Here is a 108794-nt window from a genome sequence, read left to right on the forward strand (position 1 = left end):
CACTCATGTTGCACCACTGAGTGCATGAGAAATAAGCGTCTGTCGTTTAAGCTTTTGGGAAGCTTGATTGTTACAGCAGCCAGCACTACCCAACCCAACTAAAACACCCAGAGTGTTTGCAGAAAGAGGCCTTTCTAAAGCAGGGCATCTAAAGACGGAGGCAGGACCAGAGAGAGGGTCACACAATCGCTTGGAAAAGACCAGGAGGTGGAGAGAAAAGCAAGCAGGAGAATGATGGCAGCCCAGGGACCGGGACATGGGAGTGACAGGTGCCCAGAAGGCAGCTTCAGAAAGACCACAGCCTGCAACGAGCTGGACCTGCAAGAACGGGCAGAGGGAACAACAGCCTTTCCTAGGTTCTGAGCGCAAGAGGATGAAAAAGGCGGCCCCATCCTTGGGTGCCACTGTTGTCAAGGTTACAGACAACGGAGAAAGTTAAATCTTTCCAATTCTATTACTTTTTATCTTTCCTGCAGAGAAAGGGCCACAAGGGAGGGAGACCCGAGGTGAATTAAAGCTTTTGAGAATGAGACACATGGTCGGAAAGATCTTGCAAACATCAGTGCCGCTTGCTTTGTTTTAAACATGGGGTGGGGGGGGGGGGAGAAGAGACAGAGAACGGATGGCACCCTTAAGTATAAAGATTCTGCTCCCAGTTTTCAAAGATCATCCCTGGAAACCACACATCAGACACCTGCTACTAATTCCAAGTCAACCACTTTCACTCTTGACTCCGAATCTTCTCACAAAAGCCTCTGATCCTCGAAAAGGTGCTAAACATCACTAATCGTTAGGGAAATGCATGTCAAAGCCACCGTGAGATGTCACTGCATACCGACTGGGTCAGCAGTTATTAAAACAACAGCTAGAAAATGGCAAGTATTGGTGAGGATGTGGAGAAATTGGAATCCCTGTGCATTGCTGATGGGGTTGTAAAATGGTGCAGCCTCTGTAGAAAACAGTATGGTATTTCCTCAGGAAATTAAATAGAGAGTTATCATATGATCGCGAAACCCCATTTCTGGGTACATACCCAAAGGAACGGAAAACAGGAACTCAAACAGAAATCTGCACAACAGTGTTCTGAGCCACATTATTCACAACGGCCAAAGGGTGGAAACAACCCAAGTCAAGTGTCCATGATGGATAAACACAATAAGGACATGAAATGGAAGAGGCCCTGTGTGAGGTCCCTGGAGGAGTCAGATCCACAGAGTCAAGAACCCACACACTAGCCCTGGCCAGTGTACTCAGTGGTTAGTGTCAGCTCCCACACCAAAAGGTCGTGGGTTCTATTTCCAGTCAAGGGCACGTACTTGGGTTGTCAGTTTGCTCCCCAGCCCCTGTTTGGGTGCACGTGGGAGGCAACCAATTGATATGTCTCTCTCACTTTGATGCTCCTCTCTCTTTTTTTCTCTTTCTCCCCCTCTCTTTCACTATCTTTAAAAATCAATGGAAAAAATATCCTCAGGTGAGGGTTAAGCAAAAAATAACAGTCAACCAAAGGACTTGCATATATGCATATAAGCATAACCCATGGACACAGACAATTGGGGGTGAGGGCATGTGCTGGGTGGTGGGAATGGCTAGGGAGAGGTCAATGGGGGGAAAGGAGACATATGTAATACTTTCAACAATAAAGAACTTAAAAAAAAAAAAGATCAATGGGAAAATATCCTTGGGTGAGGATTAAAATAAATAAATAAATAAATCCAATAATAATCTATACTAATAAAAGGGTAATATGCTAATTAGACCGGACGTCCTTCCAGACAAAGCCACCATGGTAGGGGCTGAGCCAGAGGTGGTTAGGGGCAATCAGGCAGGCAGGCAGGTAAGTGGTTAGGAGCCAGCGGTCCCTGATTGCGAGAGGAATGTCCTGCAGAATCGGGCCTAAACTGGCAGTCGGACATCCCCCGAGGGGCCCCAGATTAGAGAGGGTGCAGGCTGGGCTGAGGGGACCCCCCCCCCGTGCAAAAATTTTGTGCACTGGGCCTCTAGTAATCTATATATATAAAAGCCTAATATTTTAAGTGTCCGACTATTCGACTGTTCTACCAGTCACTATGACATGCACTGACCACCACGGGGCAGACACGCCGATAAGTAGGTTAGCTTGCTGTTGGGGTCCAGTTAATTAGGATTGGGCAAGATGGGCTGGACATGCCCTAGAGCCCTCCTTTCCATGTGCATGAACCCATGCACTGGGCCTCTAGTAATAATAATAAAAGAACCCACACACTACTGGCTGGTTCTAGACAGACCTGCCAAGGGCCAGGTCCCCATTCTGGTAACACCTCCAATAGCTTCCAATGGCAGCCACTGTTGAACTACACAAAGTCTGTGAGAACTAGAAAAAGGTGCCCCCGGCAGCACGCAGCCCCAATCCCAAAGTGTATGGCTTAGCTCAGGATGAGTTGCAGTCCCCACTTGTGCCCTCAGCCAGGCACCTTTGCACAGAACACAACTATGTACAGAAACACTGGATTCCCCTTAGGGCTAGAAAATGATAGTTTTCGCCATGGCCCATCCCTGCCCATCTCACTTTATACCTCTCTCCTTGCTCTCTCCGCTTCGGCCACTCTGACCTTATTACTATTTTTGTTGTTGTTGCTAAACCTTACCTTAGGATATTTTTTCCGTTGCTTTTTAGAGAGAGTGGGAGGGAGGGAGGAAGGGGGGGGGATGGGAAACATCAATGTGAGAGAGATACATCAACTGGTGGCCTTCCAAACACACCCCAATGTGGGATGGGGAGCAAACCCACAACCCAGGTGCCCTTGACTGGGAATTGAACCAGAGACCCTTCAGTGCACAGGCCGACGCTCTAACCACTGGGAAACACCAGCCAGGGCTTATTACCATTTCTTGATCTCACCAAGCTCATTCCTCAGACTTCAATAAAGTGGTTTTAAAAACGACTAAAATGGAAATCTGTCCAATGTCTGACTTCATTGCCAGAGAGTCATTCTTTTGGATAAAGATATTTCTCGTCTACAAACTACAGGCTACTGACGGAACAACTGCTTGCTGACGCCTCGCCTGACGCACACATTTTTCCTCCCCGTGTTTCCTTGACGCATTCCCTTCATCACTCGGCTTAGAGAGGTCTTCCCTGGCCACCCGATCAATAGTGACCACCTACTGCCATCGAGACACCCTCTGGCCTTCTACTCTGCATTGTTTTTCTCCATGGAGCTAACGGGAAGTAAACTCAAGCTGAGGCCTCATCTTTACTCAGCTTTTTCTCCTGCCCCTTACTGCTTGGGGGAAAGGGAGGGTGGAGTAGGGCCAGGACAGGAAGGGGGATGCAAATTAATGAGGCCCTCGGGCCATCCTAAGGATTCAGCTGGGGCCCTGGCTATCTGCTCTTAGCCTTGCTTTTCCCAAGTGAAGCAGAGGCTGGAGATAAGCGGTGATGATGCCAATAACTTGAAATCAGCCATGGCGGGTTTATTTACACCAGGAAAGTTGGAGAATGCTATGCCAACGCCCACCGATTCCACGGCTCCCCATCTTCTTCGCCTTAAACCTCAAAAAGCTTGACTTCAAGCCTCCCCTCACATTCTGGTCTTTTCAGGAACAGAATGCTGCAGGTGCTGATGCCAAATCAGTGGTGGCCACGAGAGGGCAGCATACAGCTTCAGATTGATGCCTTGGAGACACAACGGGGAAAGATCTCCGGGAACCCCAAGCCCCAGTCTCAAACATCAGGGAAACAGAGAGTGCTGTGTCTGGAAGGACGGGCTTGCCTCTGAGTCTCTAGTCCCCATAACACGTGATGCGGCCCTCCATGAAAATCCACCACAGGAGGAAAGTGTGGGAGGTGATGACTATGTCTATGGCCTTGGTGGTGATGGTTTCACAAGTAAATACTTATCTCCAAACTCATCACGATGTGTACATTCAATATGTATAGTGTTTTATATGTCAGTCACACCTCAGTAAACTGGTGTTAAAAAGAAAAAAAATCTGTCCCATTTTACTTCATGGAAATTCCACCATTTAGCTATCTGGCTGTGCGGCTCCGTGGGTTGGGGGTCGTCCCGTGCACCAGGAGGTTGCTGGTTTGACTTCTGGTCAAGGGCACTTGTCAGGGTTTCGGGCTTGATCCCCAGTAGAGGGCATTGTGCAGGAGGCAACCAATTGCTGTTGCACTCTCATCCTGGTTTCTCTTTCCCTCTCCCTCCCTAAAAATCCATAAACTATTTGGAAGGAAGGAAGGAAGGAAGGAAGGAAGGAAGGAAGGAAGGAAGGAAGGAAGGAAGGAGGGAAAGGGGGAGGGGGGAGGGAGGAGGGAGGGACGGAGGGAGGGAGGGAGGGAGGGAGGGAGGGATGGGAAGGGGGGAGGGAGGAGGGAGGGAGGGAGGAAGGAAGGAATTTCCACCATTAGAGAGTCATTCCTTGGGATCAAATATTTCTCTCCCAGAAGATACAGGGTACTGACTCAACACTCCAGGTGGAGGCCCCTGAAAGAGATTAAAGACATTGGAAGAGCCTTCAGACCACAGCAAAGGGCTCTGGGGAGAGCCCCCTCCACCCACAGTATGTCTCTGTGCCTTCTCAACAGTATAAATATGAACTTACCCCTCCAAGCACAAATATGTGCTTGAGTCTCTGTTTTTAATTCTTTGGGGTATAAATCTAGTAGTGGAATTACAGGATCATATAGGAATTCTGTTTCCTGTCCCATCCCCCGTTTGTCAAGTGACAGTAGTATTGTTTGTGGAGCCCTGGCTATATGCCCGCACTGTGCTGGGACCTTTCTCTGCATCAGCTCATCAGAGCCTCTGGCAACTTCCCGCTGTATATGCATTTATCACCTCCATTTTTCTAGGAGGGGAAAGTGAGGCCTAGGTAGGTCCTGCAACTTTCCCCAAATCACACACCTGTTAAGTGGTGGAGCAGGGATTTGAACTCCAGAGGCTCTGCTACTGTACCTTCCTCCCAAATCATGGTGCGGTGGTTGGAGGGGGGAATGGAAGGGCGGTGGGTAAAGCCCTCCTTCCAAGAGAGCTGTTCACCCAATAATTATCAAGAGTTAGTGAAATTCCTTGCTTGGTAGTTCCAGAACCTTAACTCAATTAGAGGTTTCATACTGTTTTGATATAAACATCACCATTTGACTATTTCCTATGGGAGAGGAGGAGGCTGGTAGTACCTCACGGTAAGTGCCACGTACATCACCAAAAATCAAAATGAAAAGAAAGCAAACAAACAAAACGGAGGAAACCCCTAAATCTTTGTTTACATACTTTGATTATTTTATGGAAATCAATTCCTAAAATGGCATTGGCTGGTCCAAATGAAACACCTTGCAGACTTCTGATAGTCTCTTCGCCGGGCGAATTTGCTTGTCAGGATCAGACACCTGCCTGAACCAGTGCAAATCGAAGGTGGTTTATGCAGAGGGCACAGGCCTCGGGCAGGTGCGAGCGGAGCAACCTCAGGGCTCTCCACCGCCGAACTATGAACTACGTGTCTTTCAGCCTAGGGCTCCCCCGGACACGACTCCACCAATTCCATCAGAATGTTTCACACCCAGTTCTTGGGGAACAGAATCTGCTCGGTGTAGCCAAGCCTAGGAGGGGGCTCCCCGGGGTCGGGGAGCTACAAGCCAGGCAGGAGCAGGGCATCCGGAATTGGTGCCTTCCTAGCACATGGAGCACATCTGAACAGCGTGAGAACTGAAATGTCGGTAGAGAGAACATAGCCCCCTTTTCCTGTGTAAATGGACCGTCATGCTCAGAGCACAGACTAATCAGGGTTCTTGTGGTTGTGAGTGACAGAAGCCCAGGTCGCACAGGCCTCAGCAGGAGTGTTTGGAAGGATCGTTAGCACCAAGGGGTTCATAGTAACAGCGTCATGTGACTGGAAAGGTCAGGGCCTGGGTCCAAGAAGTCCACAGTGTCACCAGGACCCTCTGTTACCCTCTCCCTGCTCTGCTTTCTCCTTCGATGCAGACAGTCGAAGGCTGACTCCCTCCTGGGTAACGTACGATGGCCGTCAGCAGCTCCTGTCCTTGGCAACCAGGAGGTAGACGCCCCTTCCCACCAATTCCAGCCAAAGTTGAAGCGTTGACTCCTGTTGGGCACAACATGACTGAAGTGCTCACGACAGTCAACGGGAAGGAAAGTTCTGGTGGTAGGCCTGGCCCTGGGGCTGGATGGGGGTCAGACCCACCTGACCCACGGCAGTAAGTGAGGAGTGAGTAGGACAGGGGGAACTCCCAGAAGGAAGATCACTGTGCTTTTGCCAAAAGAAGGGGATGGGTGCTGAGCAGGAAACACGAAAAGTGTCACTATAGAAACACACTAGGATTTTGGTGTGTTTTTTTCCAGTAGAGGCGATAGATCATATTGAGTCATCTTAACTTCGTTTTCCTATTTCTCCAAAATGAGAAATCAGAGGTTTTGTGAGTTTGTTGAGAGAAGGTCCCATAGAACTTTCTGTAGGATGGAGAATTCGCTCTCCGTGTGGCCCAGTTCAGGAGCCGCCAGCCACAGCGTTGCTACTGACACTTGAAATGTGTCCAATGGGACCGAGAGACCAGATGTTAAATTTTAATTACTTTTAATTTAAGCAGCCCCATGAGGCTAACGGCCAGTGTAATTGGACAACACAGAACCAAAGCCTGCTAATGTCTCCGGTTGTATAGGAACGTGAAGTCTTTGAGCATCCTGACCTCCGGAAGAGAAACTCCTGCCCTTGTCTGCTGGTGGGACAAGGGAGTTTTTCTGCGAGAGCGAGGGGAGGTCTGCACCGTGTCTGCGGGGCTGGCGGGGGATGTGGCGCCTTGTAAATAACTGTAACATCACTGTGACTGTGGAGTCCAGGGCCTTCCTTCTCTCCTTGTTTTACCTGAAAAACCGTTTCTAATGAATGTCAGTCCCTCTTGAGTTTGATAAAATCAGAGGAGAAAGGGATTGGATGAACCCAAGATCTTTTCAACTTGGCCAGTTCTGCATGAATGAAGTGCGTTTTCTGCAACAGAGCCATGCCCAGCCCCCTGGGTTTACTGTGATAACAGCCTTCCCCCTGCAGCCATTCTCCCCAGCCTGCCAGGAGAGCTGGCCACAGGAGGGAGAATCCGAGCGCATCCCCAGCAGCTGCAAGGGAACCTGGATTCTCATACAGACAGAGGTCCACCTGATGGCAAAGGTATCCATGGTCCCCGAGTGAGAGAATGTATTCGGGCCTGAGACAGAGAGTGGGAGGTTGGGCTGAGCAGGGTTGAGAGGACGGTGAGGAAGGGTGACTCCAAGTCCAAAGGTCAGGGACTGAGATGGGGCAGGAGGGGAGAGTCAGTTGCAACAATGTCCTGTGTGATGACCTGGCATCCGGGGGCTCTCCCAGCTCTGGCTTGTGCCAAAGGATGGCCTTGGTGCCTGGCGCAGAAGCAGGTTACAGAGCAACGTGTTCTCTGAGTAAGGGTGTTTTTCTCTTTGTCAACACAGGGATGAAAAACTTCTTTCTTTTTTTTTTTTTTTTAAATATATTTTATTGATTTTTTACAGAGAAGAAGGGAGAGGGATAGAGAGTCAGAAACATCGATGAGAGAGAAGCATCAATCAGCTGCCTCCTGCACACCCCCCACCGGGGATGTGCCTGCAACCAAGGTACATGCCCTTGACCGGAATCGAACCTGGGACCCTTCAGTCCCCAGGCCGACGCTCCATCCAGTGAGCCAAACTGGTCAGGGCGAAAAACTTCTTTCTTCTTGCTTAGAGGGACAGGCTAGGTGGCAGATAAGAGCTCTGTAGATGGAAGACGGGGGGTTTAAAACAAGACCACTCTTAGTTCTCCCATTGAGACAGGGGTGGGCGGTGTCTCTGTTTTTCCACTTGAATCTAGATGGGCGGGGACTGCTTCCTCCGATGAAGTCTGGAGGGAGTGACACTCTGTGACTTCTGAGGCTGAAAACATCATCAGCTTCCGTTTATATGCTGAAACACTCAGGCTTGGAGATCTAAACTTCCATGTATGAAGTCTGACCAGCAGGAGGTTACCATGCTGGACAGGCTGCATGCTGGAGCTTCAGTGGGGGGACCTGAGAAGAGCCCAGCCTTCCAGGCATCCACAGCGAGGCCCTGACATGAGTGGGGGTGGGGGGAAGCTCTGGACCAGCACACCTGCTAGTTGAATGCTCCTGAGTGATCCCTGTCAGCACCACGTAGAACAGAAGACTCACCCAGCTGAGCCCTGCTCGCATTGCTGACCCACAGAACCATGCAATTGAATACAAGAGAATCTATACTAAGAAAAGCCTAGGTCAGCGGTTCTCAACCTGTGGGTCGCAACCCCTTTGGGGGTCGAACGACCCTTTCACAGGGGTCGCCTAAGACCATCGGAAAACACATATGTAATTACATGTTGTTTTTGTGATTAATCACTATGCTTTAATTATGTTCAATTTGTAACAGTGAAATTGGGGGTCACCACAACATGAGGAACTGTATTAAAGGGTCGCGGCATTAGGAAGGTTGAGAACCACTGGCCTAGGTGGTCCTCATGCCCTCGCGTGCGAAGTCACCACAAGATGGCCGTGCACACAGCGGAGGCGGGGCCCAGCGGCCGCTCTGCACAGTGAGCCCTGGGGGTCCTGCGGCTCTGCACGGGGAGGAGGAGGCCAGTCCTGACGTCTCCACCGCCTCCTGCAGAGGAGGAAGGTCACAGCAGGGGAAGGCAGTTGTGAGCGATCGGGCCGGCAGGGGAGTGGTTAGGGGGTGATCAGGCTGGCAAGCAGAAGTGTTTAGGGGCAATCAGGCAGGCAGGCAGGCAGGCAAGCAGACATCCCCTGAGGGGTCCCAGATTAGAGAGGGTGCAGGCCGGGCTGAGGGACACCATCCCCCCCCCCCCGCCCTATGCATGAATTTTGTGCACTGGGCCCCTAGTTAGAATATAATGGCTGCTGTATTCAGCCACTGCATTTGGGAATAGTTTCTTACACAGGGAGATACCTAGAACAATGGGAAAATGGTGTACACGGGCTCTTTTATTAGTAGGCTCTGGATGCCAATCACATAGGCTGAACCAGGAAAGCAGGTAGTGCGGCGAGACTGGATATGTCATACTCTTCCTCAAATGACACACTTCCTGCTTGACTTTCAAGGCGTTTGATTCATAATGTCAAGTTGATGGACAGTCACTGTCAGGTGTCTGGGGCTGGGAGATGAATTGGGGCTGCCAAGTTTTACCACTCCAGCACTCACTGTTCATAGGTCCCATGGCCAGGAGGGAAGAGTCAAAACAAAAAGTATAATTCTGAGCAATAAAAATAAGAGGAGAACGGAGCAAAGGGAGTAGAAGTTTCTCAAACTTAGTTCCAGCCGTATTATTGTTTGATATTTTTCTTTAAACCTATTTATTTTACTTTATTTTACTGACTAAGCTGGTTTTGAAGCCACCCTTACTAATTTCGTCAGGGAAGCAAGGTGCCCAGCTAAAAAAGCCTTCTCACACTCCCGTTAGCAGGAGTGGTCAGGGCACTGACTGAGGGGACTGAAGAGGGCAAGGAGTGGTGCTTGAAGTTGAAAAACAAATTCAGCTGGTGAATGACTCCAAGTGTTTGATTACATTGAGAGATTTATGTGAACAGAAGACAGGCAATTGCTAACTGGGAAAAACAAAATGTTGTAGGCTTGCCCGGCCAGCATCGACCTATGAACCAGGAGGTCACGGTTTGATTCCTGGTCAGGGCACCTGCCCAGGTGCAGGCTCGATCCCCAGTAGGGGGTGTGCAGGAGGCAGCCGATCAATGATTCTCTCTTTCAATGGTGTTTCTCTCTCCCTTCCTCTTTGAAATCAATAAAAATATATTTTTAAAAATGTTGTAATCTCAGTACACAAGGTCTACTTTGTGAACAATATAAATAATCATCATAATATAAACATTGAATAATAATTCAATATTTTAATAGACTTCTTTTTAGAAAAGTCTTAGATTTACAGGAAAATTGATCATATAGTTTAGAGAGTTCCCATGTACCAATACCCAGATTCTCCTATCACTAACATCTTACCTTAATATGGCAAATTTGTTACAATGAACAGACCAATCTTGATATATGATCATTAAGTAAAGTCTATAGTTTATTTAGCTTTCCTTAGTTTTACCCAATGTCATCTTCTGTTCTGGGAAATCCCCATTACATTTGATTGTTCGGTTTCCTTAGGATCCTCTTGGGTATGACAATTCCTCAAACTATCCTTGCTTTTGATGACTTCAACAGTCTTGTAGGTCAAGTATTTTGTAGAATGCTCCTCAGTTGGGGTTTGACGTTTCCCTCATTGTTAGATTGGGTTATAGGAGCTTGGGAGGAAGACCACAGAGGTAAAGTGCCATTTTCATCAAATGCATCCAAGGTACATGCTATCAACATGATTTATCACAGTTAATATTGACCTTGATCACCTGATAAAGCTAATTTTGTTGGTTCGGTGTTTCTAAAATATTTTTAAAATATATTTTATTGATTTTTTACAGAGAGGAAGGGAGAGGGATAGAGAGTTAGAAACATCGATGAGAGAGAAACATCGATCAGCTGCGTCCTGCACACCCCCTCCTGGGGATGTGCCCGCAACCAAGATACATGCCCTTGACTAGAATCGAACCTGGGACCTTTGAGTCTGCAGGCTGACGCTCTATCCACTGAGCCAAACCGGTCAGGGCTAAAATATTAAATATAAAGTTAAAATCTATTTCAAAAATTAAGTAGTACCAAAACTATACTTAGAATATGAAATAAGGAAGTTTGTATGTGCGTAGCATGTGGAGCAGGTGAGGGTAGGACTAGAGAAAGATAAATCTTTATCTTCCATAATTGAGAGACAATAGATATATGAATGGGGAGGGGTATAGAAATAACTAAATAATTTATATATTTGTTAATCCTCACCCGAGGATATTCTCCATTGCTTTTTCAGAGAGAGAGGGAAAGACAGAGGGAAACATTGATGTGAGAGAAACACATTGATTGGTTGCCTCCTGCATGAGCCCTGACCAGGGTCCTTGACCTGAATCGAACCTGTGACCCTTTGGTCCACAGGCTGATGCTCTATCCACTGAGCCAAACCGGCCAGGGCCTAAATAAATATTTTATGTAATAAAATAGAGATAATACATAGGGGAAAGAGACCGTTAAGAGAGTTAAAGTGATTGCTCTAGGGAAGTGAGAGTTCCTAATCTGCTGGAGATTTCTGGGAAAGACTTCGTTCCCTTCCTCCTGCCCGGCACACAGATGTGGTTAATAACCTGAGGCGCTGCAACAGCCATTTTGTGGTCATGAGGGAAAAGCCAAGGAAGAACTATCTGACCTAATGCTGCTGAACGTGGAGTTGGGAAGAGTTGCAGCGTTCAGCATTATATAGTAGTTCCGCCATGCAGATACAATAGACTAACCACAGAACATAAATAACAGCAGAATGTATACAATAATTAGGAAGTGATGAGCATTATGCATTTATTACCTGTTTGTCATTTAACCTATTCAAGTATGAGATTGTATAATGTAAAATCATTGCTGTGTTTAACAACCAGCATGCAGCACTCCTGAACATTTTACAGCTTTCATCGCCACTGGGAGCTACCTCCAGCATCCCACTGACTTTGAGGAAGTCTCAAGAAGGAGGAAAGGAGGAAATGCATTAAATAATTACCCCGCTCGCTCCCTCCCTTCCACTCTCTGAAAATCAATGGACAACATATTCTCGGGTGAAGATTAATTAAAAAAAAAAAAAATGGTGGTGCAGCTTCTTCCGTGTGAGCTGGAACACACCCGAAAGCCTTCAGCTTCCTACACACAGCCTGGCCTCCCTGTTGCCAACACGCTGTGAGCAACCCCCAACCAGCCTGTGCAGAGGCTCATGGAGGGGCCTGGACTCCATGATGAGAGAGAGAGAGAGAGAGAGAGAGAGAGAGAGAGAGAGAGAGAGAGAGAGACCTGGTCAGCACCCAGCTGCCCCCCGACCCCTGCCCCGCTCCAGCTCCATGTGACTATAACCGCACACGAGACCAAGCTCCAACCACACATCTGAGACCTTCCCGGGGCCTTGGGGTCACTAAAAGCCAATGGAGCTCCGAGAAGGAGGTCAGTGAGGTCTTCAGAAACACGCTGCTGGGAACTGGAAGGAAGGGGCACCGTGCTACATGCCGGCAGAAAGTCTGTCACCTGCAGTAACCCGGAGAAGAAGAAATGAATGTAACGAGCTCAGTGATACAGCAGAATACTGAGCGTGTCCGCTGGCTTCTTCTCGCTGCCTCTGATAAAATGCAAACGGAGAGGACTTATGAACAAACGATGAAATATCAAGGAGCCAGGACCTGCCGGGCTCACCAACTGAACTGTGTCTCCCCGCCAGCTACTCCAGACGGCAAAAAATTCTCCAACAGAGATCGTAGGCTTTTATTATCTGAGTCCAAGACCTTCTATAAAGCCACAGTCATCGAGACAGATTGGTAATGGTGAAAGAGGAGACACAGATCGATGAAACAGAATAGACAGTCCAGAAATAGACCCACGCATCTATGGCCAATCGATTCTCAACCAAGGTACAAAGGCAATTCTATAGAGAAAGGCATCGTCTTTTTCAACAAATCGCGCTGGAAAATTGGACATCTGTATGTGAAACAAAACCCCCAGTCCTTGTCGGGGCGCTGCTTCTGGAAAAGCCCAACCTAAGACAGTGACCATATAATGTATCACCCAACCAGGATGCTCTGGAGAAGGAAAAGGGTTGCAAATGACCACCCCAGGGCAACCCAGGGGTAGAGTCATTCCACCCAATCTCAAGGAAAGACAGCCTGAGTGGGAGGTGGAAGCCACAGAGGAACCACAGGTGAGGCAGAAGCAACGACACCGCAGCAGGTGGCAGGGTGACAGACGATCAGCACCAGGTCCCAGTGGCCTCCCCAACACCCCCGGGCCACAGCCCCTGGGGTGTCAACGTGATCTTGGGGAGAACTGACTAAGGAGACCCAGGCTCAACTGAAACAAAGTGTTGACCTCCCGGCAGAATCAGAGGGGCTCCAACTAGCAATCAAGTTCCGTTACAGAAAAAGCAAACGCGCGTTACGTTTTGGGATCCAGAGTCTGTGAGGGTCAAATGCCTTTCTGCTACCTGGGGGTCCGTTTCCTACTTCAGGTCTTTTTTTTAAAAATCTATTTTTATTGATTTCAGAGAGAAGGAGAGAGAGATAGAAACATCAATGATGAGAGGGAATCATTGATTGGCTGCCTCCTGCACATTGGACCGAGCCCGAAACCCAGGCATGTGCCCTTGACCATGGTCCGCAGGCCGACACTCTATCCACTGAGCCAAACTGGCTAGGACCCTCAGGTCTTATTTTAAATGGCAGAGAAGGATGGTAAGGCTGGAAGGCAGGGTTCAGTGGGTGGGTCTGTCTGTGCCCCAGCATCCCTTCCCCTTCTTCCCCTTGCAGGGCCCCTGAACAACACCAGTCCCTCCATTCATCATTTTATTCAAAGCGGTTGCCTTGAGCCCCACCTTCCCGAGGAGACCCCAGGGGAAATCAGTGTGTTATAAATTAACCATGGCCGGGCATCGCCCCAGAAGCCCCGTCAACTGGACGCAGGCCCTCGTAGTCCATCTCGGATTCTCCGCCCGCTGGGACCTGTCACAGCCCCTGGCCACACAGCCTGCTCGTCTTGGACTCACAGCCTGCAGCTTCTCGCCCTCCTGCCGGTGTGCCAGAGCTAGCAGTACTCAGAATAATCCTCCTCCACATAGTTAGAGGGGAACCAGCCAATCTGGAAAGAGACGAGGAAGGGGTCAGGGCAGCCCGTACACGATTCCTCCTGCGGTTCTTCGGCTCAGCAGGCAGGTTTCCTCCCACCTCAGGGCTTTTGCACCTGCCATACCTTCCTCCCCAGAAAATACACCCCTCAGATACACACACAGCTGACCATCCCCCCCCCCTCACCCCCCCCCCCCCACACACACACCATTCTCTACTCACACAGTACCTTACCAGTAAGGACTTCCTGTTTAAAACTGCAAACCCCACTCACCCCAACATTCAGCCCTTTTTCCACTGTAGTTTCTCCACAGCACTTATTTCCATCTAGTGATTGTTTGTTATTATTTATGGACTTGTTACCTGTCTCTCCCACAAACACACACACACACACACACACACACACACACACACACACTCTACAATATAAACTCCATAAGGCAGAGATTCTTGTGTCTTATTCACCACTGAGTGCCAAGAGCCTAGAATAGTTCCTGGCACACAGTATACACTTAAAGAATATTTATTGAAAGGATGCATGGTTGGATGAATGGATGGATGGATGCATAGATGGAATGATGGATGGATGCCAGGGTGGATGGATAAATGCTTTACAGCTTAGACCTTCCTAAACACCCCCCAAAGGCTCTCTCAAACCCTAATTGTCTTCTACTGCAGACTAACCTTACCTTCATGGTCTTTAACTACACTCTTCACCTAAGCAATATTCCAGGTCACTTTTTCACATGTTTCCCCTCAGGAGACCATAAGCTCCTAACCCATTCTTTGTCTTTATTCAACTATTATTTCTGAGAAACCATTACAAGTGAAGCAGCACTCTAGAGGTTAGGGATTCATCACCAGATGGAATAAAGACTCTCTGCCTTTGTAACACAAACATAAAAACCAGGCAGAAACAAACATTTTTGAGAAAACTTGAGGTCCCTCCTGACAGTCTGAATTCAGACAGGCGAAAAAGTACAAAGGGAAAAAGTGGTTAATCCCAGCTCTGCCTCTTCATTGCACTCGATATTTTATTGATCACCTACTGTGTGCCAGGCACTGGTGATACTACAGTGAACAAGAGACAAAAACCCCTCAGCGGTCAGCGTGGCCTCCTATAAGCTGTCCTGACCTGCGCCCCTTAGGGCTTTCACGCTGCCCGGCGATCCCCCATCACAGTGTTGGCCGTTCAGCACTGCAACTCCTTGATTACAGGTTTGTCATCTTCACTAGACTATGAGTTTCAGGAGGGCAGGGATTGTACCGTGCTCATTTTTGTCTCCCCGGCACTCAGCAGGTCTGGCACATAATAGGTGCTCAATAAGTAAATGCGAGTTGCATCAGTGAATGAAACCTCTATGTCCCCCGCTCCCCTTAACCAGGTAAGGCCTCCCATGAGCCACTCCCCAGCCGCTCCAGCCCATAATTCCAGTACAGCTTCACTGAGGCCAGGATGCCTGAGATGCCAAGCTCCGCCCTGACTCACCCGGCCATAGATCTCCCCTCGCCACCAGCCCTGTTGCCCCTTCTTGTTAAGGATCTTGACAATGTCACCCTCCTTGAGGTTCAGCTCGGATCGGTCCCTGGCGCAGAAGTCGTATCGGACTTTGGCTGTGCCAAAATACTTGGTGCTTCCTGCTGTGTGGGGGAGAGCAGAGGTGGTAAGAAGCCGTGGGTAGACACCGGCCCACCATCCAGGCGCAGTGGGAGGATAATGCCCCCAAGAGGGTACCACTAGGATGAAGGGTCCTTCAACGCGTCTCTGTACAGTGCTGGGTGCCCCGTGCTCCGAGGGGACACAGTTGTACTCCCAAAATCATCCTTGCAGATCCACCCGCGTCCAAATTTTGAAAGTAATACCATAATAATTTTAAAGATGGTTTGTATATATTTATAGTAAAGGAAGCAGAGAAATGATGTGGAAAAAATCATTTTAAGGTATTAAATATTAATTATTTTAAGAAGGACCAAGAGTCAGAAAAGTGGAAATGGGAGAAAGATAAGCAGGGGGTAAAAGACACAGAGACCTTTTCATAGGACAATGTAAGTGATACTGTAATTAATTTGTCGTATTTCTGCAAATATGATAAGATTGGACATCCATATCTATGCCAGTACAAATTAGTAACATGCAGGCAGACAGAAACATTTATTCGATTTAGTGATGTGAACAGAAATAATTTTTGTCTTGGAGTCCTCATGTTACCTTGTTTTGCTTTTTCAGTCATAAAATAGTTTAATGATAATTACTTTTTAAATATCTTAAAAAAAATTTAGGACATAAGAAAAATTCAGATACTACACAACCCATATGACTTTTCTGAAAACAAAATTTGACTCAGGAAAACAAAATTTGACTCAAAATAAGAAATTTAAAAAAATAAAGAAAAACATCAGAAACAAGAAATATAGGGTCTAAGTAATTCTTGATTCTGTTTTTACAAGTCAAGTTCAATTGTTATGCAAGGATTCATAAATATATGTCATAATTATTTTAAATTATAGGAAACTATATCCAACATTTCAGATAATTTCAACAAATCCAGTGGGTAAGAGGTGCAAAGGAAAAGGGACGTTAGAGTGCACTACAAGAGTCGCCTTTTTGTAGGAGAAGGCTGTAGGTACTAATAAATCCTTGATATTATTACAAAAATATAGGCTTAACAGGTACAGATGAGGACCCTGCTGGTGCCCAGTGTCCTCATCTTCCCCAATATAAAGACATAACCCCTGACCTACCTATGCAAACCACTCCAGAGCAAAGGGGCGGGCAGGAGTAGGAAGGGTCCCTGCTGATTCACAGATAGGACCTCCCCACGCCCACTGGAAGGAATGTCCATGGTATCCCCCAGCCTTCTCTCCACGATGTGAAGGAGCTGGGGCTGCAGGCCCCCAGCCTGGTGCATCCTACCTGTCGGTTTGCTTATGGCTCTCCTCTCGGGTTCCTTGAAAGGGAACTGCAGGGTGGTGTCCAGCGACTTGAAGCAATCCTTCAGGGAGTTCTGCTGGTAAAACTCTACCAGCTCCTGGCAGGGGGGCAGCAGGACAGATGCTATTCCAGCAGGCCCGCCCCTGAGGGGGCAGCCCGGGAAGGAGCCACATCCAACTCCTCCTATGAAGCAGGAGGCCTCCCTGGCAAGTGACTCCTCGAATAATCCCCGTGATGGGCAGCTCATTCCATTTCTGCACAGCCAGGGCCATTTTATGGGGGAGAGACCACATTGCCTACAGCCGGTTCCTCTAATAACCAATTTGCTTCATGACACATTTACACAATAATCAACCTGCCTAACGACCACCTCACCAAAATCAAACCGGACCCCCATGCGGGTGCCAGGAGCCTTATTTTTGTAATTAATTATAATATTAATTAAGCACCTAATATGTGCTGGCCAGAGTGCAACCATACGTCCTCAAAATCTCCTAGTCATCCCGAGGGGAGTATGTTGGTGGTACCAAGTGTTTTATAAATGGTGAAAACGAGACACAGAGAAGCCAAGTGCCTTGGCCAGGGTCCCATGGCCCGAAGAGCGTGGATCCAGAGCTCAGCCTCTGGGGAGGCAGCGGAATAGAGCCGCTAAGTACTGGCTTCTGAAATATGACTGATCTGAATTCAAGCCCCAGATGTATTGCCCTTAGGAGCATTTATTACACAAATGCTCAAGCTGATGCTAATAACAGGTAAACAACTCAGGGCTATTCTGTAAAAGGACATGTTTGCGTTTTAGAGTTCTAGATCCCCAAGCTGCCCATGTGGGCCCTGAGAAAGAAGATCTCTATTAAGAAGGGCTCCTGGCCCGGCTGGAGTGGCTCAGTTGGTCGAGCAGCGGAGTCCCATGAACCGAAAGGTTTCGGGTTCAATTCCTGGTCAGGGCACATGCTCAGTCGGGTGATCATGAAACCGATAAGGCAGAGCTAAATCTTCAAGTCCGACAGAAACCTGTCCCTTCAAGTCCGCAGGGACCCTGCTTGTCTCAGTGTCACCCATCAGTGAAACGGGAACTCAGAGAGTGAGTTCTGAGGGCATTCACTGGTGGCCTGTCTATAACCTGTGTGGCACTCAGTAAGTGCTCTGTCAATGCTCACTGTGTTACTTAGGACTATGATTACCACCCCCATCATCACTATTGGTCATGAGGGGATTGCCTTGAAGGCCAATTGATCCAAAATGCCCTTGGAGGGGCCCCTGCGAATATGGATAAGAGGGAGGCCGTCCCAAGATGGAGCCTCAGGAAGGGTCCTGCTGCATTCTGGAAAACTGGAGTTGGGGGAAGATCGGCCCTTACCGCCAGCCCCCGGAAGGCCTTCTTTTCTGTGATCCGGTACAGTCCTTCCGCTGTCATGATTTTAATGTGCTTGACCTCAACATTGTACCTGGAAGCAGGGAGAGAGTGGGTGAGATGGTCATTGAGCCCTGAGGCTGGGGACCCAGGCCCATACTCAGCCAAGCCTCAGCCCCAGGCTGTACCCCAAACCATGGGAAAAGCAGTCTCGGCTGCTTCAGGGAGGGGGCGACCACTGGAGCCCAAGAATGAAGCTGCCTCTGCTGCTGCACCAACTGGTCCCTTCCCTCAGGCCTTTTCTGCTCTAACTTCCTTTCTTCCTCTAAGGCTCCAGATCTTCCTAAGATAACAGGAGTTGTCTTCCTGGACTCACAGGGTTGTTGAGAAGTCAGGTCTTGCCAAGAAAGGAATGTTCTAGAACAGTGATTTTCAACCCGTGTGACGCAAGAATTTTTAAAACAGGCAATACCTGACTCTTTAGCCAGGGCACTGACCTCTTTTCCATCAGATTGTTAAATTTAAAAATGACAACACAACAGCCGTCCAGTGTGAAGAAATCAAAATTAAACTTTTTTTTTTTTGTAAGATTGGCCAAAAAATGTATTTTTTGGTGTGCCACAGAATTTGGGTAATTAGTTTATGTGCCACACGATGAAGAAGGTTGAAAATCGCTGGTCCACAGTAGACAGGACGAGACCTACGGTGTCTAGCTTAAACCACACGGCAGACCACAGAGCAGCGAGGACAGGGAAGAGATGGTCACTTCGGCCAGTTTGGAGAACTAGAAAACCAAACCTCCTCCCGCACAGAAAACCCCTAGAAATGCCGAGGAGAAAAGTGCTGAGTTCTCAAAAGAAAAGGGAAATGCCCAGATGCCAGAAATGAGGACAAAACTAAACACGAAGCAGTAATCTAAGCAATAAGCATGAACTGCGACCCTAAGGAGTTTGCTCATCTTGGGAACCAGGAAGTTTATGTCTCATGGATCACAGAGACAGGAGAAGAGTTACGGGGTCCCTCCAGGTGGCGAGTTGGCCTGAGACCCGCCCATACCCTGTAAGGCTGGACTGTCAAGAAGCTTCGCCTTCAGGAAAAGGGGGGGAAGAGGGGGCGCTAGAAAACGCCACCCATCAGCGCAGCCAGGATGATAAACATCTTTGTCTGTCTCAGCCCCCAAACAGAAAGCCACCCTTGGGAATTCATAGCCTCAGCCTGCCCTCAACAAGGTCTGCATGTCAACCAAGGAGCGGTTCCGACTGACATAAAGAACAAAAGGCTTTCATTTAAGCAAAAAGTTGCAGCCCTGGAGACACAGGTTTTTCAGGTATCCACCAAAATTGTGTTCCAGAGTAGAACAAACAAAGGCAAGGTCTGTCAAGGCGAAATCCCCAAAGTGTCATTCTTCCTTTCCTGCAAATGAAGAGCCGCTGGCCAAGTTACCAGAGCTTCGTTAGTTTAAATATGCAACCGAGAGGGGTGAGACCTACAAGGAGGAGGTTCGGTCTAAACGCGTCCAGGCCGCAGGTGTTTCGGGATGTTCATGACTCAGCCTTGAGCTCAGGTTAGCAACAGGTTAGCAACTCGGTAGCAGCTCTGAGAACAGCGTCCAAGACCTGCAGAGGCCCCCCTTCCCTAAGAGCCTCCCCCTCTATCTTGCGTCTCAGCCATGACCATTCCATTTTCTTGTGTCCCATCACCAGGAGTTTGAACTTGAACTGCCTGTGGTAGTCTGAAAAAACTAAGGAATCAACCTAAAGGAAAATGAACCTGCTCGGGAGTCCCACACAAACAAATGCAACATCTCTGGCGATCCCGGCAGCAAAGGACTCCCACAGGGCAGGCCCCGTTTAAGATCCAGACACAACTACAAACCCTACGAGGAAGTGAGTCACCCTGAGCGGGCAGCTGTCCTCCGCAACCAGAGAAGCACGAGAGACAGGGTGTGTGTGTGTGTGTGTGTGTGTGTGTGTGTGTGTGAGAGAGAGAGAGATTGAGATTCCGGTTCAGGTGACGTCCTGGCTCTGCTTCTTCCTAGGGGGTGCTCGGTGCCACCCGGGAGCATACGGTGCCTTTCTCTTTCCCGTCTCCTCCCTGCCCCAGGCTCATTACCCTCAGCTTCCTCACTCCAAGCTCCAAGGGCGTTCCTTGACTTCTATGGCTTGTTTCCTAAGCCCATGTCTTCTAAGAAATACTTTTTCTATCTCTGTAATTTGCCATATAAATGTTCTCTTACAGAAAAGAAAGGAAGGAGGGAAGGAAGGAAGGAAGGAAGGAAGGAAGGAAGGAAGGAAGAAAGAAAGAAAGAAAGAAAGAAAGAAAGAAAGAAAGAAAGAAAGAAAGAAAAGATGGCAATCGTGACTGTACACTCCCTTCCTCCCAGCCACTTGCGTCACCCAGGTCACAGGGGGAGGTGGGTTAGGGAGGGGGGCATTACTTAATGCTGATGGCAAACTCCGCTGCGTCCTTCACCCGCTGCCGCACCAAGAAGGTCCCGTCGGAGCGGTTGGTGAGGATGCTTTCTGCTCCGGCGCGCTCCATGGGGCCAGCGTACCTGCCGAGACACAACAAGGAGAGAGGTCTGCACAGCCCCCATATGGCTACATGGGGTCACGTTTTCTCCTAACCCGTGTGACTTTTTTTAAGTTGGTGACAGCCCAAGTCCAACCGCCCTTAGACACCAAAACAAGTCCGGAGGAGGCCGTGGCCAGGGTCCAGAAGTGGGCAATTTAAAGGGTGGGGGGTGGGGTGGGTCAACAAATTCAGCCATCAAGATAAATAATAACAAGTAGTACTTCGCATTGTTGAACAAAATTGAAGAAGCCACAAAGAAATGGGAAGAGGCTCCATGTTCATGGATTGGAAGCATCAACTTAGTTAAAATGGCCGTTTTACTTAAAGCAATATACTGAGTTAATGCCATCCTCATCAAAACCCCAATGGCGTTTTTTTCAGAAATAGAACAAAAAATTATCAAATTTGTATAGAACCGCCAAAGACCCCAAATAGCCAAAGCGATCCTGAGAAAAAAAGAACGAAGCCAGGGGTATCAGCCCCCCTGACTTCAAAGTCTACTATACAGCTACAACAATCAAAACAGTGTACTGGCAGGAAAACAGACACACAGACCGGTGGAACAAAACTGAGAGCCCAGAAATAAACCAACACGTACATGGGCAACTAATTTTTGACAAAGCAGTCAAAAACACGTAACAGAGAAAAGAAAGCCACTCAATAAATGATGCTGGGAAAATTGGGAAGCCGTGGAACTAGACTGCTATTTGACACCATTCACAAAAATTAACTTAAAATGGATTAAAGACTTAAATATAAGACCTAAAACATTGAAACCACAAAGAAGAAAACGCGGGTACTACACTTAATAGACCTTGGTCTCAGAGAGAATTCTATGAACTTGACCTTAGAGGCAAGGGAAGGAAAAGCAAAAATAAATGAACGGGACTATATCAAACGAAAACGTTTCTGCACAGCAGAAGAAACCATCAACGTAACATAAAGGAAGCCCAGCCAGCATGGCTGAGCGTTGACCTATGAACCAGGAGGTCATGGTATGATTTCGGATCAGGGCACATGCCTGGGTTTTGGGCTCGATCTCCAGTGTAGAGGCATGTAGGAGGCAGCCAATCAATGATTCTCTCTCATCACTGATGTTTCTCTCTCTCTCCTTCCCTCTGAAATCAATAAAAGATATATATATATATATATATATATATATATATATATATTTATTTATTTATTTATTTTAAAAATTATACACTTAAAACTTAGATAATGTTATTCACCAAGGCCACTTCAATAAATTTAATTTATTATGTACTAATTTTTAAAAGTAGTATTTTAATGTAAAGTTTTTAAAACTCAAGAAGACTACAAAAGCAGTCATAAAAAGGAGCAAAGTCCTGACCCTAGTTACAACATGGATGAACCTTGAACACATGACGCTCAGTGAGAGAAGCCACACACAAAAGGCCACACAGGGTGTGACTCCATTCATGTGAAAAGTCCAGAACAGGCACATCCAGAGACAGGAAGTGGGTTAGTGGTGGCCAGGGGTTGAGAAGGGAAGAGAGGTAATTGCTAATGGGGGCAGGGTTTTTTTTAGGGGGAATGAAGATGTTTTCCAGCAAGAAAGAAATAATATACATACATCACTGTGAATGCACTAAAGTGCCATCCTTCCTATATAATAAAAGGCCAATATGCAAATTGTCCCCTTGACCGGGAGTTCAACTGGGTCAGCCCCCCCCATCACCCTCCCCCACCACTCTGATTGGGGGCAAGGCTGGCCTGCCAACCTGGCCGACCCCACCCATGCACGAATTCATGCACCGTGCCTCTAGTTGAATATAATTGTCAATATGGGTATATTCATGTTGTAAATGTAAATATATAATAAGTATATTAATTATAGATTATATACAATTATAAATAATATATAAATGTGGATATGGATATATTTATGCTATAAATGTGAATCTGTAACATAAATAATATGGTAATTATAGATAATATAAACTAGATAATAAATAAATGTGAATATGTAACAAATGTTAATTACAGATTATATTTATAGATGATATAAATATATTTATAGATGATATAAATAATTATATTTATAGATGATATATAAATGAGTATTAATGTATACTATAAATATAAACATAACATAAATAGGTATTAATTCTAGATAATATATAATTCTAGATGATATATAATTATAAATATGTAATATAAATTTAAACATGAATATAAATTATACTTAAAATGGTCAAATTTTTTTAATCTTCACCCAAGGATATTTTTCCATTGATTTTTATTTATTTATTTATTTATTTTTAATATATTTTTTTATTGATTTTTTACAGAGAGGAAGGGAGAGAGATAGAGAGTTAGAAACATCGATGAGAGAGAAACATCGATCAGCCGCCTCCTGCACATCTGCCGGGGATATGCCCGCAACCCAGGTACATGCCCTTGACCGGAATCGAACCTGGGACCTTTCAGTCCTCAGGCCGATGCTCTATCCACTGAGCCAAACCGGTTTCGGCTTCCATTGATTTTTAGAGAGAGTGGAAGGGTGGGGGAGAGACAGAGAGAAAGAAACGTCAATGTGAGAAAGACATATTGATGGGTTGCCTCCCACATGTGCCCCAACCAGGATTGGGGATCTGGGGATTAAGACCAAATCGACCTGGGGACCCTTCAGTCTCTGGGTCGATGCTGCATCTACTGAGCCAAACCGGCTAGGGCTTAACATGGTTAATTTTACGTTATGTGAATTTCACCTCAATTTTAAAAATGAATTTGGCCCTGGCCAGGTATCTTATTGGTTAGAGTGTCATCCTGATACACTAAGATTGTGGGTTCAATCCCTGGTCAGGGCAGATACAAGAAGCAACCAATGAATGCATAAATAAGTGGAACAACAAATCGATGTTTCTCTCTCTCTAAAATCAATCAATAAACAAATATTTTAAAAATGACTGCAGCCCTGGCCAGTGTGGCTCAGTTGGTTGAGCATCACCCTGTACACCAGAAGCCTGCCAGTTCGATTCCGGTCAGGGCACATGCCCAGTTTGTGGGTTCTATCCCCAGTTGGGGTGCATGTGGGAGGCAAGTGATCAATGTTTCTCTCTCACATCGATGCTTCTCTCTCTCTCTGTCTCTCTCTCTCTCAAATCAATAAAAACATATATTTTTTAAATGAGTGCAAAAAAATCCCATGATGAGCAAAATGTCAACATTTTAAATAAGCACAGTCTGATTCTGCACTTGCCTGATTCAACACAGTTCACCTCTTCCTACTCCCAGCCCTGTCCTACCCTATCTGTATTTACAACTTTGATGTCTTGCTCATCTGGGATATTTTTTTGCCTTGATGTTAATTTTTTAGAATGTTACATTAAAATGTTGTGGACCTCAATGCCTGAGGTTTTTGGTGCCCCCTTCGATTTTTCACCCACAGTGAGTGCCTCACTCTCCTCACCCCATTTTCCGCTCTGGTGACCACTTCCCGGCAGGGGTGGGCAGAGTGAGCACAGCCTGGAGAGACTGTGGTTGGAATCCTGGCTTTGCCCCCTAGATGCTCTGTGACCTCAGGAACTGGTTTTTCCACTCTGAGCCCCAAATTCCTCTTCTAGAAAGAGGGTGAGAAGCCCACCCGCCACAGAGGAACACTTCTGGCAAATGGCGAGAATGCAGTCGAAGCACCTCATATATGAAATGCACAAGGTTGTTCTATGCCCGTTGTGTCACCGTGACTCTCAAGAGGCAGAAAGTCAGGCCCTGGAGTCAGGCCGACTTGGGTGGAATCCCATCTCTGTCACTTCCTCACTGTGTGACATTGAACAGATCCCATCTCCTCTCTGAGCCTCCGTTTCCTCCTCTGCAAAAAGGGAGTTAAGAATAGCACCTACTCCAAAAGGCTGTGACAAGAATTAAATGTGCTGACACATGGCCATAAAAGCAACACTCTTGTTAGGTCAGGTCTAAGTCGCCAACGACTCTAAAATGCACCGTTCTTTATTGGACCATTACAAAATGAAAACCACTACCTATAAACTAAGGTAAAGACGGAGGCTCCATTGATTGTAAAAGATGTTAAAATGTGTGTGCGTGTGTGTGTGTGTGTGTGCGGGGGTGGGGTGTGTGTGAATGAACACTCAGGATCGATGAAATGTGACAATAACTAATGATGAAAACAACAGATAACCAAGAGCTTATTGTGCGCCAGTTATGGAGCCTCATGACAATCCTATGAAGTAAATATTGATATTCATCTAGTTTCCAGAGAGGGAAGTTGAAGCACAGAGACGGTGACTTACTGGCCCAAGGTCACACAGGTGGGAAATGTTGGAGTCAGGATTTAAACCCAGGCCAGTGGATTCCAAAAGCAACACTGTAAACCATCACCCCTCAAAGTTCTATACGTAGTAGGTGCTCCAAAAAACAATGGGGACCACCACTGCCATGGTCACCATCATTTTCCTGCCAGGGGACTATCATCTCCTGAAGTCTGGGGCCTCTTTTGTCTGTTCTCTCCTCAGCAGCTTCCAGTGCTGGGCTGGACCCAACCGCCAATGCCCAGGGTTCAAAGAGTGGATAACTGATTGGTTTGGAGGCCCCTCCTCAGGCAACCACCCCAGAGAGACCCCAACTTGAAAGTAAGGAAGGCGGCCCAGCCAGCATGGCTCAGTGGTTGAGCGTCAACCTATGAACCCGGAGGTCATGGTTCGATTCCCGGTCAGGGCACATGCCCGGATTGCGGGCCCAGTCCCCAGTGTAGGGTGTGCAGAAGACAGCTGATCAATGATTCTCTCTCATCATTGATGTTTCTATCTCTCTCCCTCTCCCTTCCTCTCTGAAATCAAAAAAATATATATTTTAAAAAAAAAAAAAGGAAGGAAGGAAGGTGGTTCTACTCACCAGAGATGAACTGACAGGTCCTGAGGGGGACCCTAGGGACAAGAGACCGAGGCTTAGGACAAAGAGCCCATCTTGGCAACAGACTTCAAGGCACTTTGTTCATTCACTCATTCATTCATTCACTCACTCTGCTGTCACTTCCTGAATGCCTATCATGTACCAAGCACTGTACTGTCCACTGGGAAGACAGTTCCAGAATCTAGTGGGAGAGGCTGGTCTCCTATCACACAATTCAGGGATTGTCCAGACACCTGTTTTAGCAAGACCTCCAAGCTAAGAAAGGTTTTTAGATTTTTTTTAATGGTTGACAAAATATTTTAAAAGACTATTATTTCCCAGCACATGAAGATAATATGAAATTCATAAGCCAGGGCCCACGGGAACATGGCCATGGGAACATCTTTAGCTGCTCTGGCACCACTGTGGCGGAGGTGAGTAGCCCCAACAGAGAGCGTCTCACCCAGAAGCTGAAAGTGTGCACTGTCTGCTTACAGGGGAGGTGTGCCAATCCCTGATCTAAATAAATGTAAAAGGGCACATTTCTACCACCTCTGGTCTATGAGGAGGGCTGCCCGAGAGAGAGAGAGAGAGAGAGAGAGAGAGAGAGAGAGAGAGAGAGAATAAGAGAGACAGAATGAAAGAGGAGGAGGGACTGAGAGAAAGAGGAAGAAAAAGGAAGGAAGGAAGGAAGGAAGGAAGGAAGGAAGGAAGGAAGGGAGGGAGGGAGGGAGGGAGGGAGGGAGGGAGGGAGGGAGGAAGGAAGGAAGGAAGGAAGGAAGGAAGGAAGGAAGGAAGGAAGGAAGGGAAGGAAGTTAAGTGTTGATGAGGATATGGAACTCTAATTGCATTACTAGCCAGAATGAAAATGGTTCATCCTCTATGCAAAACCAGATAGCAGCAGTTCCTCAAAAAAATAAAATCGCCACATGGCAAAGCAGTTGCTCTTTTGGATATACCCTCAAACAATTGGAAACCGGACTCAGATATTTATACACCCCCCGTTCACAGCTGCATTATCCACACTCGCCAAAAGGTGGCAGCAGCCCACGTGTCTATCCTGGGATGAATGGATAAGCAAGATGTGGCCCCTGAGACAATGGGATATTGCGTAGCCTTAAAAAGGAAGGAGATTCTGGCACACACCACAACATGGGTGAACCTTAAACTCGTACTAAGTGACGTAAGCCAGACACAAAAGGACGGATGCCGTGTGATTCCACTCGCAGGAGGTCCCGAAGGGAGTCAGATCCACAGAGACAGAAAGTAGATGGGAGGTGCCAGGGGCTGGGGGAGGGGAATGGGGAATTAGTGCCGAATGGGTCCAGAGGTCAGCAGAACCTCAAGTTTGAGAATGACCTGCCATAATAGGTGGCCCCTCCCTATCTCAGGGGTCTCCCCAAGCCTGCCTGCCCTCTCAGAGACCCCTCTGGACTCCCCTGCCTTCACTCCGTCCAGTCTTGAGGCACTCACATGCACGTAGGGCTTGACCCTGTTACAGGGAAACCAGCCAACTTCATTGGTAGCTGTATTCCTGCCCTAAAACGCCAGGAGGGAAAAACATGGAGAGAGAGGTCATAGGCATCTGCTCGCATGTGTGTCCATCTTTCTATTTCATGGCCACTCTGCCCGTCCATCGCTGTCTCTGTGACCTGGATGACCCAGAATGTGCCGAGCAGTATCGACTTCCTGGGAAGACAGCCGGCTCAGAAGGGCCCGGCCAACCTTGGAAATCTCTGCCTACACCACCCTCCCCAGGCGCCTCCTCCAGAACAGCCTTCCCTCGCCAGAGTGCAGGGAGGCCATGACCCCACTTCCCAGGGTCACCCACACCCTTGACCCCACACTCGGGCCCTTCTCCCTCACCCCCACAGCCCCAGCCTGTACCTCCCACCAGTTCTGCTCAGCCTCGGCCTTGGTGAGTTCCACGATGTCTCCAGGGTTGAGCCGTAGAAAAGGCCCCAAGGCTCCCGGAGGTGGAGGAATCCCGTAGAACTCCTGGCAAACCTCCATCTTGGGCAGCCCTGGAGGGGAGGAGAGAGACTGCCATCTGAGTCCCACTGTGGGCTGGGTACTCAGGGATGCTCAGACCTGAGTCTCACCGCCCACCGGGGCAGCAAACTTTATAAAAGATTGACAAGACCGAGTGGTGGCCAGGATGGGGGCACCTGGAACTCTCCTCCTACACTGCTGGTGGGAATCCACTTTGGAAAGCTGTTTGCAGCCTCCACTAAAACTAAACAGATGTCTACCCAGCGATCCAGCAATTTCCCAGGAGAAATGGAAACACATGTCCACAAAAGTCATAGGCAAAAATGTTCCCGGCAGCTTGGTCCACAAGAGCCAAAAACTGGCAACAAACCAAATGTCCTCAATAAAATGGATAAACAGCTCAGCTGGTGTGCGCCAGTGGTTGCGTGTCGACCTATGAACCTGGAGGTCACGGTTTGATTCCTGGTCAGGGTATATGTCTGGGTTCTGGGCTTGATCCCCAGTGTGGAGCACTGCAAGAGGCAGCCAATCAATGATTCGCTGTCATCATTGATGTTTCTATCTCTCTCCCTCTCCCTTTCTCTCCCAAATCAGTAAAAATATATTTTTAAAACAAATTGGATAGAGTGTGATATAATCATACAGTGGAATATTATACAGCAACGAAGGAGAACAAGCTACCAGCAACCACATCAATGAATCTCACCAATATTGTGCTGAATGAAAGAAGCCAGACGTAGTACGGGCACATACTGGATATGCGCACACATACACATCTTCATATGTATTTCCTCCTATTGAGCACATTTCGGTTGTTTCTAATGTTTTACTACTGCAAATAAAGCTGAAATATGTATACATGTAGGCATATCAATATAAATAAATAATAGACATGAAATCTGACTCTTTACACTGACTCTGCGTGACTATTAGCAAATGGTTTATTTCTCTCAACCACACAAAATTGTTTTCACTTCTTTCATAATGCTTTGCCTCCCTGCCTCCTAGCCTTTGCACATGCTGTTCCCTCTGCCTGGAATACACAGTGCCCCGTGCTGACTCACCCAGCTCATTCTTCTTTTTGTCCTGAGCCCGGCGATGTAGCCTATCCTGGAGGGAGAGACCAAGAAAACCAGCGTGGCTACCTGAGCCCAGCCTGGGGACTCCTCAGCCCCTATCTGAGCACCCAGAGAAGGGCCATGCCCACTGCTGGGGTCTCCCGAGGCCTCCTGCCATTACCCCCCAGTATTTCCAGGCACACACAAAAGTCTTACCTTCTTCATAGTTCCAGCAAAATCTATGGGAGGGAAAAGAAAGGTTAGGATGGGAAATACCCCACGCAGAACCACGCCCACACCTGCCCTGTCTCCCACTGGTACCTTGCCCATGGCGGCCACAGGGAGGGACCCTCCCCAGACACTCTTTGTGTGCAGGTGCCCGGCACCGATGACAACGGTAGCCCTGATAGAAGGTGCCTCTGGCATGCAGGAGATGAGATAAAGGAGAGTCAGTGCCGTTGATGAACACAGCCCATCATTCACCATTAACATGAAGGGTTGGATACTCTTTAGAGCAGGAGAGAGATGGAGAAGCTTAAGATCAAAGGAGAGCCTCCCACCTCCCCACGCAGGGGAGCGAAGGCTGGAGGAGCCCCTTTAAAGAGGAAGTGCTGACCAAGCCCAGGACCCAGGCCCATCCTCTCAGACTCCCACCTCAGCAGCATCTGGCAAGCCTTGCAGGACGTGGTCTCCTCGAAGGAGAACATCTGGAAGTCGTGCCCGTTGGCTGTGGCATTCTCAGGGTAGATGTTGGAGCTAGAGAGGGGAGACAGTTCCACACGATGGAATAGTATTCAGCCATAAAAAAGAAGAAAGTGCTCATGCATGCTGCCACTTGGATGTGTCAGTACTTCCTTCCTTTTTACAGCTGAATACCATTCCACCGCATGGATATATTGAATTGTGTGTAGCCATTCATTTACTGATGGACATCTGGGTTGTTGCCATCTTTTAGCCACTGTGAATACTTTGGACCAGTGCTGCTATGAACATGGGAGGAGACAGAAAGCAGACTGATGGTTGCCAGGGGCTGGAGGGGAAACTGGGGAGTAGCTGCTTCACGGGTGCAGGGTCTCCTTTCGGGGGTGGGGATGAAAATGTTTTGGAATTAGAGGTCATGGTTGCACAAGAATGTGATGCACTAGCCAAAACCGGTTTGGCTCAGTGGATAGAGCGTCGGCCTGCGGACTGAAAGGTCCCAGGTTCGATTCCGGTCAAGGGCATGTACCTGGGTTGCGGGCACATCCCCAGTGGGAGATGTGCAGGAGGCAGCTGATCGATGTTTCTCTCTCATCGATGTTTCTAACTCTCTATCTCTCTCCCTTCCTCTCTGTAAAAAATCAATAAAATATATTAAAAAAAAAAAGAATGTGATGCACTAAATGCCACTGAATTGTACATTTTAAATTGGTTCAATTTTTGTTATGTGAATTTCACTTCAAGGGGAAGAATTAAAAAAAAAAAGAGGAGGAAGACGAGGAAACAGTTCTAGGTTGGTAACCAAAGCTTGCACAGAACCTTGGCATTCTGGGGATGCAGACAGCCTCCAGCCTGTCCCTCCCATTTCCCAGATGGTGAAACTGAGGTTCAGAGTAGTCCCACAGAATGTCAAAGAAGATGTGAGACAAGAGCATAGAATTGCCTCTCAGCCCCTGCACCTGTGGGAGTCCTCTGAGGGTATAAGGATGGAGGAGGAGGGGTCTCACATGGCCATCTCGAACTGTTCCATCCACTTCTTCTTCAGTTCTCGCGTCTTGAAGAACAGCTCATAGCCCTGAGCACCTTGGTCCTCGATCAGGAGAAACATGTGAGTCCACTGCAGGGAAGCAGGGTTCAGAATGAAGTACCCACCCTTCAGAGGGTGGAGCCACATGCTCACCACCCCTACCCCTGTAAGGAGAAAACGGTGGGTCCAGTACCTGCCTCTCTGCCCCCAGGAAAACATGCATTTACCATGGCAAAGGGTTGCCCATGACACACCCATATATCTAAAATCACACACACACACACACACACACACACACACGTCTGAGACAAATGCTCACAGGTATTGCAAAGGCCAAGAGGCGTGTCTCAAGCACTGGTGCTTCCCACCAATGGGGTCCCCAGTTCTGGCCTCAGAACCCCACCTTCTTGTTGTCACGCTCTCCCGAAGAGTCATCTCGAACCTGGAAGCTGTGCAGGTTCACAAAGTCCTTGAGGTCGTAGGAGTCCCCTCGGCGCTTACAGATGAGCAGGGCTTTGTCGAGCAGGAAGGCGTACCTGGGAGCAGCTGGGTCAGGTGCTTCTGCCTGGCTTCTCCCAACAGTCCCGACCAGCTCTCTGCCTGGTTCCTTCCACCCTCCAGGTCCACCCCGCTGTCCATCTAGGTCCTACAATTCTAGGACTCTTACCCTTCTCTTCGTGGCCAACTTGGCCTTGCCCACCTGCCCATCTTGCCCTCACCCATGTGTTCCCTGCTGGCCCAGCCATCTGCTGGTCTTGGCTCCACACAACAATGCTGTCTTCACCTTGTCCTTCTAGATTTCACCCCCTGGTCCTGGTGGTCCTACCCACATGTCTATTTAGAAACCTGGCTCCGCCCATGCCGAACCTCCACCCAGATGTGTTAACTCCACCCACCGACCTACCTAAGAACCTGGGCCCGCCCCCACCCAGGCCCCGCCCACCTGTCTGTCTTGGAGCGGCGCTCCACGGAAGTGATCTTGAGTTCCCCATCGATCTTGGGCCGGCCATAGTGGGCCAGAGACTGGTCCTAGGCAGCAGGCAAGGAATCCGGCAAGGGGCCACCAAGGAGAAGACCAAACTCCCTCCCTGCGTGGCCACACCCCTGGCCCTCCCAGCCCCATCCCCTCACCAGGTTCTCAATAGACAGCTGGAAGTTGGTGATCTGCCGCAGCGTCTCATTGTCCCGCTTGACCTCATTCACGCACTGCGCCAAGTCCTGGGGGATAGCCAGGTGTGAGTCTGGGCACCCTCACCCAGCCCAGCCCCCTAACTGGCCAGGGATAGGGTCAGCCCCCATCAGGGCCAGCAAGAATCTTAAATCAGTGTCCAGCCTGTCCAGTGTGGCTCAGCATCAACCTATGAACCAGCAGGTCATGGCTGGATTCCTGGTCAGGGCACATGCCCAGGTTTCGGGCTCCATCCCCAGTGAAAGGCATGCAGAAGGCAGCTGATCAATGATTTCTCATCATTGATGTTTCTATCTCTCCCTCTCCTGTCCTCCCTGAAATCAATAAAAATGTATTTTTAAAAAGACAGTGTCCACAGCATCTCAGTGTCCTCAGGAGGGCACTGTCAATAACTGATCACACAGGCATGGGGCCCTGTGGGTGGAGGTGCTGCCTATGGATGTGACTGTGTCTGGGTGGCACTGCACTGTGCTGTCCTGAATGCATGTGACTGACACCCCTGCGTGTGACCACTCACCCTCATTGCATCCAGGGCGAGCCGCAGATTCTCCTTCTCCATTGCGTCCTGCGTGTGTTTCACCAGCTCCTGCATGACCCACAGAGGCAGACATCACCTGGGCCTGTCTTCTCCCCCCAGGCCTTCCATCCTTCTCCCTCCTCCTGCTGTCCCAGGAGGCCAGGCATGGTCCCAGTGACCCTTCCAGAGGGCCCTAGAGTCCAGCCTCCAGAAGCCAGCCCCACCCTCACTCCTATGGCACAGGGAGGTAGAGATGCCAAGCCCATAATCTTTGGACCTAGGAGGTCCCCAACTGTGCACCTGGAGAAGGAGGTGGTACTTGAGCACTCGCTGCATTGGCACCATCAGCAGGTCCCGCAAGGTGAACCGCCCATTGTTTGCTCGCTGAGAACATTCCTGGGGGATCAGAGAACCAGATAAGCAAGACGAGGTGGAGGCAGGTATGGATTTTTCTAGAGCGAGAAGCATCCTATCTCCCCTGAAGAAGAATGCCATGGGATGGAGGCCCAGGCCCCACCAGCTGAGTGGGGCTGGGGAGAGGTGGAGCGACAGGCTGGATGCACGGGGCACACAGTATTCCTCACCACCCCTGCCCTCTCTGTGCTTCCACCACACATGGGGCCAGGTTGGGGGCGAGTCCAAGGTCGGAGCTCAGTGTGAATTTGGAGCTCAGCCCAGACTTAGTACACAGCCAGGACTGGGGCTCAGCCCAGGGCTGGGGTTCAGTTTGGAGTCAGAGTTCAGCTCACGGTCAGGACCTCGGCCTGGCGTCAGGGCTCAGTGCTTCAGTCCATTTCCTCTTGCTCTAGTACCTCCTTCCCCAAACCCCCGATGGGAAGATCCCTGGCTGCACTGAAGCAGAAAGCGATGCCATCTCCTACTCTGTGTCCTCCCTGCTGCCCCAGGACCCGTGAAGGAGTGGGAGAGCACCCCCCGCATTGGGGCCCGGCCCGACCTCCAGCTTCATCTGTACATCCTCCCGGGCGCTGGCTACGCGGTCCAGGTGCTTGCTGGCTGACTCCACCTGGCTGCAGTAGCGGCCATAGATGAGGAACCTGCGGGAAGGGGACAGGTAGCAGTGGCCGGACGGGTAACAGTGGCCGGCACCAAGGTCACGCAGCTCTGGACGTCAGTCCCACCCGGCCCACCCCTTTCCAGCGGGGTGATGTTGAGCCTCCATCTCCCCATCTATAAAATGGGCATAACAATAGCATTTCCTTAACGGAGCTATTATAACATTAAATAAGATCATGCACAAGAAGCTCTTAGCACTGGGCAAATCATCTCTGCTCAATGTTCATTTACTTAATAAACTTATTGAGCACATACCAAGTGCCAGGCCCTGTGCTAAGCACTTTAGGTATTGATTGACCAGTCCTGTACCACACGGACTTTACAGATACGGGAGCAGAAGCACAGAGATGTTAAGTGACTTCCCAGAACCACACACAGCTTGTCAAAGGCAAAGCCAGAGATTGAACCGGAGATGGGTAGCCCCTTGCCCATGAGCAAAGAAAGAAAAACCCTCCCTGTCCAGTGGTCTCTACAGGCAAAGTCCCTCAAACGCCCTGCTGGGCAGGGTAGGGTGACCTTCCGGCATCCCGGCTGGCCTCACCTCTCCTTGTATTTGATGAAGACCTGGTAGAGGGTAGGTGCACTGGTGGTGGCCAGGGCTTCCTTCATCTCCTTCAGGAAGTGAGTGTGCACGCGAAGCAGGTCCTAGTCAGAGGGAGGGGTGAGGGCCGGGCAGAAGCCTGGGGCTCAGGAGAAGGGTCATCCACTCGCCCCGTGTTGCCCAATTTCCAAACACCACACTCCAGGGACAGACGGGGCCAGCAGATGGCTCCTGGCTGACAGCAGCCCTGGAGGGGGGGATCAGAGATCAGGTGAGCCAGATGGGGCAGGGGGGCTGGGGACAGGCCGGCGTACCTCGATGTTGATGAAGATGATCTCGATGTCTTCAGGTTTGAGGAACCGCTGCAGGGGCTTCATGAAGTGCTGCAGGGAGGGGAGAGAGGGATGGGGGAGGTGGGACCCTGTCTCCAGCCCCGTCCCAGAGAGGCAGGGACAGGGAGACAGAGCTGGAGAGAGGGAACAGAGAGACCAAGAAAAAAAGAGACAGCGATATGGAGAGAGAAAAGACAGAGATAAGGACACAAAGGCAGGCAGAGAGAGAGACAGAGGTGGAGAATGCGCACAAGCGAACATGTGCATGACTGTTCACAGCAGTTATTCACAAGAGCTGCAAGTGGGAACAACCCGAGTGTCCATCAGTGGGTAACAAGACGCAGTCCATCCACACACTGGAATGTCACTCAGCCATGAAAAGGAGTGAAGGACTGACGCTCACTGCAACGGGGATGGGCCTTGAACACATGATGCTCAGTGAGAGAAGCCAGACACAAGAGGCCACAAATTGTGTGATCCCATTTATAGGAAATAGCCAAAATAGGCAAATTCAAAGAGACAGAAAGTAGACTACTGGTTGCCAGGGGCTGGGGGAGGGTGGGGACTTAGGGGGAGGGATGGATAAGGAGTATGGGGTTTCTTTGGGGGATGATGAAAAGGTTCTCAAATTAAATAGTGGCGATGGTTGCACAATCTTGTGTATAAACCTGAAGCCAGTGAATTGTGTATGCTACATGGGTGAATTGTACGGTACGGCAAGTACAGCTCAATGAAGCTGTCTAAAAAGCAATGGCCAAAGGAAACAGAGAAAATAGAAAGTCAAAGACAATAACGGAGACAGAGATCAGGATACACAGAGGGAAAGAGACAGATGGAGAGAGAAACAAGACAGGGTGAAAGCCATAGAAAACCAGGGAGGCAGAGAGACACACACCAGTAGGGCGTGGCCCCACAGGCGCGGGACAGGCGGACGCACCTGCCGCCTGCTCCCACGCATGCGCCTGGCAGGGGCGGGGTGGGGGCATCGCACCTGTTGGATGGAGCCTAGCGTGTCCGTGTACTTCTCCTCCGTCTGCTGGATCTCTCGCAGGCAGCAGCACCGCTTGTCATAATCTGTCATCTTGGGCTGAGAGCGGGGAGGAGAGGCCGGTGTTGGGGGACCCGGGACTGCCCTTTGCTGTGCACCCATCCAGGCCCCGTCCTTCACCCCCACACACCGGCATGGGCACCGGCTCCGAGCGCATGAGGTCCTCATAGATCTCGTCGCCCTCGGCCTCCTCGTTCTCCACGCAGTCATACAGGTCCTCATCCTCCTCCACGGTGTCGCTGCAGGACGCAGAGTCAGGCAGGGCCTCAGGGGCCCCCAGGCCAGGGACCCCTCAGGCCCCTCCCAGATCAAAGCGGTGGCCCCTTAAACCCCAACGGCAGGATCATGTCCCCCTGAGACCTCCTGGCCCCTCAGACCCCCAGGGCAGGGCCTGGTGCAGACACTCACTCAATCTGGTCGGACAGGCCGCTGTAGATGTCTTCATCCCCCACACTCTCCTCCTCCGTGGGGAAGGGCCTGGGGGAGCCAGGATGGTGTGAGCCAGAGGCCGGAGGGCCAGGTGGGGAGGGGGGTTTCAAGGACGGGGAGGACAGGGTCAGCCCAAAGCTGTCTGTCACCTCAGTGGTTACTCACATGATCCCCTTGTTCTGGGCAATCGGTGTCCAGGACAGGGCGGACAGGGTGTAGATGACCTGTGACGAGTGCCGTGTTTTGCTCAGCAAGCCCCTGGCCCACCCACATGCCAGAACAGCCTTGCACTCCAAGTAGCTGAGGCTGCACCTTGACTAGACACCCTCCCCCCACCCCCGCCCTCAGGCCTCTGGGAGCCTAAATCAGGATGTCCTCCACCTTCCCATCCCCCCATGTCAGCATGCCAGCGTTCCTGTTATTCTGTTTAATTCCCATAAGCACTCAAAGAGGATGGGATGATATTACTCCCTAGGACTCAGAGAGGTGCGGCCACATATCTGAGGTCACACAGCAAGTGGTGAATCAGGGACTCGCACCCGACTCCACACCTCCTAAGCCAGACTCTCTGCACTTGGATCTGGTAGGGCACATCCCCTACCTGCTCATAGCCTGCCTGGTGTCGATGTTCATGGAAATAAACTCAAACCCAATCTGTGGGCTCTATGTGCCCAGCTCACCTTCCCGAAATCCTGCACATCGAAGAGGTCAAAGGCCTCAAAGAGCTCACTCCTCTTGAGGCCAAACTTCTCACAGCAGGTAGACAAGAAGGTGCGGATGTTCTTAAGGCACAGGAACTGTGGGCAGAACAGTAATGAGGGGGGGAAACATAATGGGACGGGGGAAGCTGAGCCCCTGCAGTCTGACTTGGTGACCCGCTCAGAAGGGAAGCCTAAAGCACAGCCCCCTCAGTAAGCCACCCCCTCTTCTGATAAACACCAAGCTGTCCCTGAAGCCGGAGCTACCCCTCAATTTTTTTAGTTCCCATGACATAAAGTTAACCACGAACTGGTAACCAAACTTCTTCTATATATATATATATATATATATATATATATATATATATATATATATAAAATGAAGTAATATGCAAATTAGGCCAGGACGCTATAACGGTCATGACCAGCTCAGGAGAAGGGGCCGGGCGCGGCCCGGAGTCTGAGAGAACACCACACAGGGGGGCCGGCCCCCAGCCCCAGCCCCACTATGGCGCTGGAGCCGGAGGGAGTGGAGACACAAACCCACAGGGGGGCCGGGTTCAAATCTGACCAAGGGCATGTACTTGGGTTGCAGGTTCCTCCCTGGCCGGGGCCCAGGTCAGGGCTCATGCAGGAGGCAACCAATCAAAGTGTCCCTCTCACACTGATGTTTCTCTCTGTCTTTCTCTCTCTCTTCCATGCTCTCTAAAAATCAATGAAAAAATATCCTCAGGTGAGGATAAAAAAAAGAAGAAAGAAATGTCATATCTTATGAAAGAGACATCTTGAAAATGCCTAAAGACAGTTGTCATTTTCTCGTGGTGAAGGGACTGGAGTCTGTGTTGATGAAAACACCTTGGTGGCTGTGGCGGCCGCAGTGGCAGCAGCAGCGGGGTGATGGGGGTGGCGCCTTCCCCTGATCAGCCCGGTTGCCTCCCACAGAGGGAGGCCCACGGGGAGAGGGTCTAATCAGCTGTGGGCAAACTACGGCCCGCGGGCCAGATTCGGCCCGTTTGAAATGAATAAAACAAACAAAAAAGACCGTACCCTTTTATGTAATGATGTTTACTTTGAATTTATATTAGTTCACACAAACACTCCATCCATGCTTTTGTTCCGGCCCTCCGGTCCAGTTTAAGAACCCATTGTGAGATCATGTGGTATTTTTCCTTCATTGACTGGCTTGTTTCACTTAGCATAATGCTCTCCAGTTCCATCCATGCCGTTGCAAATGGTAAGAGTTCCTTCCTTTTTAGAGCAGCATAGTATTCCATCATGTAGATGTACCACAGTTTTCTAATCCATTCATCTACTGATGGGCACTTAGGCTGTTTCCAGATCTTAGCTATGGTGAATTGTGCATGGATAATAGAGACCATTATAAACTTTTGAACAATAATAGATACAGAGGCAGAGCTGCCTCAAACAGATTGTCAAACTGCAGCGGGAAGGCCGGGGAGGGTTGGGGGGCAGGAGGTAGGGGGGTAAGAGATCAACCAAAGGACTTGTATGCATGCATATAAGCATAACCAATGGACATAAGACACTGGGGGATAGGGGAGGCTAGGGGACTGTCTAGGGCGGGGGGGAAAAATGGACACATATGTAATACCCTTTGTATTACTTTAAGCAATAAAAAAAAAGAAAGAAAGAAAAAAAGAACCCATTGTGGCCCTCGAGTCAAAAAGTTTGCCCACCCCTGACATAGATGAAGCTTGAAACATTATGCTTGGTGGAATAAGCCAAACACAGAAGGACAAATACTGTATGATTTCATTCATATGAGATCCCTAGAGGAGTCAGATCCACAGAGGCAGGAAGTAGATGGTGGGAGCCAGGGGCCGGGGGGGGGGGGTGGGGGGGGTGGGGGGGGATGGGAGTTAGTGTTTAATGGGCACAGAGTTTCAGTTTTGAATGATGAAAAAGTTTTGGATATAGGGGTGACGGTCACACAACAATGGGAATGTATTTAATGCCACTGAATTGTACACTCCCAAATGGTTAAAATGATAAATGGTCATTTTATTTACATATCATTAATATATTTTGATACATATTTTATTTATAAAACATATATTTATATCATGTTAGTTATATATAAATCTATAATAGTAAAAGCGTAATATGCTAATTAGACCAGACAGCCGAATGACCTTCCAGACACCCTTCCAGATGACCTTCTGGACGAGGGCCAAGGCAAGCTGCGAGGGCCGAGCCCCCCTTGAATGATATATATTTTACCACAAAGAAAAAGTTTAACAATCATTTTGAAGTATACACTACAGTGGCATTTAGTACATTTGCAGCTATCACCCCAGTTCCAAGACATTTTTATCACCCCAAAAGGAAACTCAGTACCCATTAAGCAGTTACTTTCCATTCCCTACTCTTCTCCCTTCCTCTTGGCAACCGCTAGTTTGCTTTCTGTCTCTTGAATTTACCTATGTCCATCCACTGATAAATGGATAAACAAAATGAGGTATATCCATACAATGGGACATTATTCAGCCATAAAAAAGGGCAAAGTTGCCCTGGCCGATGTGTGTCAGTTGGTTGGGCATTGTCTCATGCACTGAACAGTTGCTGGTTCAATTCCTGGTCAGGGCACATGCCTGGGTTGTGGGCTCAATCCTCATTAGAGAGCGTGCAGGAGGCAGCTAATCAATGTTGTGCTCTCACATCAATGCTTCTCTCTCTCTAAAAAACAATTTTTAAAAATCTTTAGCCCTAGCCATTTTGGCTCAGTGGATAGAGTGTTGGCCTGCAGACTGAAGGGTCCCAGGTTCAATTCTGGTCAAGGGCACATGCCAGGTTTTCGGGCTCAATCCCCAGTAGAGGGCGTGCAGGAGGCAGCCAATCAATTACTCTCTCATTTCATTGATATTTCTATCTCCCTCTTCTTTCCTCTCTGAAATCTTAAAAGGGGGGGGGGGGGGGGCAGTACTAATACACAAAGTGGATACCTTCAAAAACATGAGACTGAGAGAAAGGAGCCAGACACAAATGGTCACATCTTGTATGTTTCCATCTAAATGAAATACCCCTGAACTCTTCCAGGTTATGAGCCGACTTATTCCTTTGTTGGGACGGGTTGCTGTGACTTGCAACCAAAAGACATCAGCAGTCAGACACGCAGGTTGTCACACTGGTTTGGAGGGTATTTGGCTCTGTTATAAATAAGCCCTCGTGCCCTTGCATTTGCCCAACATCAGCTCAATTCAAATGTCCCAAAGGGCTCAGCTCTCTCGACGGTCCGTCAGATACTACAGATTTCTAACCAATCTCCCGAACAGCAGCCTCCCCTAGCGTGAAGAGCTGGCCTCTCCCATGACCAACATTTCTGGAGCAGGTTCACCAGGAGAGCTGGTTAAAGGAGTCTCCCAAAACCACGTATTACGTGATCGCGTTCATACGAAATGTCCAGAACAGGCAAATCCTCACTGGAATATGACTCAGCCTAAAAAGGAGTGAGGCACTGACGCTCACTACATGGATGGACCCTGAACACATGATGCTCAGTGAGAGAAGCCAGACACAAAGGCCACACCGTGTGTGATTCCATTTCTGTGACATGTTCAGAACAGGCAGATCCGCAGAGACAGGAAATGGGTTAGTGGTTGCCAGGGGCTGGGGAGGGGAGAATTGGGGTTGACTGCTAATGGGGATAAGGTTTCTTTGGGGGATGATGAAAATGTCCTGGAATTAGATAGTAGTGATAGCTGTACAATTTTGTGAATATATTAAAAACCACTGAATTGTACACTTTAAAATGGTGAATTTTATGGTATATGAATTATATCTCAATTTAAAAAGTGCATCTTCCAGGTTCTTCCCCCTCATACCTACTCAGTCTGTGGACACCTGAGTTAGGTCCATCCCTCCTCTGCCCACAGCCCTCCAGGGCTCCCACCTCCCTCAGGGTAAAAGCCTACATTCTCCCGAGTCCACAAGACCTGCGTGACCTCCCGCATCACCTCTCTGCTCTCACCTCCTGCCTCTCCCCCAACTCACTCCGCTCCAGCCACAGGGGCCTCCTCACTGCTCCTCCAACATGCCAGGCACAGTCCTGCCCCAGGGCTCGTTACACCCGCTGCTTGGAAGGTACTTTTCCCTGTGTTATGGACTGACTTGTATCCCTCAAAATTCACATGTTGATGTTTTAACCCCCAGGACATCAGAATGGTACTGTGTTTGGAGACAGAGCCTTTAAAGAGGTAGCTGAGGTGAAATGAGATCACTAGGGTGGGCTCCAATCCAATAGGATTGGAATCCTCATAGGAAGAGATCGGGACCCAGATATGCACAGAGGAAAAATCCCGTGAGGACACAGGGGGATGGCAGGCATCTGCAAGCCGCGGAAGAAACCAAACCCACTTATGCCTTGATTTGGACTTCCAGTCTCCAGAGAGGAATAAATTTATTAAGAAATAAATTCCTGCTGTAGAAATCCCGCATCTGTGGACGTTGCTGTGGCGGCCTGGCCAACTCGGACACGCTGGTGTCCACCAGGTTCCTTGCACCTTCTTCAGGTCTTTGCTCGAAGGTCACCTTCTCCAGGAGGCCCCCTCTGAGCGCTCTATGTAAAATTGCAACCTTCTTCCACTCTGTGCTTTACTGTTCACCTCCCCCAAATAAAATGTCCCTTTTAGGAGGGCAGGATCACTGTTCTGGTCCTTGGTAGATGCCCAGCACTTCGAATAGTGTAGGGGACCCTGAAGAAATATTTGTTGAATGGATGGGTGGCGATGAGGCTTGGAAATCTGTCTTTTAATAAGCTCCCCAAGTCATTTCTGGGTCCCTGCTCACCCCACTCTGTGATTCTACAATAACATTTGCATTTTTAGCCACCTGTTACCTGTGGTTGGCCATTAGATTTATTCTGTCCTCATGACAACACTGTGAGTTTTTATTTATTATTTAGTTAGTTAATCCTCACCCAAGGATATTTTTTCCATTGATTTTTAGAGAGAATTGAAAGGAAGGAGGGAGAGGGAGAGAGAGAGAAACGTTGATGTGAAAGAGACACATCGACTGGCTGCCTCCTGCACGAGCCCTGACCTGTCTGGGGATCGAACATGCAACCCAGACACATGCCCTTGACCAGGAATCAAATCTGAAACACAAGCCAGGGAAACCCTGTGAGTTTTTAATGCCCATTTTCCCTATGAGGAAGCAGGCTGGGAGGAGGAAAGAACGCTGGCCAAGATTATGAACAGCAAGAGGAAAGCCACAGAGACTTTGTGGAACGAAGCTCCAGGATGCTGTGAATCCAGAGACGGCTTTCCGAATCACAGCATCTCACTGCCTTGCATGACCACCAGTCATGTATGCGCGCGATCCCCAGCACTAAGTATTTATTAAAATCAAATACTTTAAAATAAGTTATATAGAGATATAAGTACAACATGATGATTGGATATTCACAGTGAAGTGAGTGCAGTCCCGCTAATTCACATGATCATCTCACAATCGCCATGTTTTGGTGTATGATAAATGCCCCCGAAACCTTCTCTCTTAGCATATGTCCAGTGTTATCGATTATGTTATTAAGGACAGTCATCATGCCTGGACGTTACGTCTCTATCATCCTCCATCACTGCAAGGCTGTATCCTTTTGCAACCACCGTGCTACTGCTCTCTGCTTCTATGAGTCTCTCTCTCTCTCTCTCTCTCTCTCTCTCTCTCTCTCTCTCTCTCCATCTATCAACCCATTGATAGATAGATGAAATGGAATCCTCACAACAGTCCTGCAAGGTAAGTTCTATCCTTACCCTCATTTTACAGATAAGGAAACTGAGGCAGAGTCAGATGGCCAAGACGCAAGTGCTGGCAGCGTGACTTAGAGTACTGGGCCTTAACAGCACATACGAATCAACTCAGTCCACAGTGTATCTCACAGATCGCCTCTTCTCCATTATTGCTGCATCCCCAGGCTATCTAACCCATTCTCTATGAAGCAGGGACTTGGAATTAACTTTAACTTAAATAGATGTATTAAAAAAGAGAACTTTGCATCCTGTCATCAAAAGAAAATTGGATCATTTGCTGTAAACCAAAGCCAATGTAATATGATATAAATATGACATAAACGGTGCCATTACATTGTGGCTAGACCTGTTCTCTCTCTGCCAACAGAGATTAGCCACAGTTGAGAGATACATAAAAGTCAGAGCAGCAAGCTACCATCCATTCCTGACAAAGAGAGAAAACTACTCTTGGCAAAGTAGGAATGGAAAGGAACTTCTACAACCTGATTTTTAAAAAAGCATCTTCTAAAAAAACCTTAAGCCGTTGTTTTAAATAAGAAGCAAAACATTATGCTGAATAGTGAAATGTTAAAAGGATCCCCTGCAAAATCAAATCAGAACCAAGTCAGGGGTGCCCGCTATTACCATTTTTATTCCCCGCCGTATTGCAGCTCTTCGCCTGCACTGCAGCGCAGGATGGAGGAAGAAGAGAAAGAAATACGTGGACATTCCTGCAGATTACAGGATTGTGAACACAGAAAGCCCAAAGGAATGTACAGATAAATAACCAGCATTAATAAAACAATGCAACTATTATGCCAAGTGAAGTAAGTCGGAGAAAGACAAATACCATATGCTTTCTCTTATGGGTGGATCTAAAAAACAAATGAGCAAACAAAACAGAAACAAGCTCATAGATACAGAAAACAGACTGATGGTTGCCAGAGGGAAAGGAGTTGGGGGCTGGGTGAAAAAGATGAAGGGAGTAAGAAGTACAAATTGGCAGTTACAAAATAGTCATGGGGATGTAAAGTACAGCACAGGGAATATAGTCAGTATCTATCATAATAAAAGCGTAATATGCTAATTAGACCAGAGGACCTTCCGGATGAAGCCGGGGCTGTGAGGGAAGCCCGGGTCCCGGTGCCGGGTGCCTGCCAACGGCCGGAGGGAAGCCGGGTTCCCGGGTGTCAGAGGGAAGCCAGTGCCAGCAGCCGGGGGAAGGCCTACTCTTGCACGAATTTCGTGCATCGATCCTCTAGTATTGTAATAACTATGTATGCTACCAGGTGGGTGCAAGACTTATTGTGATGATCACTACATAAGCTACACCTAAAACTAATATAACATTCTATGCCAACTATAACTGAAAAATAAGTCCAACCTATTAGCCAGGAGGTCACAGTTTAATGCCCAGTCAGGGCACATGCCTGGGTTGTGGTGGGCATGCAGGAGGCAGCCAATCAATGATTCTCTCTCATCGTTGATGTTTGTATCTCTCTCTCTCTCCCTTCCTCTCTGAAATCAATAAAAATATATTTTTAAAAATAAAAAATTATTTTAAAAAATAAAATAATTTCTCAATGTGACTAAGTACAATATCAACACACGAAGTTTACTGTGGGTTGGTACATCAGCAACGATCAATCAGAAAATGTTTTTTATTTTAAAGGTAACATTTGCAAAATCCTAGAATAAACAAAATTAACCTACGGTGATAGAAATCAGATCAGTGGTTGCTTCTGGGGTGGGGAGGGTGGTGGAGATTGACTCAGAAACCCCACAAGTGATGGAAGTGCTGTCTTGATAAGAGTGTGGTTGCACAAGGGTAGACACGATTGAACCTGGACCTGATTGAACGGTAAACGGAAGACTTGAGCATTTTGCTGTATGAACATTGGACTTGGATTTTAAAAAGGTACCATTTACCATCGCCTAAAAATGTAAACAAACAAAAAACTGGTAATCTCTAACATATCTAACAAAAAGAAGTACAAATCCTTTATGGAGTAAAGTATAAAATGTTATTGAAAGACATAAAAATGATCTAAATAAATAGAGTGAAATATATACTAATTCTTATCTAGAAAGAGCCAATACTTTTAAGTTTTTCAACCTTCTTCAAAATTGAGATATAGATTCAATGCAACTTCAATTAAAATCCCAAAATGCTGGTTTTTTAAAAAATATTTTTTTTATTGATTTCAGAGAGGCACAGGGAGAAAGAGATAGAAACATCAATGAGGAGAGAGAATCATTGATTGAATGCCTTCTGCACGCCCCCTACTGGGCATCAAGCCCTGACCGGGAGTCCAACCATAACTTCCTGGTTCATAGGTCAATGCTCAACCACTGTGCCTCACTGGCTGGGCCCAAAATATTTTTTAATAAGATTTATTCTAAACCAGATCATACTCATTCATTTTGAAGTTTAAGGATTTTGTTTCTTTTGTTTTTATTATTTGTTATGTTTATTGGGTTCTTATTGAACTTGACAGATGAATGTAAAAATTTGTGTGGAAAAGCACAGAGTTGCAAATAGCCAAGACAATTCTATAAGGGAAAGATAAAGTGGGAGTACTAGTCCTACCAGATATCAACTTATCACAAATCTACAGTAATTAAGACACTGCAATTACAGTAGTCAGCCTCCAAGATGGCCCCCAATGGTCCACAAACCCCAGGATTCATGCCCTGCTTGTAATCCCCTGTCACACTGAACCAAGACCAGCCCTGTGTGACTAACAGAGTATGGTAGAAGCAACAATATGTGACTACTATTCAAGGCTAAGGAATAAAAGGCATTGCAGCTTCCACTCTGGCCTCCTGAGCTGCTCACGGGCCGCCATGTGATGAGGCCGCTCAGTCAGGCCCTTGCTCAGTCAGTCCCTTGCAGAGGCGCATGTGGAGAGGAACCCAGGTCCTACAGACTGAGCCACCTGTGCCCCTGCCCCCCACCCTCACCCCCGCAGCCCGCCAACACCTGACTGCAGGTGTTGGAAATCCCGATGCAAATCATTCATGAGCAAAATGGCTATGTTACATGATGAAGTTTCAGAATACCTTGTTACTCAGCCATAGACATAGACATGGATACATTTCAAGAACGTAATGTTCAATAAAAAAATCAATTCTCATACATATAATTCTATTTATATCAAGTATAGACATCAGAAAAAACAAGCAATAAAATGTTTAGAGATACACACATAGCAAAGCTATAAAAAATATCAAGGAAATTATTGCCCAAAAGTTCAAGATAGTGGCTACTTTTAGGGAGTGGGGGAAGGGCAGGGTGTGTAATCACGGAAGGGCAAACAGGGGCTTTTAAGGCTGTTTTCCAAACTGTGGCTCATGAGCCATTCGCAGGTCACAAAATGAGCGTAGCAGATCCCACTGGAATGGAATAAAATACGTTGCAATGTTTTCTATGCAGAAAAGATAGGGATGAAAAGCTTTCATTTCAGTTGCATGTGCTCTTGTGGCAGTGGGCTGGGAGTCAAGGGGAAAAAATTCATTTCTTACTATAGTTAGAGTCTCAAAAGCTTGAAAAACACTGTCTTCAGGATCCCCAAGAAATGGTCATGCTCTGATTCTCCACCGGAGTGATGGGTACGTTGCTCGTTTTATTATTCTCTAAATGTTTCCTATTTGCTTTCCACATCCTCCTGCATATGTGCCAGAGTTCATTAGGAAGAGTATGTGACCATAGAGCTGAGCCGAGACTCTCCAAGGAGAAACAGGAAGGGCTGACAAAGAACCAAGCAGGGGAATGGCCTCCCCGCTGGGTGAGCGATGCTCTTTGTGGTGTGTCCATGGTCGGCCTAGATCATGTCAGGTGCCACCTGTAGTAACTGGTGCCACCACAGTGACTAAATTACATTACCCTCATCTTTGTTCTGTGTACAGTACATTACAGTTGTCTGGGGTGTTCCTTATGGGACCACTTGAGCAGCATGCTAAGGCTGCATCCCTGTTCTAGTCGGGGCCCCTGGAAGAAGCCCCCAAAAGAAGGATCTGGGGTACACGTAGTAGATCTGGGAGGTGATCCCAGGACTCAGGGCAGCAGGGAGGTGGGACGAGGAGAAGGAAACCAACCCCGGAGGTGTTCATCAGGACCTGCTGGCGTCAATGGGGCTCCATCCTCTTGGGGCCTCTGGAGATGAGGTAGACATTGCCAGAATCGCCCCATCTGGGAAAGAAGAACACCCTAATATGGATCCCTCCACTCCCTCCAGCTTGATTGTGGGCGCCTCTCGGGTAATTTCCCGGCACTTCTAGGCTGCCCTGTGCAGGCCAAGAATCTTCCTACACCAGAGAACGTTCTCAGTCAGAGACTCAGGGGGCCATCAGGAACCCTCTGTAGGTGACCCCAGAGCGGCCTAAGAACGTATGGGTGGGGCAGCCACAGCACCTGTCTGCCCCTCCCCTCTCATCTTGCAGAGCTTCATATTGTGTTCGCGGCAAGAATGACTGCCACACAAGTGCTTGAAGAAACAGATTTCACAGAGTCCAAGGGAGAAATATGGGATCAGGAAGAACTTCCCAGAGGTGTTAGGATAGGACCACAAGGCACCGATGGTGGGGGGATCCAGACACATTTCTCCCATCAGCCAGTTCACTCCGGACCAGGGTCACCGCGTCCCGGGTGTGACCATCACCAAACGTCAGGGTCTCCTCTCCAGCCTACTCTCCTCAGGCCCTGGACTCGGGAGGAAGGCCCTGGGATGGACGGAAAGGTAGGGAACAGGATGGAGAACAAACCACCAACGGGCACCTAATCCAATGGGACACGGGAAGATCCTCCTGCCTTCTGTGTGTCTTGAGGCAAGTCACCCGCCCTCTCTGAACTTGCTTTTTCAACTGCTAAATGGGGATCATCGTAATGCCTATTGTGTCCTGTTGTTATAATTCAGTACAATAATCCATGTAAAGAGCTTGGCATGGTGTAAGCCCTCAAGCTCTGAAAATGATCATTACCAGTATCACTCCAACTGTCACCATCATCACCATCACCAAGGTCATGATTATCACGTCATCACTGTTATCACCATTACCACCATCACCGTCACCATCACCGTCACCATCACCATCACCATCACCATCACCGTCACCATCACCATCACCGTCACCATCACCATCACCATCAATACAATCATCATCGGCAGTATCACCATCATGACTACCCCCCACCCCAAGCCCTGGTTGGGAGGAGGCACCATTTATTGAGAACTTAGCCTTTTCTTTTTCTTTTTAAACTTTTTTTTATTAATTTCAGAGAGGAAGGGAGAGGGATAGAGAGATAGAAACATCAATGATGAGAATCATTGATTGGCTGCCTCCTGCATGCCCCACTCCGGGGATCAAGCCCACAACCCGGGCATGTGTCCTTGACCAGAATCGAACCTGGGATCCTTCAGTCCACAGGCCGACGCTCTATCCACTGAGCCAAACCACCTAGGGTGAAAACTTCGCCTTTTCCAAACCTTATACAAAGAGCCTGATCTTCAGAGTTTTAATTCTCCCAACAGAGTTGCTACCAAGATCTAGGAGGCATGCTCTCATAATATGTCCTTCCAGTTATTTTGACCTAAAACATTAGAGTTGCTTTGACTCTTCCATTTCTCTATCACTCCACTTCCAGGCCATCAGCAAATCCTGTTGGTTCCACCTTCAAAATATAGCCAGAATCCCACCCCTCTCTCCACCTCCACTGCCACCTCCCTGGCTTGAGCCACCATCATTGCTCACCTGGATTATTGCAATGATCTCCTCACTGGACTCCTAGCTCCTGCTCCTGCACTCCTATAATTTACTTTCAATACAGCAGCCAGAGCAATATTGTCAAAACCCTCCCAGGACTCTCATCCCACCCAGATGCAACCCCAAGTTCTCCCCGCAGCCCAAGGTGCTGCCCAACCTGTCCCCATCACCTCCCTCTCTGCCTTGCTTACTCTGCTCCAGTTGCATGGGTCTCCTCGCTGTTCCTAGAGCTTGTTAGACACGATCCAGCCCCAGGACCTTTGCACTAGCTGTTCCCTTCTGCTTAGAATGTCAGGCCCACAGTTAACCTGGTGCCTCCCTTCCTTGTCTCTTTCACACCTTTGATGAAAGTCACTTCTCAGTGAGACCTTCCCAATGGCTCTGAAATGGCAACACATGAACGCATGCGCGCACATCCTGCTTTTCTGCTTTATTCCCCGCCTCATGCAACTTACTGTCTAGAGCACTGTATGTTTCACTTACTTATTCTGTTACTGTCTCTCTGTCCCCCACCCAGCCTCCCCTACACACTAGAACATCAGCTCCACAAGGGCAGGATTCTCCCTTATTTGTTCGCTGCTGTGGCCTCACTTAGTACAATGACTGACACAGAGTAAGTCTCAATGAGAGTTGGTGAATAGATTAATAAATCCCCATTTGGCAGATGAGATAACTGAGGCTCATCGAGGAGGCACCGCCTGCCTGAGGCCACAGAGTAGGAATGAGGAGCCACACACCAGCTCTCTGGACTCAACGGCCATGCCCCTGTCCACTGCATCCCTGTCTCTTTGAGCCGCACCAGGCTTCCCCCTGGTGTCACACAGAACCATGATGGAGGGCTCGGCATGTGACAAGAACCACATGTACCCTCTCTGCCCAGCAGTCTTTTCGAGGTCATGGGCAGACTCTGGCCAGGGCTCGCAGGTCACCAAGGGCAACAGAACAGATGGCCTCATGTGGGCTAGGGGAGGAAGTTCCTTCTAGAACTCAGGGTGATCAGCTGAGCCTTGAGACTCCTTCCCCCCAGTCATGTGACACCTCAAATTGCGGGAGGGGGTTGGGGATATGACTCATCAACCCTCAGGGCAGGAGCAGGGCCAGCTGAAAAGAGGGGGCTACCTCGGACACAGGAGTGTCTGAGGTGAGACCACCAGAAGAACTTCCCGGTAGCCTGTGACATGGGAGAAGGTGGCAAAGCACAGGAGGACCTTTAAACAAATATAGGCTGGGTGTGTGAGCACATTTCCTCTTTGTTGGGGGGCAACCCCTTCAGCTCCCCTCCTCCTGCCACCAGACTACCAGAATCCGGCTGGCATCTTACCCACATGCAAATCAGCACCCTGGCACTTCCCTTTTGCCTGCAGGTCCCCATCAGTACAGTGCCAGCCCCAGACAAAGAAAGAGCTGGAAAGGTTAGCTAGTTCCCTGCGCTCCTTCAGGGAACCAGTGGGCAGGGATAGACCCCTTTTGGTGGCTGTGGTGGGAGCAGGAGAGGGGACGCAGAGCTGAGCACACTGAGGCAATCAGCTCCCCCACCCCCACCCCAGCCCCAGGGAGAGGCCGGAAACAGGAAATGCCTGTTACCAGGGCTTGCTGGGGAGACAGAGAAAGGGGGGCCCTCTGCCTTCAGCCCCTGAAGCCCCTTAATGTTGAAACTGCAAGACTTCATCTTGCAGACCAGAGAGGGTGGCTGTGCTGTGCACCCTTTTCAAAGCCTGTAAGCTGAGGTACAAAGCATAAACTCACCATCCTGGTCTTCAAAACCCTCCCTGCGCCAGCCTGTGTCTCCTCTCCCCGCTCCTGCCACCCCAGCACACACCCAACATCTCAAAGACAGTCAAAGGCTCCCAACAGACTTCCAGCGCAACGGCTGAAAGCGGAGGGACCCTGGATGGGTCTCTGCACCTTCTGGTGCCTCGGTTCCCTCATCTTCACATAGGGAATGAAAATACCAACCAAGCGAATCTCCCCCCTAGCACCTGGCCCACTAGGCAGGGTCGTACATTCATTCAGCAAGCATGTATTGGGTGCCTACTGTGTGCCAAACCCTGGAGCTGGTGGTGGCCAAGACAGAACCCTGTCCTCGCAGAGCATATACAGTCTAGTGGGGAGACGCACTGAGCAGAGTTTACCACAGTAGGCCGTGTGCAGAAAAGCACAGAGGGCCATGGGACCTGGTCCAGTGGGAGGAGTGTCTGATAAAGCCAAGGATTAAGAGATGGATGGCAAAGCAAAGAGGAGAAGCAGTCCAGGCAACCTTCGCACGCTGCTGGGGGGATGCCAGAGGGTGCAAGCACTTTGAAAAAAAACCAAAAAAACGGTTTGGCAGTTTCTTAAAAAGTTAAACATGCACTACCATGCAACCTTAAGTTCATGTTCATGTGGAGACCTGCACACAGATGTTCCGGCAACTTTATCTATGAGAACAAAAACTGGGAGCAGCCCAAGTGTCCAGGCAAAGGGAACAACAGGTGAGGGGGTTCTGAGCATCCAACCACCCATTTCCTGGGTCTAATCAATAGTTATTGAGCATCTACTATGCTTCAGGTAGTGGTCCAAGTGCTGGGGATACAGTTGTAAGCAAAAGAGGTCCAGATCTCTGCCCCTGATATTCTGGCAGAAGGACACAAGCAACATATTATATGCATACGAACATAGCTTGTTAGGAGGCGGTGAGTGTTAAGAGAAGACACATTGTGTTATGTCCACCAAATGGACTACAACTCAGTGATAACGAGTGAAGAAGTAACACACACAACAGTATGACGAATCACAAAAGAATTATGCCTGTCCAGCATGGCTCAGTAGTTGAGTATTGACCTGTGAACCAGGAGGTCATGGTTCAATTCCCGGTCAGTGTACATGCCCTGGTTGTGGGTTCAATCCCCAGTGTGGGGTATGTAGGAGGCAGCTGATCAATAATTCTCTCTCATCGGCACAGGTGAAGATTAGAAGGGGTCATGGGGGAAAAGGGGGCATCTGTAATATTTTCAACAATAAAGATTTTTTTTTAAATAAGTGAATAAACCTTAAAAAAATGTAGTCGCTTATGAGAAAAGGTAGGAACTGGGTATGTGTGAGTATCTGAGGGACAGGACTAGAAGTTAAATTTTCCCTGTATGTCTTTTTATGCATTTTAATACTTGAATGATATGGATGCATTATTTAACCAAATCCTATATAATAAAGTGCTAATATGTAAATAGTCATCGCGCCCTCATGCCCTTGCGCTGGGACCAGGGGACCTGAGGCCGGGTCGGGGGACCTGAGGCTGTGCTCCCCTGCCCTGCGAGGCTTGACGGGGTGGGGCCAGCTGGGTCTGGGTCTCGCGCGATTTTGAGGTGCATGTGGGTGGGCATGGACTTGACTCTGGGTCCCGCAGCACCCCCAGACTCTGACAGAAAGGAGATTGTCATATACATTTTACTAATTTTCTTTCATCTCTGACACTTCTATTATAGAGAAAGGGCAAATAGCAATATTAAAATATTTCCTCTAATTAATTCCCTTTTAATGTGCACGAATTTCATGCACCAGGCCACTAGTTGTTAAATAATCTAAAGATTCTATTGGGCTCTCTGCCCCCTGGCACAGGCTTCTTAACCTCAGCACTGCTGACATTTGGGGCAGGATAATTCTCTGTTGTGTGTGGCATCTGTGGGCTGTTGCACAGCATCCCTGGCTTCTATCCACTAGACACCCTCCTAAATGGGGGACAAGCTCTAGCCAGTTTGGCTCAGTGGATAGAGTGTTGGCCTGCGGACTGAAGGGTCTCAGGTTCGATTCTGGTCAAGGGCACATGTCCTGGCTGTGGGCTCGATCCCCAGTAGGGGGTGTGCAGGAGGCAGCTGATCAATGATTCTCTCTTATCATTGATGTTTCTATCTCTCCCTCTCCCTTCCTCTCTGAAATTAATTAAAAAATATACATTTTAAAAAGTCTAATATTGCATGATTCCACTCTTCTAAAAGATGCAAACACATCTACAGTGACCCAAAGCAGATGGGTGATTGCCTGGGGATGGCAGGTGGGGGGACGGAGAGGGTGAGAGGAAGACATTTCGAAAGGGTAGGAGGAACCTTTGGGAGGGGATATGTTCACTCTTTTGTGTGGGGTTTGCTTCACATGTATGTCACAATTTATCAAATCGTGTATTTTAACTATGTCGTTTATTGTATGTTAATAAAGCTGGGTGTTTGGGTGTTTGTTTTTTTTAAGTCAGTGGGAGACCAGATACCTGTTATCTTTCCCCTAAAACTAAAAGCTTTAGGGGCGCTTTTAGGGGATGGTAGGGTGGGAAAGAAGGAATAATATAAACCATCATTGGTCAATAATGCAAAAGGTACTCTCCTGTCACATTTTGTTCCTACCTTGATAAAATACACTAAATTAGAGACAAATATGTGCTCTTTCTGTCTGAATACATCTTAAAGTGGGGGAGGGAGGAGAGAAGGTGTTCCAGGCAGAGGGAACAGCATACGAGGGGGCTCTGATCATCCAACCACCCCTTCATGGATTCAATAAATAATTATTGAGCACCTACTATGCTCCAGACACTCATACAAGTGCTGCAGATACAGCTGTGAACAAAAGAAGTATACATCCCTGCCCCATGAGGATGACATTCTGGCAGGAGGCAGGCAATGTGTTACATGAATATGAATATAGCTTGTTAGAAGGTGGTGCTAAGGGACAAAAATAAGTAGGAAGAGGGGGTAGGGAGTGCCAGGAGGGGGTGCAATTCTAAATAAGGAGGTCCAAGAAGCCTCGTTGAAAGAATGACATTGAGTAAAGGCTTAAAGGAGGGGATGATTCAGGTGTGTGTCTGGGGGAACAGCATTCCAGGCAGAGGGAACAGCCAGTGCAAAGATTCTGAGGCTGGACCCTGCCTTGGGTGTTCCTGGAAGAGGTTGAAAGCCAGAATAAAAAAGGGGGAGTGAGACAGTGTGAATGGAGGGTGGCCTCAGGTGCTTATTTATAAACACCGGCCATATGGTCAAAAGGGCAAGTGTTGTCACCCTAAACATCCCACCATTCTGCCATATCTCCCAGAATGCCTGCAAGGGAAGCACAAGTGGTTGGCAGCTTTTTAAGCATTTTCTCCAACTCCCCCTGGTCCCCTGCTCAATCACAGATTAGCCTGAAAGCGACAGCCCCACATCCCTGGGAGTGCTTGGATGCCGTTGCCCATCTGGGGGTCATTCTAGGTCCCCGGGGCAGACAGGCACAAGACAGCCACCCCAAGGTGGAGTCCTGGAGATGCTGTCCATTGAAGAGCCATGAAGGTGCTACAGGTGTTCAGCCTGCGCTAGAGGCAGCTTGGGGGAAGCCGGGGGCATAACCATGGTAAGCACGTCTCTGATAGATTGTATGGAGGAAGACCGATCAGCTGTGTGCTGGTGGCCCATGACAAGGACAGTCCGAAGAATGAAGGTCTGGATTGGCCTGCTTGCTCTCAGATCCATTCTGCACCCTTCCTCTGCTTTGCTCTGTAGTCAAGGGAACTACATTTCCCAGGCTTCTTTGCACCTTGGCTTCCAGGTAGGTTCAGCCAATGCGAGGCCCAGTCCGGAGACCAGAGGGTGGGAGGAAGAGCAAAGCCAGGGCACTTCTCCCTCCTTTGCTCTGCCTCTTCCAGAAGCCAATAGTCTATTCCATGGCTTAGTTCCCTGAAGACAGCTGCTGCCCCAGGTGCTAGTTCTCACTGAATGGCCCTGGACCCAGGTCACACCACTTCCTTTGCTGTTCCACCTGCTCAGTGGCTCCTCTCTTAGTGTCCCCCACCTGTCTTCTCAGCTTCCCCTTCACTCAGTAGCCAATTCTCTGAGTTAAACCTTCTGTTGGAGAGACCTAAGATGATTTCTGCCTTCCTGGCTGAACCCTGACCAGGAGAACCAGAAATCTGAATCCAAGTCTATCTCCATAACCCCCTGAAAGGCTCATATGTCCCCTTAAAGAGGCAGAGTTCATAGAGTATGAATTCTGGTCGCAAGTTTTGGGGGCCTGGATACTTGGGTTCAAACCCCAGCATAGCTACTCACTCGCTCAGGCAGCTAAAGCCTTCCGTGTTTCCGTTTCCTCATCTGCGAAATTAGGATGGCATGTGACAGGTTGTGCTTTCCAAAGATGGCCACGAAAATGTCGGCCATCCAGCACGCTGATGCTTGTCGCACTCCCGTCAAGAGGCGGAGTCTGACTCCTCTCTTCTTGAATCTAGACTGGCCTCAGTGACTTGCTCCGTCACTAAGAATGCAACGAAATAACACTGCATGATCTCCAAGTAGGTCAGCAGAGACCTTGCAGCTTCTGTCTTGGTCTTTTTTTTTTTTTTAATTGGTTTTTAGAGAGAGTGGAAGGAAGAGGGCTAGAGAGATAGAAACATCAATAAGATTGGATGCCCCTTGCACACCCCCACTGGGGAGCCCGGAACCTGGGCATGGGCCCTGGCAGGGAATTGGACTGGTAACCTCTTAGTTCCTGAGTCGACGCTCAACCACGGAGCCACACCAGCCGGGCTGTCTTGGTCTTTTGAGGAGCAATTGCTCTCTCTTCATGCTTCTCCTCAAAACCCAGTCCTTATATTATGAGGAAGCCCAGGCCACACAGCGAGGCCACTTCCCAGTGCTCCTGTCCACAGCTCAGCCCAGGCACCCGCCATGCCAGTGAAGAATTCTCCAGATGATCCCAGCCCCTAGACAGTCCAGGTTTGTCACCACCAGGCCCCATCTGAATCCCTGACAGAATCTGTAAGGATTATAAAATAGTTGTTGTCTTACAACAATATGTTTGGGGTGGTTTGTTTCACAGCACAGAAGTCCCCCTTCTCCACGGTGTTACTTTCTGTGGTCCCAGTTACCCATGGTCAGCCACAGTCCAAAAATATTAAATGGAAAATTCCAGAAGTAAGCAATTCATACACTTTAAATTACATGCCATTCTGATATGTGTGATGAAATTTTATGCCGCCCTGCTCCATCCAGCCCAGGACATAAATCAACCCTTTGTCCAGCACAGTCACACTGTCCATACAGTACAGAAGATACTCTGAGAGAGACAGACCACATTCACTCAACTTTTATTACAGTACTAGTGGTCCAGTGCACAAAATCGCACACAGTAGGCCACCCACCACTTCCACAGGAGCCAGAGGGGCAGGGGTGAGTGGGGGAGGGACTGAGCGGTGCTCCATCCACCTCCTGGTGACCAGTCGAGCATACAGCCCCGCCCACCTGCATACGCCTCACTGCACACGCAGCCCTGTCTACCCACGTGCGCCTGCTGCACATGCAGCCTCCTGCTGATCAGTCATTACACTTGAGGGTGTGATGACTATTTGCATATTAGCCTTTTATTATATAGGATACTATTATAATTGTTCTATTTTATTATTATTTATTGTTGTTCATCTCTTACTGTGCCTAATTTATAAATTAAATATTATCATAGGTATGTATGTACAGGAAAAAATATAGTATATATATAGAATATACAGTTTCAGGCATCTACTGGGGGGATGTCTTGGAACATATATTCAACAGATAAGGGGTGGACGACTGTAATAGATAACTGAGAAATAATGGTACCTACTCCACAGGTTTGTTGTGAAAGTAAAATGAGTTAATAAGTATTAAGTCCTTAGAACCCTTGCATATAGTAAGTGTTCAATCAACAGAACCTGTTTCTGTTGTTATTCACTTACATTTTCTGAATCAGTTCCCATGCACTTCATTAAAACTGTGCCAAGACCTCAACGTGGATCCGCTTTCCTCTTTGGGCCTGTTGGCACTACACCCTTCTAGTTTTATTCCTGAGTCACTGAATTCTCCTCTTCTGACTTCTTGCTGCCTCTTCCTTCTCTCCCTGCCCCCTCCATGCTGCTGCTCCCTAGGGCTCAACCTTCAGGGCCCTGTCCTCCCTCTCTCACCTCCCTCCCACGATGAGCTCACTGGCTCCCAAGGATTGATTTCCCAATCACTACCAGGTACTGCCTGCAGTGCTTTACAACTATTAGCTCATTACGCTCTTATAACAGCCTTATAAGAGAGGAACTATCCATATCCCCATTTGAAAGATGGGAAAACCGAGTTCCAGAGAGGTTCAATACCTCACCCAAGGTCGCGAGGTCAGGATTGGAACCCAGATGCCCATGCAATGGGATTCCATGTCCCTTCAATAGGATGTCTCGGCCTCAGCACTACTGACATTTGGACATTATAAAATATTTAGCAGCATCCCTGGTCTCTGCCCAGGAGATGCCTGTGGCACATCTCTCCCTCCAGTGGTGAAAACCCAAACTGTCTCCGGACATTACCAATGCCCCCTGGAAGGACATTGTCTCTCCCCCATCCTGGGAACCACCGGGCTGACCACTATTCTGAGCTGCCTCCCAGCTCCAGTATAACACACCCCAATCAGAACTCCCCAAAACTGTTCCTCCCCTAGCCTTCCATCTTCGCAAATGATACCCCCACTCACACAGGTCCTTACGCTACAAACTTAGACATCATCTTGTCTCCTTTCATTCTCCCCCACCCTTCTCCCTCATCCCATCTGTCCGCAAGTCTGGTCAGCTCAACCACCAAAATGTGAGCCAGACCCATTGTTTCCAACTCCTGGTCCAGGCCACCTTCATCAACCTCTTCCTCCCAGGTCTCCTTGCTGCCACCTCCATCACCCTTAAAGTCCAGGCCCCACAGAACAGCTACGATCTGCTTAAGCCTACCAAGGACTTCCCATCACATTAAATTCTGCACACATCCCACAGCGACTCCCAGACCTCATTCCCCATCACTCTGCCTTCACTCACTCACCTTCCATCAGCAAATCCTTCATTGAGATCCTCCCAACCCCAGGGCCGTTGCACAGCCTTTGCCTTCCCTGCCCCATTCTCCCAGAGCTAGCTGGCTTCTCCTCCTTCAACTCTCAGATTCCCTGGAAACATGCCCCCCTCCAGAAAGCATTCCCCTTCTTTTCTTCTTCTTCTTAACCCCTGGTTTTTGTCCGAAACATATTTTACAATGTTTCGTTGACTTTGCTGTTTACTATCTGTTGTGGGTTGAGTGGTTGCCCAAAAAGATATGCCCAACATCAAAACCCTGGAAAGTCTGAATGTGATGTTATTTGAAAGGAAAGGACTTTGCAAGATGCGATTAATAATTAAGTTAAGGATCTCGAGATGAGGCGGTCATTCTGGATAATCCAATGACAAGCGTTTTTTTTTTGTGTGTGTGTGTTTTTTTTAAATATATTTTATTGATTTTTTACAGAGAGGAAGAGAGAGAGATAGAGAGTTAGAAACATCGATGAGAGAGAAACATCGATCAGCTGCCTCCTGCACATCTCCCACTGGGGATATGCCCGCAACCCAGGTACATGCCCTTGACCGGAATCGAACCTGGGACCTTTCAGTCCGCAGGCCGACGCTCTATCCACTGAGCCAAACCGGTTTCGGCGACAAGCGTTTTTTTAAGTGACGCACAGACAGACACGGAGGAGACAGCCACGTGAAGACTGACAGAGGTTTCAGGGACGCAGCCACACGCTGGGGAACCACCAGGAGCTGGAAGAAGCAAAGAACCGATTCTCACCTACAGCCTCTTGATGGAGAATGGCCCTGCCAACATTTGGATTGCAGACCTCTGGTCTCCAGAACTGCGCCATGACACATTTCTGTTGTTTTAAGCCAGGCAGTCTGAGGTACTTTGTTACAACAGCCACAGGAAACAATCACACTCCCTCCTCTGGTGCCCCCCAAGGCCACGAACTCAGGAGAGAGGTGAGTTCGTCTGTGTGCCTTCCCAGAGCCCAGCAAGCAGCACCGTGCCTGCTGCTGACAATAATGCAAATGAATATTCTAACTCCAAGATGCTCTCGATCTCTTCTTTGCCATCACCTGTCAGTAAGTGTTTACATTGCTTTGGGTCCCCCCTGAGATAGGAGGCTCATTCCCTCCAAAACAGAGTTTTTCTCACCCAGGGGTGACACTGCTCCCAGGGGGACATTTGACAATGTCTGGGAGCATTTTGCTGTCACAATACCAGGGGGAGGTGGGGGCCAGCGATGCTGCTCAACATTGTACAGTGCACAGGGTAGTCCCCAGGACAGAGCAAATTTCAGCAGTGCTGGTGACGGGGAAACCCTGGACTAAATTTAGTACTTAGTGCCAATATAAACAGCAAATGCCTCCTAACATCTGTTCCCCCTTCTTCTGCTAACAGCCCCTCAGTTTCCCCTTTGTCACTACCCTTCCTCTCCTCTCAGTCTAACTCCTTTGGGTAGAGCCCAGGCGGCCCCCTCTAGGAATGGGCAGGTGACCCCAGCCTGACTAATCAGAGCATGACATTCTCCTGAACACAGCAATTGGCTCAGGAACGGACACGTGACCTCAGCCTGGCCAATTAGAGCATCATAGTTTTCCTGGTCACAGCAACTGATTCAGGAATGTGACTTCAACCTGGCCAATCAGAGCATCATATTCTCCCAGGCACAGCAGATGGTTCAGGAATGGACATGTGACCCCACCAAAAAAAATCATGTCCAACGAAAAACAGATTTGGGCCTGGGAGGCCATTCAATCGCCCCTCCCACTTTCCATTAGACATAGAATGGAGGACTACAAATCTGAAGCAGCTGGGCACCCTGGTCTACCTTCATTAGGAAAAAGAATGGCTGAGAATAGAGAAAACACTCAAACGAGCAAAGTTAAGAGATGAAGGGTGGGGTGGGGCAGATTCTCTGATGTAGTGATGCCTGAGCCCCCCCTGAATCCAGCCAAACCTGAAGACGTTTTTCTCCCAGTAGTTTTAGTTATATGAGCCAGTTTCAATTGGGTATTCTTGTCACAAGAGCGAAGATACTTGATTAAAACTTCTGCAGACTCAGCTCGGGATTTCCTCAAACCTTAAACTTCTCTAACTGAACATCCCTTATTTCTTCCGCTGTTGCCCTAGGGACCTGACTCCCAAATTTCTCCTAAAGCCCAGGCCACAAAACACCATCCCTGATATCAAAGTCCATCTCTGCACTGTGGCAAGATCTTTAAAAGGGCAGTTATGAGCCCTAGCTGGTTTAGCTCAGTGGATAGAGCATTGGCCCTAGAACTAAAGGGTTCCCTGTTCAATCCCCGGGGCCGGTCAGGGCACGTGCGGGAGGCAACCAATTGCTGTCTCTCTCACATTGATGTTTCTCTCTGTCTCTCCCCCTCCCTTCCACTCTTTCTAAAAATAATCAATGGAAAAATATCCCTGGGTGAGGATTACCAAAAAAAAACCCCACAAAAATAAAGGCCAGCTATGCTCATACAACACACACTCAGGTCTTGCCCCCTTCCTGGCACCATTAGCATTAGCAAGGGAGACCAAACAGAACTCCTTTTGGCTCCTTAAATATGCCCCAACTTCCCACACTCTATTAGCATGCCACTTCCTCCAGGAAGCCTGCCTGGTTCTTCTGGGGGTTCCCTTCCCTCTGCTCCCACAATGCTCTGGGTTCCACACATCACTGAGTGTGTTGTAACTGCCTATTTCCTTGTCTTTTTCCATGAGCTGCATGAGAATCTGTGTCTCATTTATCATGGAATCCTCCATCACCCAGCACATGGCCTAATAAAAGAAATGCCTATGAGGTGGGTGGTATTGTCATTATTATTATTATTACTGTTATCATCATCATTTTACAGATGAGAAAACCTAAACCCTTGCCCAGAGTCACATAAGTAGGAACTCGTAGAGGCGTTTTGATCCTAGGCAATCGATACTCACCCACCACTAACCAACTACCACTAACTAACCATCAGTAAGCACTCAACAAGTGCCTATTACATCAGGGCTCAAATCAGCAAACTTTCTGTAGAGCCAGAGAATAATTTTTTTTGGCTTTGCAGGTCATAGGATGTCTGTTGTGACTATTCAGCTAGCAAAAGCAGCTATGGCCAATATGTCAGCAGATGGGGTGACCGTGTATCAACTAAATTTTGTTTCTAAAAGGAGGCAGGAAGCCACAGGTTATAGTGTGCTGACCCCTGCATTAAATGAATGATGAAGGATGAATGAGTAAGTGGAATGCTTAATAAATATTTAGTGAGCACCTACTTATGTTCTGGGCACTGGAGATACAGTTGTAGAACCAAACAGACAAAAGGCCTTGCCCTGACATTCCAGTGGGAGAAGCAGACAATAAGCAAACAAGTAAAAACTATGATAGGTCAGAGGGTGCTAAGTGCTATGGAGAAAAATTAGACAAGGGAGAGAATGAGAATTGTATATGCGAATGGAGGGGAATGGGGTGCGATCTTAGGTATGGAAGCCAGGGAAGATCTCTCTGGTAGGAAACCTGAAGGAGGTAAGCGAACAATCACAGTGTATATCTGGGAGAAGAGGGATCCATGAAGCAAGAACAGCACACGCAAAGGCCCTGAGGCCGGATTAGCTTATACCTGGTGGCTCTGGGAACAGTGAGGAGGCCCGTACGGCTGGAGTAGAAATGAGTGAGGGGGAGAGAGGGAGGAGATGAGGGCTGAGAGGTAAACAGAGGACAAATCTGGGTCATGGTGAGGACTTTGCATTTCGCTCCAAGAGCAGTGGGGAGCCATGGGAGGGCTGGGAGAGAGGAGGGACAGGGTTTTCCAGGCTCCTCTGTGAAAGCCCTGAAAAGTAACATTTCCCAGAATCGGGCCCAGGATGAGGTCAGTGAGCAGAACAGAATGGAATGGAAAAGAACAAACAGGTTGACCCTCCCAGGCTTCAGACGTGTTGAGATGAAGACTTCCAACCAACACAGCCCAACCCACACAGGCCATTTGTCCCTAATTGAGTCCCTTCCCCATGGCTTTGTTTCAGGCCCCTTCATTCCTCATCCTACCAAGCTTGCTTGCAAAACAGCTCCCTCCAGACTGGCATCTCAGAAGCCAGCTAGGTTTCACCTTGGGTTTCTTGGGGGCAGTAACTTCTCTATAGCCACCCAACCCATTTCCTTGTCCATTGGCTTCCAGCTAAACTGCATTCTCAGCTGCTCTTGCAGTTGGATGGGTCCTTGTGAGTGAGTTCTAGCCAGTGGAACAGGATGGAGGTGATGGTGTTCCTTCTGGGACTGGCCCATTAAAGCCTCCCGTGGTTTCCTTTCTCACACTCCTTCCTTGCCCCCTGGGTGAGTAGAGAGGACTCCAGGGCTGTAGGGAGGATGGGGTCATGAGACGGAAGCAGCTGGGGTCATAGAAAAACTGTAAAGAAGAACCATCTCCTCAACCCCCACTTGATCCAAACTGGATTGTTATGTGAGCAACAAGTAAATTCTTATTGTCATTGAAGCGACAATATACTCACACACACACTAGAGGCCCAATGCATGACGGCCCTCACAGCCCTGGCTTCGTCCAGAAGGTTGTCTGGAAGGTCGCTCAGCTGTCTGGTCTAATTAGCATATTACACTTTTACTATATATAATTGATTTCAGAGAGGAAGGGTGAGGGAGAGAGATAGAAACATTAATGATGAGAGAGAATCATCGATCGGCTGCCTCCCGCACACCAGATCGAGCCTACAGCCTGGGCATTTTCCCTGACCAGGAATCAAACCATGACCTCCTGATTTATAGGTTGATACTCAAACACTGAGCCACTCCGGCTGGGCCTGACAACCCTTTCATGCTCATACCTGTAGGATGAGGCATGCATCTCTCAGGTGACAAACAAAGGAGAGAATGCGCAAATATGAGTCAGTTCACCACTGTTAAAATCTCAGAATATTGTGCTGTGAATATTTTTGTGTTTCTTTTGTTGCTGCTTATAATTATTGTAAATTTTTCACTTTTTTACTGTACATTTCCTTTCCTTTTTGTTAAATTCTCATTTACATTTCATGTCCTTTTGTTTTTAAAGTGTTTATTTATAGGTTAAACAGTACAATAGACATGTACTGTATATAAGAGGTTAAAACAGGGAATTATTTGGGGGTCTGAAACAGATTAATTCAATTTACATTATTTCTAATGGGAAAAAACGTGTCGGTTTTCGAACAGACTTCCGGAACAAATTAAGTTTGAGGAAAGAGGTTCCACTGTATATAAAGAGCCATGGAAAAATCAATAAGAAAAAACAGTCAACAGTACTAGAAGAAAAAAAATAATGGGCACGTGATATGAACAAATATTCCACTGAGAGAAAATAAAAATAGCTCTTAAACATAGGAAAAGAGGATCAACCTCACTCAGAAAAAGAAAATAGAAATTGAGCCATAATGAGCTCCACTTATCCCCCAAGTTAGCAACCCTGAATGTGTGACAACAGAACAGCCTGTTAGCCAGGCCACAGAGAACAAGCACTCTTGCGCATTGAAATCAGGGAAGATCTCTCTGATAAGAAAGATCTTAGCAGATCTTTCCAGAGTAATTGGAACAATCCATATGGGAACAATCCCACATAGAGAACAATTGCCCCATCTCCAAAACACACACTCATTCACTCTGAGCCAACAAACCCTTCTGAGAATTTATCCCATGGATATACTTGCCCATGTGTAAGGCTGCCACAGGAACATTTACATGTAGCCAGATACTTTTCTAGGTTCTTTACGGTGACTGTTTATCCCTCACAATGATGCTTTAAGATGGGAATGTTTATCTCCCTTTTACAGATGACAAAACTGAAGCACAGAGAGGTTAAGTGACATGTCCAAGGTCACAGAGTTCAGGAGCGGAAAATGAATCATGGACGAGATTATTGATTATTGTTAGAACAAATGCCAAGTGTCCACGGATGAAATAGAGGTAGGTTAGAGTAATTGTTGAATATAAGGATCCTGGGGCCAGGCTGCCTGGGTTCAAGTCCCCAACTCTGCCACTTTCAAATTGGGTGCCCTGGAGCAAGTTACTTAACATCTATGTGCCTCAGTTTCTCCAAACAAAAAAGGAGGATAATAATACTTTCTACCGCACAAGTTGTGGTGGGAATTAAACGAGTTACTAGTAATGTATAGAAAGCATTTATACCAGGTATTAGTGAGCTTTTTCTACAAAGATCTGGAGAGTAAATACCTTCAGCTCCTCAGGCCAGACAGTCTCTGTCGCAACTACTCAACACTATAGTTGTAGCTGAAAATCAGCCATAGACAGTACATAGATGAATGTGCGTGGCTGAGGGCCAATAAAACTTTATTTATAGGAACATACTGTGGACACATTCAGCCCCTGATTGTAGTTTGCTGTCCCATGGTTTAGGCTAAACCTGACACATATCACAATATAAGTGGTTTGTTAAATAAATGAATTCTCTAGAACATCATGTAGCCATTTTCGGAAAGGAATGAGGACAATCTATATGTATGGATTTGGTAAAATTCCCAAGATGGTTATTAAACTGAGGAAAGCAGGGTATAAAGCAGTGGATAGGATATGCTATCTTTCATGTGAAGGGAGGAGTGTAATAAGTAAGAACATGAATTCCTTTTTGCTTATATTTGCATAAAGAAATTCTGGAAGGACACACAATCAACTTTTAAAAAGTGTACTAGGGTTCCCTTTTCTCCACATCCTCGCCAGCACTTGTCACTTGTTGATTTGTTGATGGCAGCCATTCTGACAGGTGTGAGGTGATGCCTCATTGTTGTTTTAATTTGCATCTCTCGGATGATTAGTGACTTTGAGCATTTTTTCATATGTCCCTTGGCCATCTATATGTCCCCTTTGGAGAAGTGTCTATTTGGGTCCTTTGCCCATCTTTTAACTGGATTGTTTGTCTTCCTTTTGTTAAGTTGTATGAGTTCCTTATACGTTTTGAATATTAAATCTTTATCAGATGTATCATTGCCAAATATGTTCTCCCATACAGTGGGCTCCTTTTTCATTTTGTTGATGGTCTCTTGTGCTGTGCAGAAGCTTTTTACTTTGATGTAGTTCTATTTGTTTAGTTTCCTTTGTCTTAGGAGATGTGTCTATAAACATATTGCTACAAGAGAAGTCTAAGATTTTGTTACCTATGATTTCTTCTAGGATTTACATGGCGTCCTGACTTACATTTAAGTCCTTTATCCATTTTGAGTTTATTCTTGTGTATGGTGTAAGTTGGTGGTCTAGTTTCATTTTTTTGCATGTATCTGTCCAATTTTCCCAACACCATTTATTGAAGAGACCGTCTTGACTCCACTGTAGGCTCTTGCCTCCTCTGTCAAATATTAATTGAGCATCATGGCTTGGGTCGATTTCTGGGGTGTCTATTCTGTCCCACTGATCTATATGCCTATTCTTGTGCCAGCACCAGGCTGTTTGGATTAATGGCTTTGTAGTATAACTTGAAATCTGGTATTGTGATTCCTCCAACTTTGTTCTTTCTCAAGATTGCTGCGGCATTCCTGGGTCTTTTTTGGTTCCATATAAATTTTTGGAGTGTTTGTTCTAGATCTGTGAAATATGCTGTTAGTATTATAATAGGGATTGCACTGAATCTTTAGATTGCTTTGGGTAGTATGGACATTTTAATGATGTTAATTCTACCAGTCCATGGTAAAGGGAACCCTAGTGCACTGCTGGTGGGAATGCAGACTGGTGCAGCCATTATGGAAAACAGTATGGAGTTTCCTCAAAAAATTAAATATGGAACTGCCATTTGATCCAGTGATCCCACTTCTAGGAATATACCCTTAGAAACCCAGGACATCAATCAGAAAGAATATATGATATGCACCCCGATGTTCATAGCAGTGCAATTTATAAGAGCTAAGATCTGGAAACAGCCCAAGTGTCCATCAGTAGAGGAGTGAATAAAAAAGCTGTGGTACATTTACACCATGGAATACTATGCAGTAGTAAAAAAGAAGGATCTCTTATGCTTTGAAACAGCATGGAGGGACCTGGAGAGTATTATGCTAAGGGAAATAAGTCAGTCAGAGAAAGACAAGTATCACATGATCTCACTCATGCGTGGAATCTAAAGAACAAAATAAACAGATGAACAAAATAGATCCAGAGACATAGAAGCATGGAACAGACTGTTGAACCTCAGATGGAAGGTGTGAGTGTAGAGTGGGTAAGAAGAAGTTAATCAAAGAACTTGTATGCATATATGCATAACCCATAGACACAGATAATAGTGTGTTGAAGGCCAGGGGTGGGGCACAGGTACAGATTAGAAAGGGTCAATAGGGTAAAAAGGAGACATCTGTAATACTCTCAACAATAAAGATTTTTTTAAGTGAATAACCCTTAAAAAAATGTAGTCACTTATGGGGGAAGGTAGGAACTGGGTATGTGTGGGTATCTGAGGGACAGGACTAGAAGTTAAATTTCCCCCTGTATGTCTTTTTATGCATTTTAATACCTGAATGATATGGATGCATTATTTAACCAAGTTGTTAAATAATCTAAAGATTCTATTGGGCTCTCTGTCCCCTGGCACAGGCTTCTTCTTAACCTCAGCACTGCTGACATTTGGGGCAGGATGATTCTCTGTCGTGTGTGTCATCTGTGGGTTGTTGAGCAGCATCCCTGGCTTCTATCCACTAGATGCCAGCAGCATCTCCTAAATGGGGGGCAAGCCCTAGCCGGTTTGGCTCAGTGGATAGAGGGTCGACCTGCAGACTGAAGGGTTTCAGGTTCAATTCTGGTCAAGGGCACATGTCCTGGCTGTGGGCTCGATTCCCAGTAGGGGGTGTGCAGGAGGCAGCCGATCAAAGACTCTCTTATCATTGATGTTTCTATCTCTCCCTCTCCCTTCCTCTCTGAAATCAATAAAAGTAAATAAAAACCAAAAATAAATAAAAATAAAAGGGGGTCAAAATCGCTGCAGTTGAGAACTACTACCCTAACCCAATTCCTACCTGTGTGTTATGCTGCTCTCCCTCCCGCTACCTCACATCCTTTCTAAAAAGGCCTTTTAGTGAGGGTTTATCAGGTATCAGACACTGCCATGGTAAGTAGTACTGAAATATCATAAGAATCCCCCCCGAAAAGGTGACGTTTTCATTTACAGTTCACAGAGGGGAAACCAAGGCTCAGGGAGGGGAAGCCAGGAAGTGGTGGCACCAGCACTTGAACCCATGTCTGGCTCCTCCAAGCCACCAGCCCCTAGCCCACCTTCCTGCCCACTCCCTTTCCTGCCTGTGCCAGCGGCACCAGCATTCACTGAGCTGGGGACCTTGACATCATCTTGGCCCCAGAGCCTGTCCCCACCCCAAGTCTAATCAGCTCCCAAGTCCTGGTGGATCTTTCCCACAATGACTGTCACATTCACCTCTTCCTCTTCACGCCCTTAGCCTTCAAGTTTCCTTCATCTGTGCAACCCAGAATGTGGAGTCTCAGAGAAAGAGTTGGGTTGAGCTCCAGGGGCAGAGTTGGGTTGTCTGGTCATTGTGGCCGCTTATGATAGTAGCATCCATTCTCTCTGGGCCTCAGATCTGAGGGACCTTCCAGCTTGAAGATTCCCTCCAATCAGACCTCACCCATGAACTATTTCCACCAGCCAGGCCACTCACTGCCCTGCAGTGCAGCACAGCCTGTGTGGGCATTCACCCTTTCTGACCCCAGGGCCTTTGCACTGACAGCATCCCCTAGCAGAAGCACTGTTTCCCCAGATCCATATGGCTCATTCATTCCCTCACTTTCCCCAGGTCTCTGCTCCAACATCACCTTATCAGTGAGGCCTCCCAGACGCCCTATTCAAAAGCGTGGCCTGTTACGCCTGAGTCCCCTTTCCTGCTTTGTTTGTTCCAGAGTACATACTACCTCCTGGCAATTTATATGTTTCCTTCCTTATTTGCTCACTGTCAGTCTCTCCCACTAGAATGCGGGCTCCACAACAACACGGGTTTGTGTGTGTCCTGTTCTCACTGTCTTGGCCCCAAGAAGAACTCTGGCATACATTGTAATTGTTGCCAAATGACTGAATGTTTAAATATGGTCTTCCCACCCTCTTCCCTGGAAACAACTGAGGAAAAGCAGAAGAACTATGAAAGGAAAATGAGAGAAACTGGGAAGCACCCCAATTCCAGCCTCCACACCTTTATTTGTGCCATAGCCCCCTCCCTCCTCCCACACCCTTCCCTTTTTTCCCTCGGCCCTTCTATATCCCATTGTCCTGCCTTCCATCTGTTAACAGACAGGGACATGCAAACCTAGAGAGGTTGTTCTTTTGGCACCTCCCTCTGGCTTAATGTTTCAGCTTCCCACACACATCCCATCACAAACGGGGCATGGGGCTAAGCTCTGAAGAGAGACAAAATGAGCAGGGGCAGGAGGGTACAGAGCTCCCACATGGGAAGGATCAGGGAATACATCTGCACAGACTAGGGCCTGGCACAGCTGGGTGCAGGAAGCCGGAGCAATGAGAAAACTCCTATTCACTCTTCAAAACCCAGTACAAATGTCTACTCTTGGAGAAAGCCAGACTCCCTCAGGCAATGTCTTGCCTTTGCTACAGGACCCCCAGCCCAGAGATTTGTCCCTCCACCACAGTCCTGACAACAAGGGGCTACAGGTGTCTGGTTCCATGTCCCCGAGTCTGGGAGCACCTTGAGGGTCAGGCCTGGGCCTGGGTTCATGGCATTGCCCAGCACATAGACATAGGATGGTCCCTGGAGTCCCTGAAGCTGCTCTGCTAAACATTAATGCCACATCACCCTGCTTTTCATCAGAGAGCAGGCTTTAGGCAAGCTGCATGCAGGGTGGAAGTTCATCCTTATGTCTATCCACTTTGTCATTGGCTGCCATTAAGCCTCAGTGGGGACCCTGCCTCCCTGCTGATCTGAGGCCTGACAGGTGGTAGAGCTACTGCCTCATGTGCTGGAAGAAGACAAGCAAATGTAGGCAATTTTGGGATGGCAGGTGTCAAGAAGGGCTGGCATGGGGGAGGGGTTCTCTAGAGCTCCCTCCTTCCATCAAGAAATCCTGCCAGGGCTAGCAAAGGTGGACCACCCACCTCTCCACCCAGGGCTCTGTCCCCAGGAAATGTCCCTAAGGATTCCCAGGGCCCACTCCCAGAGCAGTCACTTCCCCTCCCCCCACCTGCACATGGCAGTCAAACCAGAGAGGAGGCTACGGATGCCCCAACTACCCCCCTCCCCAGCCTACAGCTCCTCTGGACAAAGCTATCATCCAGGCACAGAGACTAAAGGCTGCCCTATGGGTCCCCGTGGACCTCCATGGCAGGTGGGGCACCGCCAGCCCCCACCCAGCAGCAAATACCACTTCCACCGAGCACCCAGGCGGCCATAGAGAACCAGAGGAGGTGCCACGGAGAGAGCATCCAGTCCTGTTACCTCCCCCACCCAACCGCATTCAAATAGGGACTTGAATGTGTTTCCTGAGCCGGGGGCGGTCACAGTCAAATCTGCCTCCTTCTGGACCCTCGGCCTTCACAGAAATTGCTACTGAGAAAGAGGAGCTATTCCTAGGCTCCTAAACCCCAGAACCCACCCTCCGGGGCTCAGGACCTGGTCCTGCCTCAATGTCCCCCAGGGGATGGAGGAAGCCAGGAAGAGCAGAACCCTAGGTCACAGGCCCCCATCTGCCCCAGGCCCAGGCAGGAAGCCAAGGGGAAGGAGATGTGAGGGGAAGGAAGGGGCCCAGCAGCCCGGCTGGAGGAGGAGACACATGTGGGGAAGGAGGCCCCTCCCCCATAGCCAGAATCTGGGGGCAAGGGGTCTAAGAAAACCTTAAACACCCTGTTGACCAACCAGGGGAATTTCTAGGCACCCCCTCAAGACTCCCAGAGGATGGCACCTGAGGCCTTGAACCCCAGGGAAGTGGGCCTGGGGCTCAGGAGTGGCTAACCCCCAGCTTGCCAGTTCACAGCCTAAAGTTGGGCTCATTCTGTGCCTACAAATGCATTCCTGCTAACCTTTGGTGGGTCACCCCAGAATTTCAGTGTTACCATCCACACCACCCACTTCCCCCGCCCCCCTCCCCTAAGCCAGCCGCGGAGTTGACATATACCCCCTGCGGTGCCGGCCCAGAGGCACAGTACACTAACCCAGCCTAGAATGCCCCCCACTTCCAACCCTGGGCCTGGCAGCCCGCGGTGGGCTCACCTGGGACATCTGGGGACGCAGGTTGACCTCGCGTAAGTTGATGGCGTGGGGCTGCAGGTTGTTAAGCAGCTGGCAGAGAAGGACCCCATCCCGCAGGGCTTGCGCCAGCTCGCACACCTGGGCCCCGTCCCAGGTCACGCGGTGGCTGGGCGGCAGCACCCGGCACTGGATCAGCCAGTGGGTACACTGTCGCCACAGCTCCATGGCGGCTGCTTTCCCGGCCCGGCCCGCGCACCCTCGCAGCCTCCGCCGCCCGCCGCCCGCCCGCCTGCCTGTGCTACTAGCTACCACTTCCTCTTCTTTGCCTGTAACTGTCGCAGGGAGAGGGGGTGGAGGAGGAGGAGCCGTAGGGGGTGGGGGCGGGGGGGGGGGGGAGTAGCACCTGCAGGCCAGCCCCGCCTAGCCCAGCCCCTTCCTCCCGGGACCTCTCTTTCCCCCACCAACACAACACCTGGGCACCTGGGAGGGGAGATGGGGCTGCCGGTGGTCAGGCCAACAGATTGAGGCCGGCTGCCTTTCTCCATACCCAACCCTTGAGCAGTAACACCTCAAAGTACTCAAAATCCGCCCTCTGCTCACCCCTCCCCTCTCTGCCTCCACCCTGGTCCAGCCCCATCATCACTATCCTGGACCAGTCTCGTCTCCTCCGCCCAGGTCCCTGCGCTCTCGCCTTCTTCCTCCACACCACAGCCAGAGGGCGCCTGGGATCACCTGAATCAAGTCAGGTGTCCCTCCTCTTGTCACATACCTTCCTCTTTGGGGGAAAAGTCCTCCATGCAACCCACAAGGCCACATATGACCTGCCCTCCCTAAACTCTCCCTGCCCTCAACCCCTCCACACCCCTCTCTCCCTTGCCACACAGGCCTCCTGCTGTTCCTCCAACAAGCCAGGCCTTGTCCTGCCCCAGGACCTTTGCACATGCTCCTCCCCCTGCGTTAGGCAACTTCATAGCTAGTTCCCTCACCACCTAAAGGTTTTTGCTCAGTGTCACCTTTTCATGAAGTCTTCCCAGATCACCTTATTTTGAATCACAGCCTTTCATCCCACCTGATCATACCCTATCCCTACTTTAAGCCCTGATCATCATCAAATCTGATATTTTATTATACTTATTTTATTTCTAAATATATTTTTATTCATTTCAGAGAGGAATAAAGAGGGAGAGAGAGAGAGAGATAGAAACATCAATGATGATCGGCTGCCTCCCGCACGCCCCACACTGGGGATCGAGCCAGAAACCCGAACATGTGCCCCGACTGGGAATCCAACCGTGACCTCCAGTTTCATAGGGTGACACTCAACCACTGAGCCATGCCGGCTGAGCTATACTTATTTCTTTATTATCTATTTAGAAAATAGTCTTTTGTGTGCTGCTGGACCCCCTCCCGCCCCACCCCAGCACCTGGCACATATACATGCTCCATAAATATTTGTTGAAGGAGAATAAGCAAACGAATAAATGGTTGAAAGCTCTACTGACACCACTTCTGACATTTATCCCAAATCCATCCATGTATCCCCATGGTCACTATCCCCTCTCCTTACAGGCTTCATTAGTGTCGTTCGTTGACACGTTTAGCAAACATTCACTGTCTTCGTAGCCCTCACCCCCTGAAACCATCTTGTCGATGCGGTCTCTCGCCCCACTAGGTTGTGAGTCGCCTCCCCTCCCCACTCAATTTCCCTAGACACCCCTTGCATTTTTTAAATTCTTGTAACCATTAGGGGGCGCTATGCTCCTTCCCTGGACTTACCCTCTACCCTCTGTATCAAAATTAGGCGGGAGCGGGAGGGACGGGGTGTTAAGGAAAAGATACTCCCCTCAGCCCCCCCTCAGCCCCTCTTCCACATGAAGGCGGGGAGGGCAGCCCAGCCTGGAAATGTCTAGCTTTGTGATCCTACAAGCACCAAAAGTTTTTCTCCCCAAACCTCCTTCGCTCTCTATGCGTCAACTTCCTCATCTGTAAAATGGGTTCGAGTTTGGAATTATGGTAGGCATCAGAGATGGTGGGGGTGCCACGACCAAAGCGAGGAAGACAGGATGGCCTTCCAGGGCTCCGCGCTCGAATCGGCCACTCACAAACCGGCTCTATTTCTGCATCTGGAAAATGGGAGCGATGAAAATAGCACCTACCCCATTCAGTGGCCTGCCCTAGGCGACAATTAAACGCGCTGAGGCCGGTCACGCAGGCAGTACAGCCCTGGCATACAGCCAGTGCGCGGTAATTGTTAGCTGCGACCACCGCCTTTTCGTCCCTCCCTCCCTCCCTCCCTCCCTCCCTCCCTCCCTCCTTTTCTCCTTCCCTCCTTCCCTCTTTCCCTTCCTCCCATCCTCTCCCCTCCGTAAACGTGGCTGGAGCGTTCTCTCTTATTCCCGATCCCCCCAGCTTTCTCATGTTTGTCTCCGGGCATCGTGATGGGAGATCCACCACCTCCTCCCCCCACCTGAATGTCCACATCGCCCTCCGCCCCCGCCCCCCGCATGTCTCTTCAGAGTCTAGCTCCGTCGTGCTGTCACTGGGGAGGCTGCCGTGCTTTCCCGCATCTCTCCACAAAACCCAACACTCAGCTGGGGTTCCACTCCCGGAAACCCAAGGGGGCGGTCTCGAGGAAGTGCACCCTCCCACGTCACAGCGCCGCCACCCCACCCGAGAAAGAAGACTCATAGGGGCCGCCCCGCCCCTTCCCGGAACCCAGAGGAGCGCGAGCGACACCCCCTCCGCGTCCCGAGGGGCCAGGGGTCCTTAGGGCCAGCCAGCCTGAGGGCAATAGAGGAGCCGGATTCTCAGAAGAGGGACCCGGGGCGACCGAGAGGTGAGTGGGCGTGGCCGGTCAGAGGAGGGCGGGGCGATGCTAAGGGATCCGCCCACTTAAGGAAGAGCGGAGTTTCCCAAGCCGGTGTGGCGCTGAAGGAGGCACAGTATTATTCAAAGAGGGCGTGGTTAGTGCAAAGAAAGGTTCTAAGGGGGCGGGGCTGGAATGAGCGGGCGGGGCTAAAGCCTAGGAGACTCCAGTTGGAGGCGGGGTCCGAACGGGGCGGGGTCTTCAGGGCCAGGGCCTGGTGATTGGGCTAGGACAGGTTCTCACCTGGCCCGGAGGAAAGGGCCCGGAACCGTAGAACTTCAGACTTGAGTCCGGCCCCAGCCTCTTGGAAGCTCCGTGGGTCCCGACCCAGGTGAGTGAAGGGCCCCGGGCGGATCTAGGACCAGGGATTATTCAGGTGAGGAGTCTTCTCTTTTCCAGGTGGGGTCACCTGCACGCAGAGAGGATCTGGGTGTCTGTCCACGCGCGTCCGCGGACACAGAGTGGGTCGCCGAATGCCTGATTGGATCGCTGTGCATCATGCGTGTCCGTGTACCTGGGTGTGCTCCTCTAAACGTGTTTCCTTTGCCACACGGAGATCCTCACTGCTTTCACTGTTGCCTGACATCTCTTTAAACCACAACCCAGATGTGCCCCTACCTCTCTTAAAACCATTCCGTAGTTCCTATTCCATCCCGCTGAGCTGAAAATTTGAGGTCCACCAGTTCCTGCATTGTCTCACCTCAGCCGACCTCACTGGCTTAGCTCCACTTAGCTCCTTGCTCGTTGCATTCCAGCCACACTGGTCTCCTAAATATCAAATGTAAAAAGCGAGCTCCATCTTCCCTCTGCATTTGCTGAACCCCTGCACCTGAACGGCTGTTTCTCCAAATCTTTGCAGAGCTATCTCCTTCCTTTTCCTGAAGTCTCAGCTCCAATGTCACCTTCTGGGAGAGACATTCCTAACTTACACTATTTAAAGTAGCCTGCCTCCTCCAGCCATCTCACTGCCTCTCCCTGTTTTAGCATCTTCATTGATTACTCTTGGAATTTATTCTTATTTTGTTGTGTGTCTTGTTCACCAGGCGGTCAGGGGTGAAGGCAGGTCTCTATCATCACTGTATTTCCAGGTCTAGAGCAGCACAAAGTAAGTGCTCAGCCAATTGGTGATTGTTCAATGCCAAGTTTGCTCATCTGTGTCCATGTGTGTCCCTGTGCTGGTGGCTGCTCCCTGTGATGTGTACACATGTATATGGTCTATAGGCCATGAATACCCCCTCCCTCCTTTCCCCATGTTTGCCCCTACCTCACCTCCTCTCTTGATTCTCCCCCCTTCATCTCTCCCCTGCCCAAATATCCAGAAATTATTCCAGAAGACACAGGGCCAGAGGATGACTTAGCCTATGGCTGACCTGTGCCCACCTTGAGCTTTCCCCCAACTAACCAGAATTTTGTCAGTGACCCACCTCGATGCCCACTAAGGGGGACATGAGACAGAGGCACCTGGAGTTGGGGGACTCTTAAGACAGAAGCTGGGCCTGGGCCAGGAGACAAACAGGAAGTGCACAGGCATCCAAGAGACACACCTGGTGTTCAGGTATGCGTCGCCTAGAGCCAGCTCCTGGCCCTGCTCCCCACCCCTAAAGTCAGCTAAGGCTGGTCTGTGAACTTCCTGCCCTTTTCAGGCCCTCAGCCAGGTTGACTCGTGATGTAAGAATCCTGGTGCTGTTTTTCTGCAGACCCTGACCAGGCCACGAAGACCCTGTGGGGTAGAGAGAGTGACCCCTTGCTTCAACCCTACCCAGGGCGGGTTTTCACCACCAGATACTTGAGACAGGTCTGCATGATAATCAAGGGAGTCCCAAAGTGTTTGAGCCCTAAATTTGACCATAATAATAATAACAAGATGTATCGGCTCCAAAATTGCATTTGCTGACATTTCTACAAAATTGCATTTGCTGACATTTCAACATCCTTAAATGTGGTGTTACATTGAAAAGCCATGCATAGGTTAGATTTTCTTACATCCTACGCATCCTTTTGTGTGCACAAGGATTGCTTAGAAGCTATGAACATTAGTAAATTAAATTACCTCTGGCCTGGAATGTTCTTTCACCCTGAGAACCACAGGGTTTGTTCCCTCAAAATCATTCCAGCTGTACTGACTGAGACCTTCCCAGGCCACCCGATGGAAAATCTGAACTCTACCACTAGGATCTTGGCTCTCTCTGACCCATCTGCACACTCATCTACTATATACATATATATATGATTTCAGAGAGGAAGGAAGAGGGAGAGAGGGATAGAAACATCAATGATGAGAGAGAATCATTAAACGGCTCCCTCTTGCATGCTCCCAACTGGAGGTAGAGCCTGCACCCTGGCATGTGCCCTGACCTAAAATTGGATCCTGACCTGTTTCTTAGGTTGATGCTCAACCACTGGGCCATGCCCGCTGGGCTGTTTATTTTCTTAATCGCTCTCTCCCACACTAGACTGGCAATGGTCTCGTTTGTTTTGTTCACTGCTGGTTCTCTAGCACTTGGAACAGCGCTTGGCACACAGTGGGTTTGAGTACATCAGTCCATTAAATTTCTATAACATGGATCATTATGTCATCTGCATAAAATACCATTATATTTTAAATCAGTGAATAGATCTTCTCCCTTTGCAAAAATCCCAGTGAATGCATGGCTGTTTCCATGAAATCACAGCCAATTCTAAATTAAAGTGACTCATAGCCTGATTTTATGTATACCAGCTGTTGACCCTTGAACAACATGGGCTTAAACTGCACGGTCCACTTTTATGCAGATCATTTTCTTTTATTTATGCAGATTATTTTCAATAAATTCTCTAAATGTATTTTCTCTTCCTTATGATTTTCTTAATAACATTTTCTTTTCTGTATCCTACTTTATTGTGAGAAGATAGTATATAATACATATAACATACAAAATATGTGTAATTGACTATGTTATTAGTGAGACTTCTGGTCAGTCACAGGGTATTAGTAGTTATGTTTTGGGGAAGTCAAAAGTTATGTACAGATTTTCTACTGTGTAATGCTCCTAACCCCTGCATTGCTCAAGCATCAACTGTAATCTGGCATATATCTATACCTACATCTATATCATCTATATCTATATCTATATCTATATCTATATCTATATCGCTGATATATTTACATATATATATATAAATCTGACTATGATTAACTTGTTTAATTTAGAATATTATGTATGTAACATACATATATACACATATACAGAGAAAGAGAGAAAAATGCATTGTAAGGTTTGATAGGATATGGGCTGCTGTCTCCAAAACTAAGAGGAACACAAAAACAAATTAAAACAAAAACAAAAACTGTGCTCAATTTGGCAGCACATATACTGAAATTAGAATGATACAGAGAAGATTAACATGGCCCCTGTGCAAGGATGACACGCAAATTCATGAAGTGTTTCATATTAAAAAATCCTATATAATAAATAGCTAATATGCAAATGGTTGTCATGCCCTCACACTGGGGCAGGGGGACCTGAGGCCGGGCCGGGGGACCTGAGGCTGGGCCCGGGGACCTGAGGCCATGCCCCCTGCCTGGCGGGGGTTGACAGGGGACCTGAGGCTGTGCCGCCTGCCCTGCAGGGCTTGATGGGGGTGGGGCCGGCCAGGTCTGGGTCTTGTGTTATTGCAAGGCGTGCACAGGTGGGCGGGGACTTGACTCTGGGTCCCACGGCATGCCCCAGACTCTGACAGGAGGGAGATTTTCATATACATTTTACTAATTTTCTTTCATCTCTGACACTTCTATTATAGAGAAAGGGCAAATAGCAATATTAAAACATTTCCTCTAAGTCCCTTTTAATGTGCATGAATTTTGTGCACTGGGCCACTAGTAATAATAATAAAACAAATAAGAGGAGCATAGAAAGGCTGACTCAGCCACTCAGGAACAGGAATAATTATTCCCATTTTACAGACGGGGAAGACCGAGGCCCGTTGAAAGTGCAGAGCTCAGCCCCAGCATTCATTGCCCCCAAAAGCTTCATGCAGGCGCCACGGAACGGAGAGGACTTTGCCAGCCAACCTTGGTACCACGGTCTCCTGTCCCGCCAGGTACTGCCTCCTGCAGGCCCTCAGCACCATGTGATGGGGAGCCTCTCCTGCCGGAGACTCCTAGGCCCTAGATGTGGGATTTAGGCTCAAGGGCTGTTGGAAGAGGTGGCTGGGGGACTGGGGATTATCTTGAAGCTTGGTTGGTGTGGCACATCACTCCTTATATTTAAATTATCACTTTATTTGGGATGGTGTTGAGGATGGTAATGGAGATTGAAGCAGGTCCTAGCTCCCTCAAAGCACCCCTTGGCTCTGCTTGTCTCCCTCTTTCTCTGGGTCCCAGGCACCTGTGGCCACCAGGGCCCCATCTTCCTCTCAATTCAAGTCTCCTTGCTCTCATCTTCAATTCAGGTGTCACTTTCAGGAGTCCTAGGACTTTGGGCATCCAATCAAATCATGAGAGGCAGGATAGCTAGCGGTTAAAATCCCACACCCTAGAGTGAGACATCCTGGGATTAAATCCCAGCCCTACAACTTACATTCTGTGTGGCCTAGTCTAAGGTATTTAACTTTTCTGGACCTCAGTTTGCCCATCTGTAAAATGGGGCTAATAGTACCTATTGTTTAACTTTGGTAAAGAATTAATTGAGTTCATGTTTTACACCTGAAGCAGCGCCTGGCGTCCAGTAAGGGCTACACATGTGTCCACTGCATATATTGTTCAGTCCCCAGTCCCTATCACCAGCTCTGCTTTGCCTCTCTGGTGTCAGAGCCCCCAGCCCCTGTTTGTTTTCACACTAGTCATACGACAGCTTAAAATTTTTATACAGGATTTATGGGTCACACACTGGAAGAATCCAAATAATGGCTTATTTTGAAGTCACATTTGCAAAGCAAGCCAGTATATTCACTCAGATTAAAAGCAGTACCAGTCAACATCAGCTAGCAACTGTAACAAACCCTTCCCAGGTGTCACTGGCTAAACACAATACACAATTAGGGCTTGTTTATGTCACAGTCCAAGGTGGTTGAGGATGTGGAACTCTAGAAAACAGTCAGGACCTTTCTATCTTGTGGCTCAGCCTTACCTCAGGGCTTCGGTGACATCAGCTGACAAATATGGGACAGAATCTGTAGGATTTAAAAATATTTTTAAAAAATTTTTTTTATTGACTTTAGAGAGAGGAGGAGAAAGGGCGAGAGAGAGAGAGATACATTGATGTTTCACATCCATGGGTTGCCTCCTGCACACCAGCACACTGGACAGGGAGTCCAACCTGAAAACTGGGTATGTGCCCTGAAGGGGAATCAAACCAGGGACTTTTTGTTGCACTAACTAGATGACACTCAACCAACTGAGCCACACTGGCCAGAACAGAACCGATAGGATTTTGCAGGAGGGTTTTTTTTTTTGTTTTTTTAAAAAAAAAAATATATATATTTTTATTTATTTATTTATTTTAAAATATATTTTATTGATTTTTTACAGAGAGGAAGGGAGAGGGATAGTGAGTCAGAAACATCGATGAGAGAAACATCGATCAGCTGCCTTCTGCACACTCCCCACTGGGTATGTGCCCGCAACCAAGGTACATGCCCTTAACCAGAATCGAACTTGGGACCCCTGAGTCCGCAGGCCAACGCTCTAGCCACTGAGCCAAACCGGCTAGGGCTAAAATATATTTTTAATTGATTTTTTACAGAGTGGAAGGGAGAGGGATAGAGAGCCAGAAACATCGATCAGCTGCCTCCTGCACACTTCCCACTGGGGATGTGCCCGCAACCAAGGTACATGCCCTTGACCGGAATCGAATCCGGGACCCTTGAGTCCGCAGGCCAATGCTCTATCCACTGAGCCAAACCAGTTAGGGCTGCAGGAGGGTTTTTATGGGCCAAGTGTGGACAGTCCCCACTGTACTTCTACTCTCATCCCATTGATCAGATCTTGTCACATGATAGCTCTAAGTGCAAGGGAGCCTGGGAAATGTAGTCCAGAGGTGTGCCCATGAGAAAAGAGTAAATGGTTTGGTACAAAACTACCCAGTCTCTGGGATGGCTTTTTTTTGGTGGTGGTGGTGGTGGGGGGGGGGGTGTTGAGGTACCATGAACTATTGATCTGGGCTCATACCTAAACCCCCTGCCCCCTGTTCTCCATCCCCAGAAGGCAGAGGCTCTTCTTCAGCGAGATGGCGACTTCTTGGTTCGTGCGTCTAGGACCTGTGGGGACCACCCTGTGATCTCCTGCCGCTGGCGGGGCTCTGCCCTACACTTTGAGGTGCTTCGTGTGGCCTTGCGTCCCCGGCCAGGCCGGCCCACAGCCCTCTTTCAGCTGGAGGATGAGCGTTTCCCAAGCCTGCCTGCCCTGATTCGCAGCTATGTGAATGGCCAGCGTCCACTGACCCAGGCTACAGGGGCTGTGGCCTCCAGGCCGGTGATACGGCAAGGGCCTATTCAACGCAGCTTTAGTGAGGAAACCCTCTTAGACAGCCCGTCTCGGATAGAGCTACTCAGGTACTCACAGGCTCCTTCTTGTGACACCCAAGTGCCACCTCGGCACTATTGACACTTGGGGGCAGATCATTCTTGGTTTTTTTTGGGGGGGTGGTGGTGGGCCGCGCGTGCTGTCCTGTGCAATATAGGATGATGAGCAGCATCCTTGGTCTCTATCGACTAGATGCCAGTAAAATCCTCCCACCCCACTCCCTAGTTGTGACAAACAAAAAGTGTCTCCTGACGTTGCCAAGTCCCCTGGGGGTAGAGCACGCTGGTTGAGATCCAATGGTCCTGAGTGACGGCTGGTAGGGGTTTGGGGGCATTGGTGGGGGTGGATCTGCTTAGGCTGGGACTTCACATCTATCCCATCTTTGTCCCCCAGGGCTAGGAAGTGGAGTGACAGTCAGCCTGCAGGTTTGGAACATGTGGGAAGGTCAAGAGAAGGCCACTCTGAACCAGGTGAGAGTCTGCCAGACAGCCCATGGCTAGGAAATTTCTTTGCCCCTCATCCCTTGAGTGATCTTGGGCAGGTGACTTAGTCTTTTGGGAAATGGGGACACTGATACTCTCAAAGTGGTTAAAAAAACACATAGGAACTTTGTAGGTGCAAAAAATGTGGTTTCACAATTATTCTAAGAAACCCTATGTGTTCTGACCATGGCTGACCTCCCTAATAACTCCTGCCATATGCCCTCACTCCAGTAACACAATCTTCCTTTCAGTTGCTAGAACATTTCAAATTTGTTCCTGCCTCAGGGCCTTTGCATTAATTATTCTTGCCCATTCCCCTCATCTTTTTCTGACTCCTTCTCACCCAACATGAGTTCTTCAAAAACAGTTTACCCTAATCCTACCTAAAGGAGGTCTCCTCCTCCCTCATGCCCAGTCTGCTTCGTCTGCCCTGTCCATCCCCCATCCCATTCAACATGAGTCCTCTCTGTGTACCAGGCACTGTATTAGGTGCTGAGATACATCGATGAATGAGAAAGACAAAGATTTCTGCCCTAGTGAAGCTAACATCCTGTTAGAGGAAGACAGACCAAGAAAACAAAATAAGTCAATTATATATGACTAGAGGCCCGATGCACAAAATTTGTGCACTGGAGTGTGTGGGGGGGTCCCCTCAGCCCAGCCTGCACTCTCTCCAATCTGGGACCCCTTGGGGCAGTTGGGGTCAACCAGGCCAGCAGGGGGGCAGTTGGGGGTGACCAGGCCAACAGGGAGGGGCAGTAGGGGGCAACCAGGTTCATGTGGGGGGGCAGTTAGGGGAGATCAGATTGGCAGGCAGAGGTGGTTAGGGATGATCAGGCTGGCAGGGGGGCCAGTTAGGGGCGATCAGGCAGGCAGGCAGGCAGGCAGGCAGGGAGGCAGGGATCAGGCCTAAACCGGCAGTCAGACATCCCTCTCACAATCCAGGCCTGCTGGCTCCTAACTGGCCTCCCTGCCAGCCTGATCACCCCTAACTGCCTCTGCCTGCCAATCTGATCGCCCCTAACTGCCCCCCCCTGCCAGCCTGGTCACCCCCAACTGCCCATCCCCGCTGGCCTGGTTGCCCCTAACTGCTCTCCCCTCACCAGCATGGTCACCACTTACTGCCCTCCCCACTGCCCCGCCCCCTGCCCCCCCCCCCCCCGCCCTACTGGCCTGGTCGCCCCTCACAGCCCCCCCTGCTGGCCTGGTTGCCCCTCACTAACCCCCCAGCTGGCCTTGTTGCCCCACTCAGTCCGTTTGGTTGGCTCCTGGCTCTTTATATATAGAGATTTGGGGTAAAAATTAAAAGTACAACAGAGTAGAGGAGACTAAGTAGTAGTCAGGAAAGGCCCCATGGAGAAAGATTTTGAGAACGTAAAGAAAGGAAAGATGTAGATAACTGGGGGCTGAGAGTGGCCTAGGGAGAAGAAACAGCAAGTGCAAAGGTCCTGGGGCCAGAACAAGAGTTTGAACTAACCATTCAACCAAAAGGAGATGAGTATAGCCGGAGCAGTAGGAGAGAGGGGAGAGTCAGAGAGAGATCTGGGGTTCAGATTTTTAGAGCTTTTTGGCCTACTGTGAGGACTTTGGCTTATATTCAGAGTGAGCTAGGAATTGTGGGAAGTTGTTAAGCCCCTATAACAAGGTCTATTGAAATGCTTTGTAAGTACAGAATCTCCCAGAAGTCTGGGTGCACTTTTAAGTTCTAATAACCTTGGAAGTCAACATGCCACACACTTAACCAAAGACATCATTTAAAGGTTTGGTAAATTACATTGCTTTGATGTTTATGTAGTTTTGTGAATTTTGATTAATATGTTTTTATTTTAATTTTGTAACATCAGTGCTTTACCATCTTCACTCAGAGGGACAAAAACAAAGGATTCAAATTTAAAATGTGGTATTCAGAATTCGCAAAACTATTTAAGTGTCAAAGAAAGTTTATTTTCAAACCATTGGTAAGTGTGTAGCATTTATACTGGAGAAGTAGTTAAAGTTCAAAGGCACACCAAGACAGGTAGGGATGCCCCGGAATTGACTGAATGAGTGGATGAACCAGGACCCACCCAACTATCTTCTCTGTGTACCTCCTGCACCCCCTCTTGTATGACCCCCAGGAGCCTCCACTGTGCCCACACTTGCCCTGTCTTGCATGGGTAGTGACCCTGTGTTGCTGAAGACCCCGGCTCCCCTGGGATCCATCGCTGACAGCCTCAGTGCCTCAGATGGGCAGCTTCATGCCAAGGCGCCAACCAAGCCACCTCGAATGTCCTCACTGGTGCTGCCGGATGCCTCTGAACAAACCCCAACTTACTGTGAGCTGGTGCTCCGAGTGCCCAGCGCCCAGGGGACACCCCCTGGCCACCAAGGCCCAGAGCCAGAAGCCCCGTGGTGGGAGGCCCAGGAGGAGGAGGAGAGATGTTTCGCAAGACCACAGGCAGACATCTCTTTCTGCCACCCGAGCAAATCCTCTGGCCTTCTGGGCCCCCAGAACCGGCCCTTGGAGCCCAAAGTCCTGCATACTCTCCGGGGCCTGTTTCTGGAGCACCATCCTGGGAGCACTGCCCTCCACCTGCTACTGGCAGACTGCCAGGTGAGTCACATACCAGATCCCTTCTCCATAGGCTGAGGCGAGGGCCAACAGTACCTCACATCCATATACTCACTCTGTTCACTTGTCCTCCCCACGCCCCCCTCAACTCCCCTACTGCCAGGCTGCGGGCCTGCTGGGAGTGACCAAGGCTCAGCGGGATGCCATGGGGGTTGCCTCTGGCCTGGAGCTGCTCACACTTCCCCATGGCCATCGCTTGAGGTCAGAACTGCTGGAAAGGTGAGCCAGCCACCGGGAATTCCCACGATCTCCAAATCTCCCCACTCAGAGAGGGGGGTGGGCAATGCCACCTCCCGTCCTTCCTCACCCCCAAATACAAACCTCCCCACTGCCCCCAGACCCTTGCCCTCTGCCTCCACAGGCACGAGGTGCTGGTGCTGGCGGGTGCGCTGGCGGTGCTGGGCTGCGCGGGGCCGCTGGAGGAGCGCACAGCCGTCCTGAGGGGCCTGGTGGAACTGGCGCTGGCGCTACGGCCAGGGGCGGCGGGGGACCTGCCCGGACTGGCCGCTGTCATGGGCGTCCTGCTCATGCCCCAGGTGCACGGGGTGCAGGGGTGGGGAGGAAGCCCGAGCGAGTGCAGGTGAGGGGGAAGAGGAGGCATGCTCAGGATTTTTACTCCAGGTGTCCCGGCTGGAACAAACGTGGCGCCAGCTCCGAAGGAGCCACACCGAGGCCGCAGTGGCTTTCGAGCAGGAGCTGAAGCCGCTGATGCGGGCGCTGGATGGGGGCGCCGGTGAGTGGCATCGTTTGCAGTTGCGCACCAATTCAAACTCAGAATCCTAACGCAGTCCTAGGCCAAGTCGAGGCTCCGGTCGTTAGCCTCGCCCCTTCGTCCTAGGCCCTGCCCCCTCCGCCCCCGGCCCAACCTTCCGCCCCCGGCCCTGCCCCCTCCGCCCCAGGCCCTGCCCCCTCCGCCCCAGGCCCTGCCCCCTCCGCTCCAGGCCCAACCTTCCGCACTAACTGGGCCTTGGATCCAATCCCTGGGCCCCGCCCTCACTGTGCCCTAGGCCCCGCCCTCACTGTGCCCTAGGCTCCGCCCCCTTATCACAAGCTCTGCCTTCTGCACCCTAGGCACTGGGCTAGTCCTGGCCCCAGGGCTTAGGCCCCGCCCTTGACTCAATCTAGCTGTGCTAGGCTCAAGCCTGCCGACCCAAGTCCTGCTGGTTACTTTAGTCCGAGGGTACCTGGCCCAAGGCCCCACCCTCTCCACCCTAGGCCCTGCCCCCTGTCCAAGGCCACTCCAGACCCTTCTCCCCACAGGACCCTGCGACCCTGGCGAGGTGGCGCTGCCTCACGTGGCCCCCGCGGTGCGCCTGCTGGAAGGCGAGGAAGTCCCGGGGCCGCTAGATGAGAGTTGTGAGCAGTTGCTGCGCACCCTGCAGGGGGCGCGTCAAATGGCCCAGGACGCACCCAAATTCCGCAAGGCCGCGGCCCAGCGCCTGCAAGGTGAGTGCCCCCTCAGCGCTGGGCTGCCAGAGGGTCCTGACCTTAGGAGCAACCCGCATGCTCTAACCTGGTGCCCCCAAACCAGTCTCCCGCCACGCCTCTCACCCAAATTGGGACAGCTCCTCTCAGGGGCCCCAAGCCAGCTCTGCAACCAGCAGTGATGACAGGAAGTGCCCTACACTCAGAGGGTGGCCCCGCCCCCCAGTCACACCCACGAGTCCCACTCCCACCCATCCCAACTTCCAAGTGTGTCGCACAGGGTGGCCCAGGACCCCAAATCTTGACCCTGGGGCGGCTCCATCTCCAGGCCCAGCCTCTAGGTGGGGCCCCTAGCAGCTCAAACTAGAAACAGAGTGTCATCACCATGCACCCTGGCCGAGCTCACCTCCACCAATCAATCCCCTCAGCCACACCCTTTCCTCCCCCCCCCCTCCCCCGCACCGTACCGCAGAGGCCCTTGCAGCCCCGCTCCCCACCAACCCCACCTAACTGTCCAGAGTACTTGGGGCAGAGTTCCTCCAGGGCCCTGCTGGGTCAAAGTCCCTAGGAGAAAAGGCAGATGTGAGGAGGGGCAATGTAGGTCCCTGGGCCCCGCCCCTAGCGCACCTGGCCCTTCCCCCAGGATTCCGGCCGAATCCCGACCTGCAGGAGGCCCTGACCACTAACTTCCTGCGGAGGCTGCTCTGGGGGAGCCGGGGTGAGGGGGCTCCGAGGGACTGTCGTCTGGAGAAGTTTCAGCAGGTCCTCAGTGCCCTGTCACTGCGCCTGGAGCCTGACTGCTGAGAGTGCAGACCCCCGTCTTCACATTGGCACATCCAGACTTCTGGTGACCCCAGCAGGACACCTAGGAAATCATCCCAGTTTGCTCACACAGCCAAACAGGGTGAGGACCCACACCCTCGCTTGCAGAAGCGGGGGCAGGTTTGCAAGAGCCCACCCTGCCCCCTAAAAATATACAGGGATCCTGGGGTGAGGGGCAGACCCCCCTTCCCCACCAGGAGAAGACCCAGGCCGTGGAGGCCCTGGCTGCCCTCACCTGCCCCCACCCCCACACACATATCCCACAAATGGTGAACGTGTAGCTTCTAATGATAAGAGAACTTGAAACTCTGTGAGAGGCCAGAGTTCAAATGCCTTTCAAAAAGTTGTGACTACTAGCAGATTGCTTGGCTTCTTTGTGCCTGCCTTCAACATAAAAGTGAGCTGGAACTTTCTAGGGGTTATTATAGGAATTAAAGCTCAATATTTACATGAGATAATGGGTGGAGAATGCGTGGCACACAGTAGGTGCTCAATAAATGCTACCCATTCTCAGGAAGTTGCCGTAAACATGGAAGGGATGTTTGCCACCCTTCTCCCTACACTGGTCGCAGACAAGGGCCCAATTCTCAGGAACAGGGTGTGTCCAGTGTGCCCAAATTCACCTTCCCTTCCCCATTCCCTGTGTGGCCTGTAAGGAGGGTGGCATTTGAATATCCAACCCCAGTTTCTACATCTCCTAATAAAGCATGGAATCCAAGAACTTCACCTATTTTTTTTATATATAAAACAAAATGGCCCTAGCCGAGTGGCAGGAAAAAGATTTAAAACATGAGTATGTACATCAATGGTAGAAGGCACAGCGGGTCCATCTGAGGTGAGGAGGAGGGTGGAGGTGGGGGGCAGCAGGTTACACAGGTCTCAGCTGAAGCCACGGGGGCAGAAATAAAGTGCGTAGGTCCTGGGGCCCCCTGTGGCCCAGAAGCAGCAGCCGACAGCCCCCCCTCTTCCCACCTCTGGCAGGGTTCAATTGAGCGTGACTCGGAGGTAGGAGGTGGGCACGTAGCCTTCCCCTCCCTGTTTCCGCCTGACCCGAGTCCAGCCATCGCCTTTGTCCTCTTCCATGAGACTCAGGTCTTCACCCTCAGCCATGGATATGGTGCCCTCGCTGGACCCTGTCATGGGAGTGGTGGTGGGCTCAGCTCTGCTTTAGGGGCATTTAAACAGAACCTAGCCAGGCGCCCCCCAGCCCTGCCCAAGCAGCTGATGCTCACCTTCAAAGTGGTAGATAGCCACACAGTGACCTATAGGGGATGCCGACTCCTCGAAATCCTCATCAAACTCTGTGTAGATGGGGGTGTCCTGGCCTTCCTCCAAGGGGGGCTCCTCAGAGCTGGTAGGGGAGAGGAAAGCAGGTGAAGACAGGCCCCCCATGTCCCGGGGGAGGCAGACCCACTGTGGTCACCCCACTCACCTCTCCTTGTTCTCCTGTGATCCACTGTTACTGCTGCTGCTGCTGTCGGGTGGGGCGCTGGCTGGGGGGTCCGGAGGCCGGGTGTGCCGGTTCAGGCTGTCTCCCCGGTTGCTCAGCACCCGGCTCTCAGCTTCCGCCAGCCAAGCCTGAGAGGAGAGGACCATGTGGTCAGTTCCAGGGCAGGGCTCCGGGGTCAGCCCACTCTGGGCTCAGATGTTTCCTGAGATCACCCATGCACACCCAAAGCTGTGATGAGAAACAGCTGGAGCTGCCCCACAACTGTCCCCCAAGCAGTGACTAAGCCCGGCTGGCCGGCCCCCGCCCCTCCCCAGGGTCTTCCCTGACCTCATACTTCTGCACTTCCAATTTCAACCGTTCAATGTTGTTCAGGGTTTCTGCAATCTGGGGCTCCAAGCTAGTGGGGTCCCCCATCTGGGGTGTCTTCTCATACACATCCTTCATTTTCTTCAGGGCTTCCCTGGGACCAGACAGACAGATGAGAAAGAACAGACCCATGTAATTTAACAAGCAAAAAATATGGGTTTTGCCCTGGCCAGTGTGGCTCAGTTGGTTGAAGGTCATCCCATGCACCAAGAGGTCCCTGGTTCAATTCCCAGTCAAGGCACCTGCCCGGGTTTGGGGCTCGATCCTGGGGACCATGCAGGAAGCAGCCAATGTTTCTCTCTCTTCCTCTCTCTCTTCCTCTCTCTATGAATCAATAAAAAAAGTTAAAGCTCACATGCTAGTGCTTCACTGACTGGGCTTGAATTCCAGTCTGGGCATTTCCTAGTTGTCAGTTTGGGTTGTTACTGAATCTGCCTCACCATGCTAACCTTGAAAATGAGGATAATGATACATACATGGGAATGGTTGTGAAGATTAGAACAGTGCCTTTATTTATTCAGATACACAAAGTACTGCATAGCAGGCACTGTTCTAAGCAAGACAGCCAGGACCCTGCCTCTGCTCACACAGTCTCTCAGGAAAACTTGGGCACTCCAGTGAATCCACGTTTGGAATAGTGCGTGGCATACAGTAAGTGCTCTATAAATGCCGGGTGTTATTATTATCATCAGTCCTTGGTCCCTAGTTCCTCATGACTATAAAGCAGTAATAGTTATATGAGCATAGACTTCTGGAAAATGTCAAACCTGGGTTCAACTGCTTTCCCGTCTAAATAGTAGCCATGTTACAGATGCAGAAACTGAGGCACAGAGAGACAAAACAGCTGGAATTCAAGGCCAGTCTTCCTTGACCCCAGAGCATGCACCTTTAGCTCCACATCATAAAAACTCGGGAAATTCAACGTTCCTAATGGAACTTTACACCGATAAAAGCTGTTTTGTACAAGATGGCAAAATATAATTTGTCTGTCTGTCTCCAAGTGGCAAACGTCATTTCTATTATGTAAGAGGACTGGAAAGAGAATCTTGCCGTCTGGAAAGAATGAGTAAAAATTTCTTTAATCTGGCAGATTTTTTATTGTTAATATTTCAAGTGTTTGAGTTAGTAAATAGATAACCATATGCTGTTGTTGTTTTAGCCAATCAATGTGGTGAATGAGATGGATTTTTTTTCTTCTTTCTGTTTTGGAGACTGTAGTTGATACTCTTTTTTCTTTTTTAAATCTTTATTGTTGAAAGTATTACCTATGTCCCCTTTTCCCCCCCATTGACTTCCTCCAGCCCGCTCCTACCCCCACCCCAGGCCTTCACCACCCTATGGTCTGTGTCCATGGGTTATGCATATATGCATACAAGTTATGTGGGTGATCTCTTCTCACCCATCCACCCTCCTCCGCCTTCCCTCTGCAATTCCACAGTCTATTCCATGCTTCTATGCCTCTGGATCTATTGCATTACTGGGGCAACATCCAACTGTCTCATGATTTTTCAAGTCTTTACAAAAAGAAAGTTTTTCCAGTTCCCTGTGCTTGGCAGTGGCAGCGGTCGGTGTGAAAGCCTGGTGCCAGCATGAGGCAGGGCAGAGCGCAGAACCAAGATGGCAGCATAGGTGAACACTGATACTTGCCACCTCCCACAACCACATCAAAATACGACTAAAATACAGAATGACCATCATTCACAACTGCTTGAATTCTGGCGGACTGGAAGTCCTACAACTAGAGAAGTAAAGAATAAAATGCACTGAAACTGGTAGGAGGGGCAGAGGCACTGAATGGGCTGGTCCGACCCCCATGTGTGGCGTATCTTTAATCGGGAGGGAGATCTTCAAGGCCTCCTGTGAGAAGCAGAGGATCCCAGCCCCACATCAGACCCCCAGTCCAGGGTTCCAGAACTGGGATGAGAAGTCCCCATAACTTCCAGCTATAAAAACCAGCAGGGATTGTGGCTGAGTGACATGGAGGCTGCTGGAGTCCCAAGTGTTCCTCTTAAAGGGCCTGCAACCGAGCTTACACAGTCACAAGTCCTCTGAGCTCCAGCACTGGGCTGCGGCTTTGGGGAAATCCAGTGACACAAGGGGAGGAACTGGACTGTCTGGCCATGGGCAGGAACTCAGGGGTGGCTTTCTCCCAACAGAGGTGCTTACAGGGATCACTGTTCCTGTGCTGGGACCTGCCCCGTCGTAGGGCTGACTGGCAGCCATATCTGAGTTACCATCAGCGTGGCCCACACTGTTCCACTGGTCCTCTGCCCTGGTAATTTCCTGAGACCTTGCCCCATTCAATTTGCAGACCCACCAAAGCTGTTTGCAGCTGCTTTTCCATTTGAATGACCTGTCCTGGCTCAGGCTTCAGACTTTGCTAAAAATCTCTTAAACAAGCAGTAGCTGGATGCAGTGTACCCCAAACTTATCAATAAAAGGCCCAACACCCAGCACTAGCACCAGCCTGCCTTGCCTCACTGCTGGGCCTTGCCTGGGCACTTCCTAGCCCAATACAAATAGCGGTCATCTCCAGGTCTCTCTGTAGCTCCTGCCGGGTGGCACCAGGCAGTGGCTGACTTTGCACCTCCCAGGAGGCCCCAGAGTCAGTGACCCGGTAGACAACTTCAGACCATAGCAGATTACAACTCTACACATCCACAAGTGACCCACTCAAGGGGAAGACTCAGTGAGCACCAAAGCCCCACTGAAGCAAGTCTTGCTCCATACAGGTGTCTCCAGCATAGCATTCTTCCACTGTAGATGCAGCTGGTCCTCACAGCCAATTGGCCTGAAGGCCAATTCCTCCCACTGAGGACAATTCCTCCCAGGGACGCCAATCAAGACTCGACTACAACAAGACTGTGCACACAGCCCACATGGGGTTGCACCAGAGTGCCCAGCTCAGGTGACTGGGGATGCTGAATCACTGGGCCCTATAGGACCTATCATAAAAGGCCACTCTACCAACTTCAGGAGACATAACAGTTCTACATACTACACAGAAACAAACACAGGGAAGCAGCCAAGATGCAGAGACAAAGAAGCATGCTACAAATAAAAGAAACGGAAGCAAGCAAGCTACTGGATACAGAGTCCAAACTGTTTTGAACTCTGGGATCTTAATGAGAGCTGCAAGGGACTTAGTAGACTTTCGAGGATCTTAAGGAGAATGTCAAAGACATAAAAAAAGGCCAGTCAGAAATGAAGCATATACTAACTAAAATAAAGAATAATTTAAAAGGAGCTCTAGCTGGTTTGGCTCAATGGATAGAGGATCGGCCTGTGCACTGAAGGGTCCCAGGTTCAATTCCAGTCAAGGGCACATGCCTGGGTTGCGGACTCGATCCCAAGTAGGGGGTGTACAGGAGGCAGCCAATCAATGATTCTCATCAATGATGTTTCTATTTCTCTCTCCCTCTCCCTTTCTCTCTGAAATCAATAAAAATATATATTTTTAAAAAGAATAATATACAGGGCTTCAACAGTAGATTAGAGGATTCCAAGAATCAAATCAAGGATTTGGAATAAGAGGAAGCAAAAACCACCCAATCAGAACAGCAGAAAGAAAAAAGAATCCGAAGTTATGAAGATGATAGTATAAAAAGCCTCTGAGACAACTTCATGTGTATCAACATTCACATTATGGTGGTGCCAGAAGGAGAAGAGAGAAAGCAAGATATTAAAAACCTATTTGAAAAAATAATGACAGAAAACTCCCCCTACTGGGTGAAAGAAATAGACTTACAAGTACAGGAAGCACAGAGAGTCCCAAACAAGAGGAACCAAAAGAGGCCCACACCAGGACACATCATAATTAAAATGCCAAAGGTTAAAGACAAAGAGATAATCTTAAAAGCAGCAAGAGGAGCAGTTAGTTACCTACAAGGGAGTGCCCATATGACCATCAGATGATTTCTCCACAGAAATTTTGCAGGCCAGAAGGGAGTGGCAAGAAATACTCAAAGTGATGAAAAGCAAGGACCTACAACCAAGATTACTCTACCCAGCAAAGCTATCACTTAGAATTGAAGGTCAGATAAAAAGCTTCTCAGACAAGAAAAAGCTAAAGGAGTTCATCACCACCAAACCAGTATTACATGAAATGTTGAAGGATATTCTTTAAGAAGAGGAGGAGAAGAAAGAAGAAAGGAGAAGAAAGAAGAAAGAAGAAGAAGGAGAAGAAGAAGAAGAAGAAGAAGAAGAAGAAGAAGAAGAAGAAATGAACAATAAAATGACAATAAATACATATCTATCAACAATTTAATCTAAAAATCAAACAAGAAATCTAATGCACAAAATAGACTAATGAATAAAATAGAATCAGTGGCATGGAAATATGGGACTGACGAATCTTGGAGGGAAGGGGGGTGGGGAGGAGTGGGAAAAGATTATCCAAAGATCTTATATGCATATATGCATTACCTATGGATACAGACAATAGAGTGGTGAAGGCCTGGGGCTGGGTGGGAACTGGGTGGAGGAGGGCAATGGGGAGAAAAAAGAGGGGCATTTGTAATACTCTCAACAATAAAGATTTTTTAAAAAATGTCTTAATGTTTTATTATGATAAAATATACAGAACATAAAAATTCCCATTTGAACACTTTTTGGTTCATTTCTGCCAAATGTACAGTTCCATGGCATAAAGTATATTCATATTGTTGTGCAACCATGACCATTGTCTTTGCTTGGCTAGGATTTTGCATCTAAGATCATAAGTGAAGTAAAATGAGCCCATACTTCTATTTTCTTGAATTCTTGCTAAGTGATTTTAAAATAGAGATTCCACCAGACTCCAGAATGTGCTGGTGGCATCCACTCCTGTCTGTGCTGGAATGAGCTGTATAAGGTGGGAAGGAACTGTTTCTGATGAGCGGGGTAGGAATCACCTGTATAACCATCAGAGACTGGGGCTTGTTGGGAGGTTTGAGTGCCATTTCAATGTACAGATGATGGAGCAGAAACTATACCCATTCAGCAGAAACCGTACTTGGAATGCTGACCTTTGCTGGGGCCAGTGATATGCCCTGTGATACTCTGTCGTGACGCTGGCAGCAGCAGAGAGCCAGAGCTGCCAGTCAGCCAGTCATGAGGTAAACAACCGGCAATATGCACTGTAGTACTAAATGCATTTGACTTGGTGTTTTCAATTCATGACGCGTTCATTAGATGTAACCCCATGGTAAGTTGAGGAACATCTGTAAGTTTGCACTATTTTGTTGTTGCTGATAATCCTCACCCGAGGATATTTTTCCATTGATTTTTAGGGAGAGTGGAAGAGAGAGGCAAAGACAGAGAAACATGGACGTGAGAGAAACACATGGACTGGCTGCCTCCTGCAGGAGCCCTGACCAAGGATGGGCTGTGGAGGAGAGGTACCTGCCCTTGATCTGAATCCAACCCAGGACCCTTTGGTCCTCAGGCCGAGGCTCTATCCACTGAGCCAAACCGGTTACTTTCCTCTCTGCCTGCCTCCCTCTCCCTTACCTCTGGTCAATCTCTTTCTGTAGTTCACGATTACGCTCCTCCAGCTGCTGCTGAAGCCGCTTTCTCTGCTGCTCTGGCGGTAAGTGGCTAAAATCCTCAGTGACCACTGTCTGCAGGCAGAACGAGAGCTGATTTGGGATTGTGGAGTGTGAACTTCCAGGCCCTAGGACACTCATAAGACACACCAGGTCCACCTTCCACCCCACCCAAGGTTCCTGGGGGGCAAGGCCATGCACTGAGCAAAGCAGGTCCGAGTCACGCAATGGGAGAAGTGGGTCCAGCCTGCAGCAGGAAGCGAGCCCAGGGTCCCGCCTCCCGGCCGCTGGGCAGGCTGGGGGCGCCCTCCTCCTCTCCTGGAGGCCTCACTTACCCCACGGCTGCCTCGAAAGCTGCGGAAGGATGCTAGCCGCGGTTTGACTGACTTACTGAGCTCACTCAGTATGGCCAAGGGGTCGAGGCCGGAGCGGGGGGATGGGGGTCCATTAGGCAATGCTGAGGGCTGGGGGCCCCCCAGGGGGGAGAGGGGTTGGGGATGCGGCTACCGGTGGGGACCGTGGAGGAGGTGTGTGGTGGGGTGGGGTGAGGGGGTGTAGAATATAGAGAACGAGTACAATATGGACCGATGGAGGGATGCAATGAAGGAAAAAACGAAATGGAAAAAAGAAAAAAAAACGGTAAGAAAACCACAACTCAAGATGCACAATCACACACAGAAAATGCATGCAAAGGACAACACAAAAGTCTGGGAGGTGGCAGGGGGGGCATTAGACTGTGAGCCAGAAGGCCAGAGCCCTCCTTCCCCCAATGTCTCCCACAGCCCCTGCATCCCATGCCCAGTACCTAGGATGGGGTCTGAGGGCGCAGGAAAGCCCAAGTGTCTGCCCCCCACCCCCAGCTTTCTGGGCTCACAGTCCACAACATGGAGAGAGGTGCATGCAGAAATCAAGGTCTCATACAGGTATGGGGCCACAGGAGTCAAGGGCAAGCTCAGAGAAGGGTCAAAGGCATGAAATATCAGAGGGTTACAGGGGGTTTTCCGCGGGGAAGGGGGGACATAATTTATACACTGAAGTGGGGTATCAAGGGCCAAAGTATAAACTAGGGAGATGGCAGTTGTAGCAGCTATAAACCACGAGTGTCCAAGTATGTGCTTGACATTGAAAAGCAAAAATCCCAAGAAAAAACTATCCTGAAGGTCGGGACCCAGCCCCATGGGTGGGATGGAAAGAGACCAGGGGGCGTCCCCACGGCCAGCATCCGAGCCCTCACCCAGCCCTAAACCCCACAAGCAGGTCTCCTCCTAGCATCCTGAGAAGCAGCAGACACACACCACAGCCACCCACCCTCCCTTCCTGGCCCCCTGTCGGCCTCAGGGGACTTGCAGGCCAATCACCGCTTTCCCTCTAGCCTGGGCTGGCAGCCAAGAGGAAAATTCCTGCCCAGGACTCAGCGTTCCAACGGCTGGGGCTGACTCAGTGCCCCCCCACACACCGCTGTCCCCACTCACTCACACCCCCTCCCCAAGAGCCCTGGCCCCCACCTTGTTCTTTTTGCCAAAGGGCCAGCGTTTGGCACGGCTACGACCTGGGCCTCGCAGCTCAGGCCGGCCGTCGGAGGGGGTGCCCAGGCTGCTGTCCGAGTGCGCTCTGTTCATGGGCTGGCTGAAGTCTTCGAATTCCACGTCGCCCGGGCGGGCAAAGCCTGACTTGTTCAGCTCAATTAGGACCTGGGAGTCCTGCAGGGAGGACATGGGGAGGGGGAAGGGCAGTCGGAAGTCAGACCAGGTGCCTAACTTCAGGGTCCACCTGCCCACCCCACAACCCACTGGCACAGGACCAGGCACGCACATTCTTGCTGTCCACAGCAGCCGCAGCCACCTTCATGCCCTCCAAACACTTGGTGATGATCGGAAGCACCTGCAGCTCCGCCTCTGACAGCAGCCCGTACCCAGCCCCCAAGTGGGTGGCCCGGCGCTCATCCATGTCCTGTAGCTTCTACAGGGACAAGGCAGGGGTGCTAATGGAGGGGCCGGAGCACAGATACTTCCAACCCAAGGTGGTCAAGGGAGAGACAAGGGGCCAGGTTGGTTTCAGAGGGGACTTTAAGGACCCCTCCCCACCCCCACGCCCACCCAGGGAGTAAAGAAAGGCTTCTCAAAGGAGTTGGCAATGGAGCCAGGGCTTTGAAGGAAAAGCAGGCCCAGCACAGATATTGCCAATCCCAGGATTAGGACAAAAGAGTGGAATATAGGCTGAACAAGGAGAGGGAAAATTCAAGATGTTTCAGAGGGGTTGTTAGAGCTGGGGCTTAGAAAAACGAACAGGATGTTCAAGAGACAAGGAAGACATCCCTGACAGAAGGAACAGCGTGAGTGACAGAAGAGCTCACTATTACTATTTGTTTCTAAAACCTCTTTCAATTTAGAGATTAGGACATTGCAGCTGGGGTTTTGACAAATGTGTAGGAGATGGTTGACAGTGGGGTTTTTTTGGGGGGGGAAGGAAAGTGGGGGCTTGGAACACTCACATCAAATATCTGAGGCATCTGGGAAAAATAGAAGTGGGCCTGGTCTCGGTTGAAACGCTGTAGTTGGGCTGCGTACTCATTTTTGCTTTCTTCTGCCATATGACTCCGAAGATGGGCTTGTTGCTTGGCCTGAGGAAGATCAAGGTGGGGGGTCAGTCACTGGCAGGTTCTGACCCCATCCCACCCCAACCTCTAAGCCTGCCCCTGACCCCACAAGCACCTTCTCCACGTCCGCCTTGGTGGCGTTGATATCCTGGTCTAGCCGCTCTGCGGTCTGGGCTGCCTTCTCAGCCTCCCGGCAGTCCCGCTCAAATTTACGCTTACTCTGCGTAGTGGACAGAACCAGAATGAAGGAGCTGCCATCCCCGATGGCAAGGGGATATGGGAAGCCAAGATTCTAGCAGCTGGCAGGAAGTCACCCAGCAAATGGGGGGCAACGGGCATTCTGGAAACCTTTTGGGGGGTGGCGGGGAGAGGGGAGGAAGGGGAGAGGTTCTAGCCCAGCCGTGGGCAAACTACGGCCCGCGGGCCGGATCCGGCCCATTTGAAATGAATAAAACTAAAAAAAAAAAAAAGACTGTACCCTTTTATGTATGATGTTTACTTTGATTTTATATTAGTTCACACAAACACTCCATCCATGCTTTTGTTCCGGCCCTCCGGTCCAGTTTAAGAACCCGTTGTGGCCCTCGAGTCAAAAAGTTTGCCCACCCCTGTTCTAGCCAGACAAAAGGCTCTGTGGGTCAGCAACCCTCACCCTGCTCCCTGGGACCAGAGCCACCGTCCACACCCACAAACTCACATTCTCCAGCTGTTTGAAGCCACTTTCCAGCTGCTGCTGAGCCCGACGTCCTTCTTGGAAGTGCTGTGGGAAGAAGAGGGACAGGCTCACCCGGGTCACGGCAGGGCCCTCAGGAAGACCCAGGGAGGAGGCCACTCACCATCTTTCTCTCCTGCTTCATCTCCTGCGAGTATTTGGCCAGCTCAAGACACACGTGGACGCTGAGGTTCTCAGCCACCAGCTCCCGCTGGCCCGCAAAGTCATTTACTTCCTGGAGAATCTGCACAAAGGACTGCTGCTGGCTGAACCTCCGGGGAGAGAGGGGGCAGCGAGCCAGAGGTCAGACCCCTGGACCCAACTCCACACGAGAAAGGGGAAGATCCGAGACATTCACTCCTGAAGCAGCGACAAAATCTGGCCCATGTCCCCTACCCCTTGCTTGAGTGAGATGCATTTCGGAACTCGGAGCATTTTGGGTTTTAGACAGGAGATACAATGCTTGTACCATCTTTTGTCTATCATCCCAGTGGGGTCAGGGACAACATCCTGTAACCAAACACGAGAAGTATTTTTGCAGAAAGAAGTATTAATAGTCATACTAAGTGGGATAAAAACCAAGTTCATAATGAACCCGATCCACATTGAGTTCAGATCAGAGGTGGCCTCCAAATAACTTACCAGAAAAACTTTTCATTTCTCGAAACTTTTGGGTTCCGAACAAGAGACCCATATGGGCTGGACACTGTTCTAACACATTCCTTCAGTTAGTCTTCATGGGAGCCCCCCACAAGGTCATGGTCATCATGCCCATTTCACAGATGAAGAAAAACGAGGCACAAAACTTAAGTCACTTGCTCAGAGTCACTCACTAACGGCTGGGGCCTCCCCCATTTAATAGGTAGAGGAAAATGGAAGCAGAGAACTTGAGTCAACTGCTGAAGGCAGTTTGCTAGAAAGTAGTGGATTTAGGATTGCAACCCTGGTACTCTGGAGCCTGTACCTATGCTTTTTTTTTTTTTTAAATTGGTTTTAGAGAGAGAGACAGGAATCGAACTCTTCCCTTTTTGGGTCACAGTGGCCAGGGCCTATATACCCTTAACTCTAGGTGGGAATCTAGATAACAAGTGAGGGATCTGATTGAGTGACTCAGCTACCGGAGAGAAAGCCAGACAAAAGCCCTCTGGCTCCCCGCCTCCTCCGCCCCCGCTGCCCCCAATCTAGCCCACACCCTCTCTCCATCCTTACTTGGACTCGGGGTCATCTTTGGCAGGTCTCTTGGGCAGATACTTTTTCACCAGGTTCCTAGGGGGAGAGAGGCAGGAAGGCTGAGCCCGCAGCCCCCCAACTGCACCCTCGCCCCAGGGCCTGTCCACCTAGGGTCTCACCGCAGCTGCTTCGCGTAAGCCTGCTCCACCTCTGTCCGCTCTTTCACGAACTTCACATATCTGTCCAACAGGTCCAGCCCCCACTGCGTGTGCCGCTCTATCACCTCAAATTGATCCTGACGGGAGGATGGGAGGGTGGGGGAGGACCGGGTCAAGACCCCGCAGCCAGATACCAGGGAGCCTCAAGGCTCTGAGCTCCCTCCGAGAAGGAGTGGCTTCCCGGACCGCCCCGGCTCGACTCCGCTGGAGGTGCGGGGGGAGGCAGGAAACCAGCGGGAACCCCCTCCCCTTCCCGGGAAGGGCCAGGGAACAGGGGCGGGGCCCCAGCCGGACGACGACAGGGTCTCCGTCTCTGGACAGCCAAGAGGGGTGTGGAATGGGGTAGGGCCACTCCCCTTGCTCCGACTCCCCTAATCCCCCCGGATTCCGGAAAATCCGGCAGGCCCGGCGTGAGTCAGGGCTAAAGGGGCCGGGTTCCCTGCGTCTTGGGGGTTAGGAGGGGCAGAATGGCCGAAGGGCAGGCACCCCGATGTACTCCGTTTCCCCCACGAATTCCAGTGCACCTCCAAAAGAAATCCCAGAGTTGAGGAGGGGGCAATGTAGTTACCTCGCTGCACCCGGGAACCCAGAGATGCCACCGCCTCCAGAAGGAGGAGGGGTCGGAGGTCCCGGCTAGAATTAGGGGGGAATTCCTGGGGCTTCCAGAACTGAGGTTAGAAGAGGCTGCCTGGAGAGGGCCCCTCCCTGTGCCTGGAACAGGGGCGGCCAAGCCTCACAGCCCCTTCCCCCACTAGAGCGTCCCTAGCCCCTAGGTGTTGATTGGAGGTGACGCAAAGGGCAGTCAGGACGTCTAAGTCCCACGTGGGATTGAAAGTGGCCAGAGGGTCCCCTCCCCCTCACCAGGCGGACAGGCGGGCGGCGGGCAGGAACCCAGGGGCCGTAAGATAAGCCGCCCGCCCAGCCGGGGTGCTCAAAATAGGTGACCTCGCTCGGCCGCCCCGGCCTGGTCCTAGGAGTTCGTCCTCCTCCTCACTCTGAACCCGGTGCCTCAGTTTCCCTACGCCGCACCTGCAAGGCCGCCCCTTGCCCCCGAGCTTCCTGAGACGTCCCGGGAAACTCCGAGAGAGGGCGGAGCGGGGACGACAGGGATCGGTGGAAGGGAAAGCGTGGAGCTTCGGCTCAGGAACTGCAGGGGCAAAGGGGAGCGTCTGGACCCCAGGAAGGTAAGAGCCTGGAGTCAGGCCGATGGGACTCACCCACAGCTCGGTGCCCCAATCCATGCTGCTCCCGCCGAGGCCGCCACCGAGGCCGCCGCACCCGGTCCCCGCCGCCCGCCGCCCTCCGCGGGGAAACTCAGTCGAAGGCTATGCGCCCGACCCCGCCCCGCCCAGGCCCCGCCCACTCGCGGCGATGCCACGCCCCTCAGGCTCTGCCCCGCCCCGGCCGGCGCGGAGCTCCAGCCCAGAAACCTAAAGGGGGGCCGGGCCGGATGGAACTGGACAGACGCCTTAAAGGACCCCCACCCATTTTCCAAATCCCCGGGCCCCGCTTATCCCCCCCCGCCCATGCCCGGTCTCGGGCTGTTCTAACTTTCCTCTTTCTCTTCAACCATAAGGGCCAAGACACTAAAACCCCATCCAAGAGGTCCCTCCCCACCCTTCGCAGGGAGAACCTGAGGTCACCCAGCTCTTGCGGGCCGGCGCGGCTCCAGACGTCTCTGCTCGTCCCACAAATGGTCTAGTGAGTCCCTCCCGCCACAGGAAGGATGGGAGGACTTCGATCCTGTCCAGGACGCGGTTTCGCCAAGGCCGGGTCCATTAGCGCCCCCACCGCATCCTGCCTTCCCTCCCCTGAAGTCTGCACCGGGAAACTGAGGACGGACCGTCCTTGGGGCGCCGGGCCCAGGCCTTTCCTCAGCTCCCGTCCAGTTAGGGCTTGCACCTGCCCATTTTTCAGTCGCTTCCATCAAGACCCAATTAGGTTTAATTGTCTGTACTGGGATTGCAACTCCGCCCATCCCTCCACACTGGGGCCTGGGGCTGGGAAGTCTTTGGGCTCCCTCATAAAAGTTTGTTCACACTGTGTTAATCCCTTTGAGGCACTGGGATGAAAGGGGAGCGATCCCAGCAGTCCCACCCTTATCCTCTCCCGCCTCTAAGGCTTTCTCTATAGCTACGGAGGTGACGAGCGCTCTGCTGGGGCTGGGAGCTCTGGCCTGAGGGACAGATTGGGCTCCCAGATGCCCACTACGCGTACCAGGGAGCCCTGGAAATGAGCTTCAGGAGCTCACACTAGGAGAGATGGCTCTGTGGGGACCTGGCCCCACCTGCTGGTGGCTTCTGAGCTAGAAATCCTCAAGTTGCAAAGCGGACTGTGCTCCAGAGTGTGGGGCAGGCTGGGGTCTGGACACAATAGCTCAGCCTGGGATTAGGGTCTCAACTCTGGGTTCAAGCTCAGATTTATGCCAGGTTGGGACTGAAGTTGGGATGGGATCTCAGATGGGTCAGAGCTTAGCAGAGGGGTCGGCAACCCAGTTGGGGGGGGGGTGTCTAATACTCAAACTAGGGTCCTGTGGTCTGGCCTCACCTGGGGTCAGGTCTCAGTCCAGGTGAGGGTCCCAACCACAGATGAAGACTCAGTGTAGGTCGAGGGTCAGAAGGGATAGGGAATTTGGGTTTCGGGCTGAGGTCGGGGCTCAGCTGCAGGAAGGGAACTCTGCGTGGGATCCGGGTTTGGTCCATCGGGGGGGTAGGACTCCAGTTGCCTCACTCTTAGGATAGGAGGAGGCTTCACCTAAGGCTGAGACTCAACCTGGGGTCATAGGTCATCCAAGGGTCAAGATATAGCCTGGGACCAAGTTTAGGCTTCTGGGTTGACAAAAATGATTAGAACAGGATCGGCGTCCGCAGATGCGCCTGTTTACCAAAAGCCTGAACTCCCGCAGGGAGCCACATCCCGGGGGTAGGAAAGAGAAAGCCCGTCCTCGGGAATCCTGGGAAAGGTAGTTCACTAAACGCCCTGTTGCGCAGTCTGTTCCCTCTACATTCTGGGTACTGTAGTCCTGGGCCAGTCTATCAGTTAAGAGTGGGTGGAGAAATGCTTTAAGGGTCGGATACCAGATCTATTACAATTGGTTAGGTGAACTGTTTATCAAATTATTTCCGGGACTATTTTTTCTAGTGATTGGTGAGAGTAAAGGCGGGTTAAGCGTTATCAGCACTTTCATTCGGAGCTAGTGCTGTCCATTAGGTGTCGTGCGGGGCGGGTTTGTGAGAAAAGGGTCACTGATTGGTTGGGTGAATTGGAAAAGCCGCAAGGTCGGCCCCCACCGTGCGGCGATTGGCTCATCGGGAGGCGGGCCTGGGAGCGTCAGAGGCGGTGTCAGGGGAGGTGGTGGCTCCGGAGGTGGCACTGAGCAAGGGGAGGGGCTCGCCAGCGGAAGTCCGCGGAGTGGGGCCCGAGGCTACTTCTGCTGGTCCAGTTGGGCTGCTGTTCCGGGCGCATCCACCAGCTGGCGCTGACGCCGAGTCACACCGCGGGCGGTCTCGGCGGCCGTGGGGCAGGGGGAGGGGGGGGGGGGGCGGTACGGGACGTAGCTTTCTCCCAGAGAAGCCTCTGGCCTGGAGTGGTCTCTTCCTATTTCTCCCGCTCCTTTCGCGGGATGGAGCGGTCCAGCCACCCCGGCTTCCAGGACCAGAGACTTCTCCTCCCCAGGAGCACCCCAGGTCCACCGGATTGAGTTGCCCGGTGGACCACGTTGAGGTCGTGCTGCCCATTAGGGGCGGGGCTTCATCTGTCCGCACCCCGAGACTCTTATCTCTCTAAATGCCTGGGATCTCATTGCTTGGCTCCATCCAGGAGTCCCCGGTTCGCTCTAGAATGGGTTCCTCTGGGCCCTCATTGGGATCTCCGGGGCTCAGTTGAAATCAGCACGCTGGGGACTCAGTTTGGGATCTAAAAGTTGTCCGGGAGTTGAGGGCCAGACACCAGAATAAATAACTGTACTTTCAGGGTGGTACTCACCCGGTGGGGGTGGCGGGCACTGTCAGGTGCCCCAGGCTTTCTTCCTGGAAGCTCAGAACAGTGGCGGGAGGACCCAGAGCCAATCTGTCCCTGCCTAGGATTGGTCTGGGGACACAACCTCCAGGGAGGCCCTCGCAGCCTGTTCTGTCACCCCTTGGAGCTGTCCTAAATAAAGGGGTGCCAGAAGGGGGCCGCCCGAGGCCCTTGGGGGAGCCTCGTGCCAGAGCCCTAGGGCTGGGCCAGTGGGAAGAAGTCTGAACTGCCTTTGTCTCCTTGGTGTCCGGTAGGGGGAGAAGCGACCAGACACCCAGCTGAACAGCTTCCGTTTCTATCCCAAGGGCTGGAGGTGAACCTGAGCCTCGTGTGGCTGGGCCTTCAGGAAACGAAAGAGAAGATCCCTTTGGTGAGAGGCTTTGAGGAGTTTGCTGGAGGAGGGTGAAGTGCACACGTGTCCAAGCCCACCTCTCCCAGTTCTGGATTCACATCTTAGTCCTGCCTCTCACCCATATAATCTCGAGCAAGTAAGTCCCCTGATCTCTCTGAGTCCCAGTTTCCTCATTGGGAACACGGGAATAATAATACTAGTATCTCATGCAATATGTGTTAGCAACTGACCTGGGGGGCGGGGGGGTGCGGGTAGGGCATAGCAATGAACAAGACAGCCCCAGTTCCCACAGTTAAAATGAATAGCTAGCATTTATTAAATACCCACTCGGTACCAGGTACCATGCAAAGCAATTTTCATAGATCTGTTTCCTTGTAGCCACCTTTCAGGGATGTTGCAAAAGCATCCTGTAAAGCCAATTTTACACAGGCTTGGAGGTATGTGGCTTAGCTCAGTCACAAAACCTGCATGCGAATCCAAGTGTGCTTGGATTCTTGAGTCTAAGGCAGGAAACCATCAACATTTTATTGATTAAAAAAAAAATTATTTCTTGCCCTGGCCAGTGTGGCTCAATTGGTTAGAGCATCATTCCGCACACAGAAAGGAGGTGTGTTGGATTCCCGTCAGGGCACATACTTAGGTTATGGATTCAATCCCCAGCATGTGGGAGGCAGCTGATCCATGTTTCTCTCTCAAATTGATATTCTGTCTTCCTCACCCTTCCCCTCTCTCTACAACCAATAAAATCATATTTTTTAAAAATGTACTTCTTTTTACATCAACATTTTAATTGGGGGGGCGGGTGGCGGTGGGAGGAAGAGATGGACTAGATCCAGAGGACCAGCAAAGATCTCCCTGAGGAAGTGGCATCCAAGTTGAGTGTGGGTGCCTGTGGGACCCCTCACTCCAAGCTGAGGCTGCCTCTCTCTGCCTGTCCCCACCACCCAGTTCCACATGGTAATTGGCTTGAGGGCCAAGGAAGGCCAATATAGTCTCAGTTTCCACAACTGCTACAATCTGATGCGGGCACAGGAATGCCCATTCGACATCATGTTGAGTGGATGGTTGGGCAACAGGTTCATGGAGCCCTAACTACAGGTCAGGTCACCATGCTGAGTTCAGCTTCCTCAAATCCTCTGGGTAGCCATGCTATGAAATGAAAACTGATGTACCCATTTGGAAGATAGGAAGGCTGAGGGGGAGTTGGCCAGCTAGAGAATGGGAGAGCTGGAGATTCCCAGTGATGGTTCTGCAAGTTCAGAGCTAGCATGATCACATGATAACTGCAAGATCACATGATACCCTTGCCCCTGGGCGTCCCCACTTCTAGCCACCACTCCCTCCCATCCCTATCCCTGACTGATGCCTCCATACCACTTTCTGTCCTTGCCTCCCCGTTAGGGCCAATGTCTTCAAGATCCACTCGCTCATGGTGGCCCCGGCTTTGACCAGGAATATCTTGCTCCTTTTCCACAGTGTGAGAACCTGGGCCTGGGGCAGGGGGCAGGCTGGGGTCCCTGGGTCCAAGATGTAGTCTGAGCAGGCCACTCCCAAATCTCTGCAGACCCTGGCTTGGCAGTTCCATGTGTCCACCCATTTTATCATTGTGGCCAGCTGTCCATCCACTTCATCTGTCTGTCTGTCCTTCTGTAAAGCTATGACTGTCTACCCGACTGATTCTCACTCTCCATTCATCTATGATCTTTCTTCCATTCCTGTGGCTGTGACTGCCCATTTCTGAGTCCACTCACCATCCTGATCGTAACCATCAATTCAGTCAACTTTCTAGCCACCCATCTGACAATGATTGTCCATGTTCCTAAACCACCGCCATCCACCCATTTGTAATCACTGCCCATCTCTCTGCCTGTCCATCTATCTGTCCACCTCCAGATCAACTACTACTTTATCAACAACCAGGGCCACCACATCAAAGGCTTGCTGTCATGCATTGCATGACACACCTATGAGTGACCTTCTCTGCCAGGAAGGTGGTGGGCAGTGGGCAGGAGAGGGCTGGGTGCCCCTCTCACTACTCCCCCTCCCTGGCTTCTAAGATGAAGGGTGCCCTCCTCTTCATTATTTCCTTGATCATCTCTGGCTGGGCCTTTGTCAACTGCATTCTGTCCAACAAGGAGGAGATCTTTGGGATCAGGATCCTGATCCCAGGTGCATCTGAGGCCCCAGGTGGGCATGCCTGCACACATGGGCATACCCACCCACCCTATACCTGCCCCACAGGTCCTGGCTGACCTGGCCCACATTGTTATCAAGTCCTATGAGGAGGGTGTCAGTGACTATGGGCTTCTCTTTCTGGTAGATCTTATCTGCTGCAATACCATCCTTTTTCCTGTGGTCTGGTGAGGACTCTACCCCTGCCCTCCCCCAGGCCCAGACCCCATGGGTGGAAGCAACACTGACTGTTCCTTGTGTCTCTCTCTCCTTTCCAGGTCCATCCAACATCTGGCACCAAGGAAGGGTGAGGCCCTGCTCCCTGGGACCTGCTGTGTCCCCAGCCTCCATCCCGTTCCAGGTCCTTCGTGCTGACCCCCATAGGTCCCTTCCCTCCCCTCTGACTGCCCTCTCCCCCTCCTCCGTCCCCTTCACTGTCTCACTGGACATCCCCCTCTAGACTTTCTGCCCCATGTCCTCCCCGACCCCAGGCCCGTGTTCTTGCCTCCAGCCTCCGTCCCCTGACCCCCACTCTCTGTGCCCACCCCTCAATGGCAGTGAACCTGGCCAAGCTGAAGCTGTTTCGGCATTACTATGTCACGGTAGGAGCCTCGTTCCCACTCATGAAGGAGGTTTTGAGGGGGAGGACAAATAGCCCCTTGGCTCTCCCTCCCTAACCCCTCTTTCTGCTGTACCTCTGAACCCCACCACCCAGCCCTCTGCCTTCTCTCTGTGGGCCCCACCCCAGGCATCCCTTCTGATCTCACTGGGCCCCCGTGCCCAACAGTGTCCCTTGCAGATCATCTGTTGCATCTACTTCACGAGGATCATCGCTATCCTGCTGTGGGTGGCCATGCTATGATAACTGCAAGATCACATGATACCCTTGCCACGCCCTTCCAGTGGCAGTGGCTGTACCAGGTGAGCACAGAGGCCTGAGGAGGGGTGGACAGGTGGGCCAGACCATGGAGGTGGAGGAGACAGGGGTCTGTACCTGACACTTCTGCTTGGGCCCCCACCCCAAGCCCATCCCCCAGCTCTTGCTTGAGGGCTCCACTCTCACCTTCTCCTTACTCACCACAGGTTACAAGTGCTGCAGGCAGGCAACAACCTCTGCAAGTGTGAGCCCTCAGACTGAAATGGTGGGGCTATGGTGGGTGGAGCCGAGGTGCAGGATTGGTGGAGTGGGGCGGCGGGGCCTGACAACCCTTGGGACTGCCTGGCAGTTTCAGGGTGGAGTGGGGTGGGACTTGGACAGCTCTGGGGACAGGGCCTGGCACCCATGAGCTCCGATCGCCTTGTGGTTGCTTTTTGAATGACCGATTCTGGGTTCCTGGAAGGCCTGTCCAAAGTCAACAAAACAGCCAATGTCCCAGAGCTGTTGTGATCACACCCATCTCAGACCATGCTTTTTCACCCTCCTTCTCTACTCACACACATTCCTCACTCCGGCTTCTTTCCCAGAGTGTGGGGGGTTTGTAGAAAGGGGGTCTGTGCGCATCAGGCCCCTAACTCCCTGGGAGCCATGTTCCCAGAGCCCATTCAGAAGAAGACGGACAGTTCCCTCTTCCCCCAAGTATGGGGCAGCCCTGTCCCCATCAGGGACCAGGGACCATGCCCAACTTGTGGCTGTAAAATAATGACATATCTGTTTTGCTCCCCTGGTTTCTTGCCTTTCTGGGGGTTGAGGCCTAACACGGGTTGTGTTTACAGTTTAGAAACCTGTATTCACTGGAGGAGGTGGTTGTAGTATTTATTGCTTTACACATGCAATTAATATGAATTGAGCAACTACTGTGAGTGGTCCCTATGCCGAGCGCGGAGGACAGAGAAGTGACCAAGACCCACCTAGTCCCAACACTCAAGGGGCTCTTAGTCTTGGGAGTAGGAAGTTGGAGAGGGGGACAGGGAGAGGGACATGTTATCACACAGTTTCATCACAGGGCCCTGACCTAGCCTGGGAAGTCAGGGAACGTGAACAGAGAAGTGGTAGGAAGGATGTGGGCCCAGATGAGGAACAGCATGTGCAAAGGCTGGAGGTAAGAAAAATGGTGATTGAAAGACCCGCAAGTGGCTCAAGCCAAGAGTATAAGTAGTAGTAGCTGCCCGGCTGGTGGGGCTCAGTGGTTGTGTGACAACCCATGAACCAGGAGTTCATGGTTCAATTTCTAATCAGGGCACATGCCTGGGTTGCAGGCTCAATCCCCAGTAGGGGGCATGCAGAAGGATTCTCTCTCATCATGTTTAAAATATATATATATATATATATATATTTTATTGATTTTTTACAGAGAGGAAGGGAGAGGGATAGAGAGTTAGAAACATCGATGAGAGAGAAACATCGATTAGCTGCCTCCTGCACTCCCCCCCCCCCCCCCCACTGGGGATGTGCCTGCAACCAAAGTACATGCCCTTGACCGGAATTGAATCTGGGACACCTCAGTCTGCAGGCAGATGCTCTACCCACTGAGCCAAACCGGTTAGGGCTCTTTCTCATCATTGATGTTTCTATCTCTCTCCCCTTCTCCCTTCCTCTCTCTGAAATCAATAAAAACATATTTTTTTTTAAAAAAAGTAGTTCCTTTCTGAAATTAATAAAAACATTATTATAAGTAATAGTAGCTCTCCATGGACCTTAACTCATTAAAAAGCTTCTGAGGCACAGAGGCTACGGGACTTGCCCACGGTCACGCAGCTAAGGACTTGGTGTGAGACTCAATAAACAAAACATCAGGGACCACACCTCAATCATCCCCTATTTTGCGATGTGGCCCCAGATAAGTGGTTTAATCTCTGTTTTCTCACATGTAAGATGTGGGTCATTGAGTATCACCTATGAGTGTCTGGCTCAGTGCAGCGCCCAGCAACACACCTGATCTTTCCTGGACTGTCTGAAACTAGGGGAGTGACCTCAGGTTAGAGACGCACCTGTACACACGCCTGTGGACAGACTCCAGAAATGTATTATGTCCTTCTCACCCTCCGACCTCACCCTTTAACTAGAGCACCCAGGACCCCTTTTGAAGCTTTGAGAAACATTCCTCAGTGGGGCCACAGGCATGGGACACGGGTAGGAACCTGCTGGGGTCCAAGCTTCCTGCAGGCAGAAGTGTAACTGGGGCCCAGCTGAGTAAATAGCCCAGGCAGACAAAGAAGGAAGTGGGAAGGCATTGCAGAGTGAGGAAGTTGGGTGAGCAAGATGGAGAAGCCCAGAATAGCCTGCAAGTTCTGCTGCAAGGTTGGCAGGGGCCAGTGTGTGTATGTGTGTGTGTGGGAGGATGGGGGGGCAAGAGCAGCTGGCAGAAACCTAAAGACAGGCAGACACACTGGGACTTGTGCTGGGACCCATAGGCATCAGGGAAGAGTTTCAAGCAGGAAGGGACATGGCCATACAGGGTCGATGTTTATCCACATGCACTCTGGGCTAGGCAGAGTCATGGATCCCCAAAGATGTCCATGTCCTAATCCCAGAACCTGTGAATATGTTACATTTCATGACAGAAGACACTCTGCAGAGATGATTAAGTGAAGGGTCTTAGATTGGGGGCCTATTCTGGAAGCTTCAGGTGGGCCCAATGTCATCACAAGGGTCTTGATAAGGAGGCAGCAGGATGAGGGTCAGAGAATGAGGTGTGATGATGGAAACAGCCTGGGATATATGCTTTGTACATGGAGGAAGGAGCCATGAGCCAAGGAACGTAGGAAGCTTCCAGAACTTGGAAAGAGCAGGGAACGGATTCTCCCCTACAGTCTGCCAACCTCTCGATTTCAGACTTCTGCCTCCAGAACTATGAGATAACAAATAGATATTACTTGTTACAGCAGCAGTCAGAAATTCACAGAGTTTAGGGGCACAAGCTCTGGAGTCCAGCTGCCTGGGTTCAAATCCCAGCTCTTACCAGCTAGCCCTTTAAGACAGTGGTTCTCAACCTATGGGTTGCGACCCCTTTGGCAATTGAACGACCCTTTCACAGGAGTCCCCTAAGACCACCCTGCATATCAGATATTTACATTACGATTCATAACAGTAGCCACATTACAGTTATGAAGTAGCAACGACAATAATATTATGGTTGGGTCACCACATGAGGAGCTGTATTTAAAGGGCCAGAAGGTTGAGAACCACTGAGCTAGCGGATCTCGGGAAAGTGCCAAAGCCCTCAGTTTCTTCATTCGTAACGTGGGGCTAGAAATAGCACCCATGGCATGTGAAATAAACCAGATGCATGAAATAGGCAAGATGCTGCCAGCTGAACCTCCTGGAGACGTTGCTGTCGGTTGCACGTCTTCATGCATTATACATCATAACTTTGCGGAGGGAATACAAGGGTGTGTTCTAGGCGGAAAGCCCCAGTGAATGTGATGCAGATGAACTGCAAGAGGTGAGTCTACAGCAGGGAAGCCAGGGAGCACAGGGTGAAGTGAGGAGACGGGCTCAGAGAGACATCCGAGGGATTGAGGAGGGCTGGACACAGAGGGCGAAGGAGAAGGAGGAAGGGAGGACTCTGGCTGGGAGGCCTGTTGGGCTGTCAAAGACATCAGGCAAGAGGGAGGAGGAGGAGGTATTACCAAAATTAAATATGTGTTTCAAGCACATCCAGCGGTCGCTACATGTGGGTTGCCACACTGAGCATTCTGCTTGCCTGATGCCCTGGAGGGAGGTACATGACTGTGAATGTCCAGGGTACAGATCAGGAGCAGACTGAGAGAAGTCAAAGCTAGAACCAAAATCTGCCCACCATGTCCTCCCAGGATGCCGGTCCCTGGTGCTCAGGCCTCTGCTGAGTGTGCATGAAAGCATGGCGGGAAGGAGCCATAGGGCAGACGGGTTAATTCAATCAGGTCAAGGTTACCTGTGAGTTAATGAGTAATGAATGGGGTGTGTGGGGTGAGGGGAAGACCAGGCTGCACGGTGCAGGGGGAGGCCTGGGTGTGGGTTGAGGAGGGGACTAACTCTCAGAAAGCAGTGTAACAAGGACCCTTCTTGGAAATGGGGGGCCAGGAGTGAGGGTGGCTTCTTGCTATTTCCAGGCCTGGCAGTTCCTGTGGGGAAAGGGTGGGCTGCAGCAAGATCACTGCTCCCAGGCAAGGAGGGGGGTCCCAGGCCTCCCCACTTTCTTCCTCTTCTCTCCTGGCATCCCAGCTAGTGTTGTCAGGCAAAATATAGGGCACCCACCTAAATTTATGTTTCAGGTAAATAACAGGAACTTTGTTAGCAAAAGTTCGTCCCCAGATGGCCACTTAGGTCGTCCCGGCAGCCGGGATCCAGCACCCTTGGTGCCCAAATGCTGGGCCAGGTGGAAGTCCCCTCACAAGCCACCTCCCCCCCCCCCCCTCATTCCAGCTTATCTTGCTCACCATCCCCCTTCGAAACTTCACCCAAAGTCAAGAAGCCTCCCTCCTGTCACCTCTGTCCTCCCAATGGGTGCCTCGCTGCACCCCCCCCCCCTCTGGTTCAGGGGCCTCTCAGTTCCTTTAATTGTCTCAGTAGCAGGGACGGTCATCCGTCTCCTCTCATCCTTCAGACAGATTCACTGAGGCGCTGAGAAAGGAGGACCCAGGCCTTGCAGGGAGACAGAGGCCAGGCCAGGAACTCCTCAAAGCTGTCCAACCACAAAGCCTGAAAGCTCCAGGCTCTAATAGCACCGGGAAGTGGGGTGGGAGTTTGGGGGTACCAGGGGAGAGAATAAGGGCAGCATTGGGGGCTGGGGAACCCTAGCAGGCACTCCACCCCAGTTTCAGAAGTTCAATCCCAATTCTGGAGAATAAGCAGGTCTATTTGTACTCCCTCCTCTTCTAAAGAAGGGGTGTCGCAATCACAGCAGACAGAGGCCAGGTTTGTTCTGTTTCTCTGTGCCTCCCCCTCTCTGGCACAGCCGGGAAAAGAGCAAGAGCGTGGTTTACAGGAACTCAGAACCAGTTCCCCTTCAGCGGGGCTTTGGAAACCTGCCCTCCAGGAGTCAGGATGCCCACCCGACTGTGCCCAGACTGCACATACAGCCCCGACCCCAGATGCCCAACCTGGCTGGCAATCAGAGAGATGCATGTTAAAATGGCACTGAGCAAACATTCAAAGCTTTGCCACCATGATCTCTTTGGGGGTTGGGTGGGCACAGTGGGGAAAACTGACAGTTTCCTGCAGGGCCAGTAAGTATGTAAATCAATACATTTATAGACGGGAATTCAGCGCTATCTAGTAAGATTACCAGTGCCTGTAGACTTTGATCTGTGTTATCTCCTTTCCTAACAAAACACGCCTGTAAAGTGGGGCAATGTGATAACCCCATTTCACATGGGGAAGCTGAGTCGCAGGGTGGTTCTCAGGGGCTTGAGACCACCAATAAGTGACACAGCTGGGAAGTGACGCAGGCTCATAACTCACTGGCAAGAGTATGGTTTGTAATCCATGAAAGTCTGTCCATCAGTTGGAGGACCGTAACTTTTACACAATGTAATATGACGCAGTCTTTTTGAAGAACAAGGAAGTTCTCCGTGCACTGGTAATCAACAGTCTCTAGCTGCTTATAAAGAAGCAAGGTGTGACTCAGGGAGACCAGGAAGAATTGTATGTAGAGCATGCCAATATTTGTTCCCACAAGTGTGTGAACATTGGGGACTGCCAACGATATCTTTGGGGGGAAAAATCATGATCCTTCATTACATGGTCATGTCTGGGACCTGGATGGCTGGTAATAGGCCCAGGAGGAAAATGATCTTTTCCCTATATATACTTGCACCTTTTTTTAAAAAAGTGTATTTTTAATTTTTTAAAATATATTTTTATTGATTTCAAAGACAAAGGGAGAGGGAGAGAGAGAGATAGAAACATCAATGATGAGAGAGAATCATTGATCAGCTGCCTCCTGCATGCCCCACATTGGGGAACCAAGGACACAACCTGGGCATGTGCTCTGACCGGGAA

At 50.0% G+C, this 108794-nt stretch overlaps 3 protein-coding genes across 8 annotated transcripts; 1 reads left to right on the plus strand and 2 right to left on the minus strand.

The window, feature by feature from the left end:
• Positions 1-11445: 11445 nt before the first annotated feature.
• VAV1 (vav guanine nucleotide exchange factor 1) lies at positions 11446-68910 on the minus strand. 2 transcript variants are annotated; one of them, XM_081091506.1, is made up of 27 exons: positions 68608-68910; positions 36069-36185; positions 35554-35612; positions 35368-35436; positions 35090-35198; positions 34903-34998; positions 33894-33962; positions 33580-33683; positions 32920-33019; positions 32265-32360; positions 31965-32033; positions 31390-31476; positions 31202-31287; positions 30701-30794; positions 30239-30348; positions 29187-29288; positions 28854-28951; positions 28749-28771; positions 28539-28584; positions 27370-27506; positions 26956-27021; positions 25486-25517; positions 20477-20593; positions 18046-18133; positions 16671-16785; positions 15246-15397; positions 11446-13769 (listed from the first exon to the last, which is right to left on the minus strand). In XM_081091506.1, exons 1-27 carry the CDS (start codon positions 68809-68811, stop codon positions 13716-13718), a joined length of 2499 nt encoding a protein of 832 aa, XP_080947632.1. In that variant the 5' UTR covers positions 68812-68910; the 3' UTR covers positions 11446-13715. The 2 variants fall into 2 exon arrangements, with proteins under 2 accessions (XP_080947632.1, XP_080947631.1); XM_081091505.1 differs by having other exon boundaries at positions 30662-30794.
• A 6553-nt stretch (positions 68911-75463) lies between these two features.
• SH2D3A (SH2 domain containing 3A) lies at positions 75464-84010 on the plus strand (the record flags this gene model as incomplete). Of its 3 annotated transcripts, none has more annotated exons than XM_081092105.1 (9): positions 75464-75532; positions 77634-77983; positions 78348-78430; positions 80554-81029; positions 81151-81266; positions 81409-81583; positions 81669-81780; positions 82308-82493; positions 83116-84010. In XM_081092105.1, the coding sequence occupies 9 exons, from the start codon at positions 75464-75466 to the stop codon at positions 83274-83276; spliced, it is 1728 nt and encodes a 575-aa protein (XP_080948231.1). In that variant the 3' UTR covers positions 83277-84010. The 3 variants fall into 3 exon arrangements, with proteins under 3 accessions (XP_080948231.1, XP_080948232.1, XP_080948233.1); XM_081092106.1 differs by having other exon boundaries at positions 78348-78424; XM_081092107.1 differs by having other exon boundaries at positions 78348-78424; positions 80928-81029; positions 81386-81583.
• A 2-nt stretch (positions 84011-84012) lies between these two features.
• On the minus strand, positions 84013-96677 carry TRIP10 (thyroid hormone receptor interactor 10). Of its 3 annotated transcripts, none has more exons than XM_081092109.1 (15): positions 96549-96677; positions 95293-95408; positions 95153-95209; positions 94068-94215; positions 93929-93991; positions 93347-93451; positions 93127-93255; positions 92448-92594; positions 92141-92335; positions 90971-91138; positions 90601-90710; positions 85072-85204; positions 84727-84872; positions 84527-84645; positions 84013-84427 (listed from the first exon to the last, which is right to left on the minus strand). In XM_081092109.1, exons 1-15 carry the CDS (start codon positions 96570-96572, stop codon positions 84279-84281), a joined length of 1809 nt encoding a protein of 602 aa, XP_080948235.1. In that variant the 5' UTR covers positions 96573-96677; the 3' UTR covers positions 84013-84278. The 3 variants fall into 3 exon arrangements, with proteins under 3 accessions (XP_080948235.1, XP_080948234.1, XP_080948236.1); XM_081092108.1 differs by having other exon boundaries at positions 90601-90728; XM_081092110.1 differs by lacking the exon at positions 90971-91138.
• Between the last annotated feature and the right edge of the window lie 12117 nt (positions 96678-108794).

Source organism: Myotis nattereri, assembly GCF_964212035.1.
Source record: "Myotis nattereri genome assembly, chromosome: 5".
Lineage (NCBI taxonomy): Eukaryota > Metazoa > Chordata > Mammalia > Chiroptera > Vespertilionidae > Myotis > Myotis nattereri.

Coding starts and splice junctions, on each gene's coding strand:
- TRIP10 (XM_081092108.1), bottom strand. CDS start 96,572: ATGGATTGGGGCACCGAGCTGTGG. Junction 93,992..94,067: donor TGAAGCAGGAGAGAAAGATG/GTGAGTGGCCTC, acceptor TTCTTCCCACAG/CACTTCCAAGAAGGACGTCG. Junction 91,139..92,140: donor CCTTTGGCAAAAAGAACAAG/GTGGGGGCCAGG, acceptor CCCCACCGGTAG/CCGCATCCCCAACCCCTCTC.
- VAV1 (XM_081091505.1), bottom strand. CDS start 68,811: ATGGAGCTGTGGCGACAGTGTACCCACTGGCTGATCCAGTGCCGGGTG. Junction 33,684..33,893: donor TCATCTTCATCAACATCGAG/GTACGCCGGCCT, acceptor CCCTCTGACTAG/GACCTGCTTCGCGTGCACAC. Junction 18,134..20,476: donor GAGTTTGCCATCAGCATTAA/GTAATGCCCCCC, acceptor CCCTGCTTCCAG/GTACAATGTTGAGGTCAAGC.